General features: G+C 54.0%; 1 protein-coding gene across 1 annotated transcript; it reads right to left on the minus strand.

Moving 5' to 3' along the window:
• Positions 1–10,515: 10,515 nt before the first annotated feature.
• Positions 10,516–116,987, minus strand: COL15A1 (collagen type XV alpha 1 chain). The gene is given in 43 exon segments (XM_062207891.1): positions 10,516–11,610; positions 12,068–12,183; positions 13,416–13,601; positions 14,680–14,745; positions 15,461–15,520; positions 15,666–15,794; positions 17,868–17,932; positions 21,294–21,438; positions 22,301–22,402; positions 22,876–22,925; positions 23,333–23,413; positions 25,491–25,536; positions 28,423–28,464; positions 28,595–28,663; positions 29,995–30,054; positions 30,153–30,206; positions 32,646–32,681; positions 32,765–32,833; positions 35,067–35,129; positions 37,147–37,182; positions 39,169–39,234; positions 41,750–41,833; positions 41,943–41,978; positions 42,733–42,801; positions 42,959–43,099; positions 43,449–43,484; positions 51,605–51,667; positions 52,153–52,278; positions 53,772–53,864; positions 54,806–54,865; positions 55,790–55,840; positions 59,505–59,569; positions 59,572–59,653; positions 60,117–60,266; positions 62,637–62,759; positions 63,934–64,056; positions 66,280–66,395; positions 69,320–69,467; positions 74,715–74,795; positions 77,167–77,241; positions 78,485–79,032; positions 116,736–116,821; positions 116,904–116,987. Coding segments are annotated over 43 exon segments (4,122 nt in total). The 5' UTR covers positions 116,915–116,987; the 3' UTR covers positions 10,516–11,396.
• Between the last annotated feature and the right edge of the window lie 25,408 nt (positions 116,988–142,395).

Raw genomic sequence — 142,395 nt, forward strand, 5'->3', positions numbered from 1 at the left:
TTATTGTAGGTTCCTTAAATACGCATAACACTATAAGAAGAAGCAATTTTCTTTTAAAAAATATTATTTGAAAGAGAGACAGAAAAACAGAGGGACAGAGCTCCCATACACTGGTTCACTTCCCAAATGCCCACGCACAATGACATGCACTGGGGTTAGAGTAAGAAGCCAGGAACACAATCCAGATCTCCCACGTGGGTGTCCAGGATCCAGTTACTTGAGCCAGCATCACTGCCTCCCAGGGTCTGCATTAGTGGGAAGCTGGAGTCAGCAGCCAGAGCCGGGAAGTAAACCCAGGTAGTGCAATGTGGGCTATGGCTGTCTTAACCCCTAGGATAAATGCCTCTTCTGAAGCAACAACCAGCCTTGAACTCACACGAAGCATCGTGGCATCAACTGGCAGGCACTTGTGTCAGTGGCAGCACGGGTGGTTCGGGTGACCAGACCGCCAGAACAGGGCGATCCCGCCGGAAGCCACGCAGATCCTCAGCAGAGCTCTCAGCAGCACCAGCGCACCTCCGCCAGCCAGTGGAGCACCAGACCGGGGGAGTGGTCTGGCCCTGTCCTCTTTTTCCAGGAGGCACCCACAATAAATAATGAGTTGAATGAACTCCTGGGCAAACTGTAAGCAACCCTGGAACACTTGAAGGAAGACTTTTTTTTCTGAAGAATATTTCAGGAAGAAAAAGACTAGACATTGTGCTAATTTTGTACCTAGAGGATCAGACTTGTAGTTTAAGCTTTAAAAGAAACATGAACCTGTTTTATCAATTCGATAATGTCTGGAACATATTTTACAACCACACATCAACAAGTATTTAGTATAACTTTCCCAAAATATTTTCATTTGCCTACAATCTTAACAATACACCATTTGGGCTGGCGCTGCGGCTCACTAGGCTAATCCTCTGCCTGCGGCGCCAGCACCCCGGGTTCTAGACCCAGTCGGAGGGCCGGTTCTGTCCGGTTGCTTCTCTTCCAGTCCAGCTCTCTGCTGTGGCCCAGGAAGGCAGTGGAGGATGGCCCAAGTGCTTGGGCCCTGTACCCACATGGAAGACCAGGAGGAAGCACCTGGCTCCTGGCTTCAGATCAGTGCAGCGCACCAGCCGTGGCGGCCATTTGGGGAGTGAACCAACGGAAGGAAGACCTTTCTCTCCGCCTCTCTCTCTCTCTCACTGTCTAACTCTGCCTGTCCAAAAAAAAAAAAAAAAAAAAAAAAAAAAAAACACCATTTGTACTGTAAATTATCTAACACCATTCTTTCAACCAATAAACTTTAAAAAAATTATTGATTTATTTATTTGAAAAACAGAGTTACGCAGAGAGAGGAGAGGTAGAGAGGTAGAGAGAAAGAAAGAGAGAGGTCTTCCATCTACTGTTTCACTCCCCAAATGGCCACAACGGCTGGAGCTGTGCCGATCCGAAGCCAGGAGCCAGGAACTTCTTCTGGGTCTCCTACATGGGTACAGGGGCCCAGGCACTTGGGCCATCTTCTACCGCTTTCCCAGGCCACAGCAGAGAGCTGCATCAGAAGTGGAGCAGCTGGATCTCGAACCAGTGCCCATATGGGATGCCGGCACTGCAGCTTTACCAGCTATGCGATAGTGCCAGTCCCACAATATACTTTTTAAAATTTGACTACTCTGGGCTGGCACAGGGGATTAAGCTACCTCTTAAAATGCTGACATCCCAGCCCTGGTTGAGTCCCAGCTACTCCACTTCCAACCCAGTTCCCTGCTAATGCACCTGGAAAAAGTAGCAGAAGATGGGCCAAGGACTTGGGCCCCTGCCACCTATGTGGAAGATATGGAGTTCCAGGCTCCTGGCTTCAACCTGGCCCAGTGTCAGCTATTGTGGCCATTTGGGGAGCAGACCAGAGGATAGAAGGTCTCTCTCTCTCTCTCTTTTCTTTCTCCATCTTTCTCTGTTTTCCCTCTCTGCCTTTCAAATAAACAAATGAATCTTAGAAAAAAAGAAACAGCCAATTTTTTTAATCAACTCAAAGACCCCACCTTAATCTCATATCAAATAAAAATAAGTGTGAAATTCTGGACTTGGTGTCCACCTGTAGTTTTCTAACACATATTAACTTTTTTTTTTTTTTTTTGACAGGCCGAGTTAGACAGTGAGAGAGAGAGAAAGACAGAAAGGTCTTCCTTTTCCCGTTGGTTCACCTCCCAAATGGCCGCCACGGCCGGTGCACTGCATCCATCCGAAGCCAGGAGCCAGATGCTTCTCCTGGTCTCCCATGGGGTGCAGGGCCCAAGGACTTGGGCCATCCTCCACTGCACTCCTGGGCCACAGCAGAGAGCTGGACTGGAAGAGGAGCAACCGGGACAGAATCCAGCACCCCGACCAGGACTAGAACTCAGGGTGCTGGCGCCACAGGCAGAGGATTAACCTAGTGAGCTGTGGCGCCGGCCAGTATTAACTATTAAAGCAAAGAGCTCCTCAGCCCAGATGTGGGACACATAGTGCACACTAGGAAACATGGACTTGGACATGACGTAACTCACGCTGACGGTGTTTCTCACTAGGTTTCTAGTGTGAGCTCCAGGAAGAATATCTAGATCACAGTAAGTTTCCTACCTCATCACCAGTGTCACAATGTGTGATTTTTTTTTTTTTTTTTTGAGTGAAGCTCAAATCTCCTTGGTATTCCTGCCTCTGGGGAAAATAAAGTTGTCTACAGATTAACAAATAAAATAGGAATTTTCTGGGATGTTATGAGTTCTTACCTCTCTGTCAACTTCCACCTGGTTATGGTTCTTCCACTGAGTCTGTTTCTCAGAATGGGGACCTGAAGGCTATAATTTTGAGACTTGACATTTCTAAAAATGTCTCTCTTTTTATTTTCGTACATGAAGGTTTGACTGGCTACGAAATTTTAATATAATTCTTGGCCACAGGGTTATTTACACATTGCTCTGCAGTCTTCTAATTTTTATCTCTTTATTTTCGTTTTATTTGAAAGACAGAAAAAGTAGGAGAGACAGAAAGAGAACTTCCACCGGCTAGCACGCCACGGCCAGGACTGGGCCAGGCTGAAGCCAGGAGCCCCCAAACCAATCTGGACCACCACATGGGTGCCAGGGACCCGAGTACTTGGGTCTCGTGAACTTGAGTCCTGCGGAAGCCTGGGTCAACCAGGGTGTTGTTTGTGCTTGTAGACTCCTCTCTGCTGGTTCCCAAGACACAGGAACTTTCAAGGAAGCTACACCACAACCAGGAAACATCAGCCACAGACAAGGAAATAGCCACCGTACTGAAGATTTACTAGGGCCAGTGTGGGAAGGGTGATTAACGACCCCACTGTTTGCTGTACACTGATAACACTGCATGTGGGAAATGCATAAGGCAATGGTTCCTCCTGATCAATAACCAAGTCTCTTAGTTATTCCCAGGGGCTCTTCAATTTCCAATGAGGTATTCTTTGACTTTCAAAGTGATTGATAACTACACACAAACCTGCATTGTTTAAGTCTGACGCAATGCATGTACTCACCCCATAGGGAAAGTGTAAAACCTACAATCCAAGCAGCAGAACAGCATGCTCAGGTGACTGGCGGGGGGTGGGGGGGAGTGGGCTCTGGGTTTAAATCCTCAGTTTGGCCGGCTGGAGAAACTTTAGCTTTGGTTTTCCAACCAGACTGTGATTGCGGGCTAACAGCCATCCTCTGCTGCCTCCCAGGGTGCGCACCAACAGGAAGCTGGATGGGAAACAGACCTGCCAGGGCTGGAACCAGGCACTCCGATAGGGGAGGCAGGCGTCCCAGGCAGGGACCGAGCTGCTCTGCCCCAGGCCCACTCTGTCTTCCAATTTCTAATATTGGAAATGAGAACGCCAATGCCGATCCGTAGCTAAGACTCCGGAAATATTCTTTCATCCTTTTGTTAATTGACACAGATCCTTGTCTTCCATCCATTCAATGTTCTTATTCTAGGGGTCCTGTTATATAAGTATTGGAACAGTATAACTATCTCCCTCTCCCTTGCCTTTTCTCTCAAGAATTTATCTTTTTGTCCATGTGCTGAGAGGATCACATTCAATTCTTTCAATTTTGTGTAATAATCTGCTAAACCAGGTTTCTACAGCACATATCCTGCACTTCTATGTTGCTGAGCTCAGTCATTCTTTCTTTTGCGAGAACTCTTTTTTGTTCTCCTTGTATTCCATTTCATGTTTTTTTTTTTTCTAAAGATTTATTTTATTTATTTGAAAGGCAGAGTTACAGAGAAAGAAAGAGGCAGGGTAGAGGGGGCGGCGGGTATCTTCCATCCACTGGTGGCTACAACAGCTGGGGCTTGGCCAGGCTGAAGCCAGGAATCTGGAACAAACTCACAGTCTCCCCCATGGGGGGCCCAAGCATTTGAGCCATCTTCTGCTTTCCCAGGCACATCAGCAGGAAGCTAAATCAGAAGAGGAGCCATGACTCTAACCTGTGCTTCCATGGGGGATGGTGGCATCCCAAGCAGCAGCTTAACTGGCCCCAACTGTGACATTTGGAGAGGTATTTCCTGGTTCTGATCCACGTGCCGGTTCCCTTTTGGAGGCTGCTAAACCCCTCCTGATGACCATCGATACTCTACCTCCACAAGGATCCACGGCCCTTCTGGGTGCTGTCAGCAATGGCACGGCCCCAGGAGCATCAGTGGCTCTCCTCTCAGCATCTCTCTGCCACGGTCTCTGCGGGCACGGTCGAGTGGGTACCAGGCTCAGCACAGACGCTCAGACTCGCCCGGCCTTCTCTGTAGTTGTAGCATATCCCAGCGCACCAGGCTGCCATCTTGCAGGAAGCCCTGATGGTTTCTGCTCGCTTGGCCTCTCTTTTTTAACAGCGGTGTTGTAAGTTGTTTTTCTTTGCGTTTTTATCCTTTGAGTACCATTTGAGGAAGTTGCTCTAAGTTCAAATCTTTATCTTGAAATCAAACCCCAGTGGCTCCCTGTTAGACAGACCCTCATGTAGTAGGTGCCCAGGTCTTCAAATGCTGATTGCCACCTACTCATTGCTTTGTCTGAAACTGTTCTCTGGCAACCTGAGCCCACTCTACCTGTGCTACTGGAAGTTGAAGCAGGGCCCCCACCCCCCATTTTGCAGTGACTGATGCAGGTTGGGGTATAAATACGGGGCTACTTTGGCCGGCGCCGTGACTCAATAGGCTAATCCTCCGCCTTGCGGCGCCGGCACACCAGGTTCTAGTCCCGGTCGGTGTGCTGGATTCTATCCTGGTTGCCCCTCTTCCAGGCCAGCTCTCTGCTATAGCCCGGGAAGGCAGTGGAGGATGGCCCAAGTGCTTGGGCCCTGCACCCGCATGGGAGACCAGGAGAAGCACCTGGCTCCTGCCATCGGATCAGCGTGGTGCGCCGGCCGCAGCGGCCATTGGAGGCTGAACCAACGGCAAAAAGGAAGACCTTTCTCTCTGTCTCTCTCTCCCTCACTGTCTACTCTGCCTGTCCAAAAATAAATAAATAAATATGGGGCTACTTCAATAAGCCCATGAAACAAGAAGGGGGTGGGCATTTGGCTTGGTGGTGAAGACGGCTGCACCTCATATGGGAGAACCTAGATTCTAGTCCTGGCTCTGGCTCCTCACTTCAGGTTCCCCCAGATACAGACCCTGGGAAGCCGTGATGATGGCTCCAGTGACGGGGTTCCTGCCACTCAAGTGGGAGACAGGGATTGAATGCCTGGCTCCTGGCTCCAGCTCCCAGCCCAGGCATTTGGGGAATGAACTAGCTGATGGATGAGGGATCCGTCTCTACCTTTCAAAAATGAATACTTTTTAAAAATTTATAAAAAGATGTAATTAAAGGATAAGTTTGCTGTGCCAAATTGAAATCCATGCAAAGTCTTTTTCCTGATGTACATTTTCCATGAGCTTCTTTTTTTTATTTTTTAATTTTATTTATTTTTTAATTTTTTGACAGGCAGAGTGGACAGTGAGAGAGAGAGAGAGAGAGAGAAAGGTCTTTCTTTGCCGTTGGTTCACCCTCCAATGGCTGCCGCGGCCGGTGCACTGCGGCCAGTGCACCGCGCTGATCCGATGGCAGGAGCCAGGTGCTTATTCTGGTCTCCCATGGAGGTGCAGGGCCCAAGCACTTGGGCCATCCTCCACTGCACTCCCTGGCCACAGCAGAGAGCTGGCCTGGAAGAGGGGGCAACCGGGACAGAATCCGGCGCCCCAACTGGGTCTAGAACCTGGTGTGCCGGCGCCGCAAGGCAGAGGATTAGCCTGTTGAGCCACGGTGCCGGCCCCATGAGCTTCTTGAAGACCCCTGTAGACCTTCCAAGTGTCAGCCTAAGAGTCCTCGAGTCCCTAAGAAGAGCGTATGACCTGGTCACCCAGGGTGGACAAGATGCAGAGTTCGTTACAACCTGCTTTTCCTCCCCACCCTCAGCTGTGTCTCCTGGAATCACCTCCTATATATAAACTACTTGCCAATGAGTCCTCACCTTAAGGAAAACCCAAATCAAAGTACTGCCTGCACGTGGCATGCTTTTTCCAAAGCGCTCTCTCCTGCGGTGGGGAGAAGCGGGAAGGCAGGCAGTCGGCAGGGAGGTGTGCGGCCCCTGCTGTGGAGGGAGAGACAGGAGCAGCACCCTGCTGTCTCAAAGGAAGACCGCACAGGCAGCAATGCGACAGTAGCCCAGGAAGTTTCTTCATGTTTTGACATTTAAAAAAAAGCATGCATTTGGCCTGGGGGTTAAGACACCTATAACCCCTATCAGAACGCCTGAAGTCCCGCCTCTGCGCTCCATGCCAGCTTCCTGTGAAAGTGCACACTGTGGGAGGCAGCAGGTAATGGCTCGAGGGGTTGGGTTTCTGCCACCCAGGTAGGAGACCTGGATTACATCTCTGGCCCCTGGCTTTGGCCTGGTCCAGCCCTGGCTATTGCAGGTATTTGCAGAGAAAACCAGCAGATGGAAGATCACTGTCTGTCTGTCTCGTCTCTGCCTCTGTGTATCTGCATGTGTGTTTGTATAGGTGTATTTCTGCCTCTCCAGTAAATTGTTAAAAATCAAAGTAGTCATCAGGGAAACACCGCACCTTGCTGAGCCTCCTAGCACTCACTCTATGGTTTATTCTTGTTATTGTTGTTCTCATTACTAAGGAGACACTCAGTCAATATTTGTTGAATGAATGCATAAATAAACGACTCCCAGGCTACTGGCTGGGCAGGGTTGCCATTGACTGGTAGAAGGACCAGAGGCAACAGAGTAAGTCTGGAAGGAGAGGAGAGCAGGACGTTGCTTCTACCCACGTATCACATAACAGGGCACTCTGGGCAGGCTTAGGCAGGGGGATAATAAATCTGTGTAACAGTCATTGTGGCACGTGCTGCTGTCAATCAGAAGGAATCTAGCCATAGTGTCAGGGCTGAGTTTGGGAGCCCCTGCTGAGCCAGATGACAACATTGTGCTGGTTGGGTTACAGGCGGGATGAGCACAGGGGCAGGGCTGCTGGGAAATCAGGGCTCGGGAGAGCTGATATTCCCCAGGCAGCAGGTAGAGCTTTAACTGTGTACACGGTAAGTCACAGCTCTGGACGTGCAGACAGGCAGAGAAACCCGGCCGGGGGGAGAACCCCCGTAGCTCCTGGGAGACACAGGCCAGGGATAACGAGCACTGACTGGAGCCTTGCTCTGGGCCAGAACTCCATTCCCAATGCTTCCAATGAATTAACCCAATGGAGAGACGTTCCCCTGATTATCCTTATGTTATAGATGAAGAAACTGGTGTATAGGAAAGGATTCCATAGGAATTATTTTCAAGAACTAAGAGATTTTCTGTAGCTTGCCTAGAATTACATAGTAGGTGGCAGAGGCAAGCTTTGAACCCAAATACCTCTGCATACTTGCCTGTAAGTTGGAGCATAAGGAGAAAGGGGAGGCAGTCAACCAGTGGCCATCAAATGGCTTTGAAAAGGCTCAGTAGTGTCCCAGTGACCCAGGAGTTAAAGGTCTCTCTCTAGGGTCAGCTAAGGACTATACACAGATCCTTGTCCCAGCTGGTAGGTTTCTGAGTTGTAGGATGAAGTCTAAATGCCTCGCCCTAGAATTCAAGGCTGGCCTGATCTCACCTCTGCCTATCCTCCACCCCCACCGCACCCCCATCCCCAAGTCAGCCCTTTCCTGCTGCTCTGTGTGGAGGCATCTCTCTCTCTCTCTCTCTTTCTCTTTCTCTCTCTCTCTCTCTTAATCCTCTCAACCTCTGTGTGCCTGTTTTCAGGCCATTGCCGCTCCAGCATGCACGCACAGATACACACACATTTGGGATGGAGGAATTGTTCCTTCTGCACGGCTCATCTCTGGTGGGGCTGCTCAGCAGAGTCATGGGCACAGGCACACAACACGAATACGACCCATCCAAGTCATTTGCAGGAACTGATACACTCCCAGAGGGGAGAGGAAGCCTTGTGGGGGTGGTGCAGTGATGCAAGCCTGGGGCTGTCTGCAAGCACCCCTGCCACACAAGGAGTCTTTCCTTGGTTGGACTGAAGGGATCATACACACACACACATACACACACACACAGGTGCATGGCGTCGTGTGTCTCTGCATCCCCTGTTCTTCCTGGTTCCAAGGCACTTACACATACAGTAAGTGTCTGGACTAGTACTCAGCTGTCCTGGACTGCTGACCCTTCCTAGAATTCCACACTCCTGGCATGCTCACGTGACACAGTGCAGGCCACAGAGTCCAGAGGGGTTAGGAAACCTGAGGGCGGCGCCACATCATGCGGCCATGTCCAGGTCAGTGGGGATTGTCCTGTATCTTCTTGGTGCTGTCGCCTTGCTACCGTTTCAGTCCCCTTGCTCTTCTGCCCCCTTCTCGTGGGGCCTGGCCTCTGGCGTGGGTGGGCAGGTGTTCCTGTCCTGGTTCCTCTGCTGCTTCAGACCTGTGGTGGCTGCAGGCTTCGATCTTGAAGACCTTGAGGGTCTGCCACAGGTGCTCGGAGCAAGCACTCCAAAGACCTGAACACTTTGAAGATAGCTACCTGTGGCCATCCTCCCTTCCTTCTTTCACCTGAGAGCTGCTTCCTAGCCTTCAGGTCCATTCCAGACTTCCAGGCACAGAGCTCCCTGCAAGGCATGGGACCCTCCCCCGTTGGGCTTCAATCGTGTGATAAAATCCCTATCGGGGTCAGAGCGGGGAGCATGAGAGAAGGTGGGCAGGTGCCAAGGATGGGGGTACACTGCAGATGCACCAGCCATCGGCAGGAGGACCAGGGTTGACCTGGAGTGACTGAGGCGTGCCCGAGATGGGGCAGGGCACAAACACGGCCTGGCAGAGGAGCCCCTGTGGCTTCCTAAGTGACCACGAAGGCTCTGGGCTGCGGCCGGCAGTCACGTGGTAGGAAAGGTCAGTGGGGATGTTGCATGCCAGCCGGGCCAGGGATTTCCAGTCATTGTCAGGGTCTGAATGGGGCTGTGACCGAGTCAGGGCCTGCTTCTGGGACGGCGGCTTAAACCTGCTCCAGTGTGTGAAGAGGGCCAGGAGCCAGGACTCCTGGTCTTCCAGTTCCTCCCTGAGTCTCCATCCACCCTGCCCCTTCCACGGCCATACAGGCTCTCCCTGGAACGGGTGGCATCTGCCGTTGTGACCTTAGGTGCTCCTGTCCGCCACCCCTCCCTGGCCGTGATTCCCATTCATGACACCCCGTCACCCAGCAGGTGTGCTGGTCCTCAACTCTCCACCTCTGGGGCTTCTGTCTTCAGTCCCTGACTTGCTGTGGAGACTCTCACTGCTCTTCCATTTGGGAAGCCCCTAAGTGGAGGTTCCGGCTGCTGGGTTTGGTTGTTTTTTTCCTCTCCTTTAACTTCCTTCCTACTGCACCCACTGTGAGTTCACTTTGCTGAGTTTCTGGGCTAGCCCAGCTGAATGGCAGGAAATATCCCAGCAGGCCTCTTGCCTGGCGATTCTGTTTCACCTACAGAGAGTCACGCATGGGAGCTGGAGGGAGCTGGGAGGAGCCTCACACAGCCACTCCTCGGAAAGATCTGGAATGAGACAGAGCCTCTGTCGGAGCCCCGCCCTGCCGCTCTCAGCTCTGGGACAGGGGCATGTCTGCGCCTCCACTTTATTTTTTTCCTATTCATTTGCAAAGTGGAGATAACGATACTGACCTTGCTGAGTTATTATAAAAAGCAAATGGGATCTATAGTGAGTCTGATGTTTAATACCTGGCAGCTGACTTACACTTGTCTTAGCCCAACCCCCTTGAGAGACAGAGGCAGACATGCCCCAGGTCACACCTGAGACAGTGATGCAAACACACCTGGGTCCCACTCCGCGGCTCTTAGGTCCACCTGACACTGCCCCCACCAAGCTGAGATGACAGGCGGCAGAGTAGATGAGCATGATGGGAAAATCTTTCCGGTCTCTGATCCCCACGTGAGGGCTGGCACAGGTGGCAGAGACAAGATAGCAAACCCACCCTGGCCAGCTTCCATACCCATGGTGGAGAATAAAGGAACTGGGGGAAAAGTCAAACAGAAGAACATGCCCGGAAAAGATGTTTTTTATGTTCACTTACATGGAGGGAAAAAAAAAATCAAAGTATACAGCATGAAGATAGCGCTCAGAAAATCCACCCTCTGAGCCAGTCAGTTTCAGTGGCAGCTGTAATTCAAGAATTACCAAATGCAAGTCATAGAATTGGGGGGGTGGGGGGTGGGTGGGGGGGAGAGCCGCCGAGGACAAGGTGGTGATTAGGTACTATTTCTCTTCTAGTTTCAGATAATTTGGAGTTTCAACTTTTCCAGTAAGTCAGAGTCATATAAACAGATGCCATAGCAAAATATGATTGTGTACAAATAGACGACTCCTGGAGCATGATGGCAATACTATTTTAGGGAAAAATATTAAAGTCTGGTAATAGTAGGAAACACAAACAGGATCATTCGAGCAGATCTGTTTCCTTGTATGAACAGCAGTTGTAAATGATAGAAGCACGTGGAAGAAGGAAGCATTGGGTTTGCACATAACTTAGAATGGGGTAACATTTCCAACACTGGCTTGGTAAGAAAACATGAAAGACATCTTACACTCAACAACAATGGCTAAAAGAAGGACATCACTTTCTGAAAAACGCAGTGGGCCAAATGCCACGGCTTTTTGTTTTCAACTCGCCCTTCACCGTGTTGGGATGTGTTCACACCGCGTGGGTTTCCTGCGGGATCTAGCACCGATATATGGATCAGATTTTGTTATTGATCTGAGTCCTTTGTGTCTTCAGTATTGAGTGTATTGAGGTATGTTTTCTTTGGTTGCTGTTGTAATGACTGTGTAATAAAACATGTAATATTTACAACATTTAGACATTTCAGATTTCAGTGTCAACTCTTCTTCACATCAGAAACATTGGAAAACTCTCAGAAGCATCGGAAGGTCATTACTTCCTAGCATCTGTCATGAAACTGTTTTCGATACACAGAACAATCAGCCGGTTGGCACAGCTGTATGCTTTCTGGTCCAGGATCTTCCCTGTGCTCAGCGGGGAGGCCAATCCCGTGACGGCCACGTCCGAGGTTCGCCATGCTTCACAGTACTTGTCCACAAGACGGACGCCATGGGTGCTGGAGCCATGCCAGATGACCTTCTGGGGCCTAGAAAGTCATGTTGTCATGTTATTTTTTCCAAGTGACACTTTGGTGTGGTATATCTCCGTAAGCAAACTGGCACACATCTAGTGAATCGAGTTAACTCATTAACCCTGTAGGGTCAGATGCCAAGTCACCTCTCTCTCTCTCTCTCCCCCCTCAAGTCCTTCCGACTTTCTGAACACAGGCTACCCCGGCCATACCCAGCTTTCCTGACCCGGAGCCCAGCTCGCTACATTGCTTGGTCTTGAGTGGCTCCTCTCATTCTCTGCCCTGGTTAGTGTCTCATCCATCAGAGTCCCATCACCGGCCTCTCCTTGCACACAGCCTCCTCTGATTCTCACCCCGAAGCAAAAACAATTCATTTCGTTGGACCTGGAGTTGCCCTGGCTCCTGGCGCAGCTGACCAGGGGCATCCCGTTGCCATGCCCGGGACCCCAAGGGGGCGTCCACCTCCACTTACCAAGAAGGATCTGCCATGATGTCTCGACCGTCGAAGGAGTAAATCGGAACACGTGCGTTGAACTGACCTCCATGGCCAGAAAAAATTGAGTCCCAGTTATTAAAAAGTACTTGGCCCTGTGGAGACAAAACACCACATTAGAATCCTTAATCCATCAGCCTGCAAATGAACTCAAGTTTTCCGCATTCCTTAGGCCCTGAGGCCACCTCACATGAAAGTCCCCACCCACGAACCCAGAGACTGGAGGTCGTGGGAACTCTGGAAACATTCCTAGTTGGATTTTATAATCTATCCTCGAGTTCTTTTTTAAAAATTACCTTAATTTCTGGAGTTAAATTCTCTTATTATATGCGTGTCTAAGGCTCCTCCCCACGCGAGGTTTGTTTCAGGTCTTGGTTTTATTTATTGTCATCTTAAAACTTTTATGCATGTGTACTGAGATTCGACTTGGTGCCAGGCTTTGCCCCAGTTTACACTGTGGGTGATATGGTCATGAATCTTAGTTCCTTTCCTAAAAGGTCCTGTTCTCTTATGGAGAGAGGGAGAAATGCCAATCATTCCAGTGGGCAAAGGTGGTTGGGATAGAACCTGGGAGAGCCTATGGAAGGTGCTGGCTATGGGGTCAGGGTGGAACTTGCCAGCCTATAGGTTCCAAAGTGGGGCACTAGGGTTACAGGGACAGGAGGGTCTCAAAGCTCTTTTGAGATCTCCTTAGTCGTCAGGACCCAGGACGTAGGTATGAGTAGCAATAGAACCAGGATACATGTGGGCAGCAATAGAACCACCTCTCTCTAGCCTTACAGGAGCTGACCAGTGCCATGGTATAATTGAGTGATCTTCCAGGGCTCTAATCTGCCAGGCTCTGGCAGCTTGGATACCTAAGAGTAGCAGGCCAGGGTCCTGGTCCCCTGCCCCTGAGCTTGCTTAGGAGCTACTCAGCTGCTGCCTTCTGGGAGGTATCCTTGAGTGTTGCCAGGCACAGGGGTCAAGGACACTAATTTTAGTTGGCCGTGACTTTGAGCCAAGTTTTCTCATTTGATAGACTGGAAAAGTAATAATTCCCATTTTTCTTGGAAGTATCTGTTAATATAATAAAGTGCTCTGTAGTAAACAAAAGAGGTTATTGTTCTCCATCCTGTCTGTTCCAGCAGCCGTGGACCAAGTGAGCAGGAAAGGCCATCATAAGCATGAGGAAGCGGAGGTCCAGAGGACAAGTGACCACACAGAGCCAGGGAGAGAGCTGGGCCTGGAGTCGACACTCCTATTCTGTTAACATCATGGCAGTGGCTGCCAGTCCCCGGGGGCCCAGTGCGTCCGAAAGGTAAGGGAATCAAGTGTTTGGCTTTACCTTGAGGTTCACTATAGGAAGGCTGTATCGCTCTGCCTTCCTCACAATGGAGGAGAGATCTTGCAGGTGGGTGGATAAGAACGCTCGGTAGGTTGACAACAGGCCTGCAGCCCTGGCCTGCTGGAAGCACTGAAAATCAGCTCGAATGTCCCCTGAAAATGGTGTGTTCAGGGCCACCAGGTGCAGCTGAGAAAGTAAGGGAGAAAAGACAGCACAGTGAAAGGCAAATCCAGCCCCGAGAAGATGCAGACTTCTGAGGGCTTCCTGCCATGTTCTTATATGAAAACCGCGTCACAGGGGTCAAAATGTTCCGCTGGCTGTTCGGGAGGTGGCGGCAGTGTGGGTGACATTACAGGTGACCACTTAGTCTCCATTCTTCTTAGGCATTGTCAAATGTACTACAATGAATATGGACTGCTCTTGAGTTTATGAAACACTAATTTAAAAAAAATCCATCCCTCCTGCCCTACATTTTTTTTGGGCTCTCTGAAGGGCCCCCTTCCACGCGCTTCTCTCCCAACTCCGCTCCCATTCCTCATCGGACAGAAGCCTGTGAGCCCCTGGGTTGCCTCGCTCTGGTTTCTAAATTTGAAGGACACCTTTCAGTTCTTTTTCTGGACTGCCTGGCAGCCTCTGACGCTGCTGGCCACACTGTACTTGGCATTCTTTCTTCCTCCCTGGCTATGGCTTCCAGTCTCCTCGTATTTCTTCCATCAGCATCTTTTTGTTTTTGCTCCTCATAGTCCAATCCCTCTTTGCTGGACAGACCCTCTTTCAGGAGCCCACACCACTCCTAGGACCATTGCTCTGTCTCCAAAGGCTGCAATGTCCACGCCAGCAGGGGGCTTCCAATCTCCATCTCCTATTCCCTTCTGGTGGTCTCCACTCAGGCATCCCGCAGGTGCCTCAGATTTACCAGGCCCCAAGTGAGGTCCTCCTTGACCAATGGTGGCCCTGTATGAAGCACGTGTCTAGTGTCAGGTTCAGGCCTTGTTCTTTGGAAGCACACCCGCAATTCTTGCCAAAAGGAGGGCTCTTGGGCTCTTTGTTTAGTGGTCGCCCCTTCCAGGCAGACTTCCCTGACCTTCCTCACACTCTAGCACCTGATGGCTGTCTCACCCAAACACCGCAGTGCATTGTAATTGTCTGTTTTGTGTTTGTCACTCTCATTAGTCCGTAAGCACCCTGTGCACCGAGTATGAGGCCTGGTAGAGCAGGCACACAGCTCCAGTGCATGCTGGGTAAGCGTGTGGATTGTACTTACGGCAGGTCTCTCATAATTGGCACTCAGGACAGGGTTCAGTGGAGGCTGAGGCTGAGGCTGGAGTGGCTGTTACAGAAAACAAGAGCAGAATCAGTTCTGACTGTGGCTTCAGTGTCAAACGCCAGGGTGCTAGCAGGGAGACGTTAAATAGTCTGTCTTTAACCGTGAGGAGTTTTGTGTTAGAATGAAAAAGTTGGCCTCAGAAAAGGAGGAGCATGTTCTGAAGCCTTTTAAAAAGAGCACCGAATCAAAGAAGCAGAGACAGGTTTCATAGCCAATCTGCTCACTTCCTGGAGCAAACCACCTCTTCAAAGCCTCAGTTTCATGATCTGCAAAATGGGGATGATAGCACCTGCCTCAGAGGGTTGCTGTTGGGGCTAAAAGATGCACCACGTCTGTTGTGCACGATCCTAGAATGTCCATGATTTACAAGACAGAGGGTGTCAAAGCCTAAAGAGCTCTTGGAGATCACTCATGCCAAACACTGATTTCACAGAGGAGCAAACTGAGGCCAAGAGGAGCGAAAGCCTTGTCCCAGGAAGATTCAGCTACTGCGGGGGGGGGGGGGGGGGCAGCAGGTCTCCAGCCTCTGGATCCAATTCTCCTGGCACTTTGTGGAGCGAGAACATTCTATTGGTACCCAGGAACCTCAGGGATCCGCCCAGATTTAAACCATGCAGAGCCGGCTGTCCTGTCTGGAAAGCAGCAAGCTGGAGACCCCAGGGCCCTGGGAAAACACTGATGAACCGAGGCAGCAGGGCACAGCCGGGAGACTACTCACGTTGCTGGAGAGCGCAGGGGGTGGAAGGCTGTCGGCTGGGATGGGGATCAGCTCCCCCAGCTGGAAGAGAAGCAAGACAGTGACAATGAGACCACCGCTAGAAACTGTTTGCCTGTGTTCAACACGGACGAGCGGTATGTGCAGTAGACGGCTATTTTCGAAAGGTGCTTGGAGGCAGCTTGTTAAGGAAAGTGTTGAGAATTACCTGTAGTTTTTTCCAGCCATCTCGGACGCGAATGAAAAACTCAGCGCTGTCCTTCAGGTAGATGAACGTCCCCTCTATCACCAAGTGTGCGTGCTGCAGCATGTCGTCCATGTTGCTGAGCGCTGTGACCTGCCAAGAACACAGCTGCTCTCAATGGAGGGGCATCGGGGCACACACTGGCCACTCGCGGAGCCAAACAGCAGCCATCCTCCCATATCTGATGGAAAGGCGTAGCGTACACACAAGGATCTAGAGCTTCAGTAATAATGAAAGGATGCTCATTTTTCCTAAATTGTTTATTTATTGGGGAGGCAGAGTGAGAGATACAGAGATGGGGTTGGGGGGGGGCGGGGGAGAGATATTGATTGATTGCTTCCATCTGCTCAGCCCCAAATACCTACAATGTCCAGGGCTGGACCTGGCTGAAACCGGAGCTGGGAACCCAATCCAGCTCTTCCATATGGGTGGCAGGAACCCAACTATTTGAGCCATCACCACTGCCTCCCAGGGTCTGCACTAGCAGCAAGTGAGAATCAGGATCAAGAGCTGGGGACTGAACGTGGGCGCTCTGACATGGGATGCGTGTCACAGCTGGTGTCTTAGCCACTAGGCTCAACGTCCACCCCAGGATGTGCTTTTTGAGAAAACAAAGAATGTAGCACTCTGAAACACAACAGCACATGAAGTGAATTAAAACAAAGAAGAGAATATCTGTGAGTACAAAGACGTAACAGCGGGGTTGGGTTCTGGCATTAGCGAAATCATCAGTAAGTTGGCGCTCCTTCCATATTTTTAAGCTGTTTGGTGGCACGAGCACTGGTCCACAGTGTCACCTCATGCTGCTCCTCAAAGACTTCCAAAAGTGAGCAGCCATGCGTCAGCCTTAAATCTTTCCCATCCCACGGGGTAGGTATAAAATTAAATACTTCTGAGAAAGTAGAGGCCTCTAAATTCTCAGTCTAGAACACTGACAATGATCAGCCAGCCATTTGGCCTATCTGAAGCAGACTTGAAAGTCACAAAAATCCATTGAATAGCACCAAATCTCAAAGAACTGTCAGCTAAGACAGCTTTTATTTTTCATTTTAAGTGAGGAAGATTATAGGTAATGTTCACCTAGCCTTGAAGGTAATGACTTGGTACATCCAGAATGGCTTAGAAATCCCACATGTTACCAAATGTGAAAATTCCTATCACATGCTGGACAATTCTCTCACAAGTATTTGAACCAGACACTGCAGTGTGGCATGTGGGCATCCCAAGCAGGGATGGGACTCAGCCACTGTGCCAAATGCCCATCACCAGTTCTTTCCCTGGCAGCCAGTTTTTCTGATTAGAATCCAGCAAAGATCAAAGGACTGCTGACATCCTCAAGAGATGGTCTCCATCTTTCTGCCACGTACAATAAGCTCAGTGTCCTGTGCCCTGCTCTAGTGAACTGTGGAATAGCAAATGTACTCAAGGCATCCTTGGCGAAGAGGGAAGGCTGAATTACCCAGGGCGCATCTGGCTGGCAAAGGACCTGCTCTGATATTGTTTATAGTCTTGTGCTTGGGGCTGGTGCTGTGGCACACCTGGTTAAGGCACCACCTGTGATGCCGGGATCCCACATGAGGGCCAGTTTGAGTCCCAGCTGATGCATTCCCAATCCAGCTCCCTGCTAATGCACCTGGGTAACGAGTGGAAGATGGCCCAAGTGGGAGACCCGGATGAAGTTCTAGGCTCCTGACTTCAGCCTGGTCCAGCCCTGGCTGTTACGGCCATTTGGGGAGTAAACCAGCTTATAGAAGATCTTTCTCTCTCTCCCCCTCTGTAACCCTGCCTTTCAAATAAAATATTATATATATAATATATATGTATATATATAATGTATGAATATTATATATATAATGTGTATATATATATGTAGTAAAAGATACATACATATTCTTGAGCTTATGGAATGTATATATTATGAATGGCTCTTACTATAGCTTAGTCAGTTAAAGATTTGAAGCATAGAATGTAGATCACAAATGTTTTCCTGCGTCTTTTTTATTTAAGAAACCATCTGAAAAGAAATAATACCCTCTATGATTTGTGGAGCTCTACCAATTTGTCATAGAGTCCTAACTCCAAAACAAAAAGACTGCTAGGCCCTAAACAGTGTTTTAAAGTTTTCAGGAAACCCACCTAAAGTAGGGTAATGGCAACACTACTCACCAAGTTTCTGGTTCCTGGAAGCCCTGGCTGCCCTGGAGGGCCAGGTGGACCAGGCAGGGCCACGGCTAAGACAAAGTAGAAAAGGAAAGTTACAACAACGCACTCAGAAAAGTGCCTCTGGTGTCAGTGGGTCACCTCACTCCTGTGTTGCGAGGTATCCCACCTTGTACCTGCACCTTGGGTGTTCGGGCCCCAGTGTATGACTTGGGCTGCAGAGATGGTCCAGGGAGGAACTGAGATTCCATCACTCTGGATCAAGCCACACTGAGCAGTTTTCAGTTTTGTAAGTGAATAAATTCTTCGTGCTGTTGTTTGTAAGACAGTTGAAGTTGAATTTTCTTTCCCGTGTATGCAAACATGTTTTGACTCATTCAACTTCTTTCTCCCCAGAGCCAAGCATGTGACCCGTGAACAGAGGAAGCAGGCTCAGAAAGAGGAAGCGAAGGTGCTGGGCTGTGGGAGGAGGCGGGTGTGGGGGGGGTGTAGTACCAGGAGCCGCGACCTTGGGGCTGGGAGACACAGACCCAGGTCCCTGGGCCGTCAGCTCCCAGCTGGATGATTTTGAGGAAACCGCAGCTCTGTGAACCTGTTTCCTCAACTGTGAAATGGGGATAGGCATTGCTTCTTCACAGGGCTGTGGTGAAAACCAAGGGCAAACTGTCCAGCACTCAACCAGGGCTTCTCAGCCTTTGAGGAGTCACCGTGCCTTTGGGAGCCTGATCCAGGCTGCACAACATGCATGCACACACACACCCACACAAGATTCTACAAAAGTGAGATGCTAGAGCCCAGAGGCACATTCCTGACTGCTCCAGGAGCTCTTCCCTCAGGCAAACATAAAGTAGGCACATAATACCTATTCCTTTGCCCTTCTTCTACCTCTCCAATCCCCTGCCACTCAAAATATCTGCCAAGTTCTCGGCAGAGTTAAAGATACTTTGACACATCCCCATAAAGTCACCGCATATGATTCTTCAGGTCATTGCACACCAAGTCTTTAGTTCCAACGAGGGACTTTAACATCTATACATAGGTGATAAATGTCTGGGACGGAAGGCCAGAGAAGGACTTGCATTTGGATCCCAGCCATGCCTCCTACTAGTAGTTGTGACCTTGAATAAGTCTCTTAACCTCTCTGAGCTCGGTGTCTTCAACCATGAAATGAATTTTAGAATAATATCCATTTCATCTCCCCCGGGTTGCCATGAAGATGAGAGGGGATAATGGCTATGCAAGTATTTTGTAAACTGTGAATTACTGTCTATCATGTGAAGGGCAGTCCTTGCTCAATGCAGCAAGGTGCCCTGGGGTAGCCCGGCGCAGTGCTGCTCAGGGCCACAGACTCTGCACCCTGCACTCACACTGCTCTATGCCTCTGCCTCTTGCAGCTCCTACTCAGCGCCAAGGCCACGTGGGCCTCTCTGGCTCCATCAACCTGGCACCTTCTTTCTTTGCAAGGCCAGCATCCTTGTACCTTCTCTTGGGCTCTTCCTCTTCATCTCCACAACCATCTGGTCCCAGAAAGAGCTCCCATGTTCTCATGGGACCCCACCTTCTGGCCAGAGGTGATTGGTCCAAGGATGGGCACGAAGCCTAGGACAAGCCAATCAGAATCCTTCCCTGGGAGTTGTTCTACCCCAGGAATTTTCTGACTAAAATTGAGCAATAAGTTAACATTTCTAGCTGCCAGGGGAAGCTGTAGGTTGTTGGTAACTGTATGTCCCTCTGTGCAGGGGATGTGGGCTCTGGGGAGGAAGCATGGCACAGATACACAGAGGGAAGCTGAGACAAAGACATAGAATCCTGGCAGGGATCGAGCCTTTGGTTCTAGCTGTCCCTGGGGTCCCCCGGCATGTCTACTTCCCCCATGCATTGATCCTTTACTCTCCTTCGTGTTCAACATGGTTCCTTTTAAACTGAACCAAGTTGTTATGTTTTCATCACTTGCAGACAAACGGCCCAGGGATAAGTTGAAGCCCCAGTCCCAAAGAGATCTATGTGGAGCTCTGTGTGTGCCCTAGACTCTGGAGATGTCTTCCCAGGTGTGCTTTCACTACACCTGGATTACACCAAACCAAACAAAAAAACATGCATTCAGGCTATGATTGCTACTATTACTTCCTCAGATCGGTCCAGGGAAGTAGCACAGGCTTTGGGGCACACTGGGTCTGCAGCCTAATCATGTTGTGCCACTTATTAGCTCTGTGACATTGGAAAGATTCGTGAATGCCTCTGGGTCTCCCTCTTCTCCTCTGTCAAATGGAGGTGCTGATACTTTCCTTGAAGGGCTACTGAGAGAACGCAATCAGATATTGTGGTACAGCGATTAGCAAATGCCGGGCACATGGTAAATATCCAATAACTGACGATTTTCTTTAATTTCACTAATATTGCATTTGAGACTCTAAGGGGCAAATAGATTTTTACATAGGGAACCTTAAGTGGGGACTTAGGATCTCAAGTCCGTAGGCATTCACACAGAAGTCAGAAAGGTTCTACCCACAGACAAATAGAGGCTCAACATCACTAGTTGTTAGGGGAATGCAAACCAAAGCCACAATGAGCTACAACTTATCTCTCATTGGATGGCTGTAATCAAAAAGATATAATAAAGACATAACAATGGCAAGTAAGACAAGGAGAAACCAGAACCTTCACATGCTGTTGGTAGGAATGCAAAATGTGTGGCTGCTTTGGAAAACAGGTGGGTAGTTCCCCAAAAAGCTAAACACAGAGTTATCATATGACCCAAGCCATATGTATCCCCGAGAGAACTGAAAATACACGTTCACACAAAAACTGGTACACGAGCGTTCACAGCAGCGTTAGCTTCAACGGCCAGCATGCAGAAACCGCTCAAATGTCTAGGAACAGATGAATGAATAAACAAAGGAGATACCCAAGCAATGGAATAATATTTGTTCAAAAAAAAAAAAAAAAAAAGGAGTGAAGTACTGATCCTTGCTTCAACATGGAGGAACCTTGAAAACATGCTGCTCAGAGAAAGCAGCCAGATACAGAGGACCATATGCTGTGTGAGTTGTATGGCTCCATTTATACGTATTGTCCCAGACTGGCGAATCCTGCGACAGAAAGTAGATTAGCAGTTGCTATGGTCTTGGGTGAGGGGTAGTGGGGATAAGACAGTGACGGCTAATTGACACCAAGTTTCTTTTGGGTGTGATGAGAATGTCCTGGAATTAGCAGGGGAGGGTGCAAGACTTTACGACTATATTAAAAACCACTGAATTGTACACTTTAAATAGGTGAATTTTATGATGTGTGAATTATACCTCAATTTTTACAAAGGAGCAGAAAGCAGTCTGCATGGAGCCAACAGCCTCTGTTAGACAGTGTATGGCTGTGACGCACTACCCACACATGGTGACCCTGGCACAACTGGAGGACCCTGCTCACAGTACTAACCTGCTCCTAGGATAGCTGGTGGTCCTGGTGGCCCTGGGGGCCCTGGGGGTCCGGGAGCACCAGGTCTTCCAAATCCAGGGGGCCCAGGCAGGCCAGGAATACCCGGGGGTCCTTGGGGGCCGACAACAGTCTCCCCTTTTTGGCCCTGTCAAGGCAAGCACAGGGTAACAGAAGGGAGAAAGGATCACAAATCCCTAGAAGTCCCTCCTGTTCCTCCTTTGGGGTCCTTGGTAAGAAGTCAAGGCACACCAGCTACTGCTATTATTACATTAATGTACTATGTGATTGTTCTCAATCCTGGGTCCCATTCTTGGAGATGCAGGACCTAAGGATGGCAGCCCAGTCTCGTTGAAAGATACCACAGAGAAGCCCAGAGTGCCCTTGGCAATGACCTTGCATAAGGTCCTGGTGTGCAGTTACATTTTGCAGATGAAGAAAGCGAGGCTTAGGGAGAAGTCACATTGGAGGCAGAGCTAGAAGTGGAAGGCTGATCTTGCCTGTTCTACCCTTGTGCTGAGCTCTGGGGCCAATGTCAGCGACCTGGACCCTGGGGTCAAAACTGGACACACTGGGGCACGGGCTTGCTTTTGTCCCTGGTGGCCTGGAGAAACCTCTCATTCTAGGGAGACCGAGCAGCCCAGGAGCCCCTTCTTCGGTAAAATTTCAGAAGAATCAAACAGCCCCCTGAACCTCTCCCCAAGCTTCCATCCTGCCTCCATTATCTGACAAGTCCACCGTTAATAACTCTGCGTTGAGAAAGATTTCCACCACTGACATGAATAAGACAGAGGGCTTAGTGTCTTGGCCAGTTCTCTCCCCTCTGTGGGCCTCAACCAACCTCCCCACCGGCCCACAACCACAGTATTGAGGGGAGAGCTGGCTGATCCCCAAGGCCTGCTCCAGCTTGTAGTTCTGCGACTGAGCCTTGAGTCTCTGTAACAACACTGGGGGCTTCCGGGGAAGCTGTAAGTCCTCGGGGAAGATGACTTAAAGGCATCGCTACTCACAACCAGACCCGGACTTCCCGGCAGGCCCGGAGGCCCAGATACAAAGAAGTTGTCATTTGCGTCGCCTTTTTCTCCTTTGAACCCCCTGTCTCCATTCTCCCCCTGGAAGAGAGAACACAGGAAGGCTGAGTCAGGATTGGGATAAACTTGGCCTCTGACCTAAGCCCAAGAAACTGGACACAGGCTGCTATGCTCTGAACGTGTCCCCCAGATGTCGAGTGTTGAAAACTTCATCCCCAAAGGTCATAGGTCAATGGTAATTGGAGGCAGGCTCTTTGGGAGATGACCAGGTCATGAGGGTTTTGCCTTCAAGAAGGGATTCATTCATTCATGGGCTCACGGATTCACGGGCTATCAAGGGAGTGGTTTTGGTATAAAAGTCAGTCCTCTCTAGCTCCCCTGCTCTGTCTCACCATGTGACACCCTGAGCTGGCCTGGGAACTCTGCAGGGAGGCCCCACCAGCAAGAAGACCACCACAGATGCAGCCTCCAGACCCACGAGCTGAATTAACCTTATTCCTTATAAATGGCCCGGATTAGGACACCGGCCACGTGGCCAGTAGAGAAAGCCTCACCTTCAAGCTGCTCAGGATATGTCTCAGGTAAGCGGGATCAACGGGAGGGCCTGAAAAAGAAATACTCAGTAAAATCCACAACCTCAATGGCGAGAAATTTGAAAATAAAAGTCTCCAGGCTGGCAACCCTGGGTTTCTGCTGGTGGAAGCGACCCCACTTTGGTTTAGCTAATGCAGAGTCAGCGCTGGGCTTGGAGGCAGAAACAGGTGCTGGGCACCCTGGGCAAGTTCCTGGCCCTCTTTGGGCCTCATCTTGCACGTGAAACACGAACAATGGAACTTCTGGTCTCTCTTGACAATGTTCCAACTTGGCCAGGCCAGGCCCATGACAGGGTCTCGCTGGCACGCAGTGGGGCTTGTGGCCAGGCTGGTAATGCAATCAGTCTCCCTCTCTGGCCCAGCTGCATTCCTCGGGAACAGAAATCAAAGGCAAGGTCTAGGACAAGAGCTGGAATACCTGGTGGTCCCTGGGCTCCTTGGTCACCTTTTTCTCCCTTTGATCCAGGAAGACCCCAGGATCCTTTCTCTCCTTTAACACCTGCCGCCAAAACATACACACATAAAAAAAAATGAAACATAGAAAATCACCTCCATTGTGAATAGAACTTCCCTGAGACACATTTGAAACTGAGTCTCTTTAGCCCAGTCCACTCACACGAAACCACTGGGTGTAAAATCCTCTGGCAAACAATGGGGAGGGCAGAAGCAGGTGCATCCAACACAACCCTGACCTTGAAAAGCTCAGTCTCACCCGGGAGACAGACATAGCGTGCAGAGCCACAAGGCAGGGTGGTAAGTACTGTCGTCGTGATGCCAGCAGAGTGCCGTGGGAGCCCAGTAGAAGCTACAGCGAACTCTCACGTGGACAGTTTCACGGGTGTGGCCTGAGGCTCCACATTGGATCAGTCTACCAGGCTCAACTCAGCTACGTCTGTACAGCCACAGGACGAAAAGGGAGCAGAGGGATCTCCCGGAGTGCCCGCCCAGGACAACCAGGAGTGCTCAGTTGTCCTCCTACATGGTTGGGCGAACGCTCCAGGTGCCTCATTGCGCCCCCTGCAGGACCCGTCAGAAGCACAATTTCTGCAGAGTTGGCACTGCAACCCCACCCTCTCCTCCAGTGCTTTATGCCAGAGGAGCTCAGAAGACAGCCTTTTCGGGAGGACCAGCAGTCGCGAAGTGGTTCAGGTAGGGTGGACGGTAGACCCATGAATCCCTGTTCCCTAATAGGTACAACAGGTCACCCTGCCGAGGAGCCAAGCCTGGAGAGGGGGGTCACAGAATGCGGGTGAGGTTTGAGGCTCAGGCTCCCCCAGCGTGGGCGTCGGAGGCACAAGGGTGGCTGTCGCAGGTCAGCAGGGAGATGGGAGGTGCAGCCCCATCTCCTGGAGTCTCGCCAACACCTCAGGGCAGTTGCCTGAGACTGGGCATTTGGACTGTGGGGTCCTAGGAGGCTCCCTGCCCACACCAAGACCATGGACAGCGGTGAGCAAAACAGGAGACTGTGAATTCACCACTTGGCTGGGGTGGGTGGGTGGGATGAAGACCCACAAACAAGCAGGAGGATACTGTGCACCAGGGCCCATGGCAGCCAGAAAGGTCTGTCTGCTCCCACCCCAGGGCTCAGGAAGAATTAGGGCTCTGAGAAAGCAGAGCCAGCTCCATCCCTCCTCTCCAAGGTCCACCTTGCACCAAGGCAAAGAACAGCCTTGGACTGGATCTGGGCATGGGGTTTGAAAATAAGCTGGGTTACTGCACCAGAGGTAACAGAAACCAAGGCGCCAGATGTCATCAGGAGACCCCCGGCTGGTAGGCCTGGGGGACCCAGCCCAGACAGAGGTGAGCGTTGTAAAAAAAAAAATCTTCCCTTATTTAAGGAGCAAGCGTCTGGACTCTGCAGTCACGAGGGGGACACCGGGGGACACAGGGGGACATCTGGTGCCACTGGCTGTGAAGAGACGGAGTGACTGCCCACCTGCAGGCCCCTGTCCAGGCCTGCTCCCCTCCTCTGTGCAGTGAGGACGGTGCTGATGTTGAGTTTCCAAACATCCAAGCCAGCACTCATCACACAGCTCCTCCCCCGGAAGCCTGTTAAAAGGCAGGTGCTGATGGGGCAGGTGGAGGGTGGGGCCTGAGCCTCTGCATTCCTAACCAGCTCCCAAGGGATGGCTGCTGCTGCTCTGTGGCAAAGGTCTTCTGAGCTGCCACTGCTCTTCTCGGTGTTAGCCCTCGGTCTAGTGCACTACCACGACTATTTAACCGTTAGTTCACTCAACGGATTTCAAGAGCCTCAGAGGCAAGAACAGCTTAGGGGTCATGGAATTCATGTCTCAGTGCAGTGCATGTGGTAATACTAAGCAGGGGGTCAGTGACAGTTTTCTGAACAAACGGAGGTCTTCCTGCTACCAGAAGGCCAGCCAACACAAGTAGCATAGACAGATGTGTGACCACACCACAGGGGCCAAGCCCACAGCCTGGCTCAGTTGCCACCCCTGCCAGCACCCCCTGGACACCCATTCTGCACCAGCACAGGGCACAGAAAAGCCAGCTCCTTCAGAGGCCCTGGAGCCAGGACAGGATCCGGAGAAACACAGAGCAAAGGAAGGAGTGCATACCGTGGAAGGTGATGAGTTCTGGGTCGCCAGAATGAGTGGTGCCAACCTGCAGAGAGAAAGGCCACGTCACACACTGCCAACCCCGCCCTGGCATTTGCAGGTGGCCATTGTCCACGGGTGCGGGGAGTGGAAGAGGCGATGACCTGGAACCAGGCAGCCATCTCTTTGACTCTGGAGCCCCATAAACCCTAAGCTCCAAGCGGGAGGCTCAGCATGTAGCCGGGCTGGGGCAGACAGAACTGAGACCCACTGGCCCCAAACCCAGCAAAGAGGAAGTCCAAAGCTTTAAGGCAACAGAGGATGGCGGAGATGGCCTGGGGGAAGAGGAGCACTCTTGGCCTCCTGTCTTATCAGCGATGATTGGTTTATGCAACCCAGCTAGTGATGTGCACAGGCCTGAGGCCAGGCCAGCCATCAGCTTAGCTCTTGTGTGGAATCAAAAGCGAGCTTCAGGAATGGGAGCAGATGGTAATTATTAAGTGGGGGATTAAGTCATTACATTGCAGGAGGGGGGCTATTCTGAGCTCCCCACTAAGCGCCCAGGTCCTGGAGTCAGTCCAGACTGTTCTAGAAACTCTCCCTTCCCAGAGGCCTGCCGTTCCTTATGTATCAAGATGGAGGCACCTGCAACCTTGTTTTTAATAATCCGCCTTCACCTTTTTCCCCGTAGATTCGTGGCATCAGGCTACGGCTGGTGCCAGGCTCCTTCTATGCCTACGGGGCGAGGGTCACAAGTTGCTCAGAGGTCACCAAAAGAAGACTGGGGGCTGGGGGGCTGTGAGGGAATCTTCCAGGCAAAACGTCTCGAAGGTAAGGACGAAGGTTGCAGCGCCAGGCTGCTGTCTTGCAGCTACGCTGATAAAGTTGCTCCAGCCCAGGCGTGAGCTGCGAAGCAGGCAAGAGCTGGAAGGGGCTGGCATGCGAAGGGACCGTGACAGGCTGCTGCGGGTGAGCAGCATTTCTGCTTGGAAACAGCCACGTTGAGAGCTGGTGCCCCAGCTCCCACAGGGTCCAACGGGGCAACTTGAAATAAAAGTCATCAAAGGGGCTCTGTTACCCTTGGGGCTAACTCCATGACCCCCCCAAAGGCCATGGTGCCACGAAGGGACCCAGCACAGGACCTGGTAACTGCAGTGACATTTCTCTGTAGCTTCCGCAGACTAACATGAATGGGCCACACGTGGGAAGCACCTGGCACTCACTCACTGTGGGCCCCAGAGCCGGCCGTAGCCCCTGTGAGCTGTCAACTCTCCTCTACAGGATGGAGGTGGCACACGGAGATCTCCCAGGAGGGTCCCTCCACGTGGGTATTTTGTGTCTGTCTTCAGGTCATCAGTACAAACATATACCAGATGCTGTTGCCCTCGCGTAGAGCTGGGAGCCAGCAGGCCCCTTTGTCACCTTCCACAGGCAGGTCCTGTCCTCTGCCTCCAAGGCCCTGGGCTGCAGATTTGGATGCCTCAAAGCTTCGACGCGACAGACGTGTAGGGAAACACTCAGCCGAACTGCATCACTCGCAAGCCTCATCACCACCCCCGACAGACACCAACTATGAACCATTTCAAGGACTGTTCCTAAATGGTGATCAGCAAGCTCCCGAGAGCACAGGCCACGCCTGGCTAGTTCACTCCTGTATCCCCAGGGCTTGGCAGAGGACTTGGCACTCCCAGAGTGCTCAATAAATATTTGTTGAATGAATGAGCATGAGATCACACGCAGTCTTGTGACTCACGCCTGGGCACACACAGGAGAGGTCTGCCCTCCCTGGCTTCCCCCTCGGAAATGAAGATCTCTTCATGAATAGGGTGATAACCTAAGGCATAAGGCTGCCGACTGGCGAGGGGAGCAGGAGAGTGAGCCCGCAGAATTGGCGTCTGCACCTGCTGTCCAGAGGGCAGGACACCCAAGCTCCAGGCCCAGAGACACCCTGTCCCACAACCTGGGACAAGCCAGTGAGCTTCTCATCGTGAAGTGGGAGAGGAGACCCCAGCCCCACTATGTTGTGTGCTGTGTGGTGGTGCAATCACGGGGAAAGGCCAGCACACAGTCAGGTACAGGGTTTAGCCCAAAAGCACCACGCAAAGACTTCAGGGCACCATTGCTTCCTGTTTCGCACCTGTATTTTTAAGAGCTCTGTTTTCCCCAGTTCTATACTGCTCCAAGCAGGATGCTAGTGTATCACAATAACAAATGACACCCTCTTTAATGGACTGTATTAAAAGAAGCATCCTGCCACTGTGTGCCTCCTTTCAGTGCACAGGGACCGGCATTGTAAGGCAGTGGGTGACGCAATTGCCTTCGATGTCGGCATCCCACTGGGCACTGGCTCTAGTCCTGACTGCTCCCTGCTAATGCACCTAGAAAAGCAGTGCAGGATGGCCCAAGTTCTTGGTGCCCTGCCCCCATGTGGGAGACCCTGATGAATTTCCAGGCTCCTGGCTTTGGCCTGGCCCAGCCCTGTCCATTGTGGCCATTTGAGGAGTGAACCACTGAATGGAAGATCTCTCTCTTTCTCTGTGTCTCCTCTGCCTTTCTCTTTCTTTCAAATAAATAAATCTTAAAGAAAAAAGATATCCAGTGTATAGCCATGTGTCACCTAAGGACAGGATGAATTCTGAGAAATACACCCTTAGGCAATTTGGTTGTGCAAGCAGCATAGCATGATGTTGTGTAAGTGATCCTTACACAACCCAAGACAGCCACGATGCCATTAGGTGACAGAACCCCGTGGGACCATGTCATAACGCAGACATGGCCGACCAAACCATCATCATGTACTGTATGGCTGTACTGTGTGGCCACCACTCGATCTAGAAGCTTCCAGTCATTTGATGGTCCATGGGTAGGTGATAGAAGACAGAGGCTGATCTGTATCTCTGGGTTGCTACCCATGCAAAGCCTGCTCTTAGGGCAGGGACAGTGTGTGACTTACCGGCGTTTTGCAGTGTGGCCGGACAGGTATCGGGAAAACAGCCTGCGGGATGTGAAACGAGAAGGGGGAAGCCATCAGGACACCTGACTCCAGCTCAGGCTGGTCTGGTGCCTGGTCTACGATCTTCCCCGCTCCATACCCGCCAGCCTCCCTCTCCCCACTCCCAGCTTACTCCTTTGATGTTAACCACAGCTCCAGGTGGCCCCGGGGGACCCGGAGGGCCAGGTAAGCCAGGTGGGCCCTGTAGAGAGAGAAGCGAAGCTGCTGCTGAGTTCAGGTTGTTGTGAGGAGGCAGCTCAGCACACTCCCCACCTCCCAGCGTAGGGACCCCGGCAAGGAAAGGAGGTTCCTCGGACCCCACCACCTTTTCCCTGGCCACAGAGCGCTTCTACACCCGTGACCTCCTGGGGCCCTCCTAGCAGATGGTGGCAGAGCAGCTGCAACTGCCAAGTTAACATCCATGTTCATGGATGCCCAGAAAGGGGAGGCAACCTGCTCAAGACCACACAGCAGCTCTCAGCAGAACCGAGACTAGAACCCAGGTCTGACTCAGGAGCAATGCTTGGTGTGTAGCCAGCCTCTCTACCAGCATGTCCCCAGTGTGGAGGCAGGGAAGGGGGTGGGGTGGGGTCCCTCGCAGGACACGGGGGTGGCAGGGTGCCTCATAAATGCAAAAGTCAGCACGGACCCCACAGTAGACTGCAGAGTCCATCCTAAGCCAGGTCAGCCCGACCTCACCCCAGCAATGATTCCTCCTCCGAGCCTGGAGGCTGGGCTCACGGCAGCAGAGCTGAGGCTCCAGTGGGCAGGCACAAGGAGTTTGCCCAGGTACAGACTGAACTGATTGCCGTCGCCGAAGCCACCGGCCTGTCTCCCAGCTCCATGGGCTTGAGGCATGTATGTCAGACCCCCGGTGTCTCAGTCAAACAGTAAACTGTGTTCCTGGCCTTACAGAGCGGAGCCAGGGTGGCACAGGCAGAAGCAGACACAGATTATGTTTGCATCCCGACTTGGTGTTTCTCTCCTGCGTGACCTCCTAGTTAAGGGAGGGGGGGGGGGGCTTCACTTCTCTAGGCCCCAGTTTTCTCTTACATTAAATAAGGACCCTGCAGAGTATCTGCTGGGACAGTTATCACCAAGACTACATGAGTCCCTCTCCACACAGGGTCTGGGACATAGTAGGTGCTCAGTGAATGCTGGCTTCCTTCTCGTAGACCCTGCTCCCTCCTAGGTCCTGAAGCCGCAGCAGCATTTTCCACCTCCTGGGGCTCTACGTCAGCAGTTGCTCTGCCTTTGATCTCACTCACAGGCGCTCCAGAGCCCCCGTGAAGCGAGCGGCCCTGGGACTGTGGGGAGGAGGGAGAAGGGGCGTCACCCTAGAGGCAGAAGACCTGGGATTTAGAAGACATTCTCCTGAACATGCCCAGACCCCCATCTCCCACTGTTCCTCTGGGGTCTGCATGGGGAAGCTGTGGCCCCCCCGAGGTCCTGCAGGTGGACGGCAGCTGTCTCTCACTCATTCCGCCCCCCGGGCTCCGTGCTCATAGTTGGGGGGAGTAGCTGTGGACTCACCGGCATCATGAGCCCTCGATCTCCTTTGGCGCCCTTGAGGCCATTCAGTCCTGGGCGACCCTGAAACCCACAGGAGACGCCTGGGTCAGCCCCCTGCCCACGGGCCAGCCCGGCCCACGCATCCCCACCCAGGCAGGCTGAGGATCACGGATACCTACAGGTCGTCCGGGGAGGCCAAACTCTCCTTTGTGTCCTGGGGGTCCTTTGGGACCCTAGAGTCCAAACAAACACCAGATTAGAACACGGTAGAAACTCAAGGTCCAGGGGAATGGGGGCGCCCATCTGCTCTTGTGGGTGATGGCAAAGAGGAACCATGGGTGGGAGGAAGGAGGAACAATTCCAGAACGTCCACCCGCCAGGCCCCTTGGCTCCTGGCCTCTCCTGCTCAGCCAGAAGCACCTGCTCAACCCCACAGCCCACCCCACTCTCCCGCAGGTCTACATCCGGGACTCTACACACAACCCCCACAGTCAGGGCTAACTGGGGAGCAAGAGGTCAGTCGTTCAAGGACTCAGCAGCACCCAGGTGACCGCTGCTGGGCCAGCTCAGAATGTGACCTTGGGCCCTGGCCTCGTGTCCGGAGCTCACCTTCCCGTCTGAGGCAGCCCTGCCTCCTGGCCCCTGCCCGCTCTGCCCAGTAACCTGCTCCCAGATCTGGCTCCTTCCTGTCCCATGCACCAGTCTTGGCTGGGCACCCCGACCTTCAGCTGAGGCCCCAGGGCAGGGCATCCGTTGCAGTGCTGGCTCCCAGGGCCCACATGCCTCTGAAGCCACTGCCCTGGGCAACCGGGCCGGGAACCTCACGCTGCTGGGATGCAGCCTACGTGGCCTACAGCACCACCGATACTGTGCTGCGCCCTGGAATCTGCTCCACCCTGGGGCTGTAACTTCTTCCTCTTAGAGCTGAGTCCACCCTGTCTCCCAGAGGAACGGCCAGTTTATGCCTGGGGCCCTTCCCTGTCCTTGTTCCTGCTACCATTAGGCCCTGAAAGATGGCAAATAAAGACCGAGCTGAAACGGAGCCTGTATGTAAAGCTCCCATCCCTATGACTCTTACAGGCAAGGCGACGCAAGGACGTGAGGCATTTGCAGGGCACAGGCCACTTGGCCACTTGGCTGGCATGTTCTGCTATGAGTCTTCCCAAGTTTCGGTGTGCCCGGGAGCTGCTTGGGTCTTAGTAAAAGGGAGACCCAGTCTGTGTGGGCTGGGGCCTGGGGTTCTGCATTTCTACCCTGCTCCCGGGTGATGTGGAGGATGTCATGTGTCCCCAGTTGGAGTAGCAAGATCCTAGTGCGTTTGCAAGGGAGCTGTGACCTGCGCTCACCACTGGGGCCACGGTAGCCTACATGGCACCTTCCTGCAGATTGCAGGGTGGCCCCTCACTGCCTGAGCCTGGCAAGCTGTGCACAAGCCGGCACAAGCTGGCCACCATCACTACCTGTTCATGTTTGCCGTGGTATTGCAGGCTAGTGAGTAGTGGGTTATGAATGAGACTCTCGTGGTCTGCCTTAGCCCTCAGCTAGGTGCACAGCAACCAAAGGCATCAAAAACACTTTAAAAGTTGCATCTCAGAGCCGACAGGTCATTCAGCAGGGACACGTCTCTGTGAGAGAAAAGCGTGACCCTTTCTCCCCAGCCTGAGGTCCAAATTCTGCCAAACCAGCCTCATGGGCAGTTCTGGAGCCCTAAATGTGTCAAAGGAATTGAGGGCAGTGCATCCATGGAGTATGGCAGAAGGGTCCAATGTAGGGTCTGGCTGGCTGGCCCCAAGTCCCCACTCTGCCACTTAGGTTCTGTGATAGCAGAGAGGTTACACAAACTCTGTCAGCCATGGTCTCGCCTATCAGGCAGGGATTCTGAGGCTTGTGAAGACGGGATAAGGTGACCCGCATGGAGGGTCAGTGCAGGATCTGCCCACGGCGGATGCATTACACCTGAACTTGCCTTGTTCCCAGGGGAGGCGTCATGACAGGGACCTACAGCAGCATCTACTACTCAGACAATGCCCTCAACACACGGACGGGAAGATGGGAGTGCGGGGACACACGAGGGCTCGCTCAAGGTCTCACAGCAAAGGACAGGGAGATCCGGGACAGAACCCAAAAGGGCCCCGGGGAGATCTGGGGTTCCTCTGAGGGCTTCCCTGGGCAACTGGCGGTCCTTAGCAGGGATGCCCTGCAGCGTACCTGGGAGCGCTCACCACAAACCAGACTCTTCTCTTTCCTGGACACGCAGCGACGCTGTGTGCCTGGCCAGCGGAATGTACTAGAAGTGCTGCTCATTATTTCCCACCATCTTCTCCCCCTCCCAAGCTCAGCCTGCCAGCCAGAAGACACCGGAGTGACCCTGAGCCCACAGCAAGGCAGAGTCCCAGGAGGAACACACCCTGGGTCCTTGTGTCACCATCACCCTGCGGAGAGGAGATGCCCCACTGGGAGCCACACAGTGGGCTTTGCAAGCGCGAGGACTAAGCCGCCATTGGGTCCCACCGCTGAGATTTGTACCCAATTGCTGTGACCCTGCCCTTAATACAGCATATTTCATCACCTCCTTCGTGTTCCCGCTACTAGGACAACCAAATCTAAGTGAACAGGGTGTGAGAGATGCTTCTAAACCCAGGGCAGAACCCGCCCAGATCGCTCTGCCTTACCATGGGTCCTGGGGCCCCGTGCACTCCAGGCTCCCCCTGAAACAGGAAGATGCACACTTGTCACTCGGAGGCAGAAACCAGAGCAGACAGCCGCCTTCAGGATCTGGATGTGGAATTACCTTCTCTCCACGTAGCTTTTCCAGATCCACGTCCCCGGTCAGGATGGTACCCGGCTCTCCCTTCTCACCCTGCAATTCAGAGCACCTTTTGATGATGTCGCGCCTCCTCCCACCTCATCCAGAGGGTCCCCAGACCCCTCAGCATTGCCACTGCGATTTCTCGCCTTCATCCTGTCTCCGTGCCCACTCCCTAGACTACTGTTCTCTGTGCTCCTCCCGCCCTGCACTGTCACAGCTTCTGTCCCAGGGCCCAGGCCATGGCCTTCCACGCCCCCCTAGGGCTCCCACAGGTGACCAACCTGCATCCTCACCTCACCCCTCCAGGACCAGCCCCACCCAGCCCTCCCCCCCCCCCAACTCTAGCCAGTTCCAGCTCCCAAACTATTTGATGGCTTGCTTTCCTAACAACCTGACTTGAGATCTGTTCCCACCAAGAATCTGTATTCTTGTTAAAACACGGAAAGTGGAAACGCTCAGAGGCCTTGTGTCTGCCAACTCCAGGCTCCTGTGCAAACAGTTCAGGTGACCAGGCAAAGAGAACTGAGAAGCTGGGCAAGAGCAGATGGGTAGACTGGGGGCAGGGACACCGGATCCTGGCCCTAATCCTGTCCTAAGCAGAGCCCTCTACTATCTGCGGAGGCTTCTGGGAAGACACGTGTCCCCAGGATAGGGCCATGGGAGAAACATACAGAACCCTGGGGCCTGGGCTCCAGGCTTCCACATTGGCCCCTGGGGAGCTGGGCCGGGCCACACAGATGCCTTCTTTCACGAGGGCGGGAAGCAGCCAGGGCAGCGGTACCAAAGCAAGCAGAGCAGCCTCTTCTCTGGGTCCCCTAAGCCCACATCCGGTAGTTGGGTCTTACCACTCCACTGGTGAGGCAAGGCAGTCCTGAGCGGGCCAGCGGCCAGGAGAAGCAAGCACACAAGCATTAGAGGCAGAGCGAGAGGAAGCATGTTCACTGCACCGGTCAGAGCCCAGCTGGCTGGCTCGGTGCCCATCCCAGTCATTCAAGGCGGCAGGGAGTTAGGAGCAGGGGTGGTACCTCCATCCCTCTAAATCCACCTGTGCTCACGGCACACTGGAGACAGGGCACTGGAGCGAGAGCTGCTCCTGCCTGCCCCCGCCTCCTCCCAAGCCAGCACTGGCCCAGCCCTGGCCCATCCCCATCGGTTCCTTCCTGGCAGAAGAAGTGGCCCAAGACATCATGGCCGTGAGGTGCTGAGACTTTGCACAGCATGCTGAGCCCTGCCTCAACCCAGAGTTGTGGTCCAGCAGACATGGGGGCCTCGCTGCCCTTCCGTGTGGCATGGTGGGGAAGGAAGGAGAGAATCCTAAGGCTCCTTCCTCCAGAGGGCACGCCCACCCTCCCTGACTCCCTCTGCAGCCCCGCCAGGTCTGCACAAGCCTCCCTTACAGCAGCGCATACACCCTGTTTGCCTATTTGTTCCTCGTGTCTTAGTTCCATAGCCCTAGTTCCCAGGACAGGAAACTGGCTGGCACCTCTTAGGGGATCCGTGGCTGAAAGATGGATGAGCAGGGAAATGGCTGGGTGAAGAAGTGACTCCCATCCAGTCTTTGCCACCTGTTTCCAGACATCACTCCCCTCCTTACCTTGAAAACACACCTGGGAAGTTAATTCTAAGAGCAAACACGGAAAGGCTTGCACACTGGAAGTTGTCGGGAGGTGCTGTGAATGCTGAATTTTTATTCCAAAAGATTTTGGTCCCAGACTGTCACCCAGCCGTAGAATGCTCTCACTTATACTCTCTAAAGATCTGCAATCCTGTTACTCATTAGTCACACACTCTGACTCAGCAAGCATTCTGAGTGTCTTGCGTACGAGGCCCCACACTGGCACTGGAGCTATGGCAAAGGCAGGGCACATTCTAACAGGAGTGGAGTGCCCAGAGAGTGGTTAGGCAAAGCACGGTGCACATGGCTCCAGCATTCAAGGAAGTGTGCCCTCCTCTTTCCAAACCACAGTGAAAATCGATTTCACTCCCTTTGATCATGGAGAAACCTTGAGATTATGAAAGATCCCAGCTGTAGAGTGACTGCTAATGGGACACACATTTTTTTGACACGATGAAGACATTCTAGAATCAGATGGTGGGGATGGTTGCACAACCTGGTGCATCTACCAGAGAAAGTCCCTAACTTGTACAATTCGAAGCGGGTGAATTTTGTGGTATGTGAGCTGTATCTCATAGAAGATACCTGTCCATAGTTTCTTTCGGCCAACTGGAAACATTTAGCAAATTCCAGAGCCTCATCCCACCCAGAAACCTGGGTCCCTCTTACCTGATCTCCTTTGAGTCCTGGAAATCCAGGCACGCCAGTGTCGCCTTTTGGTCCTCGAGGGCCCTGGAAGGAATTACAGTACGGTACTTTGTTGTTTGTCCAAACAAAGATGCATGAGCTGATTAGAAAATTGTTTCCTTTCAAAAAGTACGAGAATAAAACAAGCTATGTATTCCCCCAGGCAGGAGAAAGTGTGATTAGCTGTGTTATTCTCTTATCTCCAAGTGGGCCAGGAACTGTGGTCTGATAGATAACATAGAAGGAGCAAAGTGTTAGGAGGCCTTGGAGGCTTCCTGCATCTTTTTTTAAAAATGAGGTTTTTAAAAATTTGTTTTGTTTATTTGAAAGGCAGAGGGACAGGGATGCAGAGTTCCCGTCTATCTGCTGATGTCACTCTCCAAATGTCCACGACAAAGCCAGGTGCCAGAAACTCAACCCAGGCCTCCCATAGCGGTGGCAGGGGCTCAACTACTTGAGTCATCACCTGCTGCCTCCCAGGGTGCACCTGACCAGGAGGCTGGAACCAGGAGCAGGGTTGGCAGTGAAACCCAGGCAGTGTGAAACTGCCTAAGCAGTGCCGAGTGAGGCCCCTCTGCGACACATCTTTACACGTGTCTTCCTTGCAGCTGGTGAAACAGCCCTGTTACCTGGCCTCTGGTCACTGCAGGCTCCCCTAGTCCATCCTGCAGCCTCCCACCTTCCAATTCACCTTCCAGGACCCCCTCCCCATCTCTGGCTCCCTGCTTGCCTATGAGATGGGATCGTCACCGGATACTCCAACCCATCCCAGCAGACCCCTGCCCCTCACCTTCCACACCACTGGAGTCCATGCCTTCCCCAGCCCTCCCTGCTCCTGCCACTCCTGTGGGAGTGCCCAGCCACCCCTTGCCAGAGCCAGACACCACACCCCCAGCCAGAGTTGTCCCACCTCCAGCAGACCTGGAATGTCCGTGACAATGACTCACGCAGCCACAGATGTCTGCCCCTAAAAGGCATTTCAACACTTGATTGCTATCTAACTTTTCACAAGTCTTGGCTTGCCCTCTGGGGGAAAGGGTGAGTTACCGTTGCAACAGTGGCTTCCAAATCTCTGTTCTTGGTAGATTTTAGCTGTGAAACGCTTTGCTTTTTTTTTTTTTTTTTTTAAATACAGTCTTAAATGAAAACCCAGTGTTTCAAATACTCCAAATGGAGCCTCTGCTATCAGAGGTTGGTGGTCTGGGACCTGCCTGTTTGCCCCCCTGCTTACTGCCTGCAGGAGTTCGGGAGGGTCTTCACAACCACAGAACCACTCATCTGGACAGTGTGGTCTGAAACATGTCCAGGTCTGCAGCAGCCAAGCTGGGGCTGCATCAGAAGGCTGGCCTCTTCTGCTAACCAAGAAGTCACCCTGTGGCTGGCTCTCTCTCTCTCGTGGCAGAGAGACAGAGAGTGTAAGAGAGAAGCAGAACTTCCCTATCTCCTGGGTCACTCTCCAAATGTCCACCACAGCTGGGGCTGGGCTGGGGCAGAGTCAGGAACACAATCCACATCTCTCATTGAGTGGCAGAAACCTAATTACTTGAGCCAGCGCCTGCTGCCTCCCGGGGTCTGCATTAGCAGGAAGCTGGAGTCAGGAGCTGGGAGTCGAATTCAGAGACTCCAATGTGGGACATGGGTGTCTTAAATGCTAGACTAGGGGCCGGTGCTGTGGCGCAGTGGGTTAAAGCCCTGGCCTGAAGCACCGGCATCCTATATGGGCGCTGGTTCCAGTCCCGGTTGTTCCTCTTCCGATCCAGCTCTCTGCTATAGCCTGGGAAAGCAGTAGAAGATGGTCCAAGTCCTTGGGCCCCTGCACCCATATGGAAGACCCAGAAGAAGCTCCTGGCTTCGGATTGGCACAGCTCTGGCTGTTGAAGCCAATTGGGGAGTAAACCATCAGGTGGAAGACCTCTCTCTCTCTCACTGCCTCTCCTTTCTGTGTAACTCTGACTTTCAAATAAATAAATAAATCTTTAAAAAAAAAAAAAAAAAAACACAGTTCAAGTGGGGAAGAGACAGAATGAGCAGAGCCCAGGGCCCAGGAGCAGGTGGTACTTACTGGAAATCCCGGCAGCCCAGGCAGCCCGTCAGGCCCCTGTGACACAAAGACAGAGCAGCTGGGTCAGCAGCAGCATGGGCAGAGTCACAGGATCCCCGAGCCCCGGGGCCCACTCCCTCCCCGCACCTTCCTAAGGCCTGAGCCTGCTCCCGCGCAGCAGGGCTCCCTGTCCCCTTTTGCAGGGCAGGCTGAGGAGGGGAAGGAACCGAGCAGGGCCCAACCGAGCCATTCAGTTCCAAAGGCAAAGACTGCACCCAGCCTCCCAGAGCCCCCACGTCCTGGGCAAGAACCCCGGGTGGCCTCTCCTCTGAAAACTCACTGCCCATTTGAGATCCCTGGGGGTGGCGGGCATGGCGTCAGTACTCCAGCAAATATGCCCTGAGGGATGGGCTCGGGGGAGCTGGGTTATTGCAGGTGCACAAGGGTGCATGTCAGTGGGACTCAACTCCTTCCCTTCAGCTGGGGGTAAAATCTTAAGGGAACAGGCATACAGACAGCTTGTACTTCACTCCACTGGGGCCAGGATCTTCCTTCCTGATAACTCCAGACACCTGCAGCTGTTAAAGGTGTATGATCTTGGTATATGTATATGTATATGTATATGTATATGTACATATTTGTGTCTATCCATCTAGGTATCTACAGAACTAGGTAGCAATGAAATTCTCAGTGCACTGCACCTATAGCAAGGTAGAAAATCATAAGGGTGACAGCCAGGACTTGAGTCCTCCTAGGAAGGAGCTGCCAAGCTAGGGAACACTTCACCCAGCTCTGGAGATGCAGGGTCCCCCTACGGGCCTCGATTGACCGAGGGACAGCGACTGGGAAGGGTGTGGGGAAGAGGAGGAATGGGGGAGGCACAGGGCTGCAGGCAGACGGCTCGGGCCTCCTACAACACACATGCCCAGCCTTGGGGTTTAGGCTGTCTGTGTTTTGCTCAGTGTCAACCCCCCTAACACCTCCTACCTCCAGGAGTTTGGGGAAACCAAAGATGCTCTGGAAATGGACTTTTGTTTGCATGTTCGTTTAAGATTTGATTATTGAGGTGTCTTGTTCATTTCAGTAGAAATCAAGGGCAGGGAGCAGGACTGGGGGTGGGGGTGGGGAGACGGCCCAGAGACAGCCGTCCCTCTGCAGAAAGCTAAACGGGTGGCACGGCAGCCGCCCAGACATCCGCAGCATGGGGGCGGGCCTGGCATCTCCCCCGGATGTGGATGGTTGGGATTTGGGTCAACCTCATGGGCATGTGCAGAGGTGGTAGCCCCGGCAGGCATCTGGGTTGCCCAGCTGTGGAAGTGGGGCCTCTCCATGTGCAAAGCGGTTTCGCACGCCTCACCTCCTACAAGCTGTGCGCAGACTGGAGTGACACCAACCGAGCAGAGAACCAGAGGCTAAGAATGGGTGTGGTGCTGACAGGGCTGGGCGCCCCAGGCCTTCTGAGACCAGAGCTCCTCCTCCCTGCTCCGCACCACCGGCAGGGGCCAGGAGACGCAGGGGACTTAGTGCACAGGCTGAGGGGGAGGCTGCCTTCCTCTCAGGCCCAGGTGTGCGTGGTCCAGCTCTGTGGACTCGCAGAAACCCTGTGACTTTGTCTGTTGGTCTCCTGATCCCTAAAATGGGGCTGGAATGACCGAGGCCGGCTCCACACCGCCTTGCGCTCTGGCTTCCCCGGGGAGCACGACGCTAGGTGTCGCTCAGCTCTCCCTGTTTTGGGAAAATGAGGTCACGTGACTAACAGCCAGCCAAAAGCATTGCATTGACACCTGCTTGCTACTGAGCCTGCTCTGGTTTCCAGTCCACACAGTTCTGGTGCTTGGGGCAGGACCCTTCCACCACATAGGACAAAACTCCCTTTGTGACCACGTGACTGGGACAGCAACTCCGCGCATGTGCAAGGTTCTCTTCCCGGCCCCCTCGGATCTAGTCGAGCTGAGTGCTTCAGGAGCAACAAGGAACTCAAACCAGCCTGGCTTAGCCTCTGCAGGGTTGGGAACCCCATCCCGGGCGGCTGTGGATACACACCGGAGGCCCCATGAGCTCAGGAATGTCCGAGAAATTCACGGCTCCGTGGGTGATGTTGATCAAGGACTGAAAAGAGGGAAAGCAGACAATGAGGACAAAGGTGGCCTGCATTCCACCTTGCTTCTGGCAGGGCGGCCTTCACGGATGTCACCCCACACGGTGGCACACGGCGCACACCGATGACACCCCCAGGCCAGCCCTCCCACTTTTATGAGACAGCTCTGGGCTGCCTCAGCACTCCCCTCCCATAACTGATGTAAAAGTCACAAGATGTGCCTGTCTTCTCTCTTTGACAATCTTTCGACATAGATGTGTATATGCAAAAGCATGTACTCCTGCACAGCATGTGTGTGCAGGGAGCGTGTGCGCGTGTGTTCATGGGGGTGTCTGATAGAAATGGCAGTAGCCTGGATTATGCCTCTGCTTGCTTTTTTCGCTCCACCATATTGTGTGCAGATCTTGCCATGTGGAATTTGGGAGGCTGGGTATTTTTAGTTTTAACCGACTGCCAAAGAGCCTTCCCGACGGGCCGTACAATTTACACTTCCACCAGGAGTGCCTGAGACTCCCTGTCTGCCGACACGCTGACCCACACTTTACTTGCTGTAATTATACCTTTGCCCCCTGCTAACGTTATTTAGCCTTTCCCCGGGTATTCGGGCCTTCTTGTCCTGTGCTGTCTGCCAGCACTGTGCGACTTCTCTCAGAAGAGCCAGGGTTTTTCACAAATGTGACAGCTAAGGTTAAGTGGCCAGCGAGCCGGGCCTCGCCCACAGTCTGGCCTCCTCTCCCCACCCCAGCCCACCCCCAACTCCAGCTGGCTCCCTGTGCCGGGCCACTCACAGTGCTGCCAACTGCGGCCTTGGCCCAGGTGTTCCTGCCACCCCAATCCTGGAAGTTCCAGCCTCCGTGCTAAGCAGGTGTGAGGCCAGGGCCATCTGGATATTTATAACATCATTTGCAAGCCATACTAAATTATCAACTTAAAAATTAGCCTGCTGGGGCTGGTGTTGTGGCATAGTGGGTAAAGCCACAGCCTGTGACACCTGCATCCCATATGGGTGCCGGTTCAAGTCCTGGCTGCTCCGCTTCTGATCCAGCTCCCTGCTAACACTCCTGGGAAAGCAGTGGAAGATGGCCCAAGTGCTTGGGCCCCTGCATCCACGTGGGAGACCCAGAAGTTGTTTCCGGCCCAGCTCCTGGCTGTTGCAGCCATCTGGGGAGTGAATCAGAGCATGGAAGAGCGATCTCTCTCTCTCTAATTCTGACTTTCAAATAAATAAATACTTTCTTTTTTAATGAGCCTGTTACAGATTTATTGATTTCGGATCCCACCTACAATTGCTTTGGCAGGGCCAGCCAGACCAAATGTGTTCATAGGCCTTATCTGGCCCACAGGCTGGACATTTCCCACCCCTGCGTCATTCTCAGTTTTCTAGTCCCTGTTCAAAGACACTTCCTCCAGAAAGTCCCCCTTGATTTCTCAAATCCGGAACTGTCTTTCCTCCCCTATTCTCCCACTCATGATCGTTTACAAGGAAGAGCTATGGTTACAGTTCTGCTGCAGCAATTCTGGCCACACGGGGGCTCCTGGAAGGCGGGAATTGTGTCTCGCTCATCTTGATACCCACATGGCCTGGCATGGACCTGGCGCAGAGTCTGTGCCCGTGAGTATTTATGTCCGGATGCTCAAAGAGAACGAAGGGACATCGACACTCCATCAGTGAGCGGTCACTGAGCCTGCACGTCAGCCAGGCAGCGGGCAGACAGCAGCAAAGCCGGGCCCCGACAGCCATTTCAGCAACAAACAACACCCCGTTCGTGGTTTCCCTGTAGATGGAGCTGGGGACCCCACTCGGACAGAGCTCTCTCCACAGTGGGTGGAGGGTAGGAGGCTGACTACTTTTAGTTTTAACAGAGCTGTCCCAAGAATCCAGTCAATGACATTCCCTCCCACAGGAAAGTGGCTCCTGAGTGTGACCCTGGCTGCTCGCCGCCCCTTGACTCCCTCCCTGGAAGGTGGCAGGTCCTTCCTGGAGGGCAGCTTGGGGACGCTTACCTGGGCACGCTCAGCCCACCCCAGCCCTCCTCTCCCTTGGGGCTGCCCACGCACCCAGTGACAGGTATGCGAGTCTGATTCTCAGGTCTCCTTAGCGAGAACACTGTGCTCCTGCTGGGCACAGGCTGTCATGGTGACCTTGACCTTGACCCTCCAGCACCCCCCCCCCTTCACCTGTGACCTTGTTTCCCAACTTGGCCAGAGCCCGCCAGGGGAAGATGGGCACTGCTTACTCGGGGCTTCCTCAAGACCCCCTTCTCATGCTCCTAGGCTGCATTTCTGCAGTGACCCTAAATGCTGCCAAGCAGAGGAGAGGGTTCTGGAAGTTTCCTGTGCGAGAACAGTGGCACCCGAGTAGGGACAGACAGGTGTGGCTGCTGGCACGTGGAGGCCCCGACACCAGAGACCGCCCCTATGGCCCCCACAGCTAGCGGCCCCAAAGCCCTGAGGTTGTGCACAACCTCTTGTCCCCTTGAGCAAAGCTGGGAAACACGTGGCCAGCTCTGACCGCATGACACTCACAGCAGACAGGACCTCGACGCGCCCAGGGGGCCCCCTAGGCCCAGGGGGCCCCACGGTGCTGGTTCCATCCTTGCCCCTGTCACCCTGGTTACAGCAGAGAGAAGAAAAAAAAAATGAAGCTCACTGCGCACGGCTCATGCCCCTGGCACCAGCCTGGAGTTCCCGCCACCCTGCCCGGCAGCTGGGGCCTCACCTTGGGTCCCTGGTCTCCCTTTTCTCCTTTGGGACCCTGGAAAAGCAAACAAGCAGATCTGTCAGTGTGTTCCGGGTTTCTTCCATCCATTTTGCCCACCCTGCTCCTACCCAATTGTCTCTCCCTGGGCTCTCACAATGATTTTGTCCAAGACAATGGAGCAGGGGAGTAGGGGAACAGTTCCCTTCCAGAGCCAGGAGTGAGGGACGTCCCACAGATAGCGAGAGGCAGAGGCCCCCTCCAAGCACCATGCCCACTCTTCCTGACCCTGTGCCCTTTGGGCGGGCGGCGGGGGTGGGGGGGCGCTGCTCCATCATTCATGGAGAGGCCGTGCTGCTCCCCTCCCCCGGATGGGAGTGCTCAGCTCTGGACCTAATTTGGCAAAGATAATGAGATCCCTGGCCTGGTCCTTATGAGAGCTGGTGTCACGGCAGAAAGGAGCCGACACCTTCCCCGGGCTGGATGCCCCGGGCAGGGGTCCCGGTCAGGAGCACGAGGCTGGGGAGAGGGGCAAAGAGGGAGTGGTGCGTGGGGCAGCTGAAGGGAGGCAGCAAAGCAGACAGGGGAGGGAAGGAGGAAGGGAGAGAGGGAGAGAGAGAAATTGACAAATGATGTCTTATGCAAAATTCTGGGTTGTTCCTCATTAAACGCAGCTAGGCTCCTCCCCCTTGCACAGCGGGGGCTGGGAGCACAGAGAAAGAGGCGGGGTCAGGGTGGCGCCCCGCACCCTGCTCACTCTAGCGTTAACAGCACCACATCCTCACAACACAGGCTTCCTAAGTCAACCTACACTGGAAGCCGTGGGGCCGAAGAGTCGGGGTTCACTCAGCAGCCTGATGCTTCCGGAGCCTTCGGTATCCTAGGGAAGGAGGGAGAAAGAATCTCAGGTCCAAGTCCAGGTGTGGTGCTGGCTGGGACCTCCAGGGGGAACGTGTCCCTCTGCTCAGCGTCCAGTTAGTTGGACTGTCCCGTGGCCCTTAGCATGTGTCATTACCCATAGAAAGGAGGAAAAGTACCTCGAATCCGGGTCCCATGGTACAGCCAGGGCCTGGGGGTCCGGGGGGTCCAGGAGGCCCTGGGGGTCCCATGACCCCAGGAGTGCCGACTTGTCCGTTTTTCCCAGGGGGTCCGGGTAAGCCTCTGTTGCCAGGGTCACCCTGTAAGGAAGAGGACAGGCTGATGCCCCAGCCCCAGGTCACTCGAGGTAGGCAGAGCGTGTGTTTCCCGAGTGAGGAAAGTCCTCCGTGAACCTAACGGGGTCGGCGAATTCTCCGATGGGCACCGCTTCATGGCACAGAAACAGCTGCTCACTAGTGGACACTGCACTTGGAGAGCAGCCAGGGCACTCACTGGAGTGCAGGTGCAGGGAGCAGGTGAGCCAAGGGAAGACATCACAAGGGCATTCACACACACACACACACACACCCCGCCCCACCGCCCGCAGCCCAACGGCCAATGACAGGAAACCCAAAGAAAGGGCAGGGAGAGGGGACGGTCTCTTTTTACCTTCTCGCCAGCTGAGCCAACAGGTCCTCTTGCTCCCTGATAGACAAAAACAAGGGCCAGTTGATGTGGGAGCGGACTGCAAAAAGTTCATGGAAAATGCAATTGAAAGGGAAGTTTATGGATTGGTCCCAAAAAATGGAAATCCACTCAGTGCTCTCAGAATGCACATTTCCTGTGAACTTTTTGAAGGGCCCTGGTATATCTCATTACAAACGTTACAGACAAGGCAGAGTCATGAGCAGTAAAATAACGGGATATTAATAACAGGGGACTCTCTCGGTCTGGGTGCTGGCTGGCGTCTGTGAGTTGAGCACATTACAGGAGGTGCTGAGAGAGTCGTGCTGAAAGCTTGGGCAATCCACTTCCCAATGATTAAGTCATCACTCCCTCAAGAATAAAGCAGAGGGGCAGGCGTCCTGGCACAGCGAGTTAAGCTGCTGTTTGGGACGCCTGCAGGCGCCCTATATAGGGTAGCCAGTTCAAGTCCCGGCTGCTCCACTTCCCATCCAGCTTCCTGCTAATGCAACAGGGAAAGCAGTGGAGGGTGGTCAAATCTTTGAGTCCCTGCCCCCCATGTGGGAGACCCCGAGGGAGTTTCTGACTTCTGGATTCAGCTTTAGCTAGCCCTGGCTCTTCTGGCCACTGGGGGCATGAGCTGGCAGACAGAAGGGTTCTCTTTCTTCCTCTCTCATTCTGCCTTTTAAATAAATAAATAAATAAAAATTTTTAAAGAAGTACAGCAGATGAGTAAATATTAACCCAGGAGAGACACAGAAGAATTCTCTTGTAGAGTTGCCTGTGCTGGGGCAGCCCCCTCCCTATCTCTCCCATGGCTGAGGTTAAGGGGGCTTCCCATGCCCCAAACCAAGGGAAGGGGCTTCAGGAACTTGGCATGTATGCCCTAGACTTTTGGAGATCATGGGCAATGATGACTGACTTTCTTCTGGAAAGATCTAAAGACCAAAAGCTGGCTGGAGTGGCCTGCAAGGGACCAAATGGGGAGCAGGTGCCATTAGAGGAAGCCGCATGTTCACCTGACCACACTGCAGTTTCCCGCAGGGGTAGGGGGTGGGGAGTGGGGGGGGGGTCCTACAGAAAGAATCAGCTGTGAGCGCTGAGCACAGGGGTGGCTGGAAGTGGTCAGCTACAGGCGATGCTGCCTACATCAGGGGCGCAGGTGCAGAAGCTCCGAGGAAACCACAAACCCACCTGCCAGAGAAGAAGCCATTGCCGGCCACAGGGGAGGACCTGACCAGACTTCAACATCCCAGTCGCCTAAGACTGCTCCCAGCCCCAACCCCCTTTTCCTTGAGCTATATCAAAACCACAGGAGGCACAGAATGGATAATTCTAAAATAGATGTGCTCAAAAATAAGATGAGAGTCATGTTGGACCTGAAATAAGAATGCTAAGGGGAAAACAGATGGGGAGCCGAAGACAGAAACCACACAGGGAAAAGTCTCCTGCAAAGCAGTGGTGGGAGCCAGGAGCCGGGCGTGGCCCCTGGGCCTCTGCCAGGGAGCGAGGCTGAGTCCACCACGGGCCAGCCCTGCCCGCCCTGCTCACCGCCCCTCACTCCCCTCTCCCCACCCCTGCAAGGGGCAATTACGAGTACTTTAATTTTAGAAAAACAATCAGAGCTGTGTATTGGGGCAGAGCCCCAGGTGACTAAGGAGCCCTAGGAGTCAAGGGCACCTCCCACCCCCACCCCCACCCCCACCGGCTGATGCATGGCCTATTCCTCCCTCCCCTTCCGGAAACCTGCAAGGCTCAGAAGTAGCTACCACCCACGTCCCCAGAAGTCTGTACAAACAGATTAAAGCAGGATCCCAATCTCTAAAGCAATCACAGGGCCCAAGAAACACCGAACACCGAGGGAAGGCAACGTAGGAAAGAGAGACAAGACAATCACAGCAGCACACGAGCGAACTTCAGAAAGTGTGTGGCAAAATAGAATTTAAAAACAGGGAAATTCAGAGATAGTTTAGTTGCAAAAAAAAAAAAAAAAAAAAAAAGAATTTGAAAGCCAGGCATCACAACATGCATTTTCTATCAATGTTCTAAGCAAATACAGTGAAGAAAACAAGTCAATCAGGACTTTTAAATGTATAATGAAGGCTCTCGGAGAGAAAAGGGAGGGCACGTTATCATGAAATGAGAACAATGCTTGTGAAAGACAACCAAGTAGAGATCTGGGACAGAAACATATATGGCTGTTGAAATAAAGGTCTCTACAGAGGGGCTGGATCACAGAGTGGATGCTACCTGAATAGAGAATTAATACGAGAAGATCAGACCACAGAATTCTCCCAGGAAGAAGGCCAATAGGATGAAGACAAAGTAGAGACGCGGGCGACAGAATCAGGAGTCCCAACATCTGCTTAACGGGCATGGCAGAAAGAAAGCAAACATGAAGAAGCAATAGCTGACATTCTATGAAAAACCAAACCACAGGAGCCTCCTCTTTCCCTCTTCAAAAGGTCATTAAATCAAAGAGCACATTTTAAAGAAAATGCACGTTTCGTTACTACTGGCAGGAAACTTTCAAAACATCACAAATAAAGAAAATAAATCCCAAAGGTTGCCAAATAGAAAAGTCAGATGACCTTCAACAGAGTCAGACTCAGAGTGAAATCTGACTTTGTGTTTAGCAACCCTGGGTGTTAGGAGAGAGTAGTGATTATTTGCAAATCACCAAGGGAAAATGACTTCGAAGCTGCAATTCTAAACTCCATCCAATGGGAGTAAAATAAAGACATTTTTATACAACCAAGGTCATCTGCAGACCTTCGCCGAAAGTATTACTAGAGGATGTACTCCAACAAGGACAAGAGGAAACACAGGAACAACATATCCTTAGCTGACTCTCACAATTAATAAATCAATTTAAAAAATATCTAACATGGGCTTGCATTGTTCCTCCACCCAGAAGCTCCAAGCCACTTCCACAATGTCACTGTGAGAGGCAGGGCCTTTCCCATGCCCCAGCTGCTCCCCCAGACATGACATTGTGACCTGTGAGCCAAGGTACAGTTGGACACCAGGGGGCTAATAATTTCACAGGTATCTTCTGGCTCTGACCTTCTGGGACTTGGGTTGAGATTGAGCCTAAAGGAAACTCTCAGTATAAAAGAGAAAGATGAGGTCACAGTATGCACCATAGGCAGCCCCCACACCACAACCTCCCCCTCTCTCCTTCCCAGATGGGAACACCATACTCTCTTCTCCATGGCTAAGATAAGTTCCTTTGGGAACTGGCTGTTCCCTCCTCTAGGTGAGGCTCACAGATCTGCCTCTGGGTGCTGTATAAAGATGAATGCCTCATGTCTGGGGGAGCAGCTGGGGCACGGGAGAGGCCCTGCCTCCTTACATCCACTTTGTTCCCCTATAGGGTGACCCTGCCTGGACCTTGGTGTAGAAATGGGGACACTGGAGATGAGGCGGGGTGGGTGGTGGACCTCCAGGAGGCGGCACCGGGCTCTTGTGGCAGGAAGAGCGATGCTGGGGGTAGCAATGAGTTTCTACACTCAAAATCCTCTTTAGGCACTCCTGAAGCTGCTTTGTGGATGTGTGGGTGCCTTCCTGGTCATGGATCCAGCAGGGACACCCTGGCTCTCCGGAGAGGTGGAAGGAGGAGTGTTTGGTGCAGGGGGTAGCTGCAGCTGGTCCCTGTGGCCTCCCTGCTGGGCAGCCTCCCCAGGGAGGAACACAACTGTCACCTTCCACCTGGAGCAAAAACTCAACACAAAGAATCGGACCCCATTTTCCTGCCTAACCCTGAGGCTACAGCTTCTGCACGTGCTCTTGGGTGTGACCAATCATGCTGTCATCTGCTGCTTGCAGCAATCTGTCCTTGATGAAGTGCCAGCCTCATGCAACTTTCCAATTACAGGTCAAACCACCACCAGGGGTATTGTGAAACAGACGCTAGGGAGTCTCCTCTCTGGAGACCTTATTACAGCTGTGTTATCAGTTGATCTTGTTAAAGAAAATTATTATTGTAAAGTGAAAAGCTATTGCTTCAATTTCCTTCCCCCAGTCCTTCAAATCAAGAGTGCTCCTAGGCCGGTGCCCAAGCTCACTTGGCTAATCCTCCGCCTGTGGCACCAGCACCCCAGGTTCTAGTCCCCGTTGGGGCACCAGATTCTGTCCCAGTTGCTCCTCTTCCAGTCCAGCTCTCTGCTGTGGCCCGGGAAGGCAGTGGAGGATGGCCCAAGTGCTTAGACCCTGCACCTGCATGGGAGGCCAGGAGGAAACACCTGGCTCCTGGCTTCAGATCGGCACAGCACTGGCCGTAGCGGCCATTTGGAGGGTGAACCAATGGAAAAAGGAAGACCTTTCTCTCTGTCTCTCTCTCTCACTGTCTAACTCTGCCTGTTGAAAAAAAAAAAAGAGTGCTCCTTGTAGTAACTTCAAAGGAATTTCTAGCAGCTCTTTTGGATTTACTTATCTGTGTCAGAAGCAGAGGGTTTTATCCAGCTTCTATGTGGTGGAAGGATAGTATTTGGATGCACCCCATGACTCACAGACATGCTGGCCACCAGCTTGGAACATGAACAGACTAGCTTAGGACAGCAGAGCCCATCTGATTGGAATGTATTTGGAGAGGTGGGATAACAAATGGGAGCTCCAATGAAGGGGCTCAGAAGAGATCCCATGAGCCCTAAATGGCGATAGTAGAGTTGTTCTTAGGGGTAGCTGTTCTTAGCTGTTCCTTAGGGGATTTTTGTGTGGTGTGGCTATGAAGTATCTTGGAATTTCCACTAGTAGAGCTGAAAGCATTGTTGTAAGTGACGATGAAATATGGAGATAACGGCTCTGCACAGAGAAGCGTTCTAATGAGGCAGAGTAGTGCCACATGTTGCAAAATCATGGTGTAGAATTCATTAGAAATTTTGGCTCCTCGTGGTGAATTGGATGTCCAAGGACATCACTAGACTTCAGCCTACAGGAACATCAAAGAACCTTCTAGATCATTTTTCTATTGTGGCATGTGGAACAGCACAATATGTTGCCTTGGGGATGCTTGTTGGTTTTGCTGGTGGTGTGTCTATAATGCTGATGACTCTAGTTTGTTATCCATTACAATCGACCATGACCTATTTGGTTTCTATGGAGACCCAACATCCAGATGTTGTCCCAAACATGGCTGCTGCTGAAGGAAGATACAAAATAAGAACTCAGGCGAATACTGTGATGCTTCATGTAAACACATCACTTCGTTCTAAGTCCTAAGCCCAAGACAGGAGCCCAGGCCAAGGCAGCTTGCAGCTCAGATTCCGGAACGTTCCCTAATCCTTGTTATACAAGATGTAGAAAGTTGTTCAGGGGCGGCTGGGATTGCTCAAAGAAATTGCAGGAGATGGTTTAACTGCCTCGCTCTTACACGTCACGCAGACACAGAAGCTGATTTTACAGAGCCATTCAGACAGCTCGGTGAGATCACTCAAACCCAGTTACAGGCAGTGCAACATTCTGCAGCAGAAATTCTGGGCACTGAAGAAACTTCCCACGCACAAACTCTTCCCAGCCCGGATGTCCCAGAACCTTCTGAGACTGCAAATAATGTAAATGACTTAGATTCTGAAAGCGCAACCTCCAGGACAACTGTGATTCCTCACTGTGAGCCGAAGACCTGGCTGGCAGGACCCACAGTGCACAGCGCAGGGGCCCCCTTGGCCAGCAGGGTCCCCCGTGCCCTTTCCAGAACATTCGGCAGCAGAAAAAGCAGGCTGTTCCCGCACCTGCTCCTTCTTAGGCCAAAGATCTGAGAGTCAGCTGCTCTTGTGAATATGGGGGAAAGGCAGGCTGATCTGCTCACCACATGAGGAAAGTCTGGCTGACAGGTGCACCCACCAGAGCCTGGAAGGCACTGCTCGGGCCGGGAGTGAGCCGCTCACCAGCGGGCGTGTGCGAGCCAAGGGAGGAGGATCGCGATGGAAAGCTCCTCCACTCCTGTTCTGTAACATCCCTGAGGCTGTTCATTTCCTTTAGCACATGTTGGTTATTTTACATCTCGATTATACTCCTTGGCTTACTTTTAAAAAAAAAATAAAAGGCAAACGCCGCAGGCAAGTTTTCCTTCCAGCTCGCAGAAGCAACTTCCCAAGTCCGTTCTAGAGTCTGCTTGTACTTGACCAGAAAGCCTCAGATACACACAATGCAGCGCACCACAGCTCAGCAGGTTTCAGGAAAGAGCAGACACACACACATGACTGGCCCCCAACGGCCACGCTGGGCGAGCCTGCCGCGGGGCGGGCCCATTCTCAGAGCACCGGGCTCTTTAAGTGCGAGGCAGCACGTGGGAGGGCTGTGTCGGCTGGGGAGCCGGTAAGAAAACAGGCAAGGCGGTGTAGGTCTGGGGTGTTTCCTGCGACGCTGAATTTCTTATGAAACAGTTGGTACATGTGCAATGAGTTCTGCAAAGCTTGGCAATTGTTTCCTTTTTTTTTTCTGAGAAGTGAGCTTTCCATGAAAACCAGGGTACTGTTTCCATGAAAATACTCACAACCGAGAGCTGGCCGCCCTGGAGATTCAGTTCAGTGATGATGGTGGTATCTAGGGAGTCAAGGGGTGCTCTAGAGACCCCGTCTTCCCATCTCGAGGGAGGGCACCCTCCCTGCTTGGAGCCCCACGAAGCTCCCCACCCCCCGACCCAGTCCCTCCTACAAGAGTCACCTTGTCTTCACTCTCCCCTTTGCTGCGCGTGGCTTATTCCACCAACAACGCTGCCCCTCTGACCCCCTGCCCCAGCATCAGCACCATAAGGCCTACAAAAGCGAAACAATGAAGGGATGAAGGCAGCCAGACCCTGAGAGAGGCAGGTTAGGACGTGTCTGCAGGAAGCTTCACTCACTTCTCAAGTGCTGACGGGGGCCTGCGCTAGGTGCTGAGGTTGCACACACAGCACCACGGGCTCCGTGGCAGGCCGGCTAACACCTTGAGAGTCACTGGCTAAGAAGGCTCTCGGGAGCATGAACACGGTGCTAACAGACAGGGAAGGGAGGAAGTGGGTTTTTTGCTCACAGAGTTGGGGGAGCTTCCCAGAGCTCTGTTACCTGCGGTCAATCACAATCCAAAACTATTAAATGGAGAATTCCAGAAATCATTCCTAAGTTTTAAATCGTGCATCTGTTCTGAGTAGAATAATAAAACCTCTCGCCACCCACTCCATCCCACCCAGGATGTGAGTCATCCTTTTGTCCAGCGTGTCCACACTGTATATGCTACCTGCCCAGTAGTCACACAGTAGCCAGCTCAGTTATCAGACTGACTGTTGTAGTATCACAGGGACTGTGTTCTAGGAGCCCTTCTTTCACTTAACAATTGCTCCAAAGTCCTACGGTAGGAATGCTGGCATTTATTATAGTATATTGATCTCTTTTATCATTAATTACTGTTGTGAATCACTTACTGTGCCTAACTTATGAACTGAACTTGATCATAGGTATATTTGTATAGGAAAGAACATGGCACCTATAGGGTTCAATGCTGTTGACAGTTTCAGGCATGCATGGGGTGGGGGCGGTCTCGGGATGCACCCCCCACAGGGAAGGAGGCATGACTGTATCTCAACTTGGCCTTGGAGGATGAGAAAAGGAAACGCACATCCCAGACAGACAGAAATCCACACATGAAGGCCCAGAGGCTGGTGCAGACGAGCCTACCTACAGAGCCCTGCCAGGACTGGCCAGGGGCCATGGGAGGGGGCGAGGCAGCTGTGCCACCCGAGGGGCTGGGGAGCTTGCACAGAGTTTGGGGTTTGCTCTGCAGGCAGTGGGGACAGGGCCATGACCGCTGAGAACCTACTATGGGGCAGTAGATAGGGTGGAGGGTGGATTGTGGGCACAGAGAATGGGCTCCTGCCGTGGGGTGCATCAGGGTGGAGAGAAAGGCAAGGGAGGTGCAAGTCCACCCTGGCAGCTGACCAGTCGTGGCAGGACAGGGAGAGGGAGGAGCTGGTGAAGACTGTGTCTGAGTCCCAGGGCCTCACTCCGTGCAGCTCGGACATATAGGAGTGGGCAGGGAAGGGGCTGCCCATGCCGGGGGATCCAGCAGAGGTGACCATCAGGGGACTACACACAGAAGAGCCAGTCGGGCATAGACAGTGGGTCCGGTGGCCCCTGTGTGTTAGAACCTTCCCGCCTTCCTCCTACCTTCTCCCCTTTCATCCCGGGAAGGCCGGTGGCTCCGTCAAGTCCAGGCTGTCCCTCGGGGCCCTGGGGAACATCAGCGACAGTCAGCACACAGCATCTCTGCTACGAGTCACACACAAACCCCCATCCCCTAGAAAGAGGCCAGGATGGCAGGGGTGAGGCCATTGTGTCCAGGGCAGGAGCACCAGTCCCCAGCCCCAGCAGGGCCACGCTGGCCAGGTCCCTGTGGGGGAGAGCCTGCATCCTCAGGGTCTTGCTTTTCCTCTGTGGGGTTGGGTGGGATGGCATCCAAGAACCCCCACCCCGGCCAGACTCTGCAGGAGCCTGCACTTCCGGTACCGCCTACTGGAGGAGGTAGGCAGGGAGGAGGCCGACGGCTTGGCCGCTGCAATGCTTCAGCGGAGCAGCATTTCTGTCCATAAGCATTGGCGAGCAGCTCTCCCCCACAGAGAGCCTCAGACGGTGCTGGGGTCTGCGATCTGTGTGTCCCCTCCCTGGGAGAGGAAGCCCCAAGGCCACAGAGCGGAGAGAGGACTTCAGCTACTCACCGGGGCCCCAGGTTCACCAGCAACTCCATCTTCACCAGGAGATCCAGGGGGTCCCATGAAAACATCAGCCCCCGGTTCTCCTGGAATCCCAGGTAAACCAGGTGGGCCTGGAGGCCCTGGGGGACCCTAAAACACAGGCCTTGTGTTAGAAACAGTGAGGGCAGGGTAAGCACACACTGAACACGGACGTCCCCAACGTGCTCTCTATTCCAACGGCCCTGCGAGCAGAGATCGTGCATCCACTCAGCAGATAGGGAAACTGAGGCTCAGTGAGCTGTGTGACTAAGGGAGCGTGTGCGCACACACACACACACAGCCGATCAGTAGTAGAGCAGGGATTAGAATCTAGGTCTTGGGGTTGGCATGGCATAGCCGGTTAAGCTGCTGCATCCCATATGGGTGCCGGTTCGAGTCCGCGCTGCTCCACCTCCAATCCAACTCTCTGCTAATGTGCCTGGGAAAGCAGTAGAGGACAGCTCAGTGTTTGGGTCTCTGCTCCCATGAGGGATTCCCGGATGCAGCTTGTGCTCCTGGCTGCAGCCTGGCCTAGCTCTGGCCGTTGTAGCCATTTGGGGAGTGAACCAGCAGATGGAAGATCTCTTTCCATCTCTCCCTTTCAGCTAACTCTGCCTTTCAAATAAATAAATAAATCTAAAAACAAAAATCTAGGTCTTTCTGAGGTGGATTACATCAGGTTTTCTCCCAAATGGGGGTATACAATAAAGATCTAATTAGCTAGAATTCTCAGGTGTGCGCTTGCTAATTTGGTTGTCAGTTCCTGGTGAGGTTACAACCCACCTGTCGCTGAAATGTTTCTCTCTGGCCTCTGGCTGGGTTGGCTGACACCCCCACCCCCACCCCCAGCCACCACCACCAGCCTGGGTGATCCCTGGCAGGCCCACTGAGTGCAGAACCCGCCCAGCCCTGGTCACGAGGAATCCGCAAGGAGCAGCCAAGTGGGGCTGCAAAGAGGGGATTCGGCACAGGTGCCCGGGCGAAGGACGGAGAGGAGGTTGGGGGGTGGGGACAGAGGTGGCAGCTGCAGCTGGAGGAAGCAGAACTCCCTTGGGGGCAACTCAGAGAAGGGCAGGTGGAGCCCCAGTCTTGGGCAGGAGGCCAGGGGAACACGAGTGCCAAGGAGGGCAAAAGAGTAGTCTCGGGGGCCCGAGGGGGGTGCTGCTGAGTGGTAAGGATCTCTCAAGAAGGGTCTGCATGCCCAGGGGTGAGGCGCGGTCCCGAGAAGGGTCAGCAGGTGTCTCTGGTGAGTAAGAGCTGAGAGCAGCAGTGTGGTGTGGGGGACCAGACACCGACTTGCAGCCATGAAGGTCGGTGGGTGCACCTGCTGTGCAGCAGCCTGCTCCGGAAGCTGCCAGGGACGGGGGAGTGGAGGCAGTGGAGGAGAGGCAGTCTGGCTATAAAGCGAGCCTCACTTTCACTTAAAACAAAACCGATCAAAGTGGGAAATGTCAAACACATACAAACGCCCGTGGACTCACGGCCCACAGTCCTCAGCAAGGCTGATCTGGTCCTATTCACTGCCTGCTCCCCACCCCCATCCTCCAGAATCCCAGACCCATTTCCCCCACCCCCACCCCCGCGGTGTCATCCAGCACACTTACCCTCAACAGCTCCTCACTGCCCACCAGGTCCCCGGAGCCGGAGCCAGCGTCGGAGCCCCAGCCCAGGCCGGAGCCCTCAGCCTCTGCTCCCACCTGGAGGGAGAAGCAAGTCTCACAACTTGGCTCCACCTGTGAGTCTCCACCGACAGCCATGCCCCGGGAAGTTTCCCAGTGTTCTGTAGCCCAGTAACTTCTGCTCCCAACTCTCCTTCGGGCCTTTTCCACCAAGGCCCTCTCCACGGCCTCCCAGTCCTCCCAGTTTGCTATGCAAACTCCTACTCATCCTTCCCGGCCTGGTTCTGCAGCCACCTCCTCTGTGAAGCCCTCCCCACGACTCCTTCAGGCAGACTCCATCTCTCCTTCCTCAGTGCCCCGCCAGCCTCCTCTGGGACCACCTGACCTGAAGCCTAGCCCTGCACGTGTCTGTCGTTCTTAAGAACAGGGTCCAATCCCGAGGTCCCTGGAGCTCAGTGCAAGGCCTGGCACCAAGAGAGCACTAATGCGTGCTTACTGGGTGCTATCAAGTGCCTGCAAATGACCAAAAGGACTTTACAAAACCCCTTCCTGGCACTTCATGCTTGAAGGCAGGAGCCAGGTGAGGCCTAATTCAGTCACCGAGTGCATGTGTGTTAAGGCCGCATTGAGCTGCTCCAAGGAGGAGCTGGGACCGGGAAGGTCACAGTAGTGGGGCTGTGTGGGTGGGAGACGGGAGTGAGATGGAGGCAGAGAGACCAGGTGGGAGACCGCCGCCATCCTCGGGATGAGGAAGCCCTGCGATGCCAGAACCAGGGGGCTGTGGGGGCGGGATGTCTGGCTTGCATGTGGGTCAACAGGTGCATGGGGTGCCATCCCCAGGGAGGGGGAGGCGTTGAGGGCAGGCTGAGTTGGAGGGACCACAGGCCACGCAGGGTGCCAAATGTAGACTGAGCAGAACCGGTAGAGGCGGGACTCGAAGGTTCTCAGGGGGCTGACAAGCCCTCGCCCATGACGCCTCTGCACACTGGGCACGGGACAAGCCTGGCCGGGAATCTCACCATGGGTCCAGCAGGTGCAGAAGTTCCAGGGGACCCGGGAAGGCCCTCCTCAGCCTCATCCTAGGGAAACAAAGTGGTCAGTGACCCCTCCTCTTGGCGCCTTTCCTTTCATAGAAACTGTGCTCATCTTTAAGATCAAGCTCGCCCAAGCATGAAGAAAGACACTGTCCTTCCCAACCCAGCCCTCTCTGAAGCCCGCCCTGCCCACCCACTCCTGCCACCAATCTTTCTAGCTTGTAGGGGCCTCTACGGCTCACAGAGTTGATTCCCCTGACTGTGAACTCCTGCAGGGCAGGCCAGGTGCCAGCGCCCACCACAGGGCTGGTGCCCAGGACATGCTTCCAGAATGGCAGGGGGTCCTTGGGAAGGAGATGGAGAAAAGATGAGAACAGGGGCCTCCCAGAGGTGTCAGCCACCAGCAAGCTCCAGAGCCACGGCTGCCCTGATGAACAGTGACCGACCGGCTGGACCACCCAAAGAAGAACAGAAATGTCCACAGGGAAATCCCCAAGTCCCCCTGAGAGCTGGCCACTGCTCCGGAGTGCACTGAGAGAGCCAGGAGCAGAGGGAGGGGGGACACCAGCCTTCCACACTCAGGTGGGCACACACCCAAGGCGTGGGGCCGGAGCACCTGCTGCCCGCCAGGCAGAGGAGCAGGGCCAGGGTGCAGATGGGAAGGGTCCCCAGAGGCAGCTTAGCAGACTCCTGAGCCAGACCTCCTGGGGCCATCGGCTGCCCCAGAACAGGAGGGGCCCTCTGATAACAGATAGGGAAACTGAGGCCCGCGGAGGTCCGGAGACTTGGCCACCAGAACTGTTGCTGTGCTGTGTCATCCCACCCCCACCCCCACCCCAGTCCCATCTCTCCAGGGCTCAGTCCTTTGGCTGAGTCTATCGATCAGAACTGAATAAATTAACCCCAACAACATGCTCGGGACCCTTGACCAGGAGCCAGTGCCACCTCCAGAACAGCTACAGCACAGACCTCTTCTCCTCTGGGTGCGGCCTGTCCTTCCATTTCCACATGTACGTGAGCCTAAAACAAGAAGATCTGGTTAAAACGCGGTCATGCCAGCTTTGGGACACGGAGCTGCAGAGCTCTGGTTAGTGAGCGGGGGGCCTTCCTGGACTTTCCATAAAGCCAGAGCCTGGCAATCGCTGCAGGTCACTGGCTCTCGGTGCCTATTAGCAACCAGTGGGTGGGAGGACCGTGACATCGGCGTCCCCACACTGGACCGTCTTTTACTAGTGTCTCAAAACACAGGTGTTAGCACTCAGTGCTTCCCTCTCAAGGACAATGTTCTCCAAATGTTCTCTGAAAGATCCTACTGCACAGGCCTTCAAAGCGGCATGACCTCACTGAGCCCGCTGTGGGCTCTGCTAACCAGCTTCCGGCTCAAGTCTAAAGACGGTGGTCGTGGACAGTGCAGAAAGCCAAGGCAGAAAGTACAGAGACCAAGGCTCTTGCCTCTACACTAATCTGTGTAGCTGTGTGACCTTGAGCAAAGCCCTAGCCACCTCTGAGACTCATCTGCAAAATTATTCTGTATAGCAAGTTTGTGGAGCACGAACTGTGTGCTAGGTGGAGTTTATGTCTTAACTCATTTAATCCCCACAACAAATCAAGAGGTAGGTAGGTACGAGGTTCAATGGTTCCGATCCCCAGTTCATGCATGAGCAAACTAAGACAGAGAGAGGTAAAGAAATTGGTCTTGGCTATGTGGCAGAGCCAGGCTGGGATGTCACCTGCCACTTGCCAAGCTATACTGCTGGCCCTCTGCATGCACAAATTTAACCAGCCATGGACTGTGCACCATATAGTTAGGCCTACAATGGTTGCACCTGTACTGAACATTTACACTCTTGTTTTTCTTATCACTATTCCCTAAACAATCACACATCAGTTTTTCATAACATGCATTCCCACAAGCTTTTTGCACACCCCGCACACACGCAGACTTCAAACTTCTTTGCACCAAAATAAACTCATTTTAAACTCTATCTTCACAAGCTTTTTGAGGTGCCCTTGTATTGCATAATAAAAATCTGCACAGCATTTCCATGGGATCAGGGATTAAAAGTAATCCAGAGGTGATCTAAAATACATGGGAGGTGTGCACAGGTCACGGGCAAACTGCGCCATCTTGTAAGGGACTTGAGTACGTGCAGATTTCTGTAACTCCGCTGTCTGGAAGCTGTCTCCTACAGGGACAGAGGGACAGCTGCCCTGGGCAACTCTGGGATTCAAATGATCCTACAGATATTCCAGGGGTGCTCTCTTGATCGTCCTTACTGTGGACCCTGGAAAGCGGCAGTGACAGTTCAGTTAGTTGGGTTTTTGCCACCCCAGGGGTAGAGCTGGATTGAGTTCCCGGCTCCTGGCTTCAGTCCTGGCTGAGCCCCAGTCATTGTGGGCAACTGGGGAGTAAACCAGCTGATAGGAGCGCTTTCTGTCTCTGACTCTCAAATATAATAATTATTATTAATACTAATAGGCGGCTGTAAAACCATAAGCCACCTTGGTGGAAAATATCACAATGCAGCAAGACCCTAATTCCCCAGTTCCCCCACTTGGAGGCAACAATGGCTAACATTATGGGAAGCATTTCTTTCGGGTGTTTTCCCATGTGTCTTTTTTAAATGGTTAAGCCCACACAAGATGCTCAAGTTTACAACCAGCTTCTTTCACTTAACATTACATGGTTAGCATTTGCCTTCGTCTTTAAATCCTCCTAATAAGAATGATGTTAATAGCTGCATAACGCTCCATTCCTTGGATGTACTAACTGAATCATCTCTGCCATTGGCTGATTAAATCATGCCTAAGCTTTCCCCGCTATGGACAATATTGAGATTAACAGCATTGTCCACAAAGCCTTTTTTTTTTGACAGGCAGAGTGGACAGTAGAGAGAGAGACAGAGAGAAAGGTCTTCCTTTTTGCCGTTGGTTCACCCTCCAATGGCCGCCGCAGTAGGCGCGCTGCGGCCGGCGCACCGCGCTGATCCGATGGCAGGAGCCAGGTGCTTCTCCTGGTCTCCCATGGGGTGCAGGGCCCAAGGACTTGGGCCATCCTCCACTGCACTCCCTGGCCACAGCAGAGAGCTGGCCTGGAAGAGGGGCAACCAGGACAGGATCGGTGCCCCGACCGGGACTAGAACCCGGTGTGCCAGCGCCGCAAGGCAGAGGATTAGCCTGTTAAGCCACGGTGCCAGCCCACAAAGCCTTTTGACACACATGTTGGACTATCTCCACCGGGACCAGTTCCCACAAGAGAACTTTCTGGTTTTAGTTTTATGGTTGTTAATAGATGTGGACAAAGACTTTCCCACATGTGGCACACCCTCAGCACTCCTACCAGCATAGAATGGAGGCTATCCACCTTACGCCAGAGTGGTGGTGCACACAGAACCAGATATACCTGGAGCACAGAGGGCTTCGTCAGTTTTGGGGCACATGGACGACTTCTTGCCCCTCGACTGTCAATACCTTGGGGGCAGGGGGTGAGTTAGATTGATCTGTATCTCAAGGGGCTGCTCTGGAGAGGCTCTGAGGCCCAGAGGTGACTTGCATGCTGTTAGTGAGCAGAGGACAACGTTGAGGAAGCAGCATACACAGCGGTGGTCAGTGCACTGCTGAAGAGGCCCTGGGACAAGAGGTGGGTGCTCAGGACTCCCTGGGGATGCCCCTGGCCTGCTGTCCGTGGTCTGCGGGCCCAGCGCGAGTCAGTCCTGGGGCGTTGCAGCCAATGTCCCACACGACTGCAGTCTTGAGTTGTGGCTTTCAAAGTATGCATGACCAAGTGTCAGCCAGCGAGCTGACCAGCCCAAGCTGGTCGCTAATGGGGTGTTTTCCTTTAAAACTCTATTCAAGGGTGGGTGCCTGGCTCAGCAGTTAAGCCACCACTTGGGATGCCTCATCCCATATCGGAGTGCTTGGGTCGCAGTCCCTACTCTGCTTCTGACTCCAGCTCCCTGCTAATGCACACCCTGGGAGGCAGCAGGCGATGGCTCAAGTCCTTGGGTCCCTGTCACTCACATAAGCGACCAGGATGGAGTTCCCAGCTCCTGGCTTCCATCCGGCTGTTTTGAGCATTTGGGGAATGGGCCCGCACCTGGGAGATCCCTTTTCCTTTCAAATAAAACGATTAAACAAGTAAAAAATTCTTTAAAACCTCTCAATGTACATTCACACTTGAAAAGCAGCTTCGTTCTCTGCGTCACACAAGCCCAAGCCGAGGGCCCCTCTGGAGTTCCTGTTTCTGAAAGACAAAGTCACAGCCCCTGCGCGGTGACAGTGACAAAGCCCAGACGCATGGAGAAACTGAGGCCCTGGGCAGTGCAGGGATTTGCTTGAGGTCACACAATGGCAGCCCCTGCGCGGCCCAGCACCCACAGGCTTTGTGCTTCAGATGGCTGCTTTAGTATCCGCACAGCGCTGCCTTTCAGAGAGAGGTCACATTTCAATTACAAAGAGCAAGAAGCTTGGTCCACTCCATTTTTTACCCTTGCTCGTCCCTCTCCAAACTGCAGTTCTTCTAGTATTCCCTAGGCTGAACGCCCTCTAATGGCCAAATGGACACACACACACACACACACACACACCCCGAGAAAGCCAGAGGCCAGCCCTCCGCCAGCTCCAGCCCTTCTGCCTCCCCAGGGCAACCGGGCCCAGCCAGTCTCCACACCCCTGGGCCTCTTACCAGAGTGACCCCTCGCTCAGGAGCCGCCGTGGGAGTGGGAAGCGGCAGTGGAGCCGCAGGGGGGCACTGGCAGGCTCCTCTTCCTCAGCCGAGGTAGGGGGCTCCCAGGTGGTGGCTGCCGCCAAGTCCTCTCCATCATCGCCCGGTGCCTGAAACAGAAGCAGCGTGAGAAATCACCTCCTCCAGCCAGTGAGGCTGCGGGGCCGTGGGTACAGTGGGTACGGTCGCGCCAGTTCAAAACCCCGCCACTGTCCTCACCCCTGCCACGCCCAGGAGCCCACATCTGCTCTGGAAATAGTACCTCTCTAAGCACCCAGCCTCACCCCCCAGGGGTGGGGCGTCCACTGCTCTGCCCCCAACTTTAGACCACCTGTCTCTGAGAAAGTTCTTGGACAAAGCTGGGCAGTGGCAGGTTGGGTCCCACCCCTGGGGTGCTGATGCCCCCAGTTTGTTCCCTCCACGGCCTCCTGCCTCCCTGCACCTGGTCTGACCCAGGCCAACCCATAATGAAGCTGGGTGTGTGGGCACCTCTGTCGAGGCCAATACCCGCCCCGGCCCAGGCTGCTGACCTCGCTTCCCTGCCAGCCAGAGAGGACACAAGATGGCACTTACAGAAGTGACTGCTTGCCCAGGGCTTGGGCTGAGGACAAGGGGTCCCAGGCCATCGGTGGGGGACCCGCTGGCTTCCTCTTCCTCGAAAGTGTCGAGGGGCACTTGGGTTGCAGCTGCGGCTGTTGCTAAACTTTTTGCACCTTGTGGACCCTGGAACAGAACACTAGGCTACAAAACTGATGTCTGCATAACCCCTTCCCCCCAGTTCTCAGAGGGCTATACCTGAGCCCGCAGTCACCTGAACCTCAGGGCATCTACCCTGCTGAATCCCCTCTGGTACATCCCAAGGGCTTCCCTGGTCTTTGTTTGCAAATCTCTGATAAGGGAACCCCTAAGGGCTTGATTTGCTGAGAGCTGTGGTCAAGTTCTAGTTTCCAGGAAGCTCAGGCTTGGTGCAATAGGAACCGGAGCCTGGTGTTCTCACCCGGTGGTAAGAGGGAGGGAGGGAAGAGGAGAAGGAGGAGAAAGTGGAGAGGAAGCTAAGGACCACTTGGTTCATGGAAATAATTCCTACCTTGGCCAAGTGGCCCCGAGAGCTGGCGGCTGGCCAGTGCACATCCTTCCCCACTGAAGGGAGGTTCGACAAGCACTGGCCCCTGCCTCATCAGCATGAGACAGACTGGGGAGCAAACGAAGGCAGGACCTCAAAGGCAGGGGGCGTTGATCTGTGCTGGCCGGGAGGCCCCATTCATTCACTCAGCTAACACATTCATCAGGAACAAGACCCACGAACATGACAAATGTGGCCTCTGTCCTCGCTGTGCTGACCTCGTGCTAGGCACCTGTCACCAGGCTTGGCATGGTTAGGTAGGAGGTTAGAAATTGGCCTGTGTGTGTGAGAGGGGCCTGAGGACAGCAGCATCTACAGATGCTCACTTTGGAAGCAGCCCAGCACCTATACTTCAGTGTCCTGTACACACCGAGATAATGTTCCAGATGGTCCCAGGAGAATCCTCTCTCCCCAGCACCACCTGGGTTACCCGGCCTGATAACACTGAGCAATAAAACTTTACATCCTTCCTAGGTGGGCTGCCCAGTCTGATAACAAACTGACACTCAGCAAACCCTTTGTCCTGGAGGAGAAGGGGGAGTGGGTGAAGAGAGACTCCCTTAAAACCAGGAGTCCAAACAAAGATGGCGCACTCGGCTCTCGGCTCTTGGCTGAGCCCCCTGCCTGGCCTGCCAGGTGTATCCTCTCCATTCAACCATGTAACCTTGTTTTCCCCCAGTCTGAGTGACAGGACACTCTGTCCCCTCCCTTCTGACGGATGCCCTGTCTGCAATAAACCGGGCTACTTTGCTGTCTCAGGCCTGAATTCTTTCTTGTGCAAAGACAAGAACCCCATGACTCCTCTCTGGTGACAATTGTGACCTTGCAGGGACCAGTGGGACCATCCCTGTCTGGGATGGCACCTTGGTGAGGAAGTGCCTGCGAGGTAAGCCAGGGGGAAATGGAGAGGACTGCGAAGAAGGGGACTGGCGGCAGAGGGCAGAGGGCAGAGGGCAGAGGGCAGAGGGAACGGGAAGCCTGGGAGGCCAGAGGCAGGGCGCAGGTGTGGTCAAGAACCCCAAAGGTCAGGGAGAGGGGCCCGGGATGTGCTTAGCAAGGCTGCCCTCAGACACCTCCCAGCTTCTCAACAGGGTGCTGGCACCTGACCGAGGGGTCGTGAGTGGGTACAGGAGGCTGGGCAGGGGCCCCAACCATCGCCCAGGCTAGGAACGTGGCAGCTCAGTCAGTGCAGGGCCTGGTATGGGTGGAGCACAGGTGTGGGCAGGTTCACAAAGTGTTAGAAAAATCCACAGGACCTGGCATGGGGCGGGACATGGGGTGCACAGACGAGGGAAGGGAGTTCTGGACTGGGTAATGGGGAACTCATTAACCAAGGGGAGAACGCACGTGGAGCATGCTGGGCGGACTTGAGAGCATCCATGGGCAGGGGGCGGGAACCTTTTTTCTACCAAGGGCCATGTGGCTATTTCTAACATCACCCAGGGGCCGTACTAAGTTATCAGCCTGAAAAATCAGCCTGCCATAGATGTGCTGAATTCGGAGTCCCGCCTGCGGTTCTAGGCCCCAGATGTTCCCTACCCCTGCATCAGAGGGACCCACAGGGACAGACTCGCCAGGACGCTGCAGGGCTGGGTGCAGTGTCTCTGCACTGTGGAGGGGCACATAGCTGAGAGGCACAGCCCCGCCCTCCGCCTCAACCCCACCGCCTTCTAGGCTCTGAGCTCAGTCACCTCTTCCATTCACAGCCACCACCTCTGCTCCCTGCTGGAGGAGGCTGGGGAGCCCTGCCCCACGCCCTGGGAGCCGCCCCGCCTCTTGGCCCACAGGGGCCCCTCAACCCCAGCCTCCAGGGGGCTCCACCTTGCCCTTTCCCAGGCTTTGGCAGAGCCCAGCCAGGGTGAGCACTGGGTCAGGGAGGTGCCCCCTCCCACTCAGGCTCCCCAGTGTTACGCATGAGGACCCGCACTGCGAGAAGGTGCGGGGCTCGCCCGGCCCCTGGTGCTCCTTACCAGAGTAGCCTCTTCCCCGAGGGACTGGGTGGATATGGAGAGCGGGGAACCCTCAGTGGGCGCCCCGCTGGCCTCGGCCTCCACCGCTGCTGTGGCTGCTGAACCTTCTTCCTGATCCAGACCCTGGATGGAAAGACATCACCCACTGCCTGGGGCTGCAGGGAGTGAAGGCGCAGGAACCTCTCCTACACTCGCAGCGCTCGCATGTTGAGGACCTCACCTCGAACCAGCGCCCTTAGTGTGGCATCAGTACAGAAACGTGGCCTCCCACACCTCCCCAGAGCACTGCCCCGCCCCAGGACCCCACCCGTGCCATCAGCCTGCTAACCTGGAAGGACCCCTCCAGCCTCTGCCCACCACCCTGGAAGTAGAACTTCTCCTGGTACTGAGGTACTGAGTCCTTGCAACAAACCCGAGTCCTCTGCCCCATCGCTCCCTTGCTTAAGGAGCCCCATCCATCGCCAACTGCTCCCCCAGCCCAGCGCCTTCTGGATTCTTGCCTCCCACATCCCTAAAACCTCTCTCTCCATGGTCACACATGGTCACATGAACAAATGCAATGGGCATTTTCCATCCCTGGCTCACCGGGACTTCTGGCAGGTCCCAGCACAGGTGACCCTGGAGCATGGTTAACACTGCCACTTACCCGCAGCCCGACAGGGTCACCCCACCCACCCACCCACTGTGTCCAGGCCTGCCTCCCCCATCCTCCCTCCACCGGGAGTCAGGCTGCTCACTCTAGAATCCTCATCCGACTGCCTCTCTTGCTTGTTTCCTACCCTCCCGGGACTCCCCATTTCTGTAGGGGTTCTCTCGGGCTCCTTGGCATGGCTCCCAAAGCCCGCTCTGGCCTCGGAGCCCCTCCTGCCCTACCCCCCACCCCCACCCACCATGCTCACACTTGGCCCACAGGCATGCCATGCTTCTTCAGGCCTTTGCCCCAGCAACACCCGCCTCCCCCACCACCTGCTCTGCCCGGGCTCAGTTTCCTCATCTGTACCCCAGGAAGTCTGCGTTCTGGGCCCCTTTTCTGTGCTCCCAGGGCATGCTGGGTTTCTCCTCCCGCACCTCTTGCCACTGTGTCCCCAGGCTTGTCTATGCACCACTGCCCCCTATGGCCAGGCTCCAGACACATCTGCTGTATGAGTCAATGCAGATGCGAGCGCCCTGCTCAGGGCCGGGGGACCTGGCCCCATAAGGCTGTCACTGTGCATTCCACAGACAGTGGGGGAAGGGCAGTGATGGCCCCCACCCCCCACAAGCAGATGCAATGGAGCTGGCACCATGAGCTACTTACTGGGGTGACCCCTTCCTTAGGGTCCTGGCTGGACATGGCCAGGGTTGATCCCTCAGTGGCCTCTGCTTCCCCAGAGGTGCTGCCGGGCCCCTCGGCCTCCCCTGCAGTTGCTGCCACTAAGCCCTGAAAATAAAGACACCACATGGGAACACATGCATCACCGGGGCCTCCCCTCCAGGCCCATGGGGCCTGCGCTGGAGAGAATGGGACTCTGGGGCCCCGGCTGCACCTGCAGTTCTTTGTCACAAGAACTTTCCTGTTGAGGACTTCACCCAAACCTCACAGCAGCTCCGGAATCACAGAATCCAGGAGAACCACCTGGGCACTGACGCCCTGGGTTTGATTCCAAGCATCTGTGTGCACCTCCGGGGACGGGGGCATCACTGCCTCCAGAGTCAGTCCCCTCCGGCTCTGGGAACTTGTCTTGGACACCTTGGCCAAATGCACCCGCCCAGAGGCCACGGCACAATGTCTCTGCCCACAATGGAGCTTCAGCAGTGGGCAGGCAGCACCTACGTCCTCCTCGACCCTGTGTGGGCCACACGCTCCACGTCCTCTCTCGCCCTGTGACTCAGTTTCCCCTGAGAGTGCACAAGCAGTCTCTCTGAGCTGCAGAGCAGATGGGGAAACTGGAAACCGAGCAGCTCTGGCTACTGCTGTCACCAAATGGACTGTGTTTTATCTCTGTTTTCCAAAGATTTATACTTTGATGTGTTTCTTTTGCAAAATGTAGATTCCTTTGGATGCAAAAATACGATCACGGTCAGATTTCCTTGCTGCGGGGCTCCTGGAGTCTATAGGAGGAGGAATACGGAAGGGAGCCGGACAGAAGCTGACTTGACGTGGTGTCCGGTTTTCACGTAGCGTGTATGGCCCTGCAGAATTATTGTTTAGATTTAGGGAAAAGACGATGTCACAGGATATTACAGGAGACTTTTTCTGACCAAAGCCCTGTAGGGCAAGGACAATCCCACAGGCACCAGGGGACCAGGGAACCCCCATGTGCTGACCGCGCTGAATGGGAGCCTACATGCCTCTCTCCGGCCCCGGGTGAGGCAAGGAAGGGGTGTTTGGGGCTGAGTGACTGGACAGCCAGAATCCCCTTGGTGGGGATTTTCAGGGTGCTGTGGCTTTTTCTCTCCCCTCTCCACACTGCAAACACTGGGAGAGCGGGATATGGACTTCTTCACATTTGGGAGACACAGGGGCCCGTGCGGGGTTCTCTCCAGGGAAACACAGAAGGTGAGTGTGGCAGCCATGTAGTTCCAGAGTGGGGGGGGGGGGGAGAGGAGAGGGGAAGGCAAGGCAAGGATAGAAGGAGAGAGGGGAGAGGGAGGAAGACAGGCTCTATCTGTCCTGTCACTGGAGACAGACACAATCCCTCCCAAGGGAGTTGGCAAAGCCATCGGGAGATGGACAGTACCCAAAGGATCACCCCCAGTGCCAGGGCACCCGGGAGTAGGTGGAAGCCCAGGCAGGAATGACAAAGGCAGCCAGGGACCCTGGTCCTGCAGGAGGAATCACAAAAGCCCCCATGAGGGGAGGGTCCAGCCATCAGGCATCTTCCACGCCACCTGCCCAGCCTTGCATAGCTGTGCCCCTTGCTGCAGGGGGGCCAGGGCCTGCAGAGGTTAAAACAGCAGCCACAGGGGATGGCGAGGTGCCGGGAGTGGGGAGGCGAGAGACGTAAGGAACAGAGGAAATCCCTAACCATGCTTCCTTTCCCTGGGAGATTCTGGTCTGCAGCCGGCCTGGGCAGGGGAAGAATACACTGTATTTGTATTTTGCTGAATTGTTGACATTTTAAAATACCTGTGAACTAGCCTGTTACCAGATGGCAATTGAGAGAGCTATGCATGAGAGTTATTGAAGTTCTCGTCCCAGACAGAGGGAAGCCGTGAATCGGCACAGTGGGCTTTGAGCAGGTGACATTGTGAGAACATTTTATTTCCTTCTGTTCTGCACCCAGCCTCAGACAGCATTTCAAAACTTTGCAAGTGCAAAAGCCAATTACCAAGCAGCAGCATGGGCACACCTGCAATTGACTGGCTTCTGTCTCACATTGGCTCACAGGGCTGATGGGGCTATGTGTCTTCACTGGGGCGCAAGGGCGGGGTGGTTACCATGGTGAGGACGGGACATAGGTGAGGACAATCTTGCATCCCTCCACCTGTCCTCGGGCATCCCTGGAGACTCTCTGTAGCCCAGGACTCTCCCTCTCTACCAGGAGGATGGAGGCGGCTTTGGTAACGATTCTCCATGGTGCCAGTCAAGGTCACCATCGAGTTTGAAATAGGTACCCAAGCTTACCATGGACCTATCCAGTGGGATTTATTATTCACTCACCTTTCCTTCAGTGACATCAAGGAAGGACCCATCGCCGGAGCCAGCGCCAACAGTCATGGGGTCGCCATCCACTGCGTGAAGCCCCTCCAGTGTGTCATTTAGCATCTCGCCAGACCCTGCAGGAAGCAGGCATTCGGCAATTAATAGCCACAGTACACCCGCTTGGGAAAGAAAGCACTGTCTCTTCACCTCTTATCTCGGAAAGATGTTCGTATCCCTGTAATGCAGGACTAAGAAGGAAGGCACCGAGCTGCAGAACAGCACATGGCGAGGTGGCATGGCGTGCTGGCCACCGCCGCCATGGCTCTGCTACCTGCTGCTGGCCTGCGGTCTCGCTCTGCCACTGACCAGGAAGAAAACCTGTGGCGGGCAGCTTCCCCTGTGTCCCAAGGTCCTCCTCTAGACATGGGGCATTGTCACCACTCCTTGAGGACTCTGTCATAAGGATTAAGTAAGTTCATGCAAGAAAGGTATAAGGACAGCACCAAATGTTCATTATCAGAGTGGATGTAGATGTATGTAGATTATGTAGATTTCTGTAGATTTATGTACAAAGGCATATGCATGTACATGCTCCACCCTTACACGCAATGATTCTACAATATGTTCATGTGATAGGATAGTTGTCATATACAGCATATAACACATGCACATACACGGAGATGTGTGTGTCTATACATTTATACCACAGTCCCTAATATCAGTTCTTCCAGAGGGTAGGAGTGAAGAAGAAGAGGAAACTTAAATGCTGGGTCCACACAGTTGGGAGCTGACAGAATCGCTATCGCATGCAGGTCTCCCTGTTGCAGTTTCAAAACCAGACGGAGTCCTGAAGCAGAGGAAGACTCCAAGTGAATGCCTGCCTGCGACAGGCTGGGCCCCGTGCAAGGCACCTTCCACGCGCACCTCGCTCACTCTCCTCGCCGGCTCACCCTTCCTACCCACAAGCACCCAGCCAGCCTCACTGTGGCCAGGCCAGCAGTCCCAGTCTTCTGTTTGCACCCTCCCCCACCATGGCAGGTGTGTGTGCTATGGCCTGCACATTAACACTGTAGGATTATGAACCACTTCTGCAGTGGAGTGTTACGGTCCCAGAGAGCAGGGGCTGGGTCGACTTGTCTCAAGGACAGGCCCTTTTCATACACACTGGACTCATGCGTGCCCCCTTGGTCAGCACAGCACCCAGAGAGGCGCAAACTCTCCAATAGACCCTGCGTCCCCAGGACGCCCACACATAGCACAGGGAATGGTCAGCCCTACCCTGGCCCCCGGCTCACATCCTCCCCACTCTCACCACCAGGGGGTGCTGTGCCAGCAGCTGGTGGGCCCGAGTCCTGATCCTGGCAGGGTGGAGGCTGGCTGGAGGTGTTGCCAGGGATAGGAGGGGCTTTTCCTAGCCAGGACTGGCGCGCTGGTGCCACCGGGGCTGTCTAACCCACTGGAAGAAGAGGAACCTGCGGCCTTCTGCGGGGCACAGGCAGCCCACCTGGGATCTGAGTCTGTCCCCTTGGGGTGTTACCCAGCCCTGGCCCCAGGCCCTGCAGCCTCCGCTTGCCCCTTGCCACTGGCCCCCAGACGCCAGTCCCACCCCGGGAGCAGCACTGGCAGTTCATAAATCACTTTCCCACTGCAGATACTTGCTCCTCTCACGCACCCAGGAGGCAGGCAGGCGCTGTTACCGCTGCCCAGGAACCAAAGCTGGGAGATACTTAGCCCCGGCCCAGCCCCCTCCCATCCACCCCACCCCCGGCTGAGGGCCGCTCCCTGCCCACCCTGACTCCTCAGGTGCATGACAGCTTTATTAGATTGTTACACAAGTTCTTCTGTGCAGTTCTCTGTCGCTTCTCTTACCCACAGGCTTCTCTAGATGTTAAAAGAACATTCGGTCGCTCCCAGCATAAAGAGTGATAAATCTTATTCCAGGCAACTTGTAAAACACAAAAGTGTAATAAAATCGAAACCACCGCCATCACGCTATCTCCCAGAGCTCACTGCCCAGAGCATCCTGAAGTACACTGCGTCCAATATAGCTAAGACACATGCACAATGCCCGACCTCGCTGCAGAACAATAAATATAAATAGCTCGTGTTCAGAGGTCAGGCCACAGCGCACAGAGCCTGGAAACCGGTGCTTTTGGGGGAAAGCACCACGGCATGTCCCTGGCTCATTAGAGCTGTGTCACTAATGTCGGTGCTGAGAATGCAAATGAAATAGCTTGCCCGAGGTGAGGAATCCCTGCTCGGGAAGTTTGCAATGCCTTCGCTACTAGGAGCAGAGCTGATCTTGCTCCTGCATCTCCATGCTCTGGCCTTAGTTGTAACCGTGGTCCAAAAGGGCTGCCCCTTGGAGAAAGGGCAGGAAATGATGGCCACACCGGGCCTGGGGCCTCTGTCAGGCTGCTGCCTGGGAGACCAGGTCTGACCTCTGCACTTCTGGCATTGCTTCTCCACACGGGTAACAGGATAAGAGACAGGGCCTGAGCCCTCCAGCTTAGGGCTGGCCACTGACTTGCTGAGTGACCAGAGCAGTCCCTGTGCCTCTCTGGGCACCGGTCAGCTGACCCAGGGCTCTGAGAGACAGGCAGCTGTGGCAGAGGTCAGGAGGGGTGGGGACCTGGCATCAGGCCTGGGCTTCGGGCTGTGTGACTCGGCTCCAGTTACTCTCTGAGCGCTGGAGTTTTCTGCTCTAAACACATGGTTAGTACAATCAATGCAGGGATTGGAGAGGACGCACCCAAACACGTGGTGCACAGCAGGTACCCAGAAAACAGGGACAATGATTGCAGCCCCACAAGGGGCGGAGTCCGGGGGCTTAAAATCCAAGTGTGTGAGATCCAAGACCAGCGCTTCCACGTGTGAGCTGCTGGGTCTCACTGGGTCACTCAGCCCTGCAACTCGGTTCCCTCCGCCTGTCTGTCAAGGAGGGTGACTGTCATCCCTCCCCTAAGGCGCTGAGGGGAGTGGTGTCACGTGCCCGGGTCCCAGCCACAGTCATCACGCAGTGCAAGGCTGCCCAGGGTGAAGGTACCCGAGGACTTGCCTGGCTCGGGGCTCCCGTGCTGGACGGCGCTCAGGGCGATGGCGGCTGGAGTCCCCTCAGGCACAGGCTCACCAGAGAGCTCCGGGTCCTCAGACGCAGAGGTTGGGACGGAAGGCGAGTTGAGGGGTTCAACTTTGGCTTCCTGTGGCTGAAGGGAAGATAAAAGAGACATGAAAGGGTTTGCTTGGCAGTAGAGCAGGGGATGATGCCAGGGGGTGTCACGGGAGGAAATAACACACCCACAGATGATCACGCAGCCCGGGCCTGCTCCTGAGCCCTGGGCACGCAGGCAGCAATGCTGATGTGGGCCCCATCAGAGAGACGCAGAACCAGAGGCAATTTAAGACCCCTGCTCATTTAGGTGAGGCCGCCCAGCTCTGCCTAAGCTCCCTGCACACGGGAACCACGCTCCGAGAGCCCCGAAGCCCAGGCCACCACAGAAGGTGAGCTCGGGAAGGATCTGTTAGAGGAGAGATGAATGAATGAATGAATGAACGAATGAAGGAGCCAGGCTGCAGGTGGTGAAGGCCGGATGCATCCGACCCAGAGGTGCACTGGTGATGAGCGCCTCTGAAAACGAGAGAGGGCCCACTTCCTTTCCAGGAACCCCCAGCATCTGCAAAGGCAGCTGATGTCTTAACCACCTTGACGAACCAGGGGAAACCCAGCACAGAGCGCCTTGGGGATGCAGGCAGAAATGCTGATGTGGGCCCCAGAGGCCATGACCTCAAACCCAGATGGCAGCTCGTGAGAGCCGGGGCTGATAGCCCTGAAACCGTCTCAACTGTTTCCAGACTCGAGGGACCCAGAGCAGGGGTGGGGGTGAATGATGGTGCCTGCGGACTGGCGCTGGACTGTGGTCAACGAGAAATAGACCTCTGTTTGGCTAAGATGTCAAGGTTAATTTGTTATGGCGGCATCTTGTGCCTGTGCCGGCCAATGGCTGAAGGTTCTCTCCCTAACATCAGAGTCCAGTGTATACACAAGGAGGCTCCAGCTTAGGAAGCTCATAATTTAGGGCTGGACGGGTCAGTTTTCACTGTCGCACCCAGCTACAATCCCAGCTCTCTGCTTATTCGCTAAGTTGCACAGGGCCTCAGTCTCCTCTTCTGTGAAATGGGGACACTAGGAACGACTCAAGGGAGGGCATGCATGGGAGTGCTCAGCACGCCTTTATTTTTGGTGCACACACATCCCACAGTCATTACTACCAAAACCTGCAGGTGCAGATGGAGATAAAAAGAAAACAACAGCCTCAAAGACCAACGCGGGGAGTGGGAGCGAAGGCCTCAAAGAGCTGGGCCTGGAAGAAGGAGCAGAGTCTCAGGACACGGGGAGGGGGCAGAGGCTGATGGGGGACACTTGAGCCCAGGGTTGGAGAGGGAAGCGGCCGCACAGAGCAGGGGAGGGGCGCTGAAGGGGGGGCCGGTCCTTGGTGAGAAGTGTGAGCTGGGGCCCCCGGGGGGCAACGGGCAGCAGCCGCAGGCTGGGAGGCTGGGAGGCTGGGAGGTGGCGTGGTCAGCCGTGGACTTTGGAGAGTGCACCCGGGAGGTGGTGGGAGTCCCGATTAGGGCAGGAGAGCTTGAGGCTGGGAGGGCACAGTCACACCCTTGACACAGGAACGGGGGCAGAGCAGGGCCAGGGAGCAGGCACCTGCTGAGCAGAGGCTGCGCACACAGCCAGAGCAGACTTCTGTGTTTCACCCCGGAAGTTGATCTAGCGGGGTGGGCAAGGGCTCCCACCCGGGAGTTTCCGCTCCCCTCGCTGCCAAGGGTCCAGGCGGAAGCCCCGTCAGCACATCAGAGGACTGCCTCAGCCTTCCCAGGGTGCACATTAGCAAGGAGCTGGGATCAGAAGTGGAGCCAGGACCGAAGCCAGGCACCCTGATCTGGGATGAGGGCATCGCAAGTGGCCCAGTCCTGGCTGTCACCAGCCACTGTGGACTGAGCCAGCAGAGGGGAGACATCTCCCCATCTGCCTCTCTCTCAGCCTGCCAAATAAATACATTTAAATATTTTTTTGGACAGGTAGAGTTATAGACAGTGAGAGAGAGAGAGACAGAGAGAAAGGTCTTCCTTCCGTTGGTTCACCCCCCAAATGGCCGCTACGGCCGGCGTGCTGTGCTGATCCGAAGCCAGGAGCCAGGTGCTTCCTCCTGGTCTCCCATGCGGGTGCAGGACCCAAGCACTTAGGCCATCCTCCACTGCCTTCCTGGGCCACAGCAGGGAGCTGGACTGGAAGAGGAGCAACTGGGACTAGAACCCGGTGCCCATATGAGATGCCCATGCCGCAGGTGGAGGATTAACCAAGTGAGCCACGGTGCCGGCTCCTAAATTTAAAAATATTTAAAAATAGGAGCATTAGGCTGGCATTGTGGTATAGCAGGTAAAGGTGCCATCTGCAACTCTGGCACCTCATATGGGCACCAGTTCCAAGTCTTTCATGTTCCACTTCCAATCAGCTCCCTGCCAATGCACCTGGGAAAGCAGTGGAGGATGGCCCAAATCCTTGGGCCCTTGCCACCCATGTGGGAGACCCAGATGGAGCTCCTGGCTTTGGCCTGGCTCGGCCCCACCATTGTGGCCATTTGGGAAGTCAATCAGCAGATTGAAGATCTCAATCTCTCTCTCCCCTCTCTCTCTTTATATATATAGTTGTATATTTATAAATATTTATATATTCATATATAGATCTATATATAAATTTATATTTACATATAAATATGTATTTATTTGGAAGGCAGAGCATCATATTAAATAGAACTTTCCAGAAATGCAAGGTTGTGTCAGTAGAAGCTGACCCAGCATGAGACATGAGGATGGGGCTGCGGGGGCTCCAACCCTGGATGGGGAGGAAGGCAAGGAGGGGCTGACTCGAAGCTTCTCACCATGGAGCCTGTCCACAGCTCCGTACTGGGCCTGGCCCCTAAGGCTGAGGATGGGGAAGTGAGATCAGTGCCAGAAAGAAGCCAGACAGGGCTGGCTGGGGACAGCCAGAGACAAGGAGGGGTGGCCACAGAGCTGCTGTAGGAGATGACCAAGGGGGAAGCCCCCAGCTTGGGGCTGGTGTCACCAAGAGTGCCTGGACTCAGGCCCAAGACCTGGCTCTTCTACCTGCAGGCTGGGCAGTGGCAGGCGAAGCTCTCCTCTGCCTGAAGCCCTTGGCGGCCTCCTCTGCGGGCCCACAGACCTCTACACCCTATCCTGCAGATGGCACCGAGGAGTGGGAGCCTTGGGACAGCGTGAACTGCAGGACAGAGGCAGGGAGTCTGGTGATCGGGAACGGACAAGCAGCGGCAGGGCGGCAGTGGCAGCGAGCTGGGCCAGAGCCACAGCCCGGGGAATCCTCCTCCAGGGGTTTGGCATGACCGCCAGGCTCAGCCGCCAGCCCAGCGGGCAGCAGGACCAGAGGACCGAGGCATCCACACTGTGCCGGCGCCCAGTCCAGCCCGGAGCCGGGCCTCCCTTCAGCCTCACAACGACCCATCAGTCATCAACAAGCGTTCATCGCCAGCTGCCACATGCCAAGTGGGTCCACATGTGTCACGTGGGGCCACTCGCCTAATTCCCACGCTGATCCCATGGAGCAGGGATGTTCCATTGTCATGGAGAAGAAAGCCGAGGCTTGGAGAGGTGAAGCTGCTCGCTCAAGGTCAACCACCGGGAGGTGGCAGAGTTTGAATCCACACCTGGTGGGACTCTGACCTGCCCTGAGCAAAATGGGGCTGGGGATCCAGGAAGGATCCTCCGGGTACCCCCTGACCTCAGGGTACCCCTTGACCTCTGGTGCCCCATGCCCTCCAGGTGCCCCACAGTCTCCGAGGCTATCACATCACAACTCTTTCTTCCACATTTCTCCAGATCCTCTGGGGATTTTGCTCCCCTTTTTGGCTGACCCCCGCCCCACATCTGGCCCTGCACCTGAACCTGTCCAGAGGGAGGCTGGGCCAGGCTGGGCCCCTGCCATCTCTTTCCACCTCTATATAATGGGGCTCACACCTGCTCCCTCACAGGGTGGTTGCGAGGAATAAGTGACAACACAGGGACCCGAGTGCCAGGCACACGGTGGGGCCCAGGCAATGCCGACTCTCTGCCTTCGCCTCCCATTTCTACCCCCCGCCCTGACTCCCTGCCCGGCTCTCCTCCTCACGATCGTGTCACTCTCAAAACTCGCTCTGCTCTCCTGTGCCTCCCAGAGCCACCCTGGGTTATTGGCACCTCTGCATGAGCTGCCTTACTCCAAGTTGTAGGCTGGTGCCCAGGGCGGGGGGTTGGGAGGAGAAGGCAGGCAGTAGGCTCAACAGCCCAAGGGACCACCACCGCGTGCCTGGGACATGTGGACAGGGTGGCCGAGGGCTGAAGGACACACAGGACTGCAACCGTGCCCAGGGTAGGCCCCTGCCCACCTCCCCACCAAAGTGAGTGCCTTGGGCCCCCGATGTCCTCCTTCCCAGCTGCCTAAGCACTGGCTGAGGTCCTGGGGTGTAGACTTCTGCAGCACTCCTGGGGCCATGACCCCAGAGACGGGCAGCAGGAGATCTTGCTCCAGCGCCAGCTCTGCCCGGGCACCCCTGAGCCAATCTCTCCCCCTCCCTGGGCCTCAGTGTGTCCTGGGCATGAAGGGCAGTTTTCTGGACGCGTCTGTATAGAAAGCGGTGACCATTCTTCCCCCCACTCTTCCCGAGCCGCCCCGTACTGTCAGGGATGAGTCCCAGAGCGAGCCCGGCCGGCCGGGGAGGTCTCTGCAGCTTCTCTGTGCTCAGTGACTCAGGCCTTGCTTGCTGTTCTCATTAAAACTGGGCTCTGGGCTCCTTGGTGTCCACGCAGTCTGACTCAGAGCTTCCCAAAGCACTTCCTCGTCTGGACCACGGGGCACCTTCCCAGGAGGGAGGAGGCCTGAACACACAAGGAGAACGCCTCTCTCATGGGGCTGTGAGGACGTGGTGGCACGTCGGAGTCGGGCCCTGGCTTTGCTCTCTCAGCGGGAACCCAGGGCTAACCCAACAGCGGAGTGGTCATTGTTCAAGGTCACTTCCCTTGTGCCAGGTGCCGGGCTGAGGCTCGTGCCTGCACTGCCCCATGAACCCTTGCAACAACCCTGTGCAACAGGGCCACGGTGATCACCACCCTGGGGAAGAGGAGCTGAGGTTCAGAGAGGCTGCATCATTACCCAGGACCATAGAGCACAAGGGCACCTTGGGACGGCCCTCCCATGGCCACAGGCCACTTGCATCATCAATGTCACTGGCAGTCCAGGTCACCTGGGGACTCTGCAGAACGCCCATTGGCCAGGGCCCCCCTGGCCTCTCCAGATGGGTCAGCGATGAAGCCTGCAGATCTGAAAACAGAGACCTCAGAGCCAGGGCTTCTGGCGGGCACAGCAGCCCAGCACTCACCGGCACTTGGGTGTAGGTGACGGCTTCTAAGATCTCCGCGACCCCGTCTGCCTCTTGAAGCCCACTGGTCTCTCCCGACGCCTGTGTGGAGACAAATCACACCCCGCGCCGGGCACGGGGAGCAGGTTACACACAGCCCAGCCATGGAAACGGCATAGAAACTTGCTGCCAACTCCTAAGGAGGAAGGGTGTATGCACAGGTGTGGGCGTGCTCATGTGGGCACCTGTGTGTGTATACAATGCGTGCACACGTTCATGTGTTCACATGTGTGTGCACAGTATGTATACGTGTGCATGGTATATGTGTGTGTACATGTGTATGTGTGAGACACAGTAAGGCTGAGGAGATAGCGTGTGTGCAGTGTGCATGGGCATGTGTGTGTGTGTACATGTATGTATGTGTGTGAGATACAACGGGGCTGAGTCAGTGTGTGTACAGTGTGCATGGGCAGGCATGTACATGTGTATGTGTGTGTGTGAGAGACACAGTGGGGCTGAGAAGACAGCATGTATGCAGTGTGCATGGGTAGGCATGTGTATGTGTACAGGTGTGTGTGTGTGTGTGTGTGTGTGTGAGGGAGAGAGAGACAAGATGGGGCCGAGGAGACAGCATGTGTGCAGTGTGCCTGGATGGTTATTTTTCTTGTTTCCTTCCACCTTTTACTATTCAGATAAACACAACCACCCGCAATCATGCCGCAGTCTTTCTAACATCTTAGCTTGTATTTCACCCAGGTTCCCTGGCCCTGCCGTCTGTCATTGAAACCTCACTTTGGGCCAGTGCCGTGGCTCAACAGGTTAATCCTCTGCCTAGCGGCGCTGGCACACTGGGTTCTAGTCTGGTCAGGGCACCAGATTCTGTCCTGGTTGCCCCTCTTTCAGGCCAGCTCTCTGCTATGGCCCGGGAAGGCAGTGGAGGATGGCCCAAGTGCTTGGGCCCTGCACCCGCATGGGAGATCAGGATAAGCTCCTGGCTCCTGCCTTCGGATCAGCGTGGTGCGCCGGCCGCGGTGGCCATTGGAGAGTGAACCAATGGCAAAAGAAGACCTTTCTCTCTGTCTCTCTCTCTCACTATCCACTCTGCCTGTCAAAAATAAAAAAAAAAAGAAACCTCACTTTGGGGACCATGACTGCTGAAGGCAACTCCTTGTTGCTCCCCAGTCTCCACACTGAGCCCCCTGAAGGCAGCCAGGAAGTCCGTGGGCCCTGACTCCAGAACCAACGCCATGCTCTTGTTCTTGTCTCTACTTTTTCAACGCCAACACAGAGATGAACGCATAACAGCGCCAGGTTCCCTGCCTCACAGCCGATCACAGGCCCAGGGAGAACACACCACTTACAGAGCCGTTCCACCTCTGGGAGGCGGTCCAGCCCCAGGGACAGCAGCCTGGGTTCCGGGAACCTGCCATGCTCCGTTCGCCTCAGGCGTTTGCACCTGCTCTCCCTGCTCCCTTCTTTGTCTGCCTGAGGCTTGTGCATCCTTGGTCAGGCCCCAGCTTCTCTGACGCTGCCAGTTCTTGCTTTTCCTTCTTCTCACCACCACCTGAGCAACTGAGTTCGGACTGGAGGAGCTCCCCCACCTCTACCACTGCAGGAGGGTCCCTGAGGACAGGGACAGTTCCCAGCTGGTTCCCCCGTCCCAGGCCCAGCAGGTTCTCGGAAATCCAAGAGGAGGGGCTGGCGCTGTGGCTCACTAGGTTAATCCTCCGCCCGCGGCACCGGTATCTCATATGGGCACCGGATTCTAGTCCTGGTTGCTCCTCTTCCAGTCCAGCTCTCTGCTGTGGCCCGGGAAGGCAGTGGAGGATGGCCCAAGTGCTTGGGCCCCTGCACTCACATGGGAGACCAGGAGAAGCACCTGGCTCCTGGCTTCAGATCGGCATAGCTCTGGCCATGGTGGCCATTTGGGGGGTGAACCAACGGAAGGAAGACCTTTCTCTCTGTCTCTCTCTCTCTCTCACTGTCTATAACTCTACCTGTCAAATTAAAAAAAAAAGTTTCATAAAAAAAAAAGAAAGAAAAAGAAACCCAGGAGGGAAGGAGTGGCGAGGGAGGAGGGAACCATCTTTTCTCCATGCCCACCACCCCACCCCCACTTAGGAACCGATGCCCTTTGCCAGCATAAAAACTAAAGTTAGGTTCACTTTTATAGGAATTCGCACCAGACTATCTCAGAGTTTTAGCTTTGATTTTAGAATCCTGACACCTTTTCTTGGCAGGAAGGCTGGAAACCAGGCCACTGAGTGCCACAGACAAGGAAGCAGACATTCCCACCCCGGAGAGGGACGGAGAGCTTGAAAAAGTGAAGTCAAAGCCAGACGCCCAAAATAGGACTCGCGGCGGCGCTTGCCAACACGAGAGGTCCCAGCGACTCTATGACGCGGGGGATGAAGAACCGCCTGGGCACCCAGCCACAAGGCTGCCGGGCCCTCCGCAGGGGTGGGGGGCTCACCGATGCCTCCTCAGCTTCACACAGCTCCTCGGGAGTCCTGGGGTCTGGGTGGAGGGTGAGCCGCTGGATGGAGCCCTGGAGAGAAGCAGAGGAGCCATAAGCCCCCGTTTGCACGTCCACAGCATGACCACCCATGGAAAGTGTGACACTGAGACAGAGACGTGGGTGAGAGGAGGGTGGTGACCAGGAAGCCGAGCCTCGTTGGCGGGGTCTGGGAGACCCTCCTTGGGCCAGTGTGATACAAACCCCCTTAGCGGAGAGTGTCTGGGAGTGCTCCGGGGGTGAAGTGCCACCGCAGCTCCCTGCTGCACCCCAGGCCCCCAGCTGCTCAGAAGCAAGCCTGAAATGCAAGCCCCCCTCTGCCGCAATGTGTCCCCACCCCCCCGCCAGCTCAAAGCTTCTCGGGCAGCCAGAGGCCTTCCTCCTCTCACCCCCATCCTGCACATTCTCCCTGAGATGCTGAAGTGAGCACTTAAAAACTGTCCATCAGCGGCAAGTGCTTGGAACAGCGATTACGATGCCACATTGGGAGGCCTGCGCTGTGTATCAGGGTGCCTGGGTTTGAGATCTGGCTCTGTTCCCAATCCAGCTTCCTGCTATTGCATACCCTGCGAGCCAGCCGGTGAGGGCTCCAACACTTGGGGTCCTGCCACCCACATGGGAGACCCAGATGGAGTCCCTGGCTCCTGGCTTCAGCCTAGCTCAGCCTAGGCTGCTGCAGGCATTTGGGGAGTGAACCAGCAAATGGGAATGCTCTGTGTGTATGCATGTGTGCATGTGTGCGTGTGTGTACCCTTCAAATAAAATGAAGACTGGGGCCGGCACTGTGGCATAGCAGGTTAAGCTTCCACCTCCATCCCATATGGGCACCAGTTCAAGACCCGGCTCCTCCACTTCTGATCCAGCTCCCTTGGGCCATCGCTTGCTGCTTTCCCAGGCACATCAGCCGGGAGCTGGATTGAGAAGAGGAGCAGCCAGGGCTGGGACTTGCACTCATAGATAAGACAGTCAGCATCTCAGGCAGCAGCTTAACCCCTGCAACACAATGCTTTGGGCTGGGTTTGCTCATCTCTGCTTACAGACAAGGACCAGGGATCAGAGAATCTGGGTGCCAGCTAGAATCCACAGGCTAAGGTGCAAACGGAGGCTGGAACCCAGGCTTTCTCGTTCTGGGCACAGTGTCCTTCCCACTATAACACACTTGCCTCTCTCGGGACACAGAGAGTGAAACAAGAGCAGTTGCTGACATTTCCGGTGGGGTGAGCTGTGCCCGTCGCCCCACCCCCGACCTCCCGGCAGCAGCGGGACGTGGACTCACGATGAATCTCTCCAGCCCCGTGGCCCCGGCGCTGCCCACGAAGATCCCTGCGCTGGGCTCGAAAGCCAGAGGCCGGGAGGACCTCTGGAAAAGGGTGTGGCCGTGATCTTCACAGTCCAGGAGCAGCATCACCTCCTCGCCCTGCACGGTCACCGCGAAGTGGTTCCACTTGTCGGTCATCACGGGCACCTCGAAGGCGGCGGCCTCATGGGACACATGCGAGCCGGGCTCCGTATAGTAGAGGATGACCCGCTGGTGGCCGTCCTCCACGCCCGAGAGCCGCAGACCCAGGTAGATGACCTTCTGGAAGGCATCGGTGATGGCAAAGAGCACCCCGCCGCGGCTGCCGCTGGGCTTCACCGTGACGCTGATGGCAAAGTCCCGGAAGAAGGTAGGGGGCAGCAGGGTCCTGGCCGGGCGGCCGACGTTGGCCCCGGGCCCAAAGCTGTAGGCTGGGAAGCCACCGTAGCCCGTGACAAAAGACACTGATGAGGGCAGGGGGACGCCGATGAGCTCCGTGAGGTCCAGATGGCCCTGGGAGGCTGACTCTGTGGGGAGGGAAAGAGAGGCCGTGTTTACGCGTGTATCATACCACGCATGGAAACGAGGAGGAAGCAGCCACGCCATGAAACAGAGGCCGTTCTGACCCTGCTGAGGCTGTAGCTTCTAACCTGCTGGTTTTCAAGCTTGTCGACAACGACCCCCAAAAAGAAATGCATTAACACTGCAGCCCAGGCCACACACATGCAGATAAACACGGCATTTAGATAAAATGCACACATGCAGATAAACACGACATGCAGATAAAAACAGATTCCATGTTGGGAAAAAACACGGAATCGAATGTTTCAGAGAGCGGGATTGACTTTTAATTCTCACCAGACACCCGGGTCCCTTCCCTTCCATTTGAGTATTCCTTTTGTCTTTTAGTTTATTAAAAACAGGCTGGAAATGACTCAAAGTAACTTCGTTACCCACTCGTGAGTCAGTATCTGGAGCTTGCAAACATTTACAAGTCATTTCTAGGATATATAACGTTCCCCCATCAACTTGGAGATTTTTTTTTTCTCCATTATAAAACTAGGTCGGGTTACTTTCTTTTGTTTGAAATGAGGCCCACTGGTTAAGGGACTCAGCTGTAGGGGGGAAAGCAGGGACAAGATCACGTGCGCCACGACCTCAGAACATCGTCCCCCTTGGTGGCGGTCGTGTCGTCGCCACGGCCAGCCTCATCATCCACATTCCCCACCTTCTCACTTTGCACCAGGCGCTGCCCTGAGCATTTCATGTCCCTTAGCTCACTGAACCCTCACAACAGCCCTGTGAGCTTAGGTGCTATTATCCCCATTGTACTTTGGAGCAAACTGAGACGTTAACAAGTTTGCTCAAGTTAAGTTCGATGCAAGGGACAAACCCAGTGCATCTGCCGCCAGCACCCGTGCTCTTAACCTCCACGCCTCGGAGGAAGAAGTGAGACAGTCCCATTGTGGTGGTTCGGAGAGGACCCCAGGCTCGAGCTGGGCCATCCCAGGGCTGTCCCCTGAGAGAAGCTTGTAGGGACATGCGCCTACTCCGGAGATGATGTCCCAGGCACCTGCGGGGAGTTAGGAAGGCGGGTCCAGGGACAGGTGGACAAGACCACCACAGCCAGGACGATGGACAAGCAACAGCCGTGGTCTTGAAAGTGAAGCTGGATCCTGAGGCTTCAGCTGGGGGAGGAGGCCTGTCATGAGTGAGGCTTAGAATCAAGCAGTGTCCTCCCCCGGAAGGCCACAGGGCAGAGCAGATGCCCTGGGGACTGCCTGGGCAGCAGCCAAAGGCCAGGGGCCCACGAGAACGCACGTGGCCCTTGGGACGGGGTGGCTGGTCTCCAGAGGAGGCGCAAACCACTGGAGGGCGCTAGCAAGGAAAGCGCACTGCACCAGTGAAATCTACTGCACCACAGCGCCGGCCTCAATACACACAATTATTATGAAACGTGTAGGCCATAGAAGAGTATAAAGAATAATAGGAGATATTTAAAAATGCTTAAGATAGCAAATCTGATATATATTTTCTCACAATAAAAATATAAGTAATTAGGCGCTATGGCATAGCAGGTAAAGCTGCTGCCTGCAGTACCAGCATCTCATATGGGTGCCAGTTTTAGTCCCTGCTGCTCCACTTCCCATCCAGTTCTCTGCTATGGCCTGGAAAAGCAGAGGAAGATGGCCTAAGTCCTTGGGTCCCTGCACCCGCGTGGGAGACCCAGAAGTTCCTGGCTCCTGGCTTCTAATCGGTGCAGCTCTGGCTGTTGTGGCCAATTGGGGAGTGAACCAGCGGATGGAAGACCTCTCTCTCTCTCTCTCTCTCTCACTCTCTCTCTCTGCCTCTCCTTTTCTCTCTGTGTAACTCTGACTTTCAAATAAATCTTAAAAAAAAAAAAAAAATACAGGGCCAGCGCCGTGGCTCACTAGGCTAATCCTCTGCCTTGCGGCGCCGGCACACTGGGTTCTAGTCCCGGTTGGGGCGCCGGATTCTGTCCCGGTTGCCCCTCTTCCAGGCCAGCTCTCTGCTGTAGCCCGGGAGTGCAGTGGAGGATGGCCCAAGTGCTTGGGCCCTGCACCCCATGGGAGACCAGAAGCTCCTGGCTCCTGGCTTCAGATCAGCGCGGTGCGCTGGCCGCAGCATGCTGGCCGCGGCGGCCATTGGAGGGTGAACCAACGGCAAAAGGGAGACCTTTCTCTCTGTCTCTCTCTCTCTCACTGTCCACTCTGCCTGTCAAAAAAAAAAAAAAAATACAAGTAATTAGCCCATAAGGTTGTTGTGAGAATTAAAAGAGCCCATACCAGGTTCAGACACAACATGGGAAAATGCTCAAAAAGTGGTGGATACTATACAGACTTTTAAATTTTTATTACCCGAGAGGCAGAGACAGATAGAGAGCACCCCGACCCGCTGGTTCACTCTCCAAATGCCTGCAATGGCCACGGCTAGGCCAGGTTGAAGCCGAGAGCTGGAAACTCCATCCAGGCACCCCGGATGGGTGGCAGGGATCCACCAACTTGAGCCATCACAGCTGCTCCCTCCATTCTGAGCCTTGGCCGGAAGCCGGAGTCAGATAGCAAAGCCAGGTGGGGGTCCAAGCACCTTAACTGCTAGGCTCAAGGCTCCACCACCATCATCATCATCATCACGAACTTCCAAGTTCCGAAAAGGAATCTCAGAGGTCACCTGCTCACCTGTTACCTAAGAGGTGTCACCCTGCCCTGTCCAGCATGGTGGCTTCCAGCTGGCTGTGAGCACGGGACATGTGAGTTCCTGGTGGACATGGCCACAGTGGCAATCGCAGACGGCATCCCAACAAAGGAGTGTAAACTAACACATTAATGATTGCTCTCTTGAGTGTTACGGTCACATGATAATTTGGGAAAATATCAGGTCCCGTAAGAAACATCATTTCAAAACGGCTTTAAAGACAAGGAGGAACAAGCCTGTGCTCACCACTCCACTCGAGAAAGAAAATGTCTGTTCAGCTAAGCTCTCGGCGACTCCCTCCAGTCCTCGCCGTCTGCCCAGGCCCCAGAGGTAGCCAGGCCTGGGAATGTGGTGTTTTTCACTCCCACGCATTTGTCTGGCAGTTTGCTATGGGAGTCTGTGTCTTGCACAGAATGCAGAACCGCTGTGTCTGTTTCTAAACTTCATGGAAATGTTGGCAGGCTGACTTTCTTCTTCTGCCACTTGTCTTTTTCCTTTTTTCACGCAACATTGTATTTTTCAGATTTATCCTTGTTGACACATGTGGTTTTGGTTTTAAAATTTCACAAGAGTACTTGATGTTATAAATAATCCACAATGGATTGATCCACTTTTTTGTTGATGGAAACTCAAGCTTCTCTCACTATTAACACCAATGCCACCGTGATACCCTTGTCCACGCCTCCTGGTGCTTACCTGTGCAGGTGGTTCTACCACCTGGAGGTGGGATTATTGAACCGTATGGATGAGTGCACCTGCAACTTCATCAAACCCTGCTAAATTGCTCTCAGAAGCAACTGTGCCGGGTTACACATCCGCCAGCAGCACACGCGTGCCACCATTTAGGGCAGGCCAGGACATGGGGCTCAGGGAAGGTGGAGGGCTTTCAACCATAGTGATCGTGTTTATGTTTAAAACGAGGTGACAGGCCAGCGTTGTGGTGGCCTGTGGTTAAGCCACCGCCTGCGACACTGGCATCCCATATGAGTCCTGGCTGAGTCCCAGCTCCTCCCACTTCTGATCCAGCTCCCTGCTAACGGCCTGGGTAGGCAGAGGAAGATGGCCCAAGTCCTTGGGCCCCTGCCACCTATGTCAGAGAACTGGAAGAAGTTCCAGACTCCTGGCTTCACAGTGAGCATTTGGGAAGTGAACTAGTGGATGAAAGATCTCTCTCTCTCTTGCTCAGTCTCTTGCTCTCTAACTCTGCCATTCAAATAAATAAAAAAATCTTTAAGAAACAATTAGGTGATATTCAAAAAAAAGTAGTGAATGCATTTTCTGTGAACTGAATTCCACGGCAATCATCTCATCACACGGAGACTATGCAACCTCGGTCATAAGGAGAGAACTACACAGTTACAAAGAGACACAGGTCCCCCACCAGACTGGCAAGGAGCAGAGTGCCGGATGCTGCGCCACGCTGGCCAGGGCTGCAGGCGGCAGGAAGCCCTTGCTGTCACTGCGGGCCAAGCACAGAAGCTGCTCTCACTTCTATGGGCTGTAACCTGACGATGCTGATCAACATTACACACGCACACAGACCCCGTGACCCGGCGGCTACACTTCCGTGAATGTTCCTTCTAAAACTTTATTTACTTAAAAAGCAGAGAGACCGAGAGTGCCAGCGAGAGAGAGAAAGTTTGATACATTTGGTTACATTTGACTACATATAAATTTAAAAATTCTGCACAGTAAGAAAAGAACTATGAAAATTCCCACCAGATCAACAAAAAACACCAAACATTGGAGGAAAAAATTCTTGCTCCTTATCTCACAGACAACAACCTCATTTCCCTAATATCCAAAAGACCAACAGCCCAAAAGGAAAATGGGTGAATAGAAAGGTCTGGGGCCAGTGCCGTGGTGTAGTAAGCTAAGCCTCCAACTACAACGCAGGCATCCCATATGGGTGCCGGATAGAGTCCCGGCTGATCTACGTCTGATCCAGCTCTCTGCTGATGGCCTGGGAAAGCAGTGGAAGATGGTCCAAGTGCTTGGGCCCCTGTCACCCATGTGGGAGACCTGGAAGAAGCTCCTGGCTTTAGATCAGCCCAGCTCCTGCTGTTGTAGCCATTTGGGAAGTGAACCAGTGGATGGAAGGTCTCTGTCTCTCCCTCTCTGTCTGTAACTCTGCCTCTTAAATAAATAAGTAAATCTTAAAAAAAAAAAAATAGAAAAACCTGTCTACAGCAAAAGGAGAGAGAGAGAAAAAAAATCTCCCATCTGCTGGTTCACTCCCCAAACAACTACAATAGCTGGGGAGACCACCCAGGTCTCCCACAGGCGGGAGGAAGGCAAGTACTTGAGCTGTCACCTGCTGCCTTCCTTCCTAGGTGTGCATCAACAGGAACTGGGAATCAGGGGCGGAGCTGGGACTTGAACCCTGGCACTCCGACATGGGATTCGGGCAACCCAAGAATTGTCTTAATCACAGCACCAGATGCCCGCCCCTCTATGAACGCTCTAACAGATGATGTTGCACACATGAACTTAAAGTCTGTACAAGAACATTCACTAGAGCCTTAAGATTTACCTAACCGTCCGTCTCTGGGAATGGTTAGGTAATTAACACATTATGATGTATCCACACAATGAATCAAAGGTGTGACCCCTGGTGTACTATTACAAAACCAGCAACAACGTATATCAAAAAAAAAAAAAAAAATGAACAGACTAAAACAAAAAACAAAACAAAACCAAGGGGCACCATAGAATTGAGAGAAGGAGGAAGAGAAGTATCATCATATTCTTAGAATTATATTTATGGACTACATTAAATCTGTTCTCTGTATAGTAATTAAAAGAGGTATATTAAAAAAAAGAATGACTGTGGTTGGCATTGTGGTGTAGCAGGTAAAGCTGCCGCCAGCAGTGCAGGCATCCCATATGGGCACTGGTTCAAGACCCAGCTACTATACTTCCAATCCATCTCCCTGTTGATGAGCATGGGAAAGCAGCAGCAGATGGCCCAAGTGTTTGGGTCCCTGCACCCACGTGGGAGACCCAGATGGAGTTCCAGGCTCCTGACTTCAGCCTGGCCCAGCTCTGGCCGTTATGGCCATTTGGGGCATGGACCAGCAGATGGAAGATCTCTCTGTATCTTTGCCTCTCAAATAAATAAAAATAAATCTTTTTTTAAAGCAGTAAGCATGTTAGCCAAGTTTAATGACAGAAATATACCTGACAGACTAGGTAGGCAGGTTAGGCAAGGACCAAGCCCCTCTCTCTCTCTCTCTCTCTCTCTCATTTTGTTTTTTTTTAAGAACCAGATTCTGGGAAATGATGTAGAAGAAAAAATTATTCAAGCAATGCTAGTTTTGTGAAAAAAAAAAAAAAAAAGAATAGCTATTAGTTGGAAATACATCTATTAATCACAGTCCCTTTATACGGTACATTTCAACATATTCTAATTGCTCTAGAAGGATAACCAGAACCTGGAGCTACAGGTGCCCCCTGGGGAAGCAGGCAGGTGGCTGGGGACGGACAGGGAGCTTTCCTCCACCCGGAGACCCTTTTAGATCTTTTCAGTATTACACCAAGCACATGGTTGGGAAACACACACACTTACATATTTTAGAAGACATTAACTCCTGGCATCCGCCTTTAGAAACTGTCACAGCCACTCTGCTTGCTTTTCCTCGCTCAGCTACAGCCCATCTTCACACAGAAAGGGAGAAATAAAAGAGGCAAGAGAAAGAAAAGCAAGCAGCCCACTGAGATTTCTCGGCCCCCCCTGCACAGCCCCTGCCGGCTCCGCTTTCTTCTGCATTTGGCTGCTTTAGCAAACAGCAGCGCCTCCTGCGCACAGTACAGCGCTCCAGGTCGGGGCCAGTGTCTGGCTCCACCACCATTCCCATCTGGGGGTCCCAGGGTCAGGGCAGGGGCCGGGCTCCAGGGCCCTGGGGAAGGGGCTGGGGGGCTCCCACCCAGAAGCCTGCTTAAGTAGCTCAGGGCTTCCCTTGGCCGGCAAAATCCTCCTTGCACACGGCAATTGTGGGAATTCCTATTCCCAGGAATCTACTTTTTGAAAAAACTCACTTATCTATCCAACTTCTTTCTTTTGTACACAAGGAAACTGATGGTCAAGGAGGGAGCTCCATGACCAGGAGTCACGGCCAAGGGCGTCAGATGGAACAGCAGAGCAAGGCTGGACAGAGACTTGAATTGCAAATCCCGGAGCCAGCACCCTCCCACTAACCCCAGCTGCCTCCACCCTTCCAGGCACTGTCCATTGTGGCCAGCTGCAGAGTGGGCACACAGGGCAGCCTGCAGGGAACGCCCTCAGCTTGGGACGGAGCCGGGTTCAGATCCAGCCCCTGCCCTTTGCCAAACACACAGCTCCTGGGCGGATGACTTACTGGTGACGTCTCTGTCACTTCCCAGACGGGGATCTGGGGACAGCTCGACAAATTTTACCAGTCGGTTTGTGATTCCACTTAAAGGGATACACTCAGTAAAATGCAAGGTCTGAAAAGAGCTCCCTTCCCAAGCCTCCCATCCCACAGCTACCCGGGGCCCCAGATGTGCGAGGGAGGACGAGTGTGCGGGCACCAGGCCACAGGGCCTGTTGCCACTGGCTCAGCCACAGAGGCAGCCCAGCCACGGATCCAGAGGCAGCCCAAGGGAGGCCAGCCATGCTCTCAGCACCATCCCACAGCGTGCCACGGGGTGGGGTGGGGACGACCCCTGGCCTGGAGTGACCTGTATTCAGAGCTGTGCCGGGGCCTCTCGGCTCATCTCCCTTGGTGGTGGGCAGGAGGGCCACCTGCTCAGGCGGCCACCAGGAAGGGCAGAGGAGAAGCCGGCGAGCCAAGACAAACAGGCCCCACAGTGTGGTCCAGGGGCTTGTCCTGGGATGGCTCTGGGCTGGGCAGGAAGTGGGGCGGAGACCACAGCTGGTGGGAAGACACCCCGCCATCCTGGAGGCCTGGACCTGGGGAGCTAGAGGCTGCTCACAGAGCTGTGACCCAGGGCCCTCAGAGGAGGTCCACACTTCTCCACAGATGATAATATACATGAGGCTCCTAAGATGCTCAACACACGGCCAGGCACACACACTGCTAGCTACCAGCTGCGCTGCCGCTAACCATGATCATTACCCTGCTACTTCCCCATGCAATTGTCATCCTGGAAAACCCAGTCTCCTGAAGGCGTCCCACCCTTCCTCCACATCTTCAAGACTGCTTCTGCCACCCGAGAGTGCTCCCCCTTCTCAAGGCCCAGCTTAAACGCCATCACCTCCTCCATGAAGACGTCCTGGATTCCCCACTGGTCGTCTGGGCATCCCTGCTGCTGCTGTCAGCCCTGAGTAGCATGCAGGACATCATGTCTTAAAGGGACAGGACCTATACTCCTTGAGTTGCCCCCCACCCCGCTCCCAGCACCCAAGCTCTGTCCTGAGCAGGTGCTCAGGCAGTGTTTGCTGGTTGGCCTGAATTCCAGTCTTGGAGTCTGGGGCCCTGGTGACGGTCCCTGGGGTCAGGCTTCATTCTCACATCTGACCATGACCTCACTGTGTGCTGGCCCATCTCCTGGGGACCCAGGCTCCCATCTCCCAGGGAGCCCACCGGGGAGGCACACAGCCATAGGGCCAGGCAGGGGAGGCAGGACTCCCACACAAGCCTCAGCTCCGTTCCTGACTGCACCTGTGCCCCTGGGACAGCTGTGCCCCCTGCCCTGACCTCATCTCCCCACCTGCACATGAGGAGCTGGACAAGACGTGCCTGTGGGGTCTGTGTGTCTGCCTCCCCACTCTCCCGGGTTGAATCTGGCCTCAGTCTCTCCCCCACTGGGTTAACACATGGGGATCATGTCATTCCCGATGCATGAACCTGATTCCACTTAGGAGGCCCCCGCCGTGCGCCTGCGCAGTGCTGGAAGGAGTGCTGCCAATCTAGGTGACTGTCAGCAGTCATTCACCCAGGAGCTCCAGCACCCTCCATGGCTCCCCAGTGCCTCAGCATCGGGTCAAAAGCCCACCCCTCTGTGTCACCTCTCCCTCTCCCCTGTGCCCTGGCTTCATTTTCACCTATGCTGATCCTTCTGTTGGGATTGCCCTTCCCCCACCTTCTCACGACTGAACCCCAAGGCACGGGAGTCCACCTCCACCATGCAGACAGGGCCACCAGCATCACCCCTCCTCTAAACACGCAACAAAGGCTTGGCACAAGGCAGGCACCCAGCCACATGGCCTGAGGAGGGGGCAGACTGATATCCCTGGAGGCTCACCTCTTCACTTGGTCCAGACTTCTGAGCCCAATTCTGGGGCGGCCCCTCCCCAGGACACAGGAAGGGGAAGTCGGAGGACTCCAGAGATGGACCAGACAGAGGAAAATGTGAGCACTGGCCGCGGGGTGACTCCTCCCCAGGGTCCATGGCCAGTTTCCATGGAAACCAAGGCCAACTCCTAGCGATGGAGAAACAAACAGGGCAAGATTCAGGTTTTCCTTCCACAAAGAGGACAGCGACCTGGCCAGATGGACGAAGCACGGGAGCCCTGGGCTCTTGCCTCCTCTCTGCCACGGGTTCCGGGACTTGTGGTGCCCCCCTTCCCTGGCCGGCCTCCGTTTCCTCTTCCATGCAAGGCACGGGGACAGCATTTGCATCAATGTCCTGGTTGGCCTGGGCTATGCAGACCTGCCTCCCTAAGGAGCTCTATCTGGCTTTGCACCACTCCAACACACAAATGATCGTCCAGAACCTGAGCCCAGCGCTTGCCTGTGCTAGCATTTAAGGCCTGAAGAGGCTGAGGGTCGTCCTGTGCCTCCAGGCACCAGGGCAGAGGGAGGAGGGAGTCTGAGTCCCCTGCCACGCGGCAGCGGCCCCTAGCGGCCACGTGGGGGACTGCGCCTCCTCCAGGTGCTGGGAAGGCTCCCTGGCTGTGAGCTGTCAGCAGTCTGCAGGAGACGCCGGAGAACCGCAGGGCAGCAACAGAGCAGTGGTCAGGGGGTCTGCGGTGGACCCAGGAAAGTGGGTCTGAGGCCAAGCAGTGAGCTGGGAAGGTCAAAGGGTCCCTCCGGGCATCTCTTCCCCTTCCTGCCCATATCCAAGAAGAGCAGTGGAATCCTTTGGTCAGTGTGCACAAGTCCACTCTTTCAAGCTAATCAAAGTCAGAGGACCCCGACCTGGGCTGTGGCCTGGAACTGGAGCCTGTAGATTCAGAGCAGGAAGGTGGCTGATGGCTGCCCTGGGACCCCAACAGGGCCTCCCTGGCCCCAGTGTACCTGCATTCCGTCCCTGGGGAGAGAGGAGGTCCCCAAGCCTCCTCTTCTGTCACCTGTGGCATGAGCTGTGCCCTCGCCCTTGCCCCTCCTCTGGCCACGCTGCCTCAGGACTCCCCCCCTTGGAAGCCTCTTGGCCCCTGGGGACTCTGGCTGTATATAAACCAGACGCAGACTTATCCACAGGCCTGCTGCGGTCTGCCCGCACGTGGCCAATGCTGGGGGCTCACTCCCCACCAGGGCAGCCCTGGGCCATGTTAAGCCTTCAGAAGTTCCTTATTATGTTGCACCCCCATGGCTCTCCCCTGCCCGCTGCCCACCTGGCTGGGCCTGGCTCTGCTCCCCGGGGGCCCTGCAGATGCCACCCAAAGTGCCACCAACTGGGCACATGATTTTTTTTTTTTAAGGCAGAGTTACAGAGACAGAAAGAGGTTTTCTATCCACTAGTTCATTCCCCAAAAGGCTGCAACAGCCAGAACTGGACTAGGCCAAAGCCAGGAGCCAGGAGTTTCCTCTGGGTCTCCCACATGGGTGCAGGGGCCCAAGGACTTGGGCCAACCTCCACTGTTTTTCCAGGCCATAGCAGAGAGCTGGATTGGAAGTAGAGCAGCCGGGACTTGAACCGGCGCCCGTATGGAATGGCGGTATCACAGGCAGCAGTTGTACCCATTAGACCAGAGCGCTAGTCCCTGGGCATGTGATCTTGAGCCATCCCCTTCTTGTCCGAGGCTCAGGTCCAACATCTGTAAACTCTGAGGCTTGGATGAGCTGTTTTCCCGAGGCCCTGGCCAGGCCTGTATGCCCTTGGTCCCACACCCTGCTCCTCTCCCATCTGTCTTGGCTTTTCTAGCCACTCTTCATGCTGCTTCCCTCAGCTCACAGCCTTGGGCCTGGAAGGAATGACCGGGACAAGCCCAGCCCTGCCCACACACTTCCTCGGCTCTGGACAGCGTGGCCTGGCCGGGGGCATGGAGCACCATGCCCAAGAACACGTCCCAGCTCTCAGTCTGTGCAGGAACTAGGCCCCACCCAGGCTGGGGGCTCAGGGCAGGGGGGCTCCCGGTGCTACCCAACTCCCTTCCCCAGAAACACGAACACCACACAGTCCATGCTGCCGGGCATCCGCCTGCACCCAGCAGAGATGCTGAGGTTCTTAGAAAAACCCACCTCCCGATGCCTTTCTTAGAAAAAAGGACTGTGTTCCTGCCAGGGACAAAATCCTGGATCGATTCGCAAGGAGACCTGGCCTGGCAACAATCAAAGACCCCATTTTTCTGAGCTACAGAAGCACATTTTTCTTCAAGTAAACTTAGAACGCCTCCTTCCCCTTTCCGGTTTTCATATATAGCATAGGAATTTCCCTGCTCAATGAACTCACTGTGTGAGCGCACTCTCGTACTCGCGCTCGCTCTCTCTCTCCCCTCTGCACTGAACCAAGGAGAAGATGGTTTTGAAGGAGGTCTAGTGCTGGGACCAGGGCTACGGCTTCATGTCCCTGGCCAGCAGGTGGCAAGCACTCAGCCCAACAGACAGCCCCAGCAGGAGAAAGCCCCACCCATCCAGCCCCCCACCTCTTCTTCTCCCCGGAGGGAGGCAAGGCAGGGGTCAGTCTCTGACTTTTCAGAGGGAGGGGCAACAGCTGGCTCGGGGCCCCAGGGCAGGAGCGAGCACTGAAGACCCAAAGCCCAGCCCATTCCTGCACCCGCTGCCTCCAGGCTTGCCTTGCAGCTCTCACAGCAGGTGCACATCTCTATGTCCCCATAGCCCCCATGTGTCACCTGGACACCCCCCTCCACCTGCATTCTAGTGCCAGTTCCCCCTGCTCTCACCTCAGTGGCCGTGAGCTTCTGGCCACACCAGCACAGAGCCTGGCAAGGGTGGCCTACGGGTGAACGGGGTGATGAGAAACAATAGCACCAGCAGCTAAAACCTGCTGCACAGCATGCACTATTCAGAGTTTTCTACTGGGGCCAGCACTGTGGCACAGTGGGTGAAGCTGCCTTCCGAGACCCTTATGAGTGCTGGTTTGAGTCCCAGCTGCTCCACTTCTCATCCAACTCCCTGCTAATGTGCCTGGGCAAGCAGTGGAAGACGCCCATGTGCTGGGGTCCCTGCCATCCACGTGGGAGACCCAGATGGAGATCCTGGTTCCTGCTTCAGCCTGGCTCAGTCCTGGCTGTTATGGCCACTTGAGGAGTGAACCAGCAGATGGAAGATCTCTCTCTCTCTGTCTCTCTGTCTCTAACTCTGCCTTTCAAATAAATAAAATACTTCTTTAAAAAAAAAGTTTTTCACCAACTAGGTCACCCTCACACTTGACTCTCTGTTGGGTAGATGATAGTATTATTCCTACTTTATAGGTCAGAAAGCTGAGGCTTGGAGTTCAGTCGCTGGTCCTAGGCCATGAGGTTCCTAAGCGATTAGTCGGGATTCAGATGGACCAGGCATGGTGGGGATGGCACAGTATGAAGGCTCTTGCTCCAGCCACATAGATATCAGAGTCACGCGGGAAGCCCCTCCCACCTGGCCCTACAAAGTCAGAGTCTTCTGGGGTCTGGCCTGGGGGAGACTGATGCTTCTCGCAGCTGACAGCACAGGTAAAGGCTTACTCCCCGGGCTTTAGCCCCAGACCAGAACGTGAGGCCTGGCTCTGCCTCTCATGGTTGTGTGACCCTGGGCTGGCCACTCCACATCTCTGAGCTTCAGACTCCTGATGTGTAAGTGCGGCAGCGGGGGGACCTGGCTCCCAGCGCCACTGCAGGGACAGATGACACAGTGAGGACCGCGCTCAGCACCCGGTGAGCACCCGGCAAATGGCGTGAGTCCTCGCTCATGTGACCGCTGCTGCCCAAGGCCCAGGCACTCTCAGGCTCCCAGCACACATCACCTTGGTGCAGCCCCACCACCCCTCCAGCTGTTAGCCAGGGAAGAAGGAACGCAGTTGGATTAAAAGGCCCAGAGACTGAGCAACTCAGGGGCTTAGCCCAGGACGAACATGGGATGACTCCCTCATTCTGTCACTTGGGCCTGCTCACTGCCAACCCCTATGCACACACGCGCGCACACACACGCCCACACACCAGCCCTGGGGGCCTGGCAGAGGCCAGCCACATTGCACAAGCAGCCCCAGAACCTCAGGAAGAACACAAGGTCCTGCCGTCTGCCTCCATGAGGGCCTTTCAGGAACCTGTGTACTGAGCCACCCAGCACCCTCATGGGGCAGGTGGCCCAGTGTCGGCTGGCAGGTGCGGGCAGCCAGGAGCAGCAGGGGCCTCGGAGGGGGGTTTTGCCGTGCACTCAAGACTTGGTTTCTGGACTCTGCTCCTCCAAGTGGGGAACAAAGGCCCTTTGAGTGCGCCGAGGGCCCTGACTCCCAAGGCTGACATCAACTGAAGTGAGTCACTGCCCGCCCGCAGGCGGCTCTGCACAGGGGAGAAGGGGCCTGCTGGGGGCAGGTGATGGCCACTGGGTGGGAACTGGCGGTGGCCTGCAGAGGGAAGAGCCCAGCCAGTCTTGGCTCCTGAGTGCTGCCAGGCTGGGCGTCCCTTCCAAGGGGACACGCACCTGCGGTGGGCAGGGCAGACAGGGCCAGGATAGACAGCTGGACAGAGGGTTCAGCTGGCACTGTCGGGGCTGGGGCAGAGCCTTGAGGGGCAGGAGAGGCCCCACCCCTGGGACCCCTAACGCATGCACACTCACACGTACTGTTGTTCACACACACGAGGGCACTTCATAGAACTTGTGGAAAAATCAAATTAAGAGAGTTTCTCTTGGTGCAGACATTTTGAAATCCATGCAAAATTTTTTCATAATACACATTTCCCATGAACTTTCTGAAGTACACACTCACATGGGTATATGCAAACACACCAAACACTCGCATTGCCACCAGTACATGCACCTTTACCCACACCCAGCCCCCACACACGCCTTCATTCTCACCCGCGAGCCTCCTGCCACTCACACGCCAGCAGCTCAGACCTAAGTGGTCTATCACGTGGGGTCCCGATCACGGCTCATGCGAAGACGGGGTTCTGCAGCTGAACACAGCCAGCAAAGGTGGTGGTTCCACGCGGCCTGCAGGGCCAGCTGTGACCCAGGGTGTGTCAGAACTCCCTCAGCCCACTCTGTCCTCCCTCGCTGCCCCTTCATTGGCCTGGAGACCCGTGACAGCCCTGTTCACATACAGTTTCCATGTTATCCTCTTTCTGTGCCTGCCCACTTGACCTAGAATGCCGGACTTGGGGTCGCGTCTTCCCAAAGTGTCCCCAAAGCGATGCTGGAGACAGTCCACAAATAAACAGAGCCAGCTGCCGTGCAGAGCTGGCACAAGGAGGTGCGCGGTTAAGCGTTTGTCTCGTGCGTGTGCGAGTGAACCCCAACAGCAGCTCGTGTCTCCCGAGCCCTGAGCAGGCCCTGGGTGCAGGGTGCTTCACCTGACCGACAGCAGCTCTCGACCCTGGCTCACTGCACAGTCACCTGGGCAGATTTGTTGAAACACAAGAATGCCCCAGGCCCCAGGCCCCCAAATACTGATGCAGTTGGTTCAGGCATGGCCCAGGCGCGGGGAGTTTGCACAAGGTCCCAGGTGGTGCTAACTCCAGCCCCTGGACTCTTCCCAGGAACCCCACACTCACTGCTCCCAATTGAAAGATGAGGTAACTGCAGCACAGAGAAGGTGAGTCACTTGCCCAAGCACACACAGTAGTCAAGTCCTGGAAGTGGCGACTTCTAACTCTCATCTGCCCCGTGGCAGGGGCCGAGTCCCCGTCTGCTCCTCCCCAGGAAGGCGGCGCCAGCCCCCAGTGAAGCATGCCAGCCCGGCCCTCAGGGAGCTCAGATGTGATGGCCTCTCCACTCCCAGGGCCCTGCCCAGGCCGCCCTGTGGCTCTGGGTCAACCCTCAACCCCGCGCCGCCCGCTGACAGCAACAGGCGGCTTCTCCTGGACCTTTGTCCTCCGATCAGCTAAGAACAGTGGCCAGCAGGACCAGTCCCTCCTGCCTTCCCAGAACTGATCGGAGGACGAAGGTCCAGGAGAAGGTGGCAAGAACCCAACCACTTGAGCCATCACCTGCTGCCTCCCAAAGTGAATATCTGCAGGAAGCTGGAACCAGGGCCAGAGCTGGAACTTGAACTTGATGTGAATGTGATGTGGGCCTCCCAAGCGGCATCTTAACCACTGAGCTAAACCTACCCCCGCGTCTACATATTGAACAGAGGAATAACGCCACCTGCTTCGGGACAGAGTTTTGAAGATGACCTGAGATGTCAGACACAAAGCACTGAGCACACGCCTTCATAACAGCGTGCATTCAATGTAGCTTGGTGCCAGCTATCATTATCGGTGATGTTGGCCCTCTCTTTCGTCCTGTGAACACCTGTCTGGAATTCCCAGGAGAGATAGCTGTGTACAATTTCCCCCTTTGAATCTCGGTTTTCTCACCTGCAAAATGGGGTGATACAACCTCCCTTTTCGTTTGCTGTGAGGGTCAAGTACAGTTCTGGATGTGAAAATGGTTTGTCAAGCACAGGTTACCCTCTTAAGGAGCAATTAACACGAACAGAGGGCTCCAGAGTGGGGCCTGGGGGCCAGACCCGGTGTTTATCTCAGATTAGCTGCAGGGCTGTCACATGGCCAGGGTGGCTTCCTAAGCAGACTTCCCTGCCCCAGCCTGGGAGGGGGTTGTGTCAAGGACAGCGGGGTCAACCAGCAGCTGGAGCCCAGGAAATAGCTTCCTCCCATGGAAGCCATGGAGCAGGCTCAACCGCAGCTGCTCGAAGAAATAACAAGTCGAAAATGTGAATAATTACGGCCCCTGTTCCCTCCGGGGACACTGAATGGTGATCCTGGAAAAGACACGTCCATGTCCAAACCCCCAGAGCCTGTGATGTTATCTTGTGTGGAACGTCTTTGCACCTGGCACTAAGAATCTGCAACTAAGGAGATCATCCCGGATTGGCTGGATGGGCCCCAAATCCACTGCCAAGTGCGGCTATATGGCAGTCCCGCGTGGGTGTGTGGGGGGTGACCTGACAGCACAGGAGGAGGCAATGGGACCACGCAGACAGAAACTGCACGGTTGTAGCCCCAAGTCAAAAGATGCTGGCGGCCCCCAGGGGCCGGGAGAGGCAAGGAACAGGCTCTCTCCCCCAGAGCCTGCGGAGGGAACTTGACCTTGCCGGCACCTTGACCTCTGACCTCTGGCCTCCAGAGCTGTTGCAGGAAGAGATCACATGGTTTTCAGCCACGCGGTGTGCGGACATTGTTACAGCAGCCCATGAAACCAAGGCCCCACCGCGCACTCGGTGTGTGCGGAGCACTGCCCACGTGGTGAGCAGCGTGGGGTCTTTAACACTCACAAAGGTGCTCTCACTCCCGGGGAGATCCAGGTGCAGGGGGCTGCAGTCCCACAGGTGGCAAGTGGCAGAGTCTGACTTCAGACCCAGACAGCCTGGCTTCGGACTCCCAAGCCCATCTGCTTACCCAGGACTCCCGTGGTTCTCCCAATGTGGTTCCCGGACCACCAGCAGCAGCATCTGGGGACTTACTAGAGATGCAAAGTCCCAGGAAGCAGCCCTACCCACTAAACAGACTCTGGGTAGGCCCAGCAGCCCCAGATGGCTCTGATGCACACGCAGCTTGGAGCCCTGCTGTGCTAAGGTGGCGGCGTCCTCTGAGTAAAAGGGAGGCCAGGCACAGGGGTCACAGAGAGGGACACATCTGGCCATGTGACAGCCATCTCTGTAGGCCCCTCCCTGTGAGCGCCCAGGAAGCTCGGATTTCCCCCTTTGTTATTATTAACTGTTTACCTGCCCGTGCCCCTCAGGCAGCAGGCGGCCCTTTCCACTTCCTGTGGCCCCAACTTCCCCTGCCTTACACAGGGCTGCACCTGGGGCAGCACACATGGAGCATCTGATGGCCATGAGGACAAAGGTTCCTACGTGAGTGAATGCATGAACCGAGTGGGCCAGTGGACAAGAAGCCCGTCTCCACACACCACACCCGCTGCCATCTGCCATAAAGAACGCTCAGGAATGCCAACCGCACCTGTGCCATCAGGCCTTGTCAGCGTCATAGCCCAGGGCTCACCTGGCCCCACGGTGGACAAGCACACAAAGACTGGATGCTAACTGGGAGCTCTGGGAATGAGCTGATCTCTGCAAAACAGCCGCCCTCGGCTCTTCCCCGCCGGCTGGGCTGGGACCACCTCTCACACACACACACACACACACACACACCCCTGCCCCAGCTTCTCACCCTCCAGAGCCAACTCCAGCCGCCTCCATGTCAGGGGCTGTGGGCCACAGATGCTTCCCGCTCCCTGCCCTGGCACACACTGGAGGCACCTGAGGCTTGGCTATGGGTCCCAGGGAGGCTGCTCACAGCCCCTCTGGGTGCTAGAGCCTGAGCCGGGGCACCAGGGAAAATGGGATGGGATAGGCAGGCCCTCCAGGTCCTGGGAGCAAAAGAGACTCCTGACTTTCCCACGTGGTGGAGGGAACTGAGAGGTGCTGCAGTCCCAGGCTTTTCAAAGTCTTTCCCTGCAGGAAGCATCTCCCAGGTTTTTCTTGGAACTTTCTTTGGCCTGGCTGATGCTACGTGATCCATAAAATCTCCGAAGAGCTGCTCTCCATCCCAGCTGGACCCCAGGATGGGCAGAGGGAGCACACCTCCCCACCACGCACGCTCTCCTGGTCCCACAGCCAGCAGCACTGGTTGACCTTGTCTACACTTGGCTCTGGGCCAGGGCTAAGGATGAGAAATGAGGAGGATGAAGGTGAGGACATTGGTCCCCAACTAGTTCTCGGCCTACAAAATACCAAGTACGCCCTGACACAGGGGCCTGAGCTCAGGGCCGTGATACAAGGGCAGGCCAAAGTCTGCAGGGGCTTGAAGGGGTGGGGAGGGAATCCTTGCCCACAGTGGGGGTCCAGGCAAGGAGCCTGAAGGAGGGGGCAACTGAAATAGGACTGGAAGGCTTTGCACACGGGCCAATGCAGAGTGGGCCGAGCAGAAGCCAACCCCAGGGGCAGGACTCAGGGGTGTGTCAGGGGCTCCAGGGGCAGGACTCAGGGGTATGCCAGGGGCTCCAGGGGTGGGAGAAACTGGGCCTTTAGGAAACCTCCCGCACTGGAGCAGAGACGGAATTACGGTCCTGAGAGACACAGCTTTTGAGCCATGAGACTGATATCAGGCACTCATTCCTTTTGGACACTCATGAGCAGGGGCTGTGGCTGGCCCATTTCTCAGATGGGCAGACTGAGGCTGCAGGCACAGCTGGTCACTGCAATGGTTGGGACTTTCCAGCTCGTTCAACTTCATCACTTTTTCACCCAGGAGAGCACAGTCCGATGGTGGAGAGCTTTCACTGCCAAGCCACGGGAACTGAGACACACACGGTGGCCGCTACAGCTGACCATTTTAGGAGGAATCGTCACTCCATCCCCAACGGCTGCCCCTGGCGGGCAAGCGCCCGAGACGGTGGCCCCGGGGCGCTGTGGAATGCGGAGTGAAGGCGGGCGGTTGGCAGCGGCAGGAGACATACTTTCCTGCAGTCTCTCAGCACTTGGCACATGATGCCCTGGGCAAAATCGCGCTGCCCTGAGAACGGCCCGGGGCGGCCCAACAGATGAGCTTGTGTGAACGCAGCCAGGGCCGAGGAGCAGCCCGGGCAGAATGAGCTCATGGCTTCGGCAGGCACCGTGAAATCCCGCCTGCTCCGAGCCAGGCTGTTGAGGGATCAGAACTGGAAAGAGGGAGCCCAGAGGACACCCAGTTCAACGTCCCTAAGGAGAGCCCGAGGCCCAGACCAGTGGTGTGATGCCCCGGTGCCCGCAGCACGCCGTGATATTCCTAAAGAACCCTCCAGGCCACTCTCGCCCGGGACCCTGGAGAAGGCCAGGCCTGGTGCGCACTCGGTGCCCAGGGTAGGAATGGCTGCCTCCGAGTGTGCCGTGGGGGGCTGTGGCCCACCAGTAGCAACCTGGGTGCTGTCAAGGGAAATAAACACCCTAAGAAACGTGTGCTACAGTTGTTATCAAACATCCCGGCTCAGTCTTCTCTCTGCAGGATGCTGGAGCCCGTCTCAGCTTTGAAGAGGGGCAGGAGTTTAAGGGAACAGCTGGAACAGCTGGGGACCCTGAGGTCATATTTGGCAACAAGCTGACTCTTGTTTATGTTGATCAAAGTACAGCTTGGTGGTCTCTGAATGTGTGCAGGAGGAGGCCTGTGGACCACCGCCCCCTCCCCGAACAGAATAATGTGAGGGGCCCTCAGACCTTCCGCGATGAGAACCCAGGAGATGCCTGCTACCTGGAACAGACACTGAGCCAGGCGGGAGGATGAGCCGGGCTTAGCACGGTGCCAGGAGAAGGACCCAGAATTCAGCAACGGGCAGCCCGGCAGCAAGTCCCTTGCCAGCTGGGTGACCTTGGACATGTTCGCTAACTTCTCTGAGCCTGTTTCCCCATCTAAGCATGGACTGGGCAGCACCAGCTCTCAGCACCAGCAGCGCAGGGTGGACGTCAGGAGCCAAGCCCACTCTGTTTGTTCACTCATCCACAGATGACCAACAAGTCCCAGCCCCAGCGCAGCTGGCGCCGCTCACGCTGCACGTTTAGAGTGAACAGGACAGGCACGGATGTCCTAGCACTGGGTTCCTCAGCCCCGCCTGGGTGGCAGAGTGACCTGGAGGGTTTGGAATACTGGAGCCGGACCCCACCCAAGCAGAATCTCTGCGGCTGAGCCCCAGGCCCGGGCCCCAGGATTGCCCCAAAGCTCCCCCGCGATGCTGCTATGCAGAGGGTGAGGCCCGTGGCCAGGGGAGAGCTCTCCTTCACCAAACACCTGCTGTCCCCAGGCTGGGCTCGGCATGCTCCTCGGAGCTCTCTGCCGAGTGTCCCAGTCTGTCCCAGGAGGCAGGACTTTTGCTACACCTCAGTCCAGATGAGGAGCATCAATGCTCCTTCTGAGCCAAGTGCCCGAGCCACCAAGCCAGTAAGGTGTGAACTGGGTTTGAAATCCATCTGATGATTTCAAAGCTCACATGAACCACACACCCTGCCAGGCCCAGCCCGAGAGGGTGCACACTGACGCCACCACTGTGGCCAAGCAGTGCTAGGATGCACCCAGCTGGACGTCAGAGGTCATAGCTCCAGCACCACACATCCTTGCCTGTGACTCCAAACAAGCCCCTGGCTCTCGCTGGACCTCCATCTTCCCATCCGTAACCCAGGGGAGCTAGAAGAGGTGATTTTCCCCAAGTTCACAGTGGCTTCCAATGGAAGCCAGGCGTTGGCGAGGGGCGGGGCACTACGGGCCCTGTGAGAGTGGAGGCACGGGGGCCGAGCTGTCCAGGGTACATGAAAGGTGAACGGCGCCTTTGTCCACAAGAAGCCACCGGGCAGCCTGGACCACACCGGGTAGGAGGCTGCCTCCAAAGGGCGATTCTTAGAAATCTTGAACTTCAGCAAGACTGGCCAGTCTCCCACATGCATAATGTATGAGCGGCATTTTTCACATTCCACCCAAGCTTCCCAGGCTGACGCAGCCACACACACACACACACACACACACGTACTTCTGGGAAGGTAAATGCAGGCTGAGAGATGAAAGCTTCTTGTTGCTGCGTGCACGCACACACACACACGCACACGCACACACACACACACTCACTCTTCTAGTCACTGACCATCGCCGTAAGACAGGCGTTGCTCCAGACACTGGGGACGCAGCAGTGACAGAGAGGGACAAGTTCTTTCTCTCACAGAGTTGACAGCTCTAGGACAGGAGCTTTGCACAGGAGTGACCGCCACCTCCACCTTGTCAATATTAAAACACTAAGATCCCCCTCCACATACACACGCACACACACACACACACTAGGTATCTCCCTGTTGGAGGCAATGATTACGTAAGAATGGGTTCTGTCTTGCTTTGCAATAATTCTGAGCTCCCCCCCACACCCACATACATAAGTCAGGGACCTCAGTTCTCTATGTGTCATCATCTCCACCAAAGCGCCCTAGCATCAGAGAGTGGGGACCTACACCGCAGGCCTGGATTTGGCCCAAGGGCTCCCAGGATTCTGAATTGGCATTAAAGACTCCTCAGATCGTAATGAAGAGCATCTCTGGTTTCACAACCACTCCCTACCCTATGCGTATTTATTTCTTTTGATACAATAAAAATGTTCTAGATTATTCCCCAGTTGTTACTAATGTCCTTACCCAAACTTACCAACTGCTGGGTAGAATAGATGCTCCAGGAAATAAACAATGTGGCTCTTTGCAGGCCACTGTCACGCAGCCAAGAACTGCGAGCTCACCCAGGTCTGAGAAGCAAAGGAACGGCTTGGACAAGAGGGCGGCCATGCACCAGGCACACGGCACTTGTGCAACCATGGCTGGAGGGACCACTCCCCTCTGTACTCCACCCCCCCCCCCACGTTATCTGTCCCAAGATCTCCCCCTCCCCTGTTCTTCAGCCAGGGGATTCCGCATTGTGGTTATGGAAGCACACATTCTCCCTACGGAGACCCAGGAAGGGGAAGAAGGTGTGAAGACATCAACTCGGAGCTGGTGGAGCCCCTTCCCCGCAGAGTCGAGATGTGGCAAAGCCAGGGCCGGGTGCCGGCTCACTGCCAAGGGCACATCCCAGAATCCTTGCCTCACTTGACCTTCACTGCCTCTTGACCCGGCGGCCTGATGGCCCGGGAGGCTCCGGGCAGCTCTGGCAGAACCAGGAGCTCTTTGCGCTGGCTCGGGACACCTCACCGGGGCCCTGCTTCCCTAACACGGCAGCAAGTCTCATAACTCCCGGCGTTCGGGTCACACAGAGGAGGAGCCCTTGTTCCCCGGCCCAGGATAAGTCACTCTCCCGTAGCAGAGGCAGGAGCAGGAACCAGCAGAGTCGGGAGTCCTACCCTGCACTCTACCCAGCCCGGGGCCCTGGGCGATGAACACCATGCGGGACCCGAGGGACCCTGGGAAGCCAAGATGCTCAGCCGGGACCAGGCCGGGGAGAGCAGCTACCGGGTGGAGCTTCGGCTCTCCTGCCAGAGACTCTCCCCAGGCCCCAGCCACAGGCAGGCGGCTTCTGCAACCCTCTGCTCACCCTATTCCTTCTCTCCAAAGCATTCCACTTCCCTTCCAACCCCCAGCCCGCGCCCCTTCCCAGCTGCCTCACTCACTCCTCAGATCTCCTTGGAAATGCCCCTCCTCGGGGGGCGCTTTCTGCCCCCGCTCTGTGCCCAGCAGTGCCCAGGAATGTGCTTTCGGGGCTCCCTGGCACTCTTTACTTTTTCATGCACTCTTTACTGGGCGCTGGTGTCCCCATTAGACCGCAGGCTCCGTGAGGGCAGGAACCAAGCCCGCTTGTTAGGCACCCGGTAAGCATCCAGTACGTAAAAGCGAGAGAGCAAACAGGTGAATGAAAACCCTACAAGGCTACGCTGGGCAGAACGGCTGTGCTACCAAGGCCGGAGCTCTGGAATTACCCTGCTCTGCCCATCCACCCTGGCCAAGTCCGCGTTTAGCTACCCTGCACCTTTCCCACACTGGATTACGGTTATTCATCTCCCCCAATGCAAGTCAACGACTCTAAACTTCAAAGATGAATGACACTGTCCCAGAACTCCCGTCCACCTTGACATTGACTGGCAAACACATTCTGACCCCTGATCAAATGAACCAGATACAGAGGAGGCTGGGTGAGGCCACTGGAAGGTTTACGGATAACACCAACTAGCACTGGGATTGAACCCGTGACCACGGCCACCATGCCTGACTGGGGACGTAGCATGTCTCAGGCACTGTGCTGAGAGCTTTGGGGCTGTTACTTCATTTGCATATCAGAGGAAGTCTGGGGTAGGTGCTATCATGATCCTGGGGAAATGAGGACTGGCAGACTGTCCAAGGTCACCAGCTAGTAGAGCCCACAGTCCCCGTGCGTACTCACCATGCCACAAAGTACTGCTGCCCTCACGTTAGCATAACACACCTTCCCGGGCCTGGTTCAAGTATGGATTCTGACACTGTAGGCCCAGGGCAGGGCTCTCTGCATTGCTAGCAAGCTCCCAGGTGCTGTAGATGCTACACGTGCAGGGAAGTAAGTAGCAAGGCTATAAGACAAAAAAAGCGAAGGGAGACTCACGGGGGCAGGGAGACCATTCCCCTAGGCCGGGCTGAGGGAGAAGGGAATGTGCATGGTGAATTCCGAGATCAGCAAGCAGCTCGGGGAGGCTGGAGCCAGGGCTGGGAGTGATGTGAGAAGGGAAGAGGCCTGGAGCTTCCGCCCAAGGAGGGTGGAGTTTACTGTGCTGCGGTGGAACACGCAGATGCATAGGAAGAGGGCATGCAACGTGATGGGGCCTGTGTTTTAAACGGGCCTCTCGGATTTCAGTGGGAAGCTGAGCTGGAGGTGAGAGAGAGGAGGGCTCCCACTGGCAAGAGGGCCCCTGCAATGGTCCACAGAGTGACCCCACGCAGGCCTGGAGCCCGAGAGGCTGGGGCTGCAAGGGAGAGATCACACGCAACAGACAGGCAGGGGCAGGCCTGATTCCTTTAAAAAAAGTTTTAAAAAACTTACTTATTTACTTATCTACTTATTCTTATTTGAAAGGCAGGCAGGGGGAAGATGAATCGATCAATCTTGCATCCACTGGTTCACTCTCCAAGTGCCCACAACAGTGAGAGCTGGGCTAGGCCAGAGCCAGGAGCCCGGAACTCCATGGGGGCCTCATACATGGGTGGCAGGGACTAAAGTACTTGAGCCATTGCCAGCTGCCTTCCTGCCTGAGCAGGAAGTGAGATAGGAAGTGGAGGAGCCAAGACTTGAACCCAATCACTCTGATTATGGGGTGTGAGCAGCCTAAGCCATGGCCTAACCACTGAGCCACAATGCCTGGCCCCAGAACAAATTTCTTTAAAGCAAAAGCTCCAGTGTTCTTTCCAGGCAGTACTAAAAGCTGCTCTGCCATCCCACGTACTAGAACCACAGTGCAGAGATAACAAACACTGTGGTGGGCGTGGACATTGGGGGCAGCAGTTAAGCCATGGCTTGGGATGCTTACATTCCAGGTCAGAGTGCCAGGTTCACGTTCCAGCTCCACCCTCCAGGCCAGCTTCCCGCTAATGCCCATCCCGGGAGGCAGCAGGGGATGGCTCTAGTACTTGGGTCCCTGCCACCCATGTGAGAGCCCAGGGTTGAGTTCCTGGTTCCTCACTCAGCCTAGTCCAGCCCTGGCTGTTGCAGGCATTTGGGGAATAAATGAGTGGGCGGAAGATCCTGGCTCTCTCTGCCTTTCTGAACAGATAAATAATAAACAAACAAGCTGCTGACAGATACAAACCAGATCCTCCCATTTCTCAAACAGAACCACTCTTAGCAATGGGGCTCACAACCATTTCTTTCCAAGCCAGCCATGCCTTTCTGTGGGGAGCCAGCCTTGTCCTCACTCTGCACATTTTCTGAGTCCAGAGCGTGCCAATAACTTGGCCAAGCTCCTGCGGCCAGGCCTAGAACCAGGCACTCCTGACCACGAAACCAAGGCTACGCATCTTAGAGACCAGCGATCCGACCACAACAGAGAAAACGAAGCCACTCCTCTGTGATCGGATATCAGCCACCCTTGGCAACGTTAAACAAACCAAATCATGCTACTTCTCATACCCAAACCAAACCAAATCAATCCATAACCAAACCATGCAGCTCATATCCTAAAAGGTGCGGCGGGGGGACGCTACGGTTAAACCTGAAACAAACTTAGAAAATGTGTCACATGGAAAGACTGTGCGAGGAGAAATAGTTTCTTTTTTTCTCTGCCTTTTTTCTTTCTGTGGGAGAGTGAGTAATTTGGCAACTTAGCTGGGCAGGGAGAGCAAGCAGCTGTCACCTCCGTTTTGTACCAACACACGCACTTGTTGGGCAGTTCCGTGGCCCGGCTCATGAATGGGATGCCAGGGAGGGAGGTGCCAGCAGCGGGATGAACAAGGGCTGAGCACGGCTGAGACCCATCACTGCCGCCAACTGCCGCCAGGTGTGGCCGAACCGAACACAGACATCCTGCAATGTTCTCGCTAACACTCGCACTTCGGGGGTTTGCCTGGCCAGACGGGGAAACTGAGGCCCAGAGTGGTCAGGGATGTTCCCAAGGCAGAGGAAGAGCCTCCCTCCCTGTCGCCATATCCGCCTCCTGCTATCAGCGGCCCCTGGGTGTGGCAGGGCTCCACCACTGGGCTATTCCTTCAACAAGCACTGCCCGAGTACCTGCCAAGGGCAGGTGCCAGGTGTGGGGCTACAGAGGAGAAGAACCCCAGTCTGGACCCCACTCCGGCCGCTCGGCAGCTCTGTGTGGTCTGAGACCAGGCTGGAGAGGGGGAGATGCTGACATGAGGGCAGAATCTCACCTAATGCACTGCATTTTGGGGTAGGCTGCTGTCTGCATCGCCGGCTGCTTCCAGAACAAACTCCCACAAGCCTAGCGCCACATTCGCAGTCTTCCATGCTGGGGGTCAGGGGCCCAGCGCAGGGCTTACTGGGTTAGAAATCAAGGTAGCAATGCACTGTGCGTCCTTCTAGAAGCTTCTTCCAGCTTCCACAGGCTGCTCACCTTCCTTGGCTAGTGGCTCCTTGCCTGGTGTTCCAAGGCTGCTGAGAAGGCCAGTCCCGTCCTTCCATCTGCCCACAGTGGCCCCTCGTCTGCCTCCCTCTTCCAAGGCAGCGGATATCAGCCTTACTTCCACCTGCAACCTCCGGGCGCCACTGCCATGGCGGTCACAGGTGCTGCCGGTTAGGATGTGGAAGACAACAGAGGGTCTTAAGCAGGGGGCAGCCTGGAGTGCGGCTCACACCTCAGGGTGCAGGAGAATCACCAGGACCTCATGAGAATGCAGGTTCAGATTTGCTGGGTTTGCAGGAGGGAATGAAGAGTCTGCAGCTCTACCAGAGTCACAGGTGGTACTGGTGCTGCCGGCCCGTGGACCACGTTTGAGTAGCTAGGAGCTGGGGGGTGGGCTACAGGACAGAGAGAGTGGAGACCTGGAGATAGATCTTGGGTGCTGCTATCGAACTGTAACATTGTAACTGAGTTTCTCTTTGCCCCCTATTGTGAGAATGAAGTTCGTTGACTGTAAGCACAGACATACAGGCTCTCACGCACATATGGCATAAAATGTATGTGCATATAAAATACACATATACATATATAAGACGTCTTCAAAGAGTTCACGGAAAATGTCTGTTGAGGAAAAACGAAGTTTTTTTCTCTAAAATAAATTTATCTTTTAATCTCACTTCCAGGCACTTTCTGAACTACCCTCATATTCTTTTTTTTTTTTTAAGATTTATTTATTTATTTGAAAGGTAGAGTTACAGAGAGGTCTTCCATCCACTGGTTCACTCCCTAGATGGCCACTATGGCCAGAGCTGGGCCAATCCAAAGCCAGGAGCCAGGAGCCAGGAGCATCTTCCAGGTCTCCCACACGGGTGCTGGGACCCAAGGACTTGGGCCATCTTCCACTGCTTTCCCAGGCCATAGCAGAGCACTGGATCAGAAGTGGAGCAGCCGGAACTCGAACTGGCACCCATATGGGATGCCGGCACTGCAGGCAGCGGCTTTACCCACTACACCACAGCGCCAGCCCCAGCACCCTCTTATTCTGCACACACATGCATCTACATATTACAGCCGTGACTGACACAGTGAAAGTACTCTACCACTATTAGCAGGAATCCTAGTCTTGCTGTTTGCCTGAGACCATGGGCAGCTCTCTGAGCCCCAGAGCACTGGCCTGGGTGCTCTCACTCACTCCAGGCCTGCCCCTGCTGCCAGCTTCCATTGTGACCTTGAACTGGTCACTTTCCCGACCTGGGACAAGGACAGGGACAGCCATCCCTACGATGGTACGACTAGAGGTACAGAAGCAGCTGCTGAGCCAATTTCAGAGGGAGGGAGTTCCATGTGTGATGTTGAAATTGCACAAATGCAGGTGAATTTGGTGTCAGTGGGATCTCTGCCTCTCCATCCCCTGTGGATGGAATGGCCACAGCTTTCTAGCATTGAAAAAGAAAACCTTCATTTTTCCTTCCAGAAAAGTACTCTAGGGGCCGTGTTGTGGCTTAGCTGGTAAAGTGACCCCCTGCAACATGAGCATCCCATATGGGAGCTGGTTCAAGTCCTGGCTGCTCCACTTCCAATCTAGCTCCCTGCTAATGCACCTGGGAAAGCAACAGAAGATGGCCCAAGTGCTTGGGCCCCTAACACCCACATGGGAGACCTGGATGAAGCTCCTGGCTCCTGGGTTCAGCCAGACCCGGCCTTGGCCATTGTGGTCACTTAGGGAGTGAAACAGCAGATGGAAGATCTCTCTCTTCCTCTCTCTCTTCCTTTCTCAATCTCTCTCTAACTCTGACTTTCAAAGAAATAAATAAATCTTTAAAAAAATGTTAAAGCACTCTGTATGTATATCGATATATTTCTATGTATGCTATAGCCCCGGCTAGCGCCCTATTTGGCACCTTGGTTGTCCATGGTAGTGGATGGCAGCAGGGTGGTCTTCCAGTGGGGCTGGAGGCACACACAGCCTCTACCACGGTCAAGGGTTCACGCACTGGGTTTTCACTAAGATCTCCACAGGCCCAGGCTTTGAATGACTCATTCATTAACGTACTCAAGTGCTCATTGTGTCCATTTGGGGTCTCCTCGGATGCTGGGGAAACGTGGATAAATAAACCAGCATTCCCACCCTCGGGGAACCCGCAGTGATGTGGGAGCAGAGAGGCAAGGAGGTCCCGAATGAGGCCACTAGTGACAAGCTTAATGCTTGTCTCATTGATTCTGCCAGTTGGGATTACTGTCCCTGTTTACAGATGAGGCTGAGAGCAGTGACAAACCCAAATCACTCCAGGGCAAGTGGCAGAGCTGAGATTTGAACCCAGGACCTTGGGTCGCACGGTTCGTGGACATCAGCTGCACCTCCCCAGGCTCTCCCCCAGCTGCCACCTGTGTCTCACGACCATGGATAAGGGCTGCTCCTCTCTGGGTCTCAGACTCACCCCCTTGGAAAGGGTGTGTTGTCCTCACCTTAGAAGCCAACCGGGAACTTTGAAAACCCAGCAGAGGCTGGACCTCACCCCTGATGGATGAAGGCCAGGCCCAGGGTTCCCACGGAATCCTCAAGTAGGCTCTAAGGGGCCCCCAGGGGAGAGGGTCCCCAAGGCCTGTGACCTGAGCTGTCACACACGAATCCCCTTCTCTTCTAGCCTACCCCACGGCACACGCAAAGTAGGTGAACAAAGCAGGGTGGCAGGGGATCCTCAGCCCCACCTGACCAAGGCATTGTCTCCTTAGCTGCCGCACTTCTGGCTTCTGGTGAGAGAAGGAGCGGCAGTGGACAAGGCAGGGTGGACCGTGCCCTCTCCTTTACTCTTGCCGGGAGTGCCAATGACCATGGGCTTTCTGGAGAAAGCAGCGAAAACCTGGAAAACGGTGAGCACCAGACTCAACACCTGCTTCCGTCACTTGTGCCAGGAAGTAGTGGCAGAAGTGGTCAAGGAGCTACAAGAATCCCCCCATCACAATAACATACAGAAGAGTGAGCCGCTGGAGCAGCCCACAGGCCTAGAAGGAGACTAGTTCAGTTCCATTTTCAGAGTGGACACAACAGGGGTGACTTCAGAGAGGCTGGCCACAGGCACCTTGTGTGGGGTGGGTTAGCTCTTAAGCTGGGCCCCATCTGATTCCCTCAGCAACGGGAGAGGTGATCCCCTATTCCTACAGAGGGCCAGGGCCAGTTTGCTCTCCCTTGCAAGCCAGACTCTAGCCCACCCCAGCCTCAGTCCCAGCCCCAGGAAGGAGCTCTCTACTACCTGAAGTCATGACTCTGGTCACTTGAGAGATACCATGGCCCTCAGGTCTTCTGCCCTGTCCAGTCCTTTAAGTCACTCATGGCACGCAGCAAGTGTGAGTTGGATTGAGCTGTGTTAGGTTGGGTCGGGTTGGGTGGGTAGGGGTGTGTTGCATTGCAAGGTGTTGAGGTGAGGTGAGTTGAGGAGTTGAGTTGAGTTGAGGTGAATTGAGTGAGAGCTGATGGAGATGAGAAGTTGGTACACCCCTCAGGTGACCTGGGCCCATGTCTCCCTCATTAGATGTTGCCCAGAAAGAGGTCTGGGTCTTCTCCCAGGTTCTGCACTAAGCTTAGTCTTTTGCTCTCTGCAGGGGAGGGAACAGGGTAAGGTGACCCGTCAGCAAACCAGCTCCTCCCAGCACCTCTGCCACCAGCCCAGCCCTCCTGGGCTCTGCTGATTGCACAGCTCAGACCCCACAGTCTGGTGCTCTGACTTTGTAGCTTTATAGGTTATCTTTTCTCTTCACTGGACATTAATGTCTTAAACTGAGTCTTATTGTAAAATTGCTTTCTTTTTCACAATCCTCACCCACGCTACACTCCTGGCATCCAATCCTATCATGAGGAGACTATGTGATAAGCCAGAGGCAGGAGCAACTCCCTTACCTGACTTTAAAACATGTATCAAAGCAGCAACCATCAAAACTATGTGGATTTACACACACACGCACACACATGCACACAGAGGTCCCACCAACACACACAAGCCAAAGAAAATGACCAGTACAGAGATTCCAGAAATAAATTTGTATCATTAAAAGAAAGAAAAATAGAGAGCATATGTCATATAACAATGATGCGGCAATATCTCACATTGTAATTAGTACTTTGGGGAATCCTAGGTACCACTTTGGAAAAGGTCATACCATAATCTAAGGTCCCTTTTAGCGGATCAAGCTGTAGATATTAAAAGACTGGAAAATAAGTTCATGTGTTTAGCTAGAAAAAATAAATTCCCAATTTCTGACAAAACATACGTGGACACTATCCATAATAAGATGAGCCTACATATGCTAGAAAATAAATTCTTTATACAATAAATGTAAATTTAAAAAAGGAGACAAGTAACATTAGTGTAAAATTTAACCTAACTAAAAGTCCCGGAATGTTCTCTGATTACTCAGCCTTGGTTGCCCTATGGTTGTCACAGTCATAGAACAATCCGGATGCTTAAGTTGGGTCATCAAGCCACAGGCTAGACCAGTCCATTCATTCTTCCTTTGATCCATTGGAAATGTTTGCTGAGTGCCCGTTTTGTGCCAGGCCCTGGGCTAGCGTCTGGGATTCCAAGTTAGCAAGGCCCAGTCCCTGCCCCAGGGAATTTCCCGCGAAATAAGGGAAGCGGACTAGGAGTGGTGGTCTCTGTGTACTCTGGGCAGTGCTGGGACAGTGAGACACCCAGCACACTCCAGAAGGCAGGGGACATCCCCAGGGCGGAAGCTTAGGTATGGGTAAGGAGTCCCAGGTAGACCAGGAAAGGCCTTAGGTATGGGTAAGGAGTCCCAGGTAGACCGGGAAAGGCCTTAGGTAAGGAGTCCCAGGTAGACCAGGAAAGGTGTTAGCCATGGATAAGGAATCTCAGGTAGACTGGGGAAAGGCGTTTTTGAAACAGAACAGACCTATGTCAAGACGCAGATCTGGGTAACACCGTCTCCTTGCCAGGGGTTTGTGTGAGCCCAAGTCCAGGGGGCTCAGCATCAGTGGAGGAGAGTCAGGGCCATCAGAGGCAGGACGCATGACTCTGTCCTTGGTACAAGGAGAACCCAGAGAAGGCAGTTTAAACCAGGGAGTGGCATCATTAAATTTCTATCTAAAGAAAGCTCTGTCTAAGCACTGAAGAACCATCCAATTAGTTCTCTTGTCTGCTAGGTGAGTCTATTTGGAGGAATATAGCCAAAGGAAACAATCCAAAACAAAAATAAGCAAAGGCCAATTGTCTGAAGATGTTCCCAGCAGCACTGTTTATAATCATAGCAAAATGGCCAAAGTCCAAGTGGCCAGCTGTGGACAATTGTCCTTTGGGAGGTGGAAACAGAGGCCAATAACACAAAATCCCAGGTATGACTGTCACCCGCTCTCCCCTCACTCGGGAGAGCACACCAGACAGCCAGGACGCAAGGGTGGCATTGTTAGAGGAAAAGCCTGCGCTGCTCTGATTCGGATGTTTTAAGTTAAATCAGTTTCTCCAAAGAACGTATTCCAATAACCAAAAAGCACCCGGAAAGATGCTCAACATCAGTAGTCATTCAGAAATGCAAACTAAAACCACAATCAATAAGAAGTCAATTCATACCCATTAGAATGGTTATAATCGAACAACAGGTATTGGGACTAACAGGGACAATTCAGAGCCCTCCTACACTGCTGGTGGGAAAAAGGATGCAAGTACTGTGGAAATTAGTTTGAGGGTCCCTCCAAACTTAAACATAGAATTATCACATGGCCCAGAAACTCCATTCCTGGGTGCACATCCAAAAGACCTGAAAACATATTCCAACCGATGCTTGTGCAGAAGTACTTGGTGTAGCTCTAGACACAACAGCCAAACGGTAGAATAATACCCATCAATGGATGAATGGATAACGTTCATATAATCTATACATACAATGGAATACTACTTGGACATGAAAAGGAATGAAATACTGATACATGCAACAAGATGGATGAGCTTTGAAAGCTTTATATTAAGCAAAAGAGACCAGACTCAAAAGGTGAGATATTGTATTGGTCCTGTTTATATGAAATATCCAGAACAGGCGAGTCCATAGGCAGAGAGCAGTTTCCTGCTTGCCAGGAGCTGGGCTGAGGGGGCAATGTGTGTGGAGTTTTCTTTTAGGATGATGAAAATGGTCTTGAAGTTGATAGAAGTGGTGATCGCATAAATATACTGAATGCCAATGAAATTCAAAATGGTTAATTTTATGCTACATGAAGTTCAGCTCAATAAAAAGAAAGTCGGGCTATCCAAATAGTCCATAAACATGTGAAAAGGTGATTAACCTAGTTAATAATCAGAAAAATGAAAATTATGGCTACAGTAAGGTTCTAAAATGCACCCATTAGAAATGCTAAAATCAGGGGAGGGGGTAATGTTGCAAGCCGGTGAAGCCACTGCTTGGGATGCCTGTGTCCCACACCCAGTGCCAGTTCCAGTCTCGGCTACTCCACATTTGGTTCAGCTTCTTGCTATTGTACTGGGAAAACAGCTGAGGATTAGCCCAAGTATGTGGGTCCCTGCACCCAACTGGGAGATCAGGATGGAGTTCCAGGCTCCTGGCTTCAGCCTGGCTCAGCCCCGGCTGTTGCAGCCATTTGAAGAGTGAACCAGAGGGAAGATCTCTCTCCCTTCTCTCTCTCAATATATATGATTCTGCTTTTCAAATAAATAAATACATAATTTAAAATGCGGGACTTAAACCCAGGAATAGGACAGTGCTGGTGAGAATGGCCATGGATGTCACAACCACCACAGTGGAAGACACGCTGGCATTGTCGACTTGGTGGGTGTGACCCTGCGCTCCAGTCCTGGGCACAGAAACAACAGAAATTGGTGCACATGTGCCCTAAGAGACATGGACAAGGTAATGGCCCAAATGTTGCTGGAAAGAGAATGGATAAATAATACATGGTATCTTCACACTGTGGAATATTAGACAGCAATGAAAAAGAACTAACTATAGCCACACACAGCAGTGTAAATAAATTTTCAACATTCAAGACTCAGTGAAGGAACCAGACACCAAAGAATATGTCCTGCATGCAGAAACGTTCAAAATCAAGTAACACGCCTTGGGCATCTGAAGTTCCAACCTCAGGCAGCAAGGCTATTCTTAAAAAGCAAGGAAATGAGCACACACATCAGGCGATGGCTCCCTCTGGCAGGAGGGCTTGGAACCACAGCAAGGGGCACAGGCAAGTTTGCAGGGGGCACATCTGAGTCTGGGCCGGGGTTACATGAAAGTTTGCTCTGTACAAATCACCGGGCTGTGCTATTACGGTGCGTTTTTCTGAATGGATGCTGTTTTCACAATACAACGGGATAAAGAAAAACAAATAACTTACACACATCTGCACTTTATTAACAGGAACAAATTACTTGTGACACACCATACTCGCCCCAACAATAACCCCCCGGCCTTCTAAAACAGCCGATGTCCCGATGACACTGTCCTCTACCACAAGGAAGCGGTGACGCAAGGGGCCGTGGGAGTGCCACTCACAGACAGGGGCCTCTTCCAGGAGGAGGGTGGCTGTGCACAGGACGTTCTGGCTGCTGGACGAGCAGAGCTCAGAGCAAAAGTGAGGCACAACTGGAGGGGACCCCGTCCTTCTGCCTCTGAATGGTGGGCGCCTGGGGCAGAGGTGGGCCCAGATCCTCGGGAGGTCTGGCAGGCATGGGGGCAGACACAGAGCTGGCACTCAGGATGTAGTTGTTGAATCAAACCTTGTGGAATAATCAAAGCTGAAACTAGGTAAGTACCCCTGTGTTTTGTTTCCCGAAGTTTTAGGCAAGATTAGACCAGCTGTTTTACAGCTGGGCAAGCCGAGCCTTGGAAAGGGCGAAGTGACCCATCACAGTTCACAAAGGAAGTCAGTAATGCAGCCCATCTTGCATTTTTATTTGTGTGTTTTTACGAGGTTTTTTCTTGGAGGGGGGTATCAGAAAGCAGAAAAGATCCACTTTCCAGCTGTTCCATGATCCGTGAGTTACCTGGTGCCTGTGTCCCACCCCCAATAGAGAAGCCCTGTCCTGGGCCCACAGTGGCACTGGGGGTGGGAGGGACGGTGGGGTGCAGACCTAAAGACACAGGTGGGCCTGGTCCTTCCAGGTGGAACTCACGGTCCATTTCCCAGTGCGCCGTGAGGCTGTCGGCTCTTGTGGGGCAAGCTGTGCACCTGCTCGGTACCAGGCTGCCTAGGAGCTCCACAGGGAAGCCCACCACATGTGGAGCCCAGATACCCTGGGAAAATGCATTCTTTTGCCCTTACAGCTTTATTGAGGTACAGTGTACAGTCCATAAAATTTACCCCTTTAAGTGCACGGTTGGATAAGTTTCAGCAAATTTATATAGTTATACAACTACCACCACAATTAGGTTCTGGAACATTCTTCACACCGTTTTGCAGTCAATCCTCACTTCTATCCTCAGCCCAGGCAACTACTCATCTATTGCCTGTCTCTGTAGTTTTGCCTTTATATGAATTTTGTATCAGTAAACTCTTAAAATATATAGATTTTTATATTTGGCTTCTTGCACCCAGCTGAATGATTTTAAGATTTGTCCACGCTATAGCATGTATCTGAACTTGATTCCTTTTCAGTGCTGAGTAATATTTCATTGAACGGATATGCCATACTTGTTTATCTATTCCCCAGTTGCTGGACCAGTTTGTTCCCACCCTTGACTATTAAGAATAACGCTGATATGAACATTTGAATACAAGTTTTTGGGTGAATATAGGCTTTCCTGCCACTTGAGTATCTACCCAGGAGTGCAATTAATGGGTTGTAGGGAAATGGCTAACCTGTTGGGAAAATGAATTCAAAGCTCATAACATCCTATAGACAAACACTTTCAGAAGCCACTATGCTTGCATGCACAGCATGGTGATTAAGAGTAAAATTCAGGGGCTGGCATTGTGGCCAAGGAGGTTAAGTCATTGCCTGCAATGCTGGCATCCCATGTGAGTGCTAGTTCAAGTCTCAGCTGCTCCACTTCCAAACCAGCTTCCTGCTAATGTGCTTGGGAAGACAGAAGATGTGCCCCCATACTTGGGTCCCTGAAACCCACGTGAGAGAACTAGATGGAGTTCTTGGCTCCTGGCTTTGACCTGGCCCAGCCATGGCCCATGCCCCACTGTCATAGCCATTTTCATAGCCATTTTGGGGATAAGCCAGTGGATAGAAGACCTCTCTCTCTCTCTCTCTCTCTGTCTCTCTCCCTCTCTTCCTCTGCCTTTCAAATAAGTAAAATAAAATTTTTTAAAAAAAGAGGGGCCAGTGCTATGACCTGGATGGAGTTCCAGGCTCCTGGCTTCAGCATGGCCCAGCCCCAACTGTGGAAGACATTTGGGAAGTGAACCAGCAGATGGAAGACCTCTCTCTGTCTCTCCCTGTCTCTGCGTCACTCTTCATGTCAAATAAATAAAAAGTAAAACTTTTTTAAAAGCTCATGGAAGTGAGGCTGGCACTGTCACATGATGGGTAAAGCTGCCACCTGCAGTGCTGGCATCCCATATGGGTGCCCATTCAAGTCCCAGTTGTTCCACTTCTGATGTAGCTCTCTGTTATGGCCTAGCAAAGATGGCCCAAGTCCTTGGACCCCTGTACCCATGTGGGACACCCAGAAGAAACTCCTGGCTCCTGGCTGTGGATCAACCCAGTTCCAGCCATAGTGGCCTTTTGGGGAGTGAACCAGTGGATGGAAGACCCCTCCCTCTCTCTCTCTCTGGCTCTGCTTCTATTTAACTCTGACCTTCAAATAAATAAATAAATCTTTAAAAAAAATTTTTGCAAAAAAAGAGTAAAAATTTCTGCATTCAGACCCTCTGTGTCCAAACTATATGTTTACCACTGACGGTTGCATGCCCTTGGACAAACGACCTTGTGCCTCAGTTTCTTCATCTGTAAAAGGGGATAATAAATGGACTGGTGAAGATTGAGTTAATTCCCACGAGACACTTAGAACACTGCTGGCTCATATCAGGGCTATAAAGTCTCAGCAATATTTTTTATAGCCAGTTGAGCAATGGCCCCATGGGAGAAACAGCCCCAGTCTTGCAATCCACAGATGGGGGAGGCCTGTCACCGCCCAAGCCTGTTACAAGCCATACGCTCTCCCTGTGTCCTCTGTAGGGTGCAGCCAGACTTACCAGGTGGTGGCTCTCATGACTTGGTGATGGCTAAGTGCTTTGTAGACTGCACGATGCCACACAGACACAGGGGACGCACGTTACGACAGTGACAGTGACACCTGGATGTCTGGGTTAACTGGCCACTTAGGGCTTCTAAAACCTTCTCCAGCTATGAAGTGCCTCCGACTGAAGACCAGGATGGTGAAGGGCAAGGATTCTGGAGGTAGCCTGGCTGGCTCAAACCCTACCACGTCACTTGGGAGGCTGGAGATGTGCACCTCGGCTTCCCCGCCTGACACAGTAACACGTGACAGTGAGGGTTGCATGAATGAAATCTAAACATGTGCACACATCAGCCTGAACCTACGGAGTATTTCCCAAGTGTCAGGCATATTAAACTGCATGCAAAATCCGGCTTGCCAAAGCACATCTCACGTTCCCAAAGGGGCACTGACTACCCATCAGCTACAAGCAGTCTTCCGAGGGTTTCCAGGCCCTCCCTTTCTGTGTTATGGATGGGAACAGGACTTCCTCCATGTGGGAAACAATGGCTCTGAGCTGGCGGCGAAGGCCACCGGCGCAGGAGGAGGAAGGAGAAAGCCGCACCAGAGGGTCTTGCCCCAGGGGTCTCTTCCTTTGGGGGGACGGGCAGGTTGCAGCAAAGGTCACAGAAGACCATGCAACTCCACGCTACCCCTCGCTGGCAAGTTGGCAGTGCCCTCGATCACATGCAAAATTGCAATGTCCCGACACGGGCCATGGTGCTGAGAAGCCAGAACTCCACTCCAGCTGCCTGTTGATCTGCAAGAAGCGCCAGGCTGGACGCTCTGGCAGGAAAAGCCACCATCGCATCTGGGTCTTGCTCCCCAGGAGACAACAGCCCGGGCTGCTCCGGGCTGCTTCAAGCACACAAAGAGTTCATCAAGGCCACTGGCTCCATCCCCAGTTTCTTTCAGGAGCCCAAGGGTTATTTCCCATTTCCTTACTGCATTGAGACTGAGGACTAATCCCCTAAATCCAAATGTGGTCAGAGGCCACTGTTGGAAGAGCACAGTTCTGCAAAGCTGCATGGGGAAAGGCCTGGCTTTTGGATGGGCCACTCCCTACTCGTGTCTCAAACTCAGTGTTGCAACAACGCCTGCATTGCCTTCCATCACGTAGACGTTGCATAGGCCAAGCGGTCATTTTGATCCTGATTTTGTGCCTGGCATGTGCCAGGTACATTCCCTTCACAGCATCCCCAGCAGGAAAGATGGTCAAGTTATCCTCCTTACTCGGAGAAGGAAACCGAGGCACAGGAGGTGAACTCCAGTGGCCAAGATCCCTCAGCCAGACCCATTTCACACCTATTACCAAAACCCATTTCAACGCAAATCCCACCCTAGCCATGGGACCTCCTCGGAGCCTTGCTGGGAAAACTGAGTCCCCGCGCACAGAAGGGATCACATCCCCTGGCCCCCGGCCCCCAGTTCTTTCCATCACCCATGGCTCCTCTACCCACCACTCCCTAGGGTGGGGCTCCCTAGGTAACTGGGCGCTAAGTTAAGCAAAAGAGCGATTCGGGTCCGTTATTTCTGGCGCGGCAGAGGCGCCAGGTGACCCAGCTGCGGTCGTGCTGCCGTCACACCTGTGTACGGAGAGGGCACCTGACCGCTCCTTCCCGGGAGCCAGCCCGTGCGCACGACCTGAGCGCGGACGCGGTGCGCGCCAGGCTAACGGTCGCCGCCGGCGCGGGCGCGGGGCTGCCTAGGTCCCTGTTCGCCCAAGGCTGGAGGAGCCGCTCCCAGCTCGGACACCTCCGGCCCTCACACAGGGCTCCACCGCCCCGGCTGCCCAGGGGCTCCGATTCGCGGCTGGAAGCCCCGCACTACCAGGAGGAAGCGGCGGGCAGGACCGCCAGCGCGCACGGAGAGCCGAGGACTCCCTTTTATGTCCAGGAATGAAGCGCGCACCGCAGCCGCGCCCGCCGCCCAGCACCGACTTCCCCAGGGCGCAGAGGCAGCCGGTGCCACCCTCAGGCCGGGTCGCTTACCTGTCGCCGCGCGGGTCTGGGTGACAGCGGAGAGCAGCGCGGAGAGCGGCAGCAGCCACAGCAGGCGCCAGCCCTGCCCGTTCTTTCTGCAAGAAGTAGCCGAGGGAGAGAAAGTGAGGCGGGCAGGAGGCTAGGAGGGGCCCCGGGGCTCGGGGAAGCGGGTCCTACCTTGGCGCCATCTCGCGGGTCTGCGGGGTCCCGGAGCTCCCCGGAGGCCGAGGGGCGCTGAGCGCTGGCCGCCGCGCTCGCCCTTCCTGCAGCGAACAAAGGCGGCGCTCGGCGGCGGCGGCGGGCAGGATCCCGGTCCCTGGCCCGCGCCCGGAGTCGCCCGCGCCCTGAGTCACCCGCGCTCTGAAACCCGACTCCGCCGCGCCCTGCGCTCGCCCGCGCGCTGCGCCCCACCTCGGGCAGCCAGAGCGCTCTCTCGCCCCGGGGGAGCCCCGCCGCGACGGCCGCTTCCCCACGCCCCTTTCTCCCCTGCCACACACGCGCGCTCTCCACGCCGGGTGGCCTTATATAAACCCGCAACCAAAGCCCCGCGTCCGAGCTGTTCCGGGCACGCGGGACGCGGCTGCCTCCCGCCGTCCAGTCCGTGCCGGTCGGGGCCGCCCCGCGGACCAAACGCTTCCCTCGCCACAGCTCAGAGAGCCTGGGCTCACTGTGATTTCCTTATATGACAGACGAGGAGACTGAGGCTCAGAGAGGAGGAGCGAGTGTCACCCGCTGGACTGAGCTCCCGCGTGCTGCGCCCCACCCAGCGCGCGGGGCCCGCGGACCCACTCGAACGCGCAGGAGTGGGCGCGCCCGGGCGGGGCATGAAGTCCTAGTTCTCCAGGCGGCCCTCTCTTTAGCTAGCCCGTCCCCGTCCCCGGAAGGTAAACTCCCGGAGGGCAAGAGTGTCTCTCTGCTTTGTTCTCAGCTCAAGTAGGAGACCCCATGACCCTGGGGTGAAGGAAGAAGCATGGGTTTGTAGGAGACCCCACCGGCCCCGGCCCTGGGACAGGATGTAGGGGAGAGGAATCTGGCTGGCCTCAGGGGTGCAGCCTAGCCCTCTATACAGAGCTTAGTACAAAGCCGGGTAAACCCTGAAGGGGGGTGTTTTGTTTCTAAGATTGCTACCAAGGAGGGTAGGCCTTGCGGTGCCATGGGTTAAGCTGCTGCTTGGGACATGGCGTCCCCCTACCAGAGGGCCTGGGTGCATGTTCAGGCTCTGCTGCTGATCCAGCTAATGCACACCCTGGGAAGATGGCCCAAGGACTTGGGTCCCTGCCACCCATGTGGGAGATCCAGATGGAGCTCCTGGCTCCCAGCTTTGGCCTGGCCCGAGCCTGACTGTTGCAGGCATTTGAGGAGTGAACCAGTAGATGGAAAATCTCTCTGTCTCTCTCTTCCCACCTCTCCCAGCCTCTTCAAATAAAAAAAGTTTTTTAAAACGTTATTGTGTAGGACTTTTGGGGTGAGAGGCGGCACCACCAAAGACAGCTTTGACTTGGACCATTATGAAGCCAGGCTAAGCCAGGAACCTCTCCTTCTGGTGCCCCAATTGCTTGGTTTCATTCGGTACCATAGCACTGTTCTCTAGTGGACACATCACCCCACCTGCCAAGTGAAAAGGTCGCTTGAGGTGGCATCGCGATCACCATGGCCGTTAACATACACTGGACGTGGATTTTGTCTCAGGCCCTGTGCTAAGTGCTTTGCCTGTGTTCTCTCATGTAATCCCCACCATCGCCCTGGAAAGGTGGTACTGTAATGACCACCCCCCCTCCTTTCATGGATGAAGAAGCTGTGGCTAAAAACGTGCCCAGGCTAAGTGGGTGGGGTGCCAGCACACGTGTTCCTCACCACTTAGCCACATCGCCAATATGTGAACAAAAGGATGAGACCTGAGACCTGCTCCCTACCCCTGTGAGCTAAAATGCACTGGACACACAGCACTCAGGCATGAAAGAGTTAATGCCAGCCCAGGCCGTAAGGGCTCAGAGGAGGGCCCGCTGCCCTGGGAAGCTGCAACCTTGGCCTCAGCTTGGTTCTGGCCCTGGCTGCACAGTGAGTTGGGCAAGTCCTGCTGTATGTCAGATTTTTTTTTTTATTTCTCCACCTGTGTAATGATTGTGATCTGGATGGTGGCTGTGAGTCTCTCAGTGAGCTACCTCGTAGACCCACAGTGCGCTGGCCACTGCCAAGAGCTGTGCAAGCATGAAGGACAGAGCCTACGATGCATGTAAAAGTTTTTCAGAAAGGGAGTAACCAGCAAGCCCTGGAGAAGTCAAGAGAGACTTCCTGGAGGAAGTGAAGCGAGACCAGGCTATGGGGCGGCCAGGGGCTTGGGGACTATTCAGAAGGAGAGGAAGGCTGTGTTCACAGGGGCACTTTCACAAGCAGTACCCACGTAAGAACCGCCCCGCTCTGGGCTGGAGAGGGCCCCCCGCAGCCGGAGAGGTGCTGAGGCAGAGACCTGCCATGGCAGGCCAGTGGGCAGGATGCCCAGGGCCCTGCAGACCGTGTGAGGTTAAGGGTGCTGACTGAGCAGACTGGCACCCCAGAAACCTGATCCAGCCACCTCCCTGCATCTCCGTTTTGTTCATGGAGAAACAGGCGCAGCTCAGCATGCAACTTACAACTCATCTCCCCAGTGAGTGACAGATTGGCAGGCCAGGAAAGTCATCCGAGAAGGGCAGAACGGTCTACAGTGCTGTGGCATCCATGTGGAGTCCAAGGAGCCTTCTAAGGTAGTGAGCTCCCCGTCCCTGGGGACAGGACGCTTGGCACACAGGAGTCAGCAGGGCGTGTAGGAATAGCGAGCTTGGTCTGCCTGGGCTGGATTCTGGCTCTGTTGTTCGTGAGTTCTGGGAAACAGGGGTGAATCCGCCAGATAAGGTGGAGGAAACATCTTTCTTCCGAGGTAAAGAGGAAGAACCAAGGTGTTCCTGAGCTCAGAAGCGTTTACTGGGGTGCCTGGCACAGGATGAAGCTTCTAGGAAAGTGGAGGTGGCGTGCTCATGATGCCCTCTCCCTCGGGGCTGACGCCTGGGGAGGAGGGCACCTGCCCAGAAAGAGGCAGGGCCCCAGACAAGGCTCTTAAGGGATGGAGGCACGAGCAGACAAAGCCGCTCCAGAGCTAGGGTGGCCCCACGTGAGGCCATCCCATAATGCAAAGCGTATCCTAACAGATTGGCCACTCTGCCTCTTCTTCAGTCTCCTCGCATTCTCCGCGAACCCGTCCCGCTGGCCGCCATGCTCTGATGGGATTAACCTTATTAGGAGCTGCTAACCTCAGGGAATTCGCTGTCTTACTTCTTGCTTTCCCTGTTCCTTGCAAAATACCACATCAACTAGGAATACAATTGCCTTCCCCAGAGCTGTATTTCTATACTGCTTTGAAAAAGCCACATCTACCATGACTGCATAAGATTCCATGGCTCTGTTTGGACCAGAGATGGTAAACTGGTGGCACTGGACTCTATTTGGACGAAAGACATGTTTTGTTTGGTCTGCATAGTGTCAACCTCCTAATTAAATTAGTTAGCAATGCTCGATAATTAGGAAGTTGCACATTAAAATCTGGATTTCTTGCTTCTCTTTGAATGTTTGAAAAACTTGACCACAAAAGGCCTGCATTCCCTATGCCAATGATGGATTGGCATTGGATAGGAGCTACTGCCTTCAGTTAAGACAATATTCTCCAGTTTGCCACAGTCTCCACTATCCTGTTTTGTCCTCACACCAAGGCTAAAACTCAACTGTTGTTTATCACCACACTTTCTACCTGTGCTTATAAGAAAAAGTGGCATAGAGCACTCAGGTTCCTGCTAGAAATAAGTCATCCAAAGATAGAAGAGGGTGTTTAAGGAAAAATGGGAAAAACATATTTTTTTTAAGATTTATTTTATTTATTTGAAAGAGAGAGGTAGAGACAGAGAGAGAGGTCTTCCATCCACTGGTTCACTCCCCAGATGGCTGCAATGGCTGGAGCTGCACCGATCCAAAGCCAGGAGCCAGGAGCTTCTTCCTGGTCTCCCACATGGGTTCAGGGGCCCAAGGACTTGGGCTATCTCCACTGCTTTCCCAGGCCACAGCAGAGAGCTGTATTAGAAGTGGAGAAATCGGGACTAGAACCAGCGCCCATATGGAGACGCCGGTGCCCCAGGCCAGGGCTTTAAACCGCTGCGCCACAGCACCGCCCCGGAAAAACATATTTTTACATGTTTAATATGCAAATAAAATGTGTCCACATTGACAGAAACAAAAATTCAGGTACCTTAATGAAACACACCCAGCCCAACTGATTACGTGTGTTCCCCAAAGGGCGAAGGCCAAACTGCATTTTAGTTGAGGGGCCTGCTCCGGGTCTTGTTTGTCAGTCTAAGACACTAATGTGGAAGGCAGCAGGCTCCTTTCCTTCTCCTACAGGGAAATCCTGTGCACACAATTCATGTTTTGCTGGTTCTGTGTGAGGATCTGACAACTCTCGGTTCACTGGAATCTAAAGATGCAAGGCCCATGGTCCCTCTCTCCTGACACATGCCTGGAGACAGATGTGCACTCCCGCTGTTGGTTTTGTACCTGCTCCACCTGGCAAGCCAGCCTGTGCTCATAGGCGCGAGGGCTCTCCTCTTGGAGTCTGGCCTGGAGGTGGAATTATAAACATAGACTGATGGAGGGCAGGGAGAGTCTTGGCCTGGGAGCCCAGTGGTCCCAGCTGTGGGTGTAGGAGGGATGGGGAGGAAGCCAAGGAAGGCATTTCACCTCCTGCCAGACAGTGTTTTGAGGGCTTAAGCGATTTCCTTCCATTCAATGTGCAGTTGTCGAAATAGCCAAGAGGAAGCTTCATGTCAGGCCCACGTTAGTCTAAATTGTTTACCTCGGTCAGTACACTCTGCAAGACTGGACGTGTGGAGACTGGCTCTTCCACCACTCGACGACATTAATGGGCTGTTTCATTTTCCTATAATGCATCCAGATGTTCCAGAAAACTCAGTCTCCAAGAGCATTCTCCAAACTGTCTCAAGCAACTGCAAAGAGCACAGAAATTTGTGAGAAGCACCCCAACCTCTGGTTTGGGAAGAACTTAGCAAGGCTGGGGCCAGCACTGTGGCACAGAAGGTTAAGCCTCCACCTGCAGTGCCAGCATCCCATATGGGCACTGGTTCAAGTCCCAGCTGCTCTACTTCTGATCCAGCTCCCTGATATTGGCTTAGGAAAGCAATGGAAGGTGGCCCAAGTGCTTGCCAAACACCTGCCAAGAAGAAGCTCCTGACTCCTGGCTTCAGCCTGGCCCAGCTCTGGCTATTGCAGCCATTTGGGAGTGAACCAGTGGACAGAAGATCTCTCTCTCTCTCTCTCTCTCTCTCCCCCACCCACCCTGCCTTTCAAATAAATAAATGAATCAATAGAAACAGTTAGCGAGCTGTGGTGTCCGTTATTCTGAATCGAGCGTCCTCCCCACCTGAGCATCATGTGGAACACCGGAGGGTCCCAAAGTTCGCATCGTTGTCATCTGATTCAATGTACAGAAAAAGCAGAATACACGTAAAGAGCTGGAGAGAAAAGAACGTCCTAGAATCACCAAAGAGGATGGCTCCCTTTTGGATAAACCATGACAGCTTAAGCCCAAACTGCCTCCCAAGGAGGACCGTGAGCACCTTGAAGAGTGAGGACCACAGGCTGCGGAGAGTGTACTAGACAGTGACAGATTTGACAACTGGACAACCTGGGAGGAAAGGAGGGAGAGTGGATCAGACAGCCGCTATGTGCCTGTCAGTGCCCCGAGCATGTGCCCCCCCCCCCCCCACTGTCACTGTGTGCACAGCGGCCACCTCCCAACTGCCAGCCTCCCTTTACCCAAGCACTTGCTGTGGCTGCTGGAGCCTGTTCTGCCCACAAGCGTGGCAGCCCCCGGTGCCACGGAATTAATGATGCCCCCCTGCCCTGAGATGCTCTCAACCAATGGCCAGCCACCCCGGGATCCACGGCAGCAGCCAGCCACCCCAGGATCCACAGCAGGGTTAACCTCCGGGGAGTGGCACACTCATACTCTCTGGGAAGCCTCATTTCTGCACTGCCCTTCCAGTGTCCCTCAGGGCCTGGCCAAATGAACCACTGGCCACGAAACCCTGGCCTCAGAGTCTGCTTCTAGGGCATCCAGATCAGGACAGCCACCCCAGAGCGTGTCAGTCGCACCCATCTCGGGGGTGTTTGGTGCCTGCCTTCTTCATAGTGGCCGACTCTCCCTGGACTCTCACCCGCTCCAAGCAGCTGCCAGTCACAACCCCACGCCTCATACCCGCTGACCCCTCTCCCTTTCCCCTCTGAGTTTGCCGGCTAAGGCGTAACACCCTCAAGGTTTGCTCAGCACCCACAGGCCAGCCTAACCGCCTACGGGGAAATTCTCAGCCGATGGAAGCCAGCAAATGCACTTTCCCCCCTTCCCTTTCTAAATGCATTGTCCCAGAAAGATAAGGTACAAGGGAGCTCAGAAGGTGGGCTCACAGTACTGAGCAACCAGCGCATCCAAGACCTCTCATGGGTCTTCCTCCTTCCCTGCTTCGCTCCCCTTTCCCTGACTCCTGCTGCCTGGGATTGCACTCCCTGATACGGCAGATGCTGAGGTCGGGGAAACCCAGGAGAAGATGGGTAGTGGAGTCTGTCTCCCACCCTCGAACACATCTGTGCGTCGTAACAGGGACCTGCGGCAGTTGTCACCTTCTCCTCCTCGGCTCCCATTCGCATGATGTCCCCGTTCTAGAGGACTAGTGTTAGAGTCTCTGGCAGGTGTGCCTGACCAAGTCCCTCTGGACACCATTATAACAGATGACCGGGTGGCCATGTAGCACATGGTGGACATGGACGAGTGTCCTCACCATGTAAAGCTGGCTTTCACACTGCCTTTGATTGAATTTGTCCAGTCATGCTACATCCCATGTGCCAAGGGTTACCACCATATCTGGTGTGGCAGCTACCAGTGATGTCACCATCTGGCCAAGTTCATAGCCATCCACTAGTATCAGCCACAATCCATACAAGTGAATTAATTGAAATATAATGGGACTTAGCACACGTGGACCATTTAAATCTTGGTAGTGGCTCTAATCTATGCAGTGCTTCCTGGGAGGTGTTGCCTCTGAGCTACTACTTTGAAGTGGGGGAAGGGAGGTGCCTTCAAGGACTTCCACTTGACTTTTTCTTCCAGACTCTACAAGTCGAGTTGCTAATGAAAGAGTTCTGCCAGAAGCTAATTGTGTCAATCCCTATTATATATTTAAGGTCAAGCCTAAATAAGTCTAGAAAGCATAAATAAATAATGTGAATAGGTTATCTGAGTCTCCTAGTTCTCTCATTGCTTTATACCAACACTTTTTCATTAACTCCTAATTTCATGAGTGGTTTCCTATGACCAATAAACAGAGAAGTAAAGAACTCAGGCTGCTTCCCAGATGAGTCAGTGCGATACATTGGTGCTAGTTGAAAATGGGCTCTTGGGGCTGCTACTGTGGCTTAGCAGGTTAAGCCACCACCTGCAACACCAGCATCCCATATGGGCATCAGTTCTAGTCCCCTGCTGCTCCACTTCTGATCCAGCTCCCTGCTAATGTGCCTGGGAAAGCAGCAGAAGATGGCCCAAGTATTTGGGTCCCTGCACCCACATGGGAGACCCCAATGAAGCTCCTGGTTCATGGCTTAAGCCTGGCCCAGCCAGAACCAGTGGATGGAAGATATGTGTGTGAGTGTGTGAGTGTGTGTGTGTGTGTGTGTCCTTTTCTCTCTGTAATTCTGCCTTTCAAATAAAACAAATGAATCCTTTACAAAAAGGAAACTGGACTCTTGCTGCATTATGGCCACTCAGGAGTGACCCTAAAGGACAAGAGTGAAGAGAATTCTTCCAAGAGGTAGAACTTTGGGTGGTGCACTTGGTCACCTCTTTGAAGGAGGGAGAAGTGGCGTATTTACATGCATGTAGGCTGGCGCTGTGGCTCACTAGGCTAATCCTCCGCCTACGGCACCAGCACCCCGGGTTCTGGTCCCGTTTGGGGCGCCAGTTCTGTCCCGGTTGCCCCTCTTCCAGTCCAGCTCTCTGCTGTGGCCCGGGAAGGCAGTGGAGGATGGCCCAAGTGCTTGGGCCCTGCACCCCATGGGAGACCAGGAGAAGCATCTGGTTCCTGGCTTCGGATTGGCACAGTGTGCCAGCTGTAGCGGCCATTTGGGGGGTGAACCAACAGAAAGAAGACCTTTCTCTCTGTCTCTCTCTGTCTAACTCTGCCTGTCAAAATAAATAAATAAATACATGCATGTAGACGTCTGAGCAGGGGACACAGGTCTTAAATGATGGCCAAGGGCATGAAAGACAAGATTAAATGACTGGGGACAAGGAGCTCTAGGAAGAGTCACGTGGGCTGACCCACAGAAGTGAACACAAAATGTGGCAGTCCTTGAATATGCCAGAGCTATCTAGGGACTGTCCACCACAGAGGAGACATCAAGAACCATGTAAACGGGATGGTTCATGCTGTGGATGTCAGCCAGTCTCGCTCCTTGGCTGCCCTAGGGCTGACACAGTGCGGCCTTACACAGTGACAATGATGGCAGGACTTGACGCTAAGCAAGGGCCCAGCAGCATGGACCCCATTCCTTTACAGGAGATCCAGCTGTTGGCTTTGCCTCATACCGAGCCTGCTAGCTGCACAGACTGACACTGAGGCCTCGGTGCGGCGCCATCCTTGTAAAGACCAGCCAACCCCTTGGCAGGGAGTTGACTCCCCAGACCCTTTTCTGAGCCAGCCTTCCTCGCCAGGATCAGTACCTAACTGGAAGAGGCATTGCCTTTGCTAACCACGCGCCTCTGCCAGTCCCACCATCCACAGACTTGCAGGTGCTTGATTCATCCCTGTGGTGTCCACACAACATTGCCTCAGATGAAGAGACCCATTTTATGGCAAAAGAGGCATGATGATGGGCAAATGGCCAAGGAATCCATCGGACTGGTTATGTACCACATCACCCAGCAATGGCTGGCTTAACACAATGGTGGAAATGCCTGTTAAGCACTCAGCTGGGGACCCAGATTAGGAACCAGTTGGTGCAGAATTGTGGCACTGTCCTCTAGAATGTGGTAGGTAGAAGTCACTGAATCAATGGCCAGTATACAACGCTTCCAGTGGCCAGAATACAGCTGACCCTTGGTACCTGCCGAGGACTGGCTCCAGAACCCCCCCTTGAATACCAAAATCTGAGGATGCTCATGTAACCTACACATAGCCCTCCATGTACCTTAAATCATCTCTAGAGTATCTATAATAACTAATAAGATATAAATGTATGTAAGTAGTTGTGCTGTGTTGCTTAGAGAATAATAGTCTGCACATTCTCAGAACATTTTTATTTTCAGACTTTTTGATCCACAGTTGGTTGACTCTGTGGTGTAGAACTTGAGGATATAGAGGCCAGCTGTTCTTGGATCTGGAAGCCAAGGAGTGGTAGTGGCATTAAAGCCCTTTCACTCTCCCAGTGGGCCTCTGAAGCCTTAGGCTCTAACTGCATAGAGGAGCTGGCAACCAGTAGAACTCTACCCAGGGAAACGGTAAGGTCACCAGACTTGGAGCTGTGACCTCTGCCTGGTCACTTTGAGCTCCTCATGCCAGTGGGCAAGTAGGTAAGTGGCTGTGTAAATGGGGATAAACAGCCTGATTGTCACTAGGGGCCACAGTAGCAGCTGCTTTACGAGGGCAGAGAGAATATGTCTAGAATCCGGAAAATCTCTTGGGGGTATTTCTTGGTGCTTCTATATCCTGTAATGATGGCAACTGAGCATACGAAGCAATCAAGACAACTAAGAGATGAAACCATTCGGGGGGGGAGGTCCAGGTCATCTCTCCAGGCAAGCAAGCTCGACCACCCAAAACGTGGACTGAGAACAGAGGAAGTCTAGCAAGGGTGGTGGAGCAGGAGATGGGACTAGCTCCAGCTGGGGCACTGTGCTTGCTTCACGCTCTCGCCCAAACGCTCTTCAGAGATTTCAGTTGGCTGTGATCTTGAAAGGGAACTCTGTGACTGATTGAACTTGACCTTCTTTTCTTAGAAAATAAATGAGAGCATTGTGTTGTCACAATAGGAAGGCCTTCTATGACCCTATGGGAGGGCAAACCTAGGCAGTGCAGGGGCTAGACTGTAGGGAACATCTCTGATGCACCACTTCACCCCTCTCAATGTCACCTGCCACGCGGTGATGTTTGTTCAACCATCACCATTGCTGCCAAGGTCAACTCAGTACAAACTGCAGTCAACCACAGGTGAAGCCCGACAGCGCCTTTATTTACTCCCATTTTCCACCTCTCCCACCTGCTTTGGGACTTCCCCCACTGATCCCGAGGCATGAGGCACTGTGTTCCTTATATATCCACATGTAAGCCACTTGGAAACGCAAAGGAAATAACAGGTGGTGAACTTTTGAACAATGGGAGGTGGAATGTAGTGACTAAAGATTTCTCCCTTCCTCTCCCAAATGCTCAACCCTCAGAAGCAGCTTCTCAGAAGAAATTCCCAGCAGACCGAGAACTCCCTTGTATTGAATAACTCTTGCTCGCCTTCCTGCCTCCTGGTCTCCCCTCCGCTTCCCTTGTCCCAGGGACTGGACTCCTTACTCAAGTGGCACAGAAGCCTTTGCCTCAAGTTCTAGCCTTTGGGAAAAGCCAGGTTCAGGCAGCAAAACGAAAGCTGATAAGCACCACCCAGAGCTCTGTGAGATGAAGCTGTCAGGGACACATCCCTAGCGTGAGGCGGCCCCCAAACTTTCGAGAAACCCCAAGTCGCATGCCCAGTTTGAAGTTGTTCACATCCCAGAAACTCTCTTTCCCCCAGCAGCAACAACAGAAACTGCACTCAGGCAGCTCCTTGAGTTCATGAAGTTCACAAGAGCTTTCATGAAAACGGAGCTGTGTGGCTCTCGACTGAGAGATGAGCAAAGGCTGCGCACGTGGGACGCGGTGGTGAGCAGGAGAAACGAGAGCACCGGCAGAGAGCGTAAGAATGCCAGCGTTCTGAGCACCTGCTGCAGTTTGGACGACGGCTTGGGGCCTCCGCAAGTCACAGAATGGGGGGAGGCAGAGGTCCTTTCCAAGGGACAGCGAGGACTCCCCCAACCGCTGACATATGAGCAGCACAGAGTACCCACAATTAGACCATGGCTTAAAGTTAAAGACTGTCTCCTAGGCAGGGTGCTTACTTGGCCTCTCTGTGCCTCAACTTTGAATTGAAAAACAGTCATGATAATACAAAGTTGTTAAATGCATAAAATGAAATGGTTCAGGCACACAGCACTTCCCTAAGTATTCTTCCATGTTATCAAAATGACTGAACGCTTTGTCGGTCTCATACAAATAAAAGAGCCAGACTTACCATCACAGGATACCAGACCTAGAAGAGTGTTGGAGATCTTCACACCCGGACTCTATGCATGCCTAGGTGTCCTGACTCCTGCCCAGTGTTCTTTTCTCTGCCTTTTGGGTCTCCTGCCCAGTTCCTCCATATGACCAGAATCAAGATCATCACAAACCAGGAGAACTGAAAATGAAGATTTCATGCTTGTACAGGTTGAACATTCCTAATCCAAAAATCTAAAATCCTGGCGAGGCGCATGGCCTAGGAAAAATGACAGCTGAGACACCCACTTCCCGTGTCCCACGTTGGAGTGGAGTGCTGCCACTCATAACTCAGACTCCTGCCAATGAGGACCCGGGGAAGCAACAAATGATGCTCAACTGATTGGGTTCCTGCCACCAATGTGGGAAATTTTGCAGGGTCTTAGTCCACCCGAACGAGGATGGACTGGGTCCGAGGAAAGGTAAGTGCACCGCTCGCCCGTTCCCCAGCCTCCCGATCCTGGAGACAGTCAGACACAGTGGGGAGCCAAGTCTAGTAGCAAAGACTCATTTACTTTGTGCGTAACAGAACCTTTTATAGCACAAAACTGCAGAGTCATTGGGGCAGGGCTAAGGACCAACCAATCACTTAAAAAATCACCTTACAGGGGGATTTCTATAGGACTAGCCATATGTCTATACACTTGTTACTAGTTTTGTTACCTCCCCTGATGTTGCGCAGCCAATTAGTTTTAGTGGTAAACAACTTTGGATTCTGCCCACCTTACTTCCCCTGGGCGCCATCTTCTTTGCCCCTCTCGCAGGGCCCGCTGGAGAGGAGGCTGCCGGCATCATCATCGGCAGCCTGGTCCCTCTCTGTCTGGTTCCCAACAGCCCACAGTCCCTCTCCTCCAGTGCCTGCAGGCTGTAGATGAAGTCCTCCTGCAGGCGTTGCAGCCGGTCCTGCGCCTCCTGGAGCCAGGCGCGCTCCATGTTGACCCCTCCTTGGCGCTGCCGGCCCGGAGGCGGGAGCCGCCACCACCGCGCACCCCACGGGGTCACTGTCGGCCATGGCGGTGGCTGGGGCCACGTGTGCGCGCGCCGGGTCCCTCCCTGCGCTGCCATCCCCGGGACACCCGCCGGCTGGCTCCGCAGGCCCTGGTTCAGGTTAGTTCGCAGGCTCGGCTCCGTTCCACGCAGCTCGGGCAGGGGCACCCAGGGGCAGCTACGCATGCGGAGCCCCCGGGCCTGGCCTGGTCGCGCCATGGCCACACTCATGCCCCGCAAAATTTGGCCCCCATTCCCAGCCTGGGACCTTTGTGGGAATTTGGGAGTGAGCCAGTCTATGAGGTCTCTCTTTCTCTCTCTCCTCTCTATCTCAATATCTCCCTCTCACATTAGTTAATCAATTTTTAAAATTTATTTTATTTATTTGAAAGAGTTACAGAGAAAGGTAGAGACAGAGAGAGAACAAGGTCTTCCATCAGCTGGTTCACTCCCCAAATGTCTACAATGGCCAGGGCTGAGCTGAAGTCAGGAGCCAGGAGCTTATTCCACGTCTCCTGTGCGGGTGCAAGGGCCTAAGCACTTGGGTCATCCTCTGCTGTTTTCCCAAGCACATTAGCAGGGAGCTGGGTTGGAAATGGAACAGCCAGGACTCGAACCAGTGTCCATGTGGGATGCCAGCACTGCAGGCCAGGGCTTTAACCTGCTGCACCACAGTACCAGCCCCTAATTAATTTTTAATTAAAATTGTAGGGGTCAGGGCTGTGATGTAGCAGGTAAAGCTGCCTCCTGCAGCGTTGGCATCCCTTTGGGCACCAGTCTGAGTCCTGGCTGCTCCACTTCCTATCCCTGCTAATAAGCCAGGGAAAGCAGCAGAGAATTGCCCAAGTCGTTGGGCCCCTGCACCCATGTGGGAGACCCGGATGAAACTCTGGCTCCTGGTTTCGGCCTGGCATAACCCTGGCCATTGTGGCCATTTGGGGAGTGAACCAGCAGATGAAAGCCCTCTCTCTCTCTCTCTGCCTCTCCCTCTCTGTAATTCTGATGCTCAGAGAAATAATGTCTTTAAACAAAAAATTAAAATTTTTAAAAAGTGAAATTCAAAATGCTCCAAAATATAAAATTTTTTGAGCAGCTACGTAGCCACAAGTGGAAAATCTTATACTGTGGGCTTTGTTTCATGTATAAAATTGTGAAAATCATAGCATAAAATTACCCTCGGCCGGCACTGTGGCTCACTAGGCTAATCCTCTGCCTGCGGCGCCGGTACTCCAGGTTCTAGTCCCGGTTGGGGCGCCAGTTCTGTCCCGGTTGCTCCTCTTCCAGTCCAGCTCTGTGCTGTGGCCTGGGAAGGCAGTGGAGGATGGCCCAGGTGCTTGGGCCCTGCACCCAGATGGGAGACCAGAAGGAGGCACTTGGCTCCTGGCTTCGGATCAGCGTAGCTCTGGCCATGGCGGCCATTTTGGGGGTGAACCAACGGAAGGAAGACCTTTCTCTCTGTCTCTCTCACTAATTCTGCCTGTAAAAAAGAAAAATTATCCTCAAGTTATGTGCATAAGGTACACATGAAACATAATTAAACTTGTGGGCCCCATCCCCAAGATGTCTCAAAAGGCAAATATTCCCTAATCCAAAAAAAAAAAATCCAAAATCTGAAGCATTTCTGGTGCCCAGCAGTTCAGATAAGGGATGGTGAGCCTGTGAGTGTCCTGAAGACTGTGCTCTGGGATGCTCCACCTCGGGGAGTGCCGCTCTACCAAGCAGCGCTGCTCAGTCACAGGCCAGCCTGGGCTTTTAAAACCTGGGATGCACCTGCATCGAATCCCTTGTGGAACAAACGGTGCAAGTCCAGATTCCTAGCCTCCACCCAACACTACAGATGAGGATGTCCGCAGAAGGGCCTTGGGATTGGAATTTGAAGCAGCTCCCTGGTCCTCCGTACACACACTGGGGTTTCACATCTGTGTTTCTCACGGCCTCTCGCTCCCAAGCCCTATTTTGGAATTCCTTGCATTCGGACACTTTCCTATTTCAAACACCATCCGCTCCAATGGTGCTTTGCAGGCTCCAGCTCAAACTGCCCAGATCTATCTCTCTTGGACGGTTTTTCCCCACCCGCCACTCCCTTGGAAGAGCAAGAAATAATGTGTTTTAACTGAGCGAAGGCCTTGGAGAGAAAGTAGCCCAGAACTAGGAAGGACCTCCCACTCAATCTGACTCTACCTAACCAGAGGCTCTGCTGTGAAGATCCGTTGAATTTGAAGAAATCCCTTAGGAAGCATTTGACAGTCAACAAGGAGGCGAGCACAACTCTGCAGCTGGGGCAGCCCGCCTTCCCCTCCACCCAGCTGCCTCCTCAGTGCCCAGACTACGGCTGTCCCTTCCCCAGAGACTGTGAGGAAGGGTGTTGCAAATACGGAAGCATCAAACTTTACTGCCCTTTTTGTCTCAAGGAGGATGAGAGCCGGTGGTTGTGTCCTTAAGATAAACCATGAGGACAGGACGTGAAATCTGTGTGAAGGGACAGGAACTCTATCACCCATATCGCCTGATGTCCCCCGACAGCAGGGCCACGCCCCGATCTTGAGAGTGGCCAGTGATACAGACGACAAGAAGCAAAGCCCCTCTTTGTCCCCCCTCAAGGGTCACACTGCCCCCTGTCCACCAGCTCAGGGGGACACCACTGCCAAGCAACGGAAGTGGGCACATGGATCCGCAACAGGCTGTAGCCTCCTCTTCCCTCAACTCTAGGGAGCCAGGGCTCACCCCAGCGCTTACCACTGGTCAGCAGCCCTCCTCAGGGCCAGTGTCTTTTGTCACAATGAATTGGGACGCTACTGTCATTTGGCTCGATTGTACACAGAGGCGATTTACCCATCCAAGAAATAGCCCAGCGAACATGCCAGTGCTGCTCCACTGAGAGATGCTACCAGATTGCAGCTTTCAAATGTTTCTTCTAGCCAAGACCCTTGATCTCACAAACCCACAAACACACACATCCGAAACAAACATTCCACAAAGCGATACTTGCCTTACTGCTTGTAATGCACACTGATATTTTTTTCACTCTGTTCTGTCCTGCTCCATTAAAAAAAAATTAATGGCCCCCGAATAGGACATGGGAGGGTGTGATTATTTCAAAACTCTTAGTCAGCCCCAGAGGATGGGAATATAGTGTGAATCTGGTGATCAGAATCATTTGTCTGCTCTCCCCTGTCTTAAAAAATGGAAGTCTCCAGGCTGGGGCCAGCCTTGTGCTATAGCAAGTAAAGCTACTGCCTGTGACATCAGCAGCCCATAGGGGCGCCAGTTCCCTGTCCCGGCTGCTCCACTTCCAACTCACTTCCCTGCTAATGGCCTGGAAAAGCAGCAGAAGACGGCCCAGGTGTTTGGGCCCCCGCTCCCACATGGGAGATGCAGAAAAGGTTCCTGGCTCCTACCTCCTGGCTCCAGCCTGGCCCAGCCCTGGCTGTTGCAGCTATTTGGGAGAGTGAACCAGCAAGTGGAAAATCCCTCTCTCTCTCTCTCTCTCTCTCTCTCTCTCTCAAAACTCCAACTTTCAAATAAATACATCTCAAAAAATAAAAAAAAATTGTAAAAAGCCCTCAGAGCTAAAGTGAAAGCCCCAGTGACTTCTGATGACCCAAAGCTGCCTTGCTCTGTCTCCCAAAACCAGACGGTCAGAGAGAGCCAGACAAATGTGTGTCACCAAGGCATGGTTTTTGCCGCTTGCTGCTCTGGCCGCTCAGGCAGCCCATAAGTTTCGTGTTTTCCCCCAGTGGGAGCCATTGGGTCCAACCCATTCAAAGGATCTGGCATCTCAGTGGACAATGGAACCAGCCCTGATGGATACAGGGTGAGCGTGGGACTGAGACCCACGCTGGAAGCCTTAAGTGAGCTTTTCTCAGCGTCACTGACCCACAGCCAGGCGCCGTGTGCCTCACAGGCAGCCTGGCTCCCAAGATCAATGCCAACACTCCCTGCCACTGCGAGCAACACGCCGGGTTCTAAGCTGGTAGACGCAGCGCAGGAGTAGGTGCTGCCTGGGGCTGGGGCCTGGGACACTGAGTGGTGGGAGAACTGGCCATACGTCGGCCACCTCTTGATGACCAACGCTTCAGCAGCAAATCAGATCACCTGAACCCTCCCTCCATCCACTTCCCCCTGATGTTTGTACCACACTCTTAGCAACCAGGGCACAACACATCACTGCCCAATGTCTGAAAAGACACCATTTTCAGTAACCATGACCCCGCCCTGGATGTTTCCTCCCTGTCTTGGCTTATGCCTGCCTCGCCCGCTGGACTGTAGGACTCTGTTCTCACATGGAGAGCCCATGTGTGAAGTGCCACGCATTGCCTCTGCCAGCACCCAGGTGCCACCCAGGACCAGCCCTGGCCCCCGCCCAACCCCCAGCACTCCAGGAGGCCCCGGGGAGCCTGGGGTCTCACATTTCCCACCAGAAAGCTGACCGCATAAGACCCTGGCTCACATTCACCTCTGTTCTTCCAATCACAACAACATGGTGATTGTAGGGCAAGCCTGTAGGGCTTGCTTTCCACGTACCTCGTGTGATGATCACAACAGCCCTAGGGTTAGCATCCCCGACCAGGTGAGGACACTGAGACCCAGAGCGGTTAAACAGCCAGCTTTCCCAAGGTCAGTATGTCGATAAAAGGCAGAGCCGGAACTTGAACTTGGGTCTTTGGTCCTAACATTCATATTCCACTCACATCGTACTGTATTATGTCATCTCAGGAAAATACGGTTTTCTCTGTTGGACTTCGGTCCCTACCTCGCTGGCAGGGCGCTATCTGTAAAAAAAAAACAGGTGAGAATTTCCTGTTCACACAAGGAGTAGTAACAGGAATATTGCGGGGTCTCTGAGTGGGATGTAAGTTTTGGTAGCAAGGTGAGTCCAGAGAAATCCCAACACACTCTCACGGGTGCGAGCGCCCCGCCGTGTGGTTGGCGTCAGCCCCTGTGCCCCCCAGTGGCAATAGGAGCCCCTGTTCTGTGACTACAGAGCAAAGAGCTGGCCTGGTGGATCTTTCTTAAAAAGCTCAGAAAGGTAAAGCATCTTAGACAAGACTCATCAAAAACAAAGAAAACCAAAGTGACTTTTATATTTGTTTAATTGGAAAGGGCAAGGTTTAATTACTTAGGAAATCATCAGAACAGTTCCTTGCCCTAATGTTAACATACAAGGGATTTTTTGTAAGCCAAGTTTCCTCTTTTATGTTTGTAGACCTCATGAAATGGAACACCTACCTTCTTCAAAAGATACTTTGAAGCCATAAAAAACGTTCACATGCTTGGACTCAACCATCTCCACCTGGGAAGTTAGCCTAAGAAAATACCCTGAAATATGGAAAAAGCTCTACGCCGAAAAAATTCATCAAAGAGCTGCTTAGTGAAGAACTGGAACCAACCCAAGCATTCAGAAAGGGGAGTGGGGAGAGTTCAGTATAAACCTTGAAGAAATATTCTATAGCCATTAAAAATGATGGGCCTGGAGTTTATGGAGAATCACAGAAAATGTTTGTGATAAACTACTAGGTAAAAAAGTCTGGGAAAATTCTTGAACACACAAGAGTTGCAAAAAACAGCAAGTGGACATACAAGGACTGCTGTCACTATGTCAAAGCAGCAGGCTTAGGGATTTTTACCTTGTTTTCAAATTTCTGTAATGTCATGATATCTCTAGGTTTTTTTTTTAAGTTTTTTTTTTTTTTAAAGTTCAAATCTCTCTCTCAAAAAAAAAAAAAAAACAGCACTAGAAGCTACTAATGCTTTAACAGGAGGAGACTTCATTAACAGAGGCTAAAGTTGCCCATTAAATTATTAAGTGTCTTTAGAATGCCTTCATGTTTTGCAAAAATAATTACAAAATATATGTCAAAAGCAGGCGTACAAGTACAGTTTGCTAAGGCACGAGGGCCCCAGATTATATGGCTGCAGCGACTCTGTGAGGAGGAAGGGGTCTCTAACCCTGTGTTTTCTGGTTGCAAGGAACACACAAGAGGCTTCTTATTAAGGAGCATGGGAAGGCTGCTGGGAATCTACCTACATTTTCCTTCCATTGATGGCACTCAATCTGCTGTGATCAATTAGAGATGGGTCTTGCATTTAGAGACAAATCTCATTTCTCACTCCAGCATCTAGGATACCTGGAGCCCTGGAAGAACTGGAAGGAAGCTGCAAGTCCACGCGGTAGAAATGTCCCAGTCCTGTGGGTGGGAGTTGGGTGGGCATTGGGTGGGCAGTGTCCCAGGCATGCTATGTACGTGTGAGTCAGAGTCAAGTCCAACTCTGGCCGATTTACAAAGGCAACTCATGAAAATGGGGAGGGGGGGAGGTCACAAATGCGACTCCAAACCCCTAGGAAAATGCAAACTGGAAATGTAGCTCAGAGGAACATAGTCCTTAGCACAATTAAAAGAAACAGACACCTGTTCCAGTTATCTATTATTGCATAATATAAAGTGTCCTAAAATTCAGCAGCTCCAAACAACCACCATTCTGTTGTGTCTAATGATTTTAGGGCTCAGGAATTCAGTCAGGGCGCTACTGAGTGGTTTTCTTGTTCTTTGGGGGCACTGCGATAGTCAGCTGGCACACGAGTTAAGGGAACCCAAGATTCAGCCAATGCCTGCCCGGTGGAGGCTGGCACCCCCCACTCCAGTGCGCCCACCCAGTCTCTCCAGTGTGCAGTCTCGGGGTGGGGGGTAGGGGGCGGTCCTCTTTTCCAGTAGCTGGCATTCCCCCAGAGTAAGCACTCTTCTCTGCAAGGCTTCTTACAAACCAGCTCAGACTTCTCAGAGCCCAGTTCTGCCACACACACAGCTGGGCAAGCGAGCCAGTAAGGCCAGCCCAGCTCCCACAGGAGAGACTCTGTCTGTCAGTGGGATAGGGAGAAAAGAATTCTCGGTCCCCTTGGATCTGCCGGAGCATCACTGCAATGTAATTACACCGGGAGGGGGGATCGTAGGTAGGAAGAGTGTGGACACACGGCCCAGTGCAGACAAAGACTCATGGAGATAGTGCACATGTGAACATGGCTGGGGATGGTGCAAACTGGGGCTCCACGTCACCAAGCCACAGAATACCTAAAACCCATCATCCACTTGGTCCCGCAGGCTCACTCCTGGGCATCCATCAGAGACATGGAAGATTTACTGTTACGTACGTACCACGGTGACAAACTAGACAAAACCTCAAGTTCCGTGGGAGAAGGCTCAAGGGTTTACAGCACTCTGGGAGAGTAAGTAGCTATTAAGCACACTAATGGTCTAAGTCCCGTAGAAAACCAGGGAAAATGCCTACAGTGTAGCGTAAAAAACAAAATGATACGGAAGGTTATGTGCATATAAACAAGGGTAGCAAGGGAGCAGGCAGGGTAAAGGCAGTGTGACCAGGGTGATGGCACTCTGTCTGCTTGGTCCATTTTCTGTTGCTACTCACACCATTCCCCAGGCTGGGTGGGTTACAAATAAAAGAGGTTTGCTTGGGCTCATAGTGCTGGTCCCAGGGTGAAGGGCTGCCTCTGGGGCTGGCGGTCCTGAGGCGATGCGGGGCATCACGTGGCAGGGACAGGGTGGCCCAGCCCATGTGACTTCCGTGGTGGAGCCATTCTTGAGAACACCCAGTAACTGTGGTTCACTGGAGCGGACTCGAGGTCCTGCCTGGCCCCACCCCTCATTAATCTCCTAACAGGGAGGAAATTTCAACCCAGGGTTTGGAGGAGACAAACCATGTGCAAACCTTAGCCAGGCCTCTGGGCTCCCTTTTGGACTTTCAAATGCAAGGAACTGAGGCAGGTGTTAAACACCACCATAGGGGCCGGCGCCGTGGCGCAGTGGGTTAATCTTCCGACTGCGGGGCCGGCATCCCATATGGGTGCCGGTTCTAGTCCCGGCTGTCCCTCTTCCAATCCAGCTCTCTGCTATGCCCTGGGAAAGCAGTGGAGGATGACCCAAATTGTTGGGCCCCCACACCCGTGTGGGAGATCCGGAAGAGCCTCCTGGCTCTTGGCTTTGGATCAGCACAGCTCCGGCCATTGCAGCCATCTGGGGGGTGAACCAGCACATAAAAGACCTCTCTCTGTGTCTCTACCTCTCTCTGTAACTCTGTCTTTCAAATAAATAAAATAAATCTTTTTTTAAAAAAGTGGATTGTAAGTGATGCTTAAACAACATAATAAATGTACTGAAAATCATTGAACTGTACACTTAAGTGAATGTTATAAAACAACAAAAAATAAATTGTCTAAGAATAAAATAAAAAATAAATATATAATATGTAAAAAAAAAAAACCAAAACACCACCACAGCCAAGTCCAGATGGCAAGGCACTACCTCCGGATCCCAAAGGACCGGCTGCTTGAACCAATGTGTTACAAGGGAAGAAGCCCAGAGGAAGGGGAGGTGGGAGTTAGAAGAAACTCAAGCGTGGACGTTATTTCAGTCCTGGTCCGAGCAAGCACCCTTCTCATGACAACATCGAAGAGACGTCAGGGGAAGCCAGAATGCTGGACTTCTGTTCATAGAAGACAGTAACGGTACTGTGGTTATCTCTCTAAGCCTCATATTTGCTTACCAATGACATGGGGCACCATCCAGGATGTATTTCAAAAAATATGCAGAGAGGGAGCAGGGAGTGGGGTAAAGGGGGGTGAGATGGGAGGGGCGGCTGAAGCCCAGGGATGTTCTGGGGGGAGGGGCTCACAAACACCTCTGCTGGGCATTGGGTGGGCCAGCCGGGGGGGGGGGGGGCAGACCTGCGCTCCGCAAACCACCTACGCTCTCACAGCAGTGTTATGTTGATCCTGTCCGTATTTCTTGGAGAGTTTCTGCGGTAACAGGAGGTTTTGGGTTTGTTTGTCTCAGTGTCCTTTAAGGTTGCTGAGGGAGGGCACAGGCCGGGCAGCACTGTGGAGCAATGACACTGGCACCAGGGGCCCAGGGACGAGGGAGGTCCAAGTAGCGGGGGTCTTAGAGACCTGAACAGATCCTGACAGCCATGAGACCTGGTTCTGATCCCTGATGGGCTTCCACAAACTCCATGCCCGCCCCCAGGGCCTCAGGACCCTCAGCCACTAACTGGGCGTCAAGGCCTTCCCCTCCCCAAGCCGGGCGAGGCTCCATTGAGAAGCAGCCAGGAAGCTGTTTGACGCCTGCTGTGGGCAGAATGGCTATAGGGTGCTGAGCATACAGTAGGAGCAGCATTATGGCACAAGCCCCATCCTGAATAGCTCATGGCCCACCCACTCAGCCTGATCACCCAGTGCCCAGGCCTGTCCAGGTCTGTGAGTGGATACACGGTGACCACAGCTACTGCTGGCCAATTGGCTGATTACCGCTCAAGGCACAAGCAAGAAAAGGGATGCTAAGGCCAGAGTCCTGGGGAGGGGCCCAGCAGGGCTTATGTCACCCAAGAGCACAGACCCGGAGCAGGAATAAGAGAGTCATGGAGGCCTTGACCTTTAGCTCAAGAAGCAGGGGCCTGTGAACTGGAGCAAGTCATGAACCGTATGCAAGGCCAGGCCCAGGGTTCTGGGAGGGGGTGGGTGATAGACAGGGAGGAGCAGAGGTTAAGGACCACGTCAAGCCAAGAGAGACGCCAGGCCTTCTGGGGACTCTGCCCACTGGGACAAGGGAAAGGGTCTGAGCTTCCTGCGATGAGTCCATGGCCAACAGCTGCCCCTGCTCGTGTGCCCAGTGTCAGAGGCCGGACACGCCACATGCTGAGAAGGTGACAGCTGTAGGGCCGACCCACCCTCCCGGCTTGCCCAGACCTACAGGGTCTCCTGGGATGCAGGACTGCCAGTGCTCAGATGGGCAAGCCAGCAGAGGCCGGTCTCCCGGCTGCGTTGCTGCTGAAGGGGCTGGGAGGATGCCCTCACCCAGCTGCTTCCTTCTCGCTCGAGGTTACCATGGTGCACAGAGGGTGTGGCCTGCAGGATCAGTCAGTGAGCAGCAAGGCTGGCGCAGAAACCCATGGTCCATTTCCTTTTTGTTTGTTGCTTTAAAGATTTGTTTTTCTCTCTCTCTGCCTCTGCCTCTCAGTAACTGCCTTTGTTTATTTGTTTATTTGAAAGACATAGTGATGGAGAGAGAGAGAGAGGGAATCTTCCACCTGCTGGTCCACTCCCCAGATGGCTACAATAGCCAGGGCTGGACCAGGCCAAAGCCAGGAGCTCCATTCTGGTCTCCCATGTTGGTGGCAGGAGCTCAGGCACTTGGGTCATCTTCTACTGCTTTCCCAGGTACATTGGCAGGCAGTTGGGTAGTAAGTAGAGCAGCCAGGTTCAAATCCACACTCTAATATGGGATGCCAATGACACAGGCAGTGGCTTAATCCACTGCCCCACAATACTAATCCCACCCGGTCCCATTCTCTTGCCCAGCATCCCTGAGAACCATTGGATCATGCTGCCCTTCCTTTGCTCACATTCTTTTTAGAAAATGATTTCTTTTTTTTTTTTTAAGATTTATCTATTTATTTGAAAGGCAGAGTTACAGACAGAGAGGGAGAAACAGAGAGAGAGGTCTTCCATCTGCTGGTTCACTCCTGAAATTGCCTCAATGGCTGGAGCTGAGCCAGTCTGAAGCCAGGAACCAGGAGCTTCTTCTGGGTCTCCCAGGTGAGCTCAGAGGCCCCAGCACGTGGGCCATCTTCTTCTGCTTTCCCATGTACATTAGCAGGGGGCTGGATCAGAAGTGGAGCAGCCAGAACTCAAACTGGCACCCATATGGGATGCCGGGGCTACAGGTGGAGGCTCAGCCTACGGCACAGTGTTGGCCCCCTGCAACCCTCTCCTGATGCTCTCTGCCTGTGAAGTGGGACCTAAGCAATAGTATAAGACAGGAGCAGCAGGACCACCAGCATGAACTGCAAATGTTCAGTGAATGGGGCCCAGTCGTTCCCAGGCTTAAAGGGGGCTCCTTCAGTTCCCGCCCCAGGTTAGTATCTTTTTTTAAAAATTTATTTGACAGGTAGAGTTATAGACAGTGAGAGAGAGAGAGAGAATGGTCTTCTTTCCGTTGGTTCACCCCCCAAATGGCCACCACGGCCGGCGCTGCGCCGATCCAAAGCCAGGAGCCAGGTGCTTCTTCCTGGTCTCCCATGTGGGTACAGGGATCCAAGCACTTGGGCCATCCTCCACTGCCTTCCCCGGGCCACACAGCAAAGAGCTGGACTGGAAGAGGAGCAACCGGGACTAGAACCTGGCACCCATATGGGACACCGGCACCACAGGTGGAGGATTAACCAAGTGAGCCACGGCGCTGGCCCCCAGGTGAGTATCTTATATGGCCCTTCCCACAGAAGGAATGCCTTCATCAGGAAAAAAAGACAAACACGGGAAGTCAAGTGTAAAACCGCTCAAGACCCCACACAGTGCACAAAATCGTTCTTTCCCGCAGACTGCTTGAGCGAGCCACGCTGTGGAGCCAGGGGCAGCACCAGGGAGACCAGGTGGGAGAGGGCCGGGTGAGGGCTCCGGATGTCCAGCTGTCCCAGCCACCTCCTCTTTTCCGAGGAGGAACGGTGGCAAGCCTGGGCTTAAGTTGCACCTGTGCCACCTGACCGCTGAGTGTCCCTGTCTGAGCCAGCTGCAGCCTCTACAGAGGGGCACAGTGATCCCGCCTATAGGCTATGAAGAGGCACGACACTGGCAGGGACCAGGAAGCCCTATCACAACGAGGACTTCCCTTGGCGTTTCAGCTGGAGCCCCAGGTGGCAGCTGGCTGGTATTGGAAGGCAGGGTCTCAGTCCGGAGGGGACACTCAGGGTGCAGAAGCGGCCCTACCTGGTGGAGCCCTGGAGGGGGAGCAGGGGAGGCGGTGGGGATTCCGCAGGTGGTCAGCGTCTCTAAGCAGAGGTTCTCAGGATCCCCAGGAGCTGTCCACTGCTCCCACGCCAGAGACTGCTGGCTTGGTCTGTGTGTGGCCTTAGAAGCTCCCCAGGTGACTCTAGCATGCAGCCACTGGGGCAGCTGGACGGGGTGGGCGGTGTCTTGAAGACCAAAGATGAGCGCGTCAACACTGGATCAACTCTGCAGCATTGTCACATTCTGACTTGGGGACTTCACCACGCCTGGGCTATGCTTTCCTCATCACAGGTGGATTTGCTCTGCGTTGGGTTTTCCCCTCCCTCTCTGTTATTTGGCAATGACCTTGGTCAATAAAATCTCATTCTCAGTCTCCCGCTGATACAAATATCTCAGAACAAATTAGAAAACATTTGAAATGCATTGAAACCTATTTAGCAAAAGCAGCTGCTTTGTGCTACAAGAATGGAGGGGCTAGAGAAAGATGCCTTTCACAACAAATGTCAGGCATTCTTTTCAGATGAATTCGTCCCCACAAGGCTGTCACTATGGGCAGTGGGTCCCCCGCTGGACTCCTAGCTGCTCCCTGATTCTGCATGCAGTGTTCTGGGATGGGGTTGGGGCTCCAGTACCTGCAGGGGTGGCACTGGGTCTTCCGGATGGCCCTGAGGAATGATACGTTCATCCCACACACACGTTGAAGGGGTCTGGTGGCCTCTGGTGGCGTTTTCTGGTGGACTTTGATCCCATCACCCCCGTCCCCCATGCCACCGAAGTCTGATGAGCAGGAGCTGTGGGGGAAGAAGGCCGGCCCAGTATGCTGGTTATTGAGATGTGTTCCCCGGACCAGCAGCAGCCCCTGGGGACCGGCTAGACACACAGGTGCTCCCGTACACCAATAGACGCAGACACTCCGGGATGGAGCCCAGACACCGTGGTGTCACCACCCTCCCAGATGCTTCTGATTCACTAGCAGTGAGAACCCTGATTAGGAGCACAGGCCGAAGACAAACAGACTTTGCTTCCCACGCCAGCGCTGCCACTCGCTGCTGGGCCCCGTCACTTGGGTCCCCACCTGTGTGCTCAGAATGCTGATAGCTCCCAGCAGCAGAGGGCTGCTTGGGGGATGAAGAAGGTGAGTGCAGGTGAAGTAGTACTGCTCTTTGCCAGGCTGGGCTCAGAGCGAGGCGAGGGAGGCATGGAGGGTGTCTGCGGTGGGTCACGCACCTCCCCCGACCCCCGACCCCCGACCCCGTCCCAGGTCCCTGGGCCCCCGGAGAGCTCAGGAAATGCCTGCTACTTTTGTGCATTCTTGAGGAATCTGAGGCTGCATCCAGTTCAGGAGCTTCGGCCAGGTGGAGTCCTGAAGCTAAGTCACTGGGTAGTTCTGTGCGGAGGAACCGGCCTGGCTTTGGAGTCTGCAGGACGAGACCTGGGCCCCAGGGCTGCGGCTGTGGAGAGGCACAGG

The sequence above is a fragment of the Lepus europaeus genome, chromosome 12 (genome assembly GCF_033115175.1).
Source record: "Lepus europaeus isolate LE1 chromosome 12, mLepTim1.pri, whole genome shotgun sequence".
Lineage (NCBI taxonomy): Eukaryota > Metazoa > Chordata > Mammalia > Lagomorpha > Leporidae > Lepus > Lepus europaeus.